The 128,406-nt window shown below is 37.8% G+C and overlaps 7 protein-coding genes and 1 long non-coding RNA gene across 13 annotated transcripts; 3 read left to right on the plus strand and 5 right to left on the minus strand.

The window, feature by feature from the left end:
* Positions 1-31,040: 31,040 nt before the first annotated feature.
* Positions 31,041-32,534, minus strand: LOC116261403 (uncharacterized). The gene is made up of 3 exons (XR_004174283.2): positions 32,359-32,534; positions 32,210-32,271; positions 31,041-31,386 (listed from the first exon to the last, which is right to left on the minus strand). It is a non-coding gene; the product is annotated as an uncharacterized LOC116261403 (long non-coding RNA).
* A 3,805-nt stretch (positions 32,535-36,339) lies between these two features.
* Positions 36,340-41,842, plus strand: LOC116260502 (uncharacterized). 6 transcript variants are annotated; one of them, XM_031638894.2, is made up of 4 exons: positions 36,352-36,498; positions 36,654-37,246; positions 37,346-37,912; positions 41,321-41,842. In XM_031638894.2, exons 3-4 carry the CDS (start codon positions 37,482-37,484, stop codon positions 41,532-41,534), a joined length of 645 nt encoding a protein of 214 aa, XP_031494754.1. In that variant the 5' UTR covers positions 36,352-36,498; positions 36,654-37,246; positions 37,346-37,481; the 3' UTR covers positions 41,535-41,842. The 6 variants fall into 6 exon arrangements, with proteins under 6 accessions (XP_031494755.1, XP_031494751.1, XP_031494754.1 ...); XM_031638893.2 differs by having other exon boundaries at positions 36,359-36,498; positions 36,582-37,246; XM_031638895.2 differs by lacking the exon at positions 36,654-37,246 and having other exon boundaries at positions 36,340-36,498.
* A 4,740-nt stretch (positions 41,843-46,582) lies between these two features.
* On the plus strand, positions 46,583-49,396 carry LOC116261127 (pathogen-related protein). Its single transcript, XM_031639749.2, has 4 exons — positions 46,583-46,757; positions 47,750-47,882; positions 48,326-48,627; positions 49,023-49,396. The coding sequence occupies exons 1-4, from the start codon at positions 46,614-46,616 to the stop codon at positions 49,188-49,190; spliced, it is 747 nt and encodes a 248-aa protein (XP_031495609.1). The 5' UTR covers positions 46,583-46,613; the 3' UTR covers positions 49,191-49,396.
* A 3,861-nt stretch (positions 49,397-53,257) lies between these two features.
* Positions 53,258-88,934, minus strand: LOC116259983 (anaphase-promoting complex subunit 6). Its single transcript, XM_031638030.2, has 16 exons — positions 88,530-88,934; positions 88,104-88,238; positions 86,748-86,821; positions 85,551-85,590; positions 85,199-85,244; positions 84,988-85,067; positions 84,692-84,873; positions 84,465-84,590; positions 82,420-82,494; positions 68,796-68,921; positions 68,176-68,245; positions 67,581-67,663; positions 57,024-57,137; positions 54,771-54,870; positions 53,821-53,856; positions 53,258-53,726 (listed from the first exon to the last, which is right to left on the minus strand). The coding sequence occupies exons 1-16, from the start codon at positions 88,773-88,775 to the stop codon at positions 53,637-53,639; spliced, it is 1,623 nt and encodes a 540-aa protein (XP_031493890.1). The 5' UTR covers positions 88,776-88,934; the 3' UTR covers positions 53,258-53,636.
* On the plus strand, positions 61,357-62,952 carry LOC126410409 (uncharacterized). Its single transcript, XM_050079731.1, has 2 exons — positions 61,357-62,531; positions 62,825-62,952. The coding sequence occupies exons 1-2, from the start codon at positions 61,523-61,525 to the stop codon at positions 62,866-62,868; spliced, it is 1,053 nt and encodes a 350-aa protein (XP_049935688.1). The 5' UTR covers positions 61,357-61,522; the 3' UTR covers positions 62,869-62,952.
* Positions 88,935-91,600: 2,666 nt separating the features above from the next.
* Positions 91,601-94,686, minus strand: LOC116260813 (60S ribosomal protein L11). The gene is made up of 5 exons (XM_031639318.2): positions 94,553-94,686; positions 94,354-94,461; positions 93,982-94,024; positions 93,697-93,892; positions 91,601-92,047 (listed from the first exon to the last, which is right to left on the minus strand). The coding sequence occupies exons 1-5, from the start codon at positions 94,553-94,555 to the stop codon at positions 91,846-91,848; spliced, it is 552 nt and encodes a 183-aa protein (XP_031495178.1). The 5' UTR covers positions 94,556-94,686; the 3' UTR covers positions 91,601-91,845.
* A 5,389-nt stretch (positions 94,687-100,075) lies between these two features.
* Positions 100,076-106,711, minus strand: LOC116260812 (DNA replication licensing factor MCM2). Its single transcript, XM_031639317.2, has 18 exons — positions 106,579-106,711; positions 106,283-106,485; positions 106,008-106,186; positions 104,949-105,127; positions 104,634-104,817; positions 104,273-104,492; positions 103,973-104,180; positions 103,615-103,749; positions 103,347-103,538; positions 103,093-103,265; positions 102,795-102,983; positions 102,574-102,690; positions 102,317-102,401; positions 102,033-102,173; positions 101,829-101,954; positions 101,387-101,569; positions 101,098-101,259; positions 100,076-100,592 (listed from the first exon to the last, which is right to left on the minus strand). The coding sequence occupies exons 1-18, from the start codon at positions 106,579-106,581 to the stop codon at positions 100,476-100,478; spliced, it is 2,796 nt and encodes a 931-aa protein (XP_031495177.1). The 5' UTR covers positions 106,582-106,711; the 3' UTR covers positions 100,076-100,475.
* A 2,959-nt stretch (positions 106,712-109,670) lies between these two features.
* Positions 109,671-110,673, minus strand: LOC116260223 (uncharacterized protein At2g29880-like). The gene is made up of 2 exons (XM_031638385.1): positions 110,347-110,673; positions 109,671-110,264 (listed from the first exon to the last, which is right to left on the minus strand). The coding sequence occupies exons 1-2, from the start codon at positions 110,671-110,673 to the stop codon at positions 109,671-109,673; spliced, it is 921 nt and encodes a 306-aa protein (XP_031494245.1).
* Positions 110,674-128,406: the final 17,733 nt, after the last annotated feature.

The raw sequence follows: 128,406 nt of genomic DNA on the forward strand, positions 1-128,406 counted from the left end.
CTTGATTTAAGAAAAAGAGAGTTTTGAGAAAGGCGTTAGTGATGGACGAATTGAGGGCTTTGAGTTTTGGCATCTATTGGCACGGCTAGAAGTTGGGAAGTGACCTATTGGAGAACTTGTGGGTCAACACTACCCGTCGACACCCTCTTGAGGCGATGACACGTGCCTCAATGATTTTGTTTTGTTTTTGTTTGAATTGTTGAGGTATGTAGTAGGAATCTTATCTTGTGTTTGTGTTTGCAGGTACACCGGGTACGTCCCGTCGACCTTGAGCTACCGGATTCGAAGATCGAGGCATTTTGAAGATTCTTGTGAACGCGCCACAGGTATAGCGACATTCCAGGCAAATCCCTGCTTGGGCAAGTGAATGAATGTGTGTTCCTAGGATCATGGGATCCTAGGATTTGTGATGTGAATTGATTGAGTGTTCCGTGAATGAATGTGTGTATGCATGTACATAAATTGATATATGATATGAATTGTTTTGAAAGACTTATAGTAATTGTTTTGATAATGTTACGCATTTGCATGTGCATGCTAGAATTGATAACTGTATAGGACAGATGAGGCGGGGTATCGAGTCGAGTGTCTCTTCGACCCCAATTGTGCATTAGAAAGCATCCTAAAATGATAACTGCATAGGACAGCTACGAGCCCACCACAGATTGAGACTACTTTCTGTGGTTTGGCTAAGTTTTCAAAGATGTGATTGTTATGATGATGAATGTAAATGTTATGTTTATTGAATACCTATTGCCGCAGGCAATGATGCAAATGTTTCCACAATGGGTAGTTGTACTCATATTGTTATGACGGCTAGCCAAAACTGTTGTGGTTATGTGTAACCCTCGTGTGGAGGCAATTAGAGGTGTGGGTTCACTCGTGAAGTGAACCAACCTTATGAGCTAGCTAGTTAATTGTGTTTGTGCAAGTATAAGTATAAGAATGAAAGAATAAGAGATGAGAGGCCAGTGGGATGTGACTATGTGTATGGGAGTTGTCCCGCTTTCGCCACTGGTCTCGCCTGTTCGGAGTGCAGGCGGTGCAAGGCCCCAGGGTACTGTTGTGTGATGTGTTTGGAGCGTAGGCTCCCGCCTTCCCAACCTGGGTGTCCTAGGAAAGGCTGAGTATCTCTCCTTGGAATTCACACATCCATGGATGAGTGCTCTACCGCTACAGCGGATAGATGGATCCATACTGTTCTGGGCCACCACGGGGGTTGTCTCTTGGCTGTGGGCCGCCCGCGGTGTGCACGTGCCTGTGTTTGCACCCACAGGAACTGTAAATTCACTGATAGTAATGAAACTGAAATGTATGTGAATGAAATGTATAGGATTGTTGTGCATGTGACTGTTGTGCTTATGAATGCAAGTGACATGTTGAGGATGTCTTGCATGTGATTGAAATTATGTTATTGTAGCCATTGAGTGGCCTCTGCATGTCGTGTCCTGACACGACATAATGATAGATTGTTCTGATGTGTGATTGTTTAATTGAGCCCTACCTAAGAGGGTTTGGACTTTTCCTGGCTTGTTGCCATACTGCGAAGGCTAAGCCTTCAGTTGTTTCTCTTTTCAGGTTTTGGCGGACCCGGGGCGGCAGGCTGAGCAGATGGCTACACTCACGTCCTACTGGGGAGGTTTTGGGTTTGTTTTTTTTTGTAGTGCCGGCGCGTCGGGTTTTGGTTTTACTGATGCCTTGTTTTTTATTAGGCATCTATGTTGTGATTTTGGGGCATTTTTGTCAAATGTATAGTTGAATTGAAATGTTATATAATGGAAAGCTTGCCCTATTGTTTTGAATTGCTTGGCTCATTCCTTTCTGAACTATTGTGTAGTCACACCTCGATATTGGAGTTTAAAAAAAAAAAATGGTTGTGTGTCAAAAAGGTCAGGGTGTGACACAGGGAGAGTTGAGAGCATGCATGCTGTACTGGAAAAAGAAGTCTACTGTTGTTTATAAATATACTGATTCATGGAACAATATAATGAGCTTGAATAAGACGTCAAAAGCTACAATTCACAACCTCAAACTCTCAACATGAATATGTTGGTCAGAGCTGCAACTATGTGCACACCAACCACATTTGAGTGGTTTAAACAAGAAGATATCCAAGCAATTAATTGCAATATAGAATTAGACATGCAGAATCAAGTATGCATAGGTACTGTGTGATATGATATATAGAAGAGTCTCTTAAAAGAAGGTTGCATGCATTACTTATAATGTTGATACCGGTGTTGTATAATGTTCTTGCAATAAATATAAATTGAAAGGTATTTTATGTTGTCATGCACTACAGATACTTGATGGAGAGAATATTAGAGATGTACTTGATATATATATCACACAAAGATGGACAAAACACGCAAAAGTGAAATATTGAAGAGGAAGTCTATTATTTCTTATGATGAGGATCTTAAACATTGCATCGCCTCTCATTACCAGCTTCAATGCAGATCACTCCTGCATGTTGCAAACTTGGCAGCATATGACGACTGAGCATATAAATACATGAGGCAGTTTGCAAATGAAGCTCTAGACAAAGTGTTGTCATTCTGGCATGAGAATGACACACAGAGCTAATCCGATGACACCAAACCCATCGAAGAAGTGGATGAATGGTGGAGCATAAATATCATGTTTGATCAATATTGCCCACTACGATGGAACAGTACATATGGCAAAAGGTTTGAAGCGGAATTCAGGACATGATGTTGGTCACCGTAGGACAAAAAGTGCATTGGAGAATTTTAGGAAGAGAAAGAAAAAAAGGAACAACCAACCAATGTGTCAACTTATATAAAAGTGAAAAATTATGGGGTTAAAACACTGATGTCATTCCACCTAATGTCAGTTATTTACCTCTATTTTTATGAAAGCATATTATAACATGCAAAATGTTTGATTGTCACAGAGCTATGCACATGGACTTCAACAAGAAGTTGTGGACGTGCATCTTCATTGAACAATCATCAGTTGTGTCCAACTAATAAAGTGTTAATTTGTACGGTCAGTTGTGCAATATAATCGAGAGATTAGTTCTAAAACTTTTGTTATATAGCTTGTAAAGTGTGATAGTTATGGCAATAGGTACTGCAATACTTTTTGTGATATAGCAAAAACGATAGTTTTTTTTATTTATAATTGTTTTATACAAGTGATATCAAAAATATATGTTAGCTATGTTGTAGCATTCAATGAAATCTTGCACCTCAACCATTGGTTGGAATCCCCCTCCAGTAGTACCTTTAGTCGCCCACAAAGCATTTGAAAATAATATTGTCTCTGGAAATGGTTTGTAACTTCACTATGTCTAATCTCAGCGTCTATCTACGAGAGGGGTCCTCCATGAACTTCATCACAAACACATCACAATCAAAATTGCTTTCTTATGGGGATATTTGACAAGAAATACACTATAGTTGTCAAGATTGCACTGGAAAGCTCTTGTAATAACACAATACTTTAAAAATATAAGGAAATGAAGCCAAGGTTGTCCACATGAAACCTTTTCTACTCAACAATACAATCTTTAACATGCAAACCAATGTTGTCGTGTCATAGCGTTGTTGTTCTTTGTTAAGGAAGGTCACAAAATTGTACACTTGTAGACATTTCTTCCTATTTTCGACAATGTATAGCACCTAATGTTTTGGAAATGCCAACAAACAAGAAAGAATGAGCTAGAATGGAACACACAATCACAATCATATATTACAATCGAAATCAAATCATACAAGTTGAATTTTGCACAAAATGGACGTACCAGTTCACATTCTATTATGTCAAATGGAATTTCCACTTCCTCCTTTACTCTTTCGACCAGCCAACAAGTGTCATGTCATTTTGCCTCCGCCTTACTATATGCTAATTGCAATAGATCATCAACAATTTTTCATAGCCTCTAAACAATTGTAACAGGAAATAAGTGATGGAAGAAATCTATCACATGGAATGTGAGGTCAAGGTTATCCTAGTATGGTCTTGTCGCAATGACTCCAATATTTTTGCAAACTCATTCACAACCTGCATATAATGGTTCATGATGTGAGACACCCACAAGGAGTAAGAGTAGATAATGAGAAAATAGATAATCATCGCATGACTGATCTCATTTCAATTCCGAAAAATTATCCTCAGTCAAGGCAAAAAAGTTGAACATATGCGGTTGAGGTTGTCTTAGCATGCTTGTTTTTCTCTACACTTCCCTACCTTGTTGGTTGGGCAAGAGTAGTTTTTGTCTAGGTTCTCCACGTTGGGGCATCCATTGCTACAGATCTTCCTCCCTCCTCTCATATTCTTTTTTACTACAACAAAACCCCAATTCTAAGGCATGCTGTTTATATATCCACCCAAATGCAACCTTTCGAGTTCTTTTCAATGATTGACGCATAAAACACATCAAATTGTCCGAGTCAAACTACATCATATGATGTGTCAGTCGCGAAGTAATTTACGAAACAACGAGAATCTCTAGAATATTTAAAATCATGTCACTATCATACATCGGTAGTTTGATGGCGAGTTTGATAATGTGAAAAGACTGTTGTGATATTCAGGATTCCCCAAAAATATTTGGTTTTTGAAGTGCTTCAGAAAAAAAATAAGGTTTTATTTTAAATGAGAGAGAAATGACTCGCCCATCGGTACGAGGATTGACCGTTCCCGATGTCTTTACTGAGGGTAACCAATCCAAGGGCTATGTTTATTCATGATGCATTTTATTTTTGCTTAAACATCTTTTCATTCTAAATGTGGTATGGTGTTTGAGAAAATATTGAAAATTTAATGTTTCAAATTTTTGAGAAAACTTTTGAAGAGTCGTTTGAGAGTAAAACATTTTGATTTGAGAAATTTTGAATTGAGAAATCTGTACAAATATCATTTGTAGGCATTTTGAAATCACATTTTGAAGTCACTTTAGTGTTCTCTTAAGACTTTAAATACTTTTGAGATTTTGTTCTAATTCGACTACTACCTAGTTAGAACTTCTTCTCATCTTACTTAAGTTCTTTTATATATGTGTTTGTGATCATTTGTGATGTTAAGTGAATGTGAATATGTGAATGCATTGATCCTACATGATTAGAAGGAAATCATTCATTCCTACCATGACATTCATCTAGAAGCATTCCTACCATCACATACATCTAAGTTTCTCATCTTTGTTTATAAAATTGTTATAAGTATTTATATGAAAAGAGAAAAGTTTTTTAAAATGGAATGAGATTAGGATCTAAAAATTTAAATCCAAATAACTGAGAATTTGGCTTGGGTGAAAATAAAGTACAATCTTTTTGAAAAAAATTGGGTAATAACAGACACCCCTCTTTGTTACTAAGCCGACACTAGCCGTGCTTAGTGATAAAGATAAGCACTCAGGATTTTTCAAACAAAACATGTTTGAAGTGACATTTTAGGTTTAATCCCTTACCTAAATTGGTTATTTTGGCTAAATTAAGTTCAGCTTTAACCCCTTACCTGAATGGGTTTGGGCAAGATTGGGTTCAGGTTTGACCCCTTACCTAAGTAGGTCGCTTTACGTTGCAGGTTTACCCCTTACCTAAGCGGGTTGCTTTTATTGCAGGTTTCCCTTACCTACATGGGTTAATCTCAAGTCTTGAGTGATAATAATAAAAAAATGGCCAAGTCTAATTATTACGTTTTACGATCAGGAAAAATCCAAAATGAATAGTAGATTGAATGAGGAGAACACAAATATTTGTCATTGATTGAAAAGTGAATACGAGAGGACCAGGTGTAAAATTTTTTAAGGTAAAGAGCGTAAACAGGATCAACAAGTTCCGTCCCAACAAGATCAATCAACTAATATGAGTTACAGTGTAAGATTTCCTTAATAACATATGGGTCTTCCCAATTTGGTGCCAACTTACCATGTGGTTGTCCTCTGAGGTATACCACTGACCGTAGGACTAAGTCATTCACTTTGAAATGTCTCTTAATAACTGACTTGGCAAATTATCTAGACACTCTTTAGTAATAGGCTTCAACATGCTCAGCCTCTTTTAGTCTCTTTTTGTCTAGCAAATCGAGCTGCATTAGTCTTTTCTACTGATATTGATTTAGAGAAGCTCTATAAGAGAAGTGAACTTCAAAGCAGGTTTCAGTAGTACATGTAATGGTAGAACCACTTCGGTTTCATAGATTAGCTCCACTGGATAGCATTTCTTGGAGTTCTCATAGTAGTGTGATATGCCTACAGAGTGTTGTGCATTTTTTCATGTCAGTCTTTTTCAATTTCTACAGTCTGCTTAAAGATGTGGATCATGATCTTATTGGTGGTCTCTTTTTGCCCATTACCTTGGGGATAATAAAGAGCTGAAAAATGATGCATGATACAGTATTTACTGAACAACTTCTTCATTTTATTTTTGAAATGAGTCCCATTATGAGATACTATATCATGAGGGACTCCAAATCTACAAAGAAGATTTTTTTGAATGAAGGATACTACATGACATCCTTCCACTATTCTGAGTGTGACGACTTCTACCCATTTGATAAAATAGTCCATTGCAGTAAGAAAATACTTATGGCCATTAGAAGCTGCAGGGGACATTGGTTCGACTACGTCATTTAGAAACCAACATGGCCCCCCACAGTCTCCTCGATGCGACTCTTTGATGACTTCTTTTACCTCATCTTCAACAAGAAACCTAGAGTATTCAGTACTAAACTCACACCTGTATAACACTCCTACAAGAATAAAGTACTTTGCTGATATAAATTGAATTGTTTTTTGTTCATTTTTGGGCATTCTAATAAGGAATTCTCTGCTTTCAGTACAACTTTTGATATCATGATACCAACATGTATTACACTCTTAGATATGATAAACATGTTTCACTGTTTCAAAAGTGGGATGTTCTAATCTTCCAATCTCGAAAGAACGGATTGCTTCATTGGCTTGAAAGGAGATAATAGATCATAAACTTGTGAGGCCATTCGCAATAGGGTTGCCTTCTCTTTTTATGTGGGTCAGTTGACTTTTTCAAACTGATGGATCAAGACAATGATGATCTCTTGATATGGCACCAACTTTTCGTCTTTGACTTGCTATTCTCCGTTCACTTGATTGATGATAGGCTGAGAGTAGGCCTGGCCATTGGACTGCGCTGGGCTGGCCCGGCCCGTCGAGCCGCTCAGCCCGGCCCGATAGCCTGGGTCTCGGCCCGGGCCTGACTTGGCCCGGCCCACCCTCCCGACACCCTTTCCCCCCGCCCTCCCGTCGCCCTCCGATGGAGGAGGAGGGGAGGGGGAGGGAGACAGAGGAGAGAGGGGGAGCGGCGAGGGAGACGGAGGAGGAGGGAGAGGGAGACGGAGGAGGAGGGGGAGTGGCGAGGGAGACGAAGGAGGAGGGAGAGGGAGAGGGGGAGCGGAGAGGGGAAGCGGGAGCAGAGAGGGAGAGGGAGACGGAGGAGGAGGGGGAGCGGCGAGGGAGACGAAGGAGGAGGGAGAGGGGGAACGGGAGCAGAGAGGGAGAGGGAGAGGGGAAGTGGAGAGGGAGAGGGAGAAGGGGAGCGGGAGCAGAGAGGGAGAGGGGGAGCGGGAGCAGAGAGGGAGAGGGAGAGGGGAAGCAGAGAGGGGGAGCAGGAGTATTAGCAAGGAGGGAGAGGGAGAGGGGAAGCAGAGAGGGAGACAGGAAGGGAGAGGGAGAGCGGAAGCCGAGAGGAGGAGGGAGAGCGAGAGGGGGAACGGAGAGGGAGTAAGGGAGACGGAGGGCGGGAGTCGGGCCGGGCCGGGCCAGCGGCGGCCCGGCCCGATGCCCAGGCTTAGCTGAGAGTTGCCAAAAGCATGCACCCTTTTTACTTGAAAAGTCAATAAAAAATGAAGTCATTATATGAGGGCTTCATATTCAACCATGTTATGGGTACATGGAAATTTAAGTTTCAAAGAGTATGAGATCATTTCATCTTTTAGAGTGATAAATGGAATGCCTATACCTGCTCCCATCACGTTTCTAGATCTATCAAAGTACATCTTTCATATCGAAACTGTTTCCAATTTTAATACATGTTTGTTTGGAAACTGATTGTTCATTCTGATTTCCTTGTACTGGGAAAAGTTTGCTAACTGATCCGCAATTGCTTCTCCTTGATTGACTTTTGGGACACATTCAAGATCATATTGCATCAACAAAACTTGTCATTTGGCGATGCGCCCATTAAGAAAGGGCTGCTCCAAGATATATTTAAGAGGATTTAGCTTGGGGAGTATCTTGACATCACAAGGTAATAAATAATGTCTCAGCTTTTGGCACATCCAAACTAACACTAGACAAGTTTTTTTCATTGAAGATTACTTCTTTTCATATTGGACAAAGGTTTTGCTAACATAATATATTGCATGCTCGATGTAACTTCCTTCCTCATATTATGCCAAAAAACTACCACATACTGACTCATTTACTGTGATGTAAAGTAACAATGGTCTACCCAACATCAGGAGATTTAGGATTGGTAGATTTAGAAGGTATTTCTTGATCTTTTCAAATGACTGTTGGCACTCAAAACCCCATTCAAACTTGATATTTTTCCTCATTAGCTGGTTGAATGGTTCACATCTCATGGCTAAATTGGAGATGAATCATCTGATAGACTGGATTCGCCCATGCAAACTTCATTCCTTGATATTAGTGGGTGCTAACATATCGATGATTGATTTTGCTTTGCTAAGATCTATTCTGATCTCCCTCTTACTCACCATGAAACTCAAAAGTTTACTCGATTCAATGCCAAACACATTTTTGATGATTCAAACGAAGCTTATACTGTAATAGTCTCCCAAACACTTGGGCGAGTGTTTCAATGTGATCCTTTCTTGCTTTAGATTAAATTAATATGTCATCAATATATGCATCTATGATTTTATACATTTGGTCATGGAAAATAGCGTCCATAGCTCTTTGATAAGTTGCTCAGCATTCTTTAACCCAAACGGCATTATCATGTAACAGAAAGTACCCCAAAATGTAGTAAAAGCGGTCTTAGGTTAATCATTGACAGCTAATTTGATTTGGTTATATCCCGAATATCCATCCATAAGAGAGAACATTGCATGACTTGCAGTACTGTCTACCAATAAATCAATGTTTGGAAGTGAGTAATCGTCTTTTGGCGTGGCTTGTTTAGGTCTTGAAATTCAATGCGTAGCCTAATTTTGTCATTCTTCTTAAGGATCACTATGATATTAGGCAACCATTTGGGGTAATCAATGACGTGATTTAATTTTGCCTTTAGAAGGTCTTTTAATCCTTCTTTTATGGGCCCTTCTAGTCGACGATCAAGCTTGCACAACTTTTTCAATATTAATTTCTTCAATTAGATCATTAACTAAGGACGAGGGATGTTCTTGTTTTCGAATCTTAACAAATTTCTATAATTCCAACTCTAGTATTGGTGTAGGTTCTATTTCACTGACTGCTTGTTTGATAAATGCTTTATAGGGGGGACTTCTGAGGAAAAAGAAAAAACTGAGACATGTTGAGTTCTGGCACCCTATAAAAAAGAGGATAAAGGAAAATTGAATAAAATTAAAATTGACAACAAAAAATTACTTGCATTGTATATTGAAAGCATCTTAGTTCATAAAGGGGGGGTTCCTCTCATGAAACCAGACAAGTACTAGTTAAAATTACAAAATTCATGGAATAATTTAAAAACAAAGGCAAATACTATCAGCCAATAAGATCTTCAAATTTCTTTATGATATTCCAATCCTCTAGTGTTCATTTGAAAGGGGATACTGATCGGCTACAAGATGATATCTTCATTCTTCCCGAGGCTAGTGGATGGCCAGCTTTTAGAAGTAAATAAAATCTCTTAGGGTTGCTCACGAAAGGAGCATACAAGAGATGTTTTTGGTAACATACAATCAATTGGCCTAAGGAGCACTGGTTGTGCCAACCTCTCGACCAGATTTTTAGCGCGTATGATGGTGGTACATCTACCACGTAGAATGTAATGCAATGACTGGTTTGTTCGATGATCACGTCCATGTTGAAGGTACTTTTGCTATTCATGTTTCGACTGTCATATCCGTAGATCTTGGTATCATCAGGGCGATATTTATCTTCACGAAATCAAAGCTTTCGCTATAAGATTAGGACCAATATTAAGGTCACTTCCTCCATCGACCAATACATGTGGCACAGTCATCATGTTAATTTCGACAAAGATGTGAAATGCATCTTTATGATAACATCCTCATTTTGAGATGTCTTTTTCTGAAAATATAATTGGCTGGTCTTTAGAAGCTCAAATCCACTCTTCCTCAATCATACATTCTTTCAAGGGGATGACATCGTCCAAGTAGCTTGGATCCTCATTCGAGGAGTCATCTGATGACTCATCATTGCCGCCTCATAAGAGAAAAGTCTTTGAAATTATGGTAGGTTTTTTGGATGAGTTTTCTACCTTGCTATTCATCATACCAATAAAAACTAGAGGTTCCTTACCTCGATTCATCATCGTGACTTACTGTGAATTGCTTCCATCACAAAGTCGGATGTGCTTTTAGAGGTGATTTGAGAGTGGAGTGTCCATGATGATTGTGGCTATTGCCGCTTTTCCATGATCAAGATATGGATTCCTTAATATCTCAGGGATGCTATCGCCATCAACCTTGAGATCCTTGTTGATGAAGTATTGGATAATGTTTTTGAGGACAAAACAGTCCTCAGTATCATGACTAAGGGCATAATGAAACTTATATGGTTTTTATTTATTACCTCCCACCATTTGGGGAGGTTCTGAAATTTTTGGCAAGACGACAGTTCGTTTGGCGAGGAGGTACTCCAGAATCTTCTCATGAGATTGACTCAGAGGATTGAACTTTCAATCATAACTCTAGCCTGGGTCTCCCTTTTTCATTTCCTTTGAACAGTTGTACGTTTTTCTTGTGGTTTGCCTCCTTCTCATGCTTATAAATGTTGTTGTCCTTTCAAGTGCATGTATTTGCTATGAAGTGTGAGGGCAATTGTGCCATTTTTCCTTTTTTACCTTCTTCTTTGTACTTGGGTGTAATGATTCCATCAAAATCGTTTTCTTCAATTCCTTCCTCTATTGAATCTGCTTGCTCAATCAATTCGGCGAAGGTCTTGATTGGAGCATTGCGGATGAGACTTTTTAAGGGTTGGGCTAGATTTTTCCTAATGAGTGATAGAATTTGTATTTCAAAAATGGTTTCATTCATCTTGTTGCATTGAATTCTCCATTTTTTATGAATTCCCGAGCATTTTCCTCTTGTTTTTTGACGGAGACTACAAAAAGCATTGAGGGTTAGAGCCATGGGAACATTTTGCTCAACTCTCTCGACAAACATGTTGGCCAATCTGTTAAATTCCTTAAGTTAAACTGGGTTAACATTTTCTTTGTACCATTGTGCTACAATGCCTTCAAAACTTTTTGGAAAGTAGCAAAAAAATGCTTTGTTATTTGCCTGGATCTTATCGCAATCATTGATGAATGTTGAAAGAGGAACGTGTGGGCATGTGGTTTCATCATATTTGACGAACTCCTTGGGTAAGCCCTTCACGTCTTCGTCTTCTTCTTCTTCAATGTCAGGTAGTAATCATCGCATGAGTATGAATGATTTTCATTTCCCCTAAGTTCAAGGTTGCTCATTTTTTTTTCTATTTCATGAAACTTGCGCTTAGTTGGACTTTCATCATCACTTGATTTAACCAATTGTGGATTTATCTTTTTCTTCTTGCCCTTGACCTCCTTTACTCCTTAGAACTCTCGCTATCTGAGCTACTGTATGGAATGTACTTTTTTGCCTTCCTTGACAGGCTTTTTCTTTCTTTTTGACTTTTCTTCCAAACTTTCACTGGTGATAGGACTAGGTGAACTACTTTCCTCAACGATATCTTTTCCTTTCTTGCTTTTCTTCGTTGTCTTTTTCTTCTTAAACAGAAGCAATTCTTTTTGTTTACCTTGCTGGTTGTCGAGTTTGAATCTAAGTGGTCTTCATATCGATCTGTAGAAGAAGATTTGTTGTTTTTTTTTTTTCTCTTTTGTTTAGCCAGCTTTTTAGTTTTTGCGTGACCATCAAGGCCTTTTGTTCTTCTTGCTCATTCATGAATTGCTTGATGATCAATCAGAACATATGATAGCCTTCTAGCTCGATTACTAGGAAGCCAAGTGTTTTGGTATAGGATGAGAAGATGAAGCCTCATTTTGAAGAGTCTGTTTAGCTTGTCCTCTGGTTTCAACTATTATATTGCCTTTCAAGTATTCATCTTGTGAGACATGAAAATAAAGTGAAATGAAATAATAACAAAATAAAGGTTCATATTACATTAAGAGTTTTAAAAGTTACATCCAAAGAAAACACTAACAAAGTTAACAACGACTGAAGATGAAATAAGAAGTACAAAGTTGACAACAAAAACTTCTAAGGAAGGATGGATGATAGTCGGTTAGCATCCGACCACTCAGCGTATTCCTTCTTTACCATTGAGCCTGTGAACCAAGTGTATGATCTGCGCCTTCCACTCTTGTCAAGCTACAGCAAACAGTGTCACTCATTGAGGAGAACTTAGGTCGAATTCAAAAATACCTCCAATTGGGCCTTCTCTTTGTTTTATGTTTCGTACTCGTGCCAAAATAGTGTTTTTGAACTTAAACCACTCATTAGAACGTGTCGGCAACAAATTGAACCAAATCCAGATTTAAAACAAGCCCGTAGTTGCTCAAAACGTAGTCGCTCAAAACGTAGTCGACCCCCCATTTGTAACAAAAACCATTTTTTGCATGTTCAAAAAATTAGTTTTATGCCTTCTTATTAAAACATCTTTTATTATTATTATTTATTCTACTTTATTTTATTAAAAAAAAAAAAATCAGTCGCACTGCGTGTCGCAACGGTTCTTGCAGCGCTGCATGCGTCATGTGACGCACCAGTGCCTGATGGGCTAGGGTGCTGCCTTGCTACAGCGCTGTGTGCGTGGTCAATCTTGGCCATGCGCGCACGTGGAGGTTCCGAAACAGGGTTTGTGAGCAGAGGCCCCACCTTTTTTTAGTTAAAACTGCCCCCAAGGGGGTGGATTTGGGCCTGTTGGGTGGGCATTAGCCCTGCCCACACCCCAAAGAGGTGTTTGCAGGGCAAATGGCCAATCCCACTTTATCAAAAATCCTATTTTTCAAAAAAAAATTGAAATGATTCAAAAATACTTGGAATTCGCATGAAAATCTTATTAAATTAAAAAAAATCAAATTTTGAGTTTTGACTCCAAAACTCTCTATAAATACCCTCACAATTTTCTCCCTTGGGCATGGACTAACTCTTAAGGAATTTCTAATGCTTCTTCGCTTAAAGATTTAGAGTTTTCCTTAGTTCTCTATTTTCATTTTTCTCTTCTTCTCTTTTTCATTTTTTCCAAACCTTGAGAGCAAGTCTCTCCAAGTTCAAACTCTTCAAAGGAGTACAATAAGATCTCTTAGAGGAATGCTTTAATCATCTTAGCTTCATCAAAGGCAACCTTAGGATCATCAACTTGGAGTTTCATTTCTAATATCATCTATATTCAAAGTATGTAGTCCTCATTTTTATTTTCATTTCTTCTTGCCACCTCCCCATGGCGATGCAAGAAAGCTTTAGACTTCCTTTCTGGATTTGAGAGCTACTCTTGAGTGCACCTGGAGTATGAGAAATAAATTCTATTTCTTCATTTATTTCCAAAAATGTACTTGTTATATTGTTTTACTCATCATTTATGCTTGAGATAATGTTCATGCATTATGTATTAATTTTCTTTAATTAATGAGTAAATGCACAACAAGAATGAGTGTTTGGGGTTTGGACTTATACATTCTTATGTTGATTTTCGAGGTTAGGATTTATCCAATCCGGGAAAGATATTCATGAATATGTACAGGTTAAAATGCATTTTCATGTCATTCTCACATTTAGTTTCTTTCTTATTCACCCGATTAAGAACCCCAATGAGTACTTCATTACATTTTTTATTTTCTTCCATATCCAATGGTGGAATAAATATATTCTCTTGTAACAAACAATCATGGTTTTATGTTCATATATAAAAATATTTGAAATTATGTTTTTAAAAGTTTTTCGAAAGAAACAACATTCTTTAATGAGGCTTTGAAGACCTAACCTAGGTTCTTGTATGAGTCCAAGTTTCTCTCCGACCTACAAAAAAATCGAAATCAGATATTTTCAAGTTATTTATTGATTTAAACTCTTATGTAAGTCTATGCCTATATACATGCACATAACTATCTATTTTTGTCTTTTTAACATATTCTCTTACAAATATCATATACATACATAAATGAATATATATATATATATATATATATATATATATATATATATATATATATATATATATATATATATATATACCTCTCTCTCTTTCTCTAAAAACTCTCTTTTTTTCTCTTTCCTTTTGAAATTTTCTTCCCCCTCTCCATTTGAGCTAATATTTTCCTTTCACGAGCTTTCATATACATATGCATATACATATAGGTGTATATACATATATATACACATGTATATATATACATATAAGTATGTATAATGATACGTATCTTTCTCTCTTTTTAAATCTTTTATTTTATGATTTTAAAATGTCTTTCTTTCTCTCTCTTTTTTTGATTCCTCTCATATTAAAGTATTTTCTCTTTTCCATTTTTTAGGATATTTTTCTCTCAAGTTTGAAGGTTTTGATTTCTCATTTGCCGACTTCAGTAAGACCAAAACTCAAGTAATGACCCAATATTGGAATCATGCTTGATGGTCTATGACTCCATTTCATTTTCAAAAACTTTTTTATATCCACAAAAATACTTATGATAATTTTAGAAATAAAATGACAAATTTAGATGCATGGGATTGTATGAATGCTTTTAAATGAATGTTATGGTATGAATAAATGATTTTCTTCTGATCATGTAGGATCAATGCATTCATATATCCACATTTACTTAACATTACAAACACTTCTTTAAAAGAGTAAAATCACAAATCTACTTAAAGTTTTGAAAGAACAAAAGTGACTTCAAAAAGTGATCTCTAAAGTTCTCCAAATAATATTTGTGAAGATTTTTCAATTCAAAATTTATCAAATGAAAATGTTTTACACTTTCAAATGATTCTTCAAAACTTTATCAAAATCTTGAAACATCAATTCTTCAACATTTTCTCAAATGCTACATCATATTTAAAATAAAAAAATGAAATACATAAAAAATAAACATATTCATTGGACTGGTTACCCGGTAAAGGCGCCGGGAACACTCAATCCTCATGCCGACAAATGAGTCCCTTTCTCTGTCATTTAAAATAAAATCTCATTTTTATGGAGCACTCCAAAAACCAAATACTTTTGGGGTTGCGAAGAATCTATCAGCACAAGAATCAACTATGACATAAGGGTCCAAGAGTATCCATGACCATAATAATGGTGAGTGTATCGAGGCGGATTCTAACGACGATTACAATAATCTCAAATGATCTCTTATCTGTCTAACTGTTCGATCAAATGGTGGTATTGTACTAAAACTGTCAATGTTCCATCAGTGTTTCTGAATAGACTGGCTTGAGGTCCCGCGTGCTTGATGAACCATAATTGTAAAGCATATGTGCATCCTTCTATGAAGTCAGTGTCTCCATTGGTGAAGCGGATGAGTCGTTCATAAAAGAAAGCCAAGGTTGTCATTGCTATTGACAAGTGTTGGGTTGTGCTATGTCCCCATACCCGAAAACGTTGGGCAATGCGAACATCTAAGAATTGGTGAAAATGGTCACTCTCACTATGCAAAGCATCATACAACATTTAATTCTTTATATGGTTTTTTGAGAGAAGGTAAAAGGTTCAACATATACTTCAAATTCTTCATATAGATTTTTTAGGTTGATGCTTTGACTCTCATAGTTTTCTACTAGGGGCCAAGTTTTTCGTCTAGTGAAGTGAGCTATAAGGTCATTTGCATTAACTTTATTTGGGTTCATGAAAAATTTTTTCTCCAATGGGTCATTTAGATCACAAGTGGGGGTAGGAAGGTCTAGTATTTCAATAAATTCATCTAATAATAATGTCATTTCTTCTCATGAAAACGAACAAGAAGTCTTTGGGTTCCATCGCTCAGCAATTGCATGCACCAAATTCTCATCCATTGATTGCATTCCTCCGGCTGCCATTGTTTCTAACCCACATTCTTCAAAGTGAGAAGGAAATATCTGAGAGAATGTGGGATGCCAAGACCGATATCATTCAGAAGGCAAAGGTTTAGACTCAATAGAGATTAAGTAGACTGTTCGGGTCCTTTCCCGAAGAAGACATAATCATAAGAGAATGTGACACCACATTGGAAAGAATATATCTTGAGTGATGACTTTGAAGGGTAGAGATTAAATTAGTGGGAAAGATTGACTGTGTTCACAAAAGCAATATGAACTAAATGTATATAATGAGGTTGAAAATCATTACATAAGGTTTTATGTGCATCCAACATTCTCTATACTTCCATCATGTGAAATAATTCGAAGAAAAAGGGATATAGGGTCTTAATTGAGATCATTTCGCATCACGACAATCCAATGCCAAATTATGTTTATATATTTTAGCTAAATGACTTAGTACTAGCATAGATTCTTCTTTATATAACTAAGGGTAGCGTTTATCCACATCTTCTTTGACATAGCGTTTATCCACATCTTCTTTGACACTCATCAATATACCATAACTTACCACTCATGGTACTAACGAGGGGGTTTTTCCACCCAAGGTGTGGTCCAGTTGTAAGACTTAGCCTTATACTACCACCTAAGACCAAGTTAAGCAACATGATGACCGAGACAAATAGGTATGAGAAGTTTTTGAAATATGAATAAGCATGCAAAATTGGTTGTTTCTAACGCAATGTTTCCTAATATGGTGATTAAAATAAGTAAAATATCAAACATTGTTTTCAATTAAGTTCTAAATTGAGGAGGGTTGTATTTGATCCTAGACTTAAGTAAACATGATTGATTCTCTTCAATTAGTCTTATATGCAAGAATGCAAACATAATCAACAAACAATGTAATGAAATGCCGATGGGGTCAAGGCCAAAGAGAGTGGGGCATGCTTTATCATCGGCGACATATGAAATGTTCAAATTAATAGAAATGTATCAATGATAATCATAGCGAAACAATGATGGCTCTCATCATAGTCACCATTTGTTTGCATCTCCAAAAATATTTAGTTTTTGGAGTGCTCCAAAAAAAATGAAATTTTATTTTAAATGAGAGAGAAAAAGGCTCGCCCGTCAGTACAAGAATTGACCATTCCCAACACCTTTACCGAGGGTAACCAATCCAATGATTATGTTTATTTTTGATGCATTTCGTTTTGGCTTTAAACATCTTTTCATTCTAAATGCAGTGCGGTGTTTGAAAAAATATTGAAAATTTGAAGTTTCAAATTTTTGAAGAGTTGTTTGAGAGTATAAAACATTCGGATTTGGAAAATTTTGAATTGAGAAATCTTTACAAATATCATTTGGAGACTTTTTAAATATCACTTTTTGAAGTCACTTTAATGTTCTCTTAAGACTTTAAGTAGGTTTGAGATTTTGCACTAATTCGATTACTACCTAGTTAGAGTTTCATCTCATCTTGTTTAAGTTCTTTGAAAGATGTGTTTGTGATCAATCGTGATGTTAAGTGAATGTGAATATATAAATGCATTGATTCTACATAATTAGAAGGAAATCATTCATTCCTACCATGACATTCATGTAGAAGCATTTCTACCATCACATACATCTAAGTTTCTCATTTTTAGTTATAAAATTATCATAAGTATTTTTATGAAAAGAGAAAAGTTTTTGAAAATGAAATAGGATTAGGGTAAATCCAAATAACTGAGAATTTAGTTTGGGTGAAAATAAAGTACAATCTTTTTGAAAAAAAAATTGGGGTGATAACATGTTTGAATTTAATTTTGTATGGGAGATGGTCCGATAATTAACAACTAATGTGAACAGATGGACCGATAATGAAATGAATAGCATTGTGTTCAGAATAATATAGTAAATTACACATGGTCAATGGTGGGTTGTTCTTGGAGGAGAAATCCACATGAGCATGCAGTGCCTTTGGTTATCGGTATTCCATGAACATCCGTCAAAAAAGGATATCCTTCATCAAACCATATATATAGAAACACCCTAAAAAAATAGGGTAACTGAAAGGAAAAATCACCATTTACTTGATATCACCCCAACTCTTATATTTCACATGCTATTTTGCAGATGCAATTGCCACTACTTGTTATACTATCCATCTGTCTAGTAATAGTTTGGAACATTGTGCTTTCATGAAAATTTTACTTTATCATCATGTCTGTTAATCATCTAAAGGTCTTGGGGAGCAAATGTTTTGTTCACTTTCAACAAAAATTTTGTGAGAAACTAGAAAAATATGTTAAGCGTGTTTTTGTTGGCTATTCTATATCTAAGGAAGGGTTTAAATTCTATGACCTAATTGCTAAGAATCTCTATAGTTCATAGGATATGTGTTTATTTAAAAAAAGTCTTTCTTTCATTTTCTTGTTGTCCAGTCTGTGATGGAGAGAATGATACTCACCACAATGTCTTACCTGTATTTGATGGTTTCTTGCCCTTTTTATCTAGTGAAATTGAGATTCAACAACATTCTAAAATAATATCTCAAACACTATCACTGATCAACCAAGCCAAACCCTTGACCTCACGCCAATAAAGCCCTCATCACAAAAACCATGAAATGAAACCCAAGACTAGAACATTTCACAAATCAGAAGGTCCACTCGTATAACATATCCACCTGCTCGTTTTAGTGATTGCTACTGTCATGGTGGTTATTACTCATACTGTTCCCACACATCTCAACCTAACACCAGCCATCCTATTGAAAACCATGTTGGGTTTGGAAAACAGTCAACTATGTGCCAAACAAATTTTCTTAATGACTATGCTTATCAAGAACCTAACACAGATCTTAAGTGGAAAATAGCCATGTTAGAACAACTTGCAGCTTTGAAAAAATAAAAAATGGAGAATGAAGTTGTTACCTTCAAGAAAGCAGATAGTAGGATGTCAATGTGTATATAAAGTTGAATATAACAGCAGCAAAAGAATGGATAGGTACAATGGCTGGTTGGCCTTAACGGGTTATACGTAGAAGGTAGGTATTGATTGTAACAAAATTCTTGTTCTTGGAGCAAAGATGAGCTCTATCCAATTATTATTATCTATGCAACTAACAAGAATTGAGATGCATTTTAATTAAATGTTAAAATGTCTTTTACATACCAATGGAAAGGAGTGTAGGAGATAGGCTTTCTATCTTTCTGTTAAAGAAACAATATGTACATACAAAAAATAGGGTATTCTCAACATCAAAACATTGTCAGCTCCAACAACGTATACCATGTTGCTACTAAGCAGTAGAAACAATAAACAACAAAAAAAAATCATTAGAAAAATGGCAGAAATTATTGAAAAGGTCAACCAAATTCATATCTTTCATCAATATCCTTATAGTTCTACAAAACCCAACCCACAACCACATGGATGGCCTTATACATAATTACTATGGTTTTCTTCCCCGATCATAAGCCCTACCATCTAAGGTGCCACCACACCTACCTTTCAACATGCTTTTGAGTTTTCTTTTACATTTGTGTTTATTAGAGAGGATTTCCAAACATGTCTAGCCCACCGCAGATGTTTGTAATCTATAGTTTCCTTGTATGGATCTTCTTGTTATGGTTTTTATTAGTTAATCTTGTTTTTCTCTCCCCTTTCTTGATCAGGTCACCTCTATAATCACATCAAAGTTGAATAAGATAATTGACGTTATAAATTCTATCCTGCTGAAACTGCTAGAAGGGTTTTGAGGGGTTTTTTTTCTTGATTGTCTCCCTTCCCTCTCTTTTCTTTCAGCTGAGCATGAAGATTAAGTACAATATATATGCTGTTGGCTACAGACTACAGTGGTGACTATGTAGTGATTAACCAACAGATTCTTCGTTATTTGACCTAGATGGGTCTTTGGTCTCTTTCTCTAAACAATATATGAAAATGTCTCCATTCAGACAATTCAGGAGACTGGCTAATTTCAAATCAATTAACAAGTATGGAAATTAATGCATCTCCACACTCCCATTTATATGCTCCCCTTTCCTCCTATTCAGCCACTAATTTGGAAGTTTAACATCTGATGTTTTTGCTTTTTCAGAACCATTTGGGATATCAAACAAATAAATTTAGTGGATTACCATTGACCATGCAGCTACATAGATCAATTAAAAATCCGAAGATCCGTATGGGCCAACCCAGTTTTGGAAAACTTACCTCTTTGTATGTCTATACTTAGTTATTGCAAAAGCTAAAGGCTATTTTCTTCTTGTAGGCTCAAATTTTGGAAGAAATACCTCTTGCTTTGGTTTTACTAAACTACTTCTAACCCAGAAATAAAAGTTGGCAACGAGAAAGTCAGGGTTTTGCTAGACAAATGTGTTCTCCAAAGATATGCATGCTGCATGATTTTCCATTCTTTGTTGGTTGTTTGAGTTTTGGTCTACTAGGACTTTGCCTGAGACAATGTTCTAGATTGCGTAGCTTACTGTTTGTCCTAAAGAATTATATGTCAATCTTTAGCCTTTAGAATTATCAAAATTTCACCCACCTGTGTAAACCTGTTTTCTTTGTACTTTAATTAATGGAAACTATACCGGTGGCATGACGCACCGGTGCTGATTGTCTAACCGTTCATCCGATACCATCGGTATATATCGGGCAACACAATTTCACGTAGACCGCCATAGCAACAGCAACAATAATGATGATCACAAGAGAAAGCGAATCTGGCCTACATCGTTGACATTGGCGGTGAATGTCATCACCGGCATAGAAATTTATGCGTGAAAAGGGGAAAGATGAAGATCTCCCATCACCGCCGCCCTCATACTTGATCCCAATCTTGGCCATCAGGGACGAAGGGGGCTATGAGAGACTCGTCTCCCTCGCTTTCTATTTGGAGACACACACACACATGATGTGGTGCATTATTAGGAGTTTTGTTTTCTTTTCAAGGGTGTTAAAGCCTATGTTTGGAGAGCAGCTCTGCAATCGAGTGGTATTGTTACACTGGCGTTTTTGCTCTTTTTAATCGTTTTGAATGATGTCTGTTTCTGATTTAGCGAAATAAATTGTTCTTTTTCCAAGCATTTGTTTTTCTAAGACGAGCGTTTCATTGGCAATCAGAAAGCCGTTGTCTTCTGCATTTTTCCTGGTATTTGATGCCACATTGGATGGCGTTCTTTTCAGGATGAACACGAGTTTGGTGCTGATGGAGGAATTTCGTCAAATAGTTGGTGTGTGCATCAAATTTTTTTATGCATCATGACCTGTGTTTTCTTCTTGGCTTCGATGCGTTTAGATCTGCCTTTCTATCGAAGCTTAGAACTGCCGTGTCTTCTTTGTTTTCTTTTAATTTGCTTACATAAAAATATAGCAGTTAGATTTTAATGGCCGCATGCTACTCTCATCATGTTCCCTGCTCACAATGTTTCATAAGAGTTTCAGTAAAATCTTCCAAATTTGTTAATGCCAACAACCTCCTGCTCATTGTGTTTGACGAAATGCTTAAGTGAAAGGTTATACAAAGATTGAAACAAATCGAATTTGTACTTTGGAAACTTGTGATTCACGATTTTTGTCGTCAACTTTTCCATTTATATGTAAATCATTAATCATATCTACTGAGAACAAGCTAATTAATCCTACTCACGGTTGAATTTGAGTATGCAAAACAGAAAGCCAGATGGGATAAACCCGAGTAGGTTAATATGGCAAATGGAATAAGAAAATATTAATTACACCAAAGTTAATCTTCGGAACATTAATAAATCATTGACAAGTTTCTAAAACAGAGATTCACTGATGAGAGCCATTTTATCCATCATGATAGACGATTAAGAAAAAACAAAAAGAAAAAAAAATGTGTAAACTAAATAGTAGACTATGTTATCACATCAGACCTCAAGCTCAGACAGCTCTTTAGGTGCCACCATTCAAATTATATATATATATATATATAAAATGTAGACTTCTCTTACCGTCTTGAAGTATTGAGAAGAACATGCAACAACCGGATTCAGGCTGGAAGAGCCAAAGAGTTCTTGGTGTTCTTATCTTTCCTTCCTTTTTCTTATTCGTCTTCTTCTTTTTGAAAGCCTGCGAGAACCCAACAACAGTAAAAAAACATGACTGTGATGGCTAACCTACCATTTTTTTTGTCACTTCAACATCTGCGACGGGCATTTTTCTTTTCATTTCATGGTATTTTTCCTTTTGTCAAATGCAATTTCATCTTTCTAAAAAATTACTTTTTTCGTTTTTTTTTTTATTTTGTTTTGTCCTTATAAGGGAGGCTTACTGAGATTAATCTCACCAACCATCCGATTGAATCCTTCTTTTTTTTGGTTCACTCTAACCTACACAGGCTTCTGACAACATAAAAACTATAAGCCAATGGGGGAGACACGTATTGGCTGATGTGGGCAGTTGATGACACCAGCCCCAAATATTTTTTATATTTACATGCAGGTACCTTCAAATATTTGTTTATTTATATATTTACATGCAGTGACCTTTCATTAATATTAAACAAAGGAAGACCTTTTAAATGATTCCTTTTCTTTTAAAATACATGAGCCACCTTAAGCTTTGGTCAGTAGGTCTACATTAGTTCAAGCCATGTTCACTTTTTCACTTGTTTTACCAAGCAACTTGACGTAAAGCCAGTTGCCCCGTGATTGGTTCAATCTTGCTTGGGTTAGTGCTGGTATGATTGCACCAAGCTTGTCCAACTCGGGCTCGACTCGAAGTCGCTCGAAAAAACTCAGCTCGTGCTTGACTCGTTTATAAACGAGTCGAGTTCGAGCTTACAAAGACACCTGAAATGATAAACGTGTCCAGTTCGAGTTTCAACAACTTGACTCTCAAATGAGTACTTTATATAATATTGCCAAAATCGGTTCACCAAATCACTGGTTTTAACTTTTAGGGAAAACACAAATTTTTACAAGTTACACGAGTTAAACGTTTACACGAGCTAAAGCTTATACGAGTTAAACGAGTTAACGCCTAAAGGAGTTAAAAGAGTCGGTTCGGGCTCGATTTTGTGTAGTCGAGTCAAACTCGAGCTTGTTATAAGGAGTTCGACTCGAGTTCCAACCAAGCTCAAGCTCGAGTTTTTTGAGCCGAGTCAAGCTCGAGCTGGCCAAGCGTGGGTTCGACTCGGCTCATGTGCAGCCCTAACCCATGATGCTACACGAGCGAGCTTGCTTGGGTTAGTGGGCTCTTTATCAGTCTTAATTATCGTAATCGTCATGATGATTTCTGCAGTTAAATTTTATTTTATCCAACTGCAGCGTGATGTATTCCTTGAAAGGCACATTTCAACCATAGACTAGAGGAATAAGTTGATTGAATTTTGTGAAATGGGAAAGGACGTACTACCAACTAAAGGTTGACGGAGAGTTGAAGACAATTGAGCAGAGTTGCCATCAAATTAAATGGCCAAATTACCAAAACCAAGTAATACTGAGCTGTACGTCAATAATGTACTGGATCTGCGCCAATGGCTGTCACACCTTGGATGTCATTAATTTTATGTCATCCTTACCAACTGGGAACACGTTCTCCATCCATCCACCCACCCAAATGAGATTTCTGGTCCTTCTCTGGCAGACTGTTTGATTGGTGGTCTTGAAAATAGAGCAAGAGTTTGTGAGTAGGGTAGAGTTGGAACCTTCCCATGTATCTGCTTCAACGATTGGGTTAGATTTATGGAACAATTCGAATGGTGTAGTACAAATCTACTTTAATTTTTTGGACAAATACATAGAACGATAACATCATGTTACTTATGCCAAATACCTCTTTGAAACACTCAGGTTGTGTTTGATAGCCTTGGAGTTCAGACCTAAGGTAGATTTAAGAACCATTTTATGTGAAACCCACAATGTCAACAAACACCAGATTTTAGTATTATTTTGAAAAAAAAAAAAAAGATTTGTGATTCTCAATTTATGATCAAAACCTTAAATTTGAGGCTGAATGGGAGGGGCCATCTAACTTTAAATATGTGGATCTGAGATTTACAATTATCTCAAATCACCTCGGATATCAAATGCTCCTTTAAGGGGCCCGTTTGATGGACAGAAAGTTTTTTGCATGGTAAAATTATCAATGTACGGAAGAAAGATTTTTTCATATGGGGAAACTTTTTCTGAATTCAATGAAAAATGCATGATAAAATTTACAGGTTCCATAACCAAACAATCCCTTTAGGTGGTAATTGCTTCATTCTATTGCTTGGTGAAGGGTCCCCTTTATTGCTAGATTTGGAAGTACTGCCTAACTTTCCTTTTTGTCTATGATGTCACTATTGCTTTAGACATTTTGTCTGGTCATTGCCTACTGTGGCCGCATCCCTCCAATTTAATTATAACTGTTCATCTTTCTTTTAAGCCGTATTAGGGGAAGGGGTTTTTTTAGCAGGTTTGGTGAAGGAATTCAAGGAAAGTGCAGACGATTTGTTTGCAAATTGTTTGTTATGGCATTCCACCGTCACCCAAGTCGCCCTCAATTTTTGATATTTGGAAACACATACACAACATTTCCATTGTTAAACAAAAATATATAAAAGATTATATCAACCAAACAAAAATGCTAAAAGTGAAAATTACTATTTTCTCCACAGAAAAGAACATGAAAAAAATACGTTTACACAAAATTAAAAGGTCTGGTTTTTGTCTCTTACCAATTATATAGTCGGGCAACTCCATTGTATGTGTCTCGCTGCTTTTTTCGAGGACTTGAATCTAGAACTAATGTCCAATTTGAATTAGCCAAAATAAAGAAGTGGACAGAACCTTGAAACCAAATTTGACCCAAGTGGGTCCTGAATTGTTGATGCCTTTTATGTCCCTCCTGATATTTTCCACTCTGACCTTAGTAAGTGACGTTCAATTTCAGATTGAATGGAGTGCTTTGTCTATTCGCTTTGCAAGTGTCGTTTGCCATACGGTGAATTTCGTGAGTGCTTTGACGGGATAAACTTAGAAAGTTCCCCAAGTTCCGGTTCTAAGTTTGCCCGACGTCTTAGGTAAGCTCGGACTGGCCCGGCACGATAAGAAGTCGGGCTCGAGCCAGTCCGACACCCGAATCCTGAGCTCAAGCCCGCCCGACCATTAAAACCTAAGCCCTGCCTGATTAAATTAAAAAACATATTTTTTAGTATAAAATAATATATAAATGTAATTCATTATAATAAAATATTATATATATATATATTAATAAAATAAATATTAAAAATTATCATACTCAACCAGACTTATTGGGTCCACCTGAGCTGGTGTCTTTTTTTCCAAACCCGAGACAAGCTGGGTAGTAGCCGGCGGCCCAGAAAAAACTGGATTCAACTTTTGGTTTAAACTCAGCTCATTCAATGTGTTTCTCGACTTATCGTGTACACTCTAAGTTATAATTTGTCATCTTTGTGGTGGTTTTTTTAAGTTCTTGTTATAGAAATTGAAACTCAAATGTTTAATCCTGCCTAAAAAAAATAAAAATAAATGAGTATTATGTTCATGTAGTTGAATGTGCCTAACATTTAACGAGCCCTCAAGCCTCTGGGTCCAGATATATATATGCTTTGTCTGGTAGTTGCCAGAAAACCTGTAGCCTATATTAGCAATTTCAAGAATTTGAATCTCCCTTTTACTATTATAATAAAATAACCTCAATGAAAATTTCTCATTTAACATAAGGTCCTATAGGTCTCAAAGTGATGATAAAGGGGAAAAAGATGACTTGGGTCTTTCTTTAGGGTGCTTCTACTCACAAGAAGATTACCAAAAAAACAAGCAATATACACTTCTCTATTGATGGAAAACAACTAATTTGGAGGGTATTAAAAATTTAAAAGGCATGTGCATGGATTAGGCGTATTATCCAATAATTTTTCTTTCAACCCTTGATCTGAAAAAGATAAAGGGCTCACATTATTCATTATATATATATATATATATATATATATATATATATATATATATATATATATATATATATATATATATATATATATATATATATATGCCACTGTTCTTTGGTCCCCACAAAGCTTCAACAGTATTTATAATGTAAAGTAAGATATGACTTCCGACCGAACGAGCACCAAGATTAGTGGCGAACTGGTGTTAAGTTTCAATCTCTCTCTCTTTCTCTCTCTCTCTCTCTCTCTCTCTCTCTCTCTCTCTCTATATATATATATATATATATCCAATTACCTAGATTTATTTTTCCTCCAAAAGATGAGATCATAAATGGGGTGCCAATCAATGTGATCAGCTCAAGACTTAGCCCCAGTTCACATGCTAACCTTGGGTGCCCATTTGGTCGCAAGTCATATCCTACTTTGTATTGCAAATAGTGTTGGAAGCTCGGTGGGGACCGAAGGACAGTGACTTGATACCAGAGCCATTGCTAGTACTGCTACAAGAGAGAGGGAGAGAGAACAAGGAAATTAATATATATATATCCTTCTTTAACAAAATTTGCAGATTATTACGTATATTCTTTGTTGCGTCCAAATTAAGCAACTCCTAGCTTACTATGACCTCTAAACGTCCCATAATGCCTCGAATTGTAAGGCTCATGGTTATGTTTCTACATCCAATTAAACGACATGATATAAGGCATGACTCTTTAAATTCGTTTGCCCGAGTGCGATATATATACCCGATTTTATATATATATATATATATATATATATATATATATATATGGCAGGTAGTTATAAGCGGCCAAGCCAGATTACTAATTGTTTAAGTTTTTGAACTTCAAGGAACACTTGTCTATAAATAAATAAAAAGTAGGAAGATATCAATGCATGCGCATTGGCCCACATCAGAATAAATTCTGGCTAAGTGATGTTAATTTTTTAAGTTTCTAAACTCTAAGGAACACTTGTATATAAATAAATAAATAAATGTCAGGAACATGTCAATGCACCAGTGAAATTAAAATTAGGGAGAAATCATTGCATGAGTGGTGGGCCACATAGCCTAGCTAATTGTTTCTATGATAAATTTATATCTTGATTATCAAACTGACCATATGATTGATTTTGTGGGTGAGTAAGAAGCAAACAACCCACCGCCGTGAAAAAGAGGCTCGAAGGCCCTCTCTTCCCTATGTCTCTGGGATACTGGGTTGTGTTGGCATCAACAATGGTGGTGCGACACCCTTCAACTTTGGTATCACGTCCCACCACTTAAGACACAGATATATAGCGTTCACGAAAATTTATCTGAAGACATGCTTAGTCAAATAGCCGTAGCCTAACCAGCTACTCTATGCCTCTTGAAGCGACCATATGATTTATTTTCAAAATCATGGAATTAAAAAGGGAATCATGTTTTTTTATTGTATTAGACTAAATTTTATGTGCTGAAAACTGAAAAGGCTTAGACCATTTGATTGATATATAACATAACATTTGCGCATTTGCTCTCCATTGATTCTTTATACCATGAGTTTCAAGCGTATAGATTACATTTTGCGGTTAATTTAAAAACAACAAACTCGTGATTAAAATATTCAGGTAAAGTAGTGCTTCACAGGTAAGTGTAAGACTTATTCTCTCTTTGTCTCTCTCGCAGGTAAGTGTAAGCGCGCGCACACGCACACACGAACACACCCCATAAGAATGTACATGGAATACTGTAACGAAAGTCTGAGGCGGAGCCAGGGTAGGGCCCATAAGGGCCTTAGCCCCATCTCAAAAAAAAATAAAAATTTATATCCAGTTTTATAAAATTTAATAAAATTTTGAAAACTGATATTTCAGCCAAAATTTTAAAACTTTAATTTGGTCCCTTCATGAAAAATTTCTGGTTCTGTATTTACTTGCAGTTTAGATTGTTCTAACTTGAAATGAAGAAAGATGTGCTTTATGATAAAAAGAAACTATATATAGACCGACATGTTATTTATGATTCCTCTAGAGAAAGAGAACGACTTTTCTCCTAACCTAATTAAGTACAAGATTTGTTATATTTCATTTTAGACTACTATTATAACAGCTCAAGGTGTGTGATATAGGACATCAAAATATTCTTACACTGGAATGTCAATAAATTTTCAAGTTGGTCATACATATTCCATTTGTGCATTTCACGGTTGGGTTGTCTTTGTCTTAATCTTTTTGGATGCAAATTACAAAAAAATTGGCTACCTAAGAAATTAGAGCTATTCAAACCAGCCAACTGGATCCATCTTGGGATCCATTTCACCAATTGGATCAGTCATGGGTTCGTTCTATTCTGGTTGATAAACGAGTTAAGTTCAACACTCGAACCTAGAATTCAAAAAGTTTCCCAAGCAAAGGTGTTAGGATAGGGCCCTTCTCTTTATTCAGAATGAATGAATGACAAAAGTTCAATACAAGCTAATATGGACTTGTAATCGATCACAAAATTTCTAGCAGATTCGTGGAACACTAGAACGGCTCCTTATGGCCTGTTCGATGATGGTAACAAATTGTTAATGTTGATAAACCAGGCTAAAAGATTGAGGTAAATTCATTGAACAGTGTGTTAGATTGGTACATGAATCTGCCATGGGACAGTAACAATTTAGTATGGTTGCCGAACTGAAGGGTCATTTGGTAATGGAAACAGTTTGTTACTGCTTCAAAGATTGTGAAAAGATCATGAAACATTGTATTATGGTTTCTATAAATCTGCCTCAATCTTCGAAGTAGATTCATGAAACAGAAACAATCGTTACTTACTGTCGCCAAATGGCTCCGTAACGTATGATATTAAAACTTGAAAAGATCCTTATATTAGAGAATTCCAAAATTCTTCAAGGAATTCTACACTTAAAAAAAAAAAAAAAAAAAAAAGCAAACAGAATTGCTATTTCTACCAATTACTATGCCCTTCGATTTCGGCGTTCTTAAACCCAAAGCTCGAATAGATTTGCACCTAACCAAAGCCCAATGACTACACTGTAGAATCGTCACAGTTTAACAAACACGAATTCATAAACACAATTCAATGGCAGTTTAATTAAGGGGCCAATGTTGGTGCCCTGAGAAAAGGAAATAAAATGAACTGTTATATCTTAATGATGCATACGTCCATGACTTTTTCATGTATTTTAAATACCCACTTGAGAAAGGCGACTTCTGATCATTCCCACCTATTTCAAAACTATAATGTTATTATCCCAACGTCAAATGTGATTTCAGTGTCACTGTACAGTGGGATTGGCCAGATGTGTTAATGGAGTGGGGCGTTCTTCTTCTCCCTATGAGATCAATAACAAAATATCTATGTATCATGATAGAAATGAGTGGTTGATATGGGTTGTTTGACTAATGAAATGCTAAATATATAGTTTCATGGAACACTATAACCCAAGTCATATGAATGCATGCACGGTATTGTATTGAGATGTGGGTACAGACCCATTGACTTCAGAAAATGTGACACAAAATACCACGGGAAATTCAAACGAAATAAACATTTAAATAAACAAGTAATATAAATAAAAAAAAAGGCACACGTTAATAACCAATAACCTGAAGAAAAAAAAAACAGAATGAAAACCGAGTCAGGAATAAGCTAAATCAAATAAAGTTTGAATCAGTTTCCATCCAAAACGCACCCGTTGTGCCTAGGGATGTCAACGATCGGATATATTCTTAATCATATCCAACTTTTTGGATATTCACGTATTCAGATTTAAATTCGAATAAAGAAATTTTGTATCTGAATTCGAAACCGAAATCTGATTTACAATCCAAATCCGATCCAAATCTGATTTTTATATTTATATCTGAATCTGAATCCAAATTTTGAACTGGATTTTACCAATTTTCAAAATTTAATAGCATTATGTTTGTCCAAAAATATTTGAATCCGATCGGATATTTATGTATATCCAAATTTGATCGGATGTCATTTATTAAATCCGAAATCCGATCTGATTTATTAATCGGATATTAAATTTGTTTTCATATCCTATTTTTCCAGATCGGATCGGTTGGATACCTGATTCAAATCGAATGTATTGATATCCCTAGGTGTGCCTAAGTACCCGTTTCGCGTGTCAATATGGCAATACTAGTATAAGGATCTTTAAAAGAGTACCCACGTAATTTAAACTATAATTAATGTATTTCCATGCATGAACGTGTTCCAATTTTTGAGTTTGATTCATGGAACAATATGTTACGATTCCATTAGCAAAAACCCCCCAATACTGTCACCAACAAAATCTGATTCAAACACAGCAAAAGGTGTTTTCTTCTGTATATTTTTTCACATGCTTTATGCTAGCTTTGTTTCACTTCATACAAGGTCAATTTTTGCTGTTAATTCTGCGACCCCGTATCTAACCTTTTTCTTGGAAAAGCTTTTCCTGATATAAGCCGCAAGTCGCCAGCAGCTGTTTAGAAGAAAAGCAAATTTGTTACGTCTTTCTTCATCGTCATTGAGGGCCCGTTTGATGGGCGGGTGAAATTTAAAGCAGTAAATTTACCATGGTAAATTTTTCTGGAAAAATTTACAGGATGAAATTTCTCCCTTTTCCAATCTGAGGCCCTGTTTGATGGGCTGGTGAAATTTAACGCGGAGAATTTAACCCTGTTTGATGCACATGAAGAATTTAACATGGTAAATTTAACCCTGTTTGATACATAAGAATAATTTAACGTGGTAAATTTGTGTGAATGTTGAGGGTATATTCCATATTATACAGAAAACAACAAGAACAACATGTTGAGCACATAATCCCTATCATCCACTAAACAACAAGACGCACAAGGTACGAACAACACATTTATGTTTTAAAAAAAAAACTATTCAAACCATGACATCCAACAGTGCAATGTAGTTGTCGAAATAAAATTTATAACAAGAACAAAAGGTGTACTCACAAAAGTACATGTCCACATAAGTTTAATGAGTACAATCCCACAAAAAAGTGTATTCCCTACTATCCAGAAAAGCAGAAGTTTAATGAGTACATATCCAACAAAAAAAACATGCAATCGCAAAAGAAGTAATCCAACATTTGTAGCTGCACTTTCGTTCTTCAAGCTTCGTGTCTTCTATATCTTCATCTGCGATGTCATCTTCAATGAGTGGAGGCCTACATACTTGCACACCATACTTGTTGTAGACATACTCATGCATGTGATACTCAGCTACTTTCAATGAATCAAACGATCTGAAGAGGGCACCCTTGTACCGATAGACTAATGGTTGGCACCGCTCCCAACTGTCATAGGTAAACAAAGGGAACTTTAAGACCATCCATACTAAAGTTCATAAACAGAATCTTCAACGGCGAACCAGAAAGCCAAGCAACATGTTCAGACTACTGTACAGGCTCATCGATATTCAAAAGACTTAAACTAGCACCTCAAAAACTCGTAAGCGATAATCTGCTATTGTATAACAATCTGATCTTGCAACCTACCAGCAATAGGGCCACGAGAACTGCCAAAATTTATTAAACAAACAGCATGTTTATGATATGATGCAAATGGTCAACCCAAGAACCCATCACAAATAGTTAGAACTCAAGGGCAACAAGCCGCTTTAATAGAGCTCTTGCTCATTGTGCCGAACAGCATAAATGTAAAATGCTCATAAGCTTACCAGATATTTTGGCCCCAGCTGTTTTCCATATTCTGAACCTCTGCCCTAGGTAATACTGGATGAGATTCACATCCAGGAACCTTCACGAGTACATGACTCCCACCCAATTAGATAAAATTTGTCTATGCCCTAGACAAATACATGCAACATTCGCCAAAAAGGAAACATATCTACATTCATAGAGAAACATATCACTGATAGCTCAGTATCCACAAAGAAGGCTTTCTTCACCTCCACCTAATTTGTGCATTTTCTTAAGAAATTAACCAAAAAAAGAACCAAATGCGTTACAAGCAAATAATCACCAGGAAGATACCAAACAAGAGTATTTTTTGATAAACATACCCTTTGACATTTCACTGTAATCGCAGAAGCCCAAATGCCCAAATCAGACGCAGAGAGGTAACTGTGGCAGAAGCGAGAGAGATAGAGAGACTCACCGAGCAGTAGCAGAGGGAAGGAGCGGCAACTGTGGCAGAGAGTCGACGGCGCAGAGAGGTAACTGTGGCAGAGGGGAAGGATCGACAAGTTAGGGCATCAGAGAAAGGGGGAAAGGGAGGGAATCAGAGAGACGAAGGAAAAAACCTACCGACGGAGACGCGACGGCGCAGTGGAGGAGCTGCGGAGGGAGGTCCAGCGCTGCGAAGGGAGGTCCTGCGGAGGGAGGTCGAGCGGAGTGAGGTTGAGCGCTGCGGAGGGAGGTCGAGCTCAATTGAAAAACAGTCCATTTCGAGCGGGTGAAATTTCACCCGCTCGAAAGTCCGAGCTCGAAGCTCGGACTTTGGAGCGGGTGAGCTCCCTTTTGGGTTAAACGGGTGGAATTCCACTCCGTTTGATGGGCGGGTGATCGGGCGGGTGAAATTTCACCCGCCCGTACACATTTTCCCTTCCCCACCAACTTTCACCCGCCCATCAAACGGGCCCTGAGGATTGGACAAATATGTTCTTAATTTAATGGAAAAAGTGTGTTAACGTCATTTACTTCTTGTAAGATACAATATTTGAGTTTATGCACATAATAGGGCCTCATTTGACAATTATGTTAACTAAAACTTGAAAAATATAAAACTGCTTTTCTTATCAAATTAGTCAAAATGATGTAAAGAAATTATAATCATAATTATTAAAAATGAAACGCGAATGGTGAATACGGCAACTGAAATTTGCGAAATTTCTAAAACATATTTTTTGAAAAAAAAAAAAGAAAGAAAGAAAACCTGACATTGTCAATTTACAAGCTTGGATTAATGTTCTTTGAAACAATAAGGATATGACCTTATGAGGTAGAATGTCCATAAAAATTTAGTACTAAAAATTGTAACTTTTTGATATTGCTAAAATATTTTGCACTATTAGAAAAACATGACTGGCTAAAATTTTTGGTTTTCCCTTGTGTTTTCAATTGTACCAAGTAATTAATGTTGAAAGGTATGCAAATTAGTTAGTTTTTATTAGCAATAATAGCAAAATTAACGAGGGGAATATTCTTCTCTCATTAATGCTATACATATGATGATATCTTGTATGAGCCTCGAATCTTTAAGCATGCACGCTTTTGAAAATTCCCCTTCAAAGACATGTCTTCGGAAATTCCCCTGAACAAGATATATATCTCCTCTTCAGGTAGAGGGCATCTTGAATAAATGCAAGACTAATTGATCTCTGGGAGACCGTTTGGCACTTATAACAAATCATTATTATCTAATGAAATTGCCTAAAAATTGATGCAGATTCATAAAACTCTATAATATAATGTTTTACGATAGAATCACAGGGCGGAGACAATCTGTTATGAATTTCAATTGGTCCCTAAAGTTTGAAAAAAAATACAAAAAGTCGAAAAATTACATTATAATTAGAAAAAAGGTCTCAACTCTAACGACGAAGTAGAAGACAGTAAACTATCATCGTCTTTAAAGATTGACATATAAATGTTGTTAAATTTTCGTCAGTTTTTTGGTCAATTAACTTCGTTTTTTCTTCTGCAATTTTTTCTACGTACGTTTTTCTTTTCTTTTGGATCTTTCTCTCTTTCTAATGCTTTGCAGATCAAGTGTGCACTAATCTTATATATATATATATATAAAGAACACTTGCTACGTCCAATAGACAAATGGGTACTATACTTACATACACATGCATCAGTTTTAACGTATATGTGTCAAATAGTAATAAAAAAATAATACATTGTCCATGAGAACATCGTGAATATTCATCAAGAATCCAAAACCAATTACTTCTTGAACATAGGAATCAACGTATAACAAAACATGGAGAAAAATACTCATATAGTAGACGGCCATATACATATCATTTTTATTGAGGCAATATATACACAAGGAAAAGAAAAATAAGAAGAAAGAGAGTCAACGGGAGAAGGAAAAATACAACGATAGTGATGACTAGAGCATGCACGTTGGACATAGTATAGCTGGTCGGCTGGTAAACTGGTAAGAGTGAGGTCGTCAGTTTGATTTTCATGGGCACTATTCATCTGGATTATAAATAATATGATACTCTAATCAGCTAGTATACCATAGGTCCACTCAAGACTTTAGAAGTGAGAAAAAGGCAAAGAACCTCATCCCTTCTTCGGAAAGCTTTCGCTCACTTGATTGTATACCATTGCCGGTGCCTAATCAGGTGTGCCTATGTATGCGCCTACCACATGGATCTAGGCGCGCCCAAGTGGGTCGCTATTTAGCCCACCAATCTAGCGCCCATCCTCTAACTGCGCCTTTGACTGGCAACATGACACCGTGCATCGGACATGCCCTCAATCAAAGAGTTCCGGTGCCTAATCAGGTGTGCCTATGTATGCGCCTACCACATGGATCTAGGCGCGCCCAAGTGGGTCGCTATTTAGCCCACCAATCTAGCGCCCATCCTCTAACTGCGCCTTTGACTGGCAACATGACACCGTGCATCGGACATGCCCTCAATCAAAGAGTTCCGGTGCCTAATCAGGTGTGCCTATGTATGCGCCTACCACATGGATCTAGGCGCGCCCAAGTGGGTCGCTATTTAGCCCACCAATCTAGCGCCCATCCTCTAACTGCGCCTTTGACTGGCAACATGACACCGTGCATCGGACATGCCCTCAATCAAAGAGTTCCTTATTTATGATCACAACAAGACACTTGATGTCCTCAAATTTACTTCACAATGATACTTCTTCTTGTAAATCTTTTGAACAAAAAGAAAAATGGGAACCCATTGATAGCCTCAAGTTTCCTGTAAGGTGAGTTCCACTCAGGAGAGGAGCCAAAAATTTTTTATGATTTGGTCGAATTAAAGTTTTTAAATTTTGACTATAACTAAAAATATTATTTTTCAAATTTTTTAATATAGAACAAGTAAAATATTTTAAAATTTACATGTAAATTTTTTTAAAAAAAAGTTGAGGTGGGCCAGCTGGTTCCACTTGTGAAGGCCATGATGTTGCCAGCACTGAAAAAAAAAAACAAAAAGGAAAGAGAAGACATATGATACTCAAAAGTATATAGGGAGTGTTTGGCTGACAGTCTCCAAAAACATGATTTTGTGAAAATGAAGTCGTTAAAAACCTAGTTCTTTAAACTTGGTTTGTACGTTTAAATGACAAGAGAAAACTGGGTTTTCACAAAACCCAATCATGGAAAAACTGGGTTTTTGCAAAATCTAATTATGGTTTCATTTAGATGTGCCTGAAATGGTGTTTTGGAGGAAATGAATAAACCTGAGAGAACTAGGTCTTGTCAAAACTGGATTTTGGTAAAAATCCACTTTTGATGTCATTTAGAATAACCTTTTAAGAGGCAAAATAAGATTTTTACCTTCAAAACTCGGTTTTGGTTTGTCATCCACAATGATTAATGAGAGAACAAAATTTTCCGCTGCCTTTGAGGTGCTAGGCTAATATATACATCAATCGATCAACTGGCGCAACGATATTCGCATCAACTTAAAGCATAACCCCCCATGAGAATCATAACCCCCATGAGAATCGAAATAAAAAAATACTATTTAATGTATTTTTAGTCGAACTAGCTACGTTATACTCCTTGATTCAATATTTCATATACTATTAATAAAAATATCTTTATACTATTAATAAAAATAATCTTTATGTGCTGTTTCTATTAATAATCAACCGTCAAATTTGTAAGCAGTTTCCATGCTGTTGACGTGCTTCGGAATCCAGGATTTTTGGTAGTGTCACAACCTTTCTTCCCCAAGACGGACGGCATAATTGAAGATGCATTCCAACGGAAAAACAAAAGGGGAAAGGAAATGCGCAAATAACTAATTTCTTTTAAAAATTTGGAAATATATAACGCGTGTGTTTTCTGGACACTCACAGTTGTCGCTTACAAAATTCACTCGGGGGAATCATATGAGCTCCAATCCCATGCGAGCAGCACCCATATACATACAAATTTTGCTTCCCTCAGAACCGTTGGTTTCCTAATCCGACGGTTCTAATCTTTTAGATTTTGAACTTACACGAGGCATGCCTCCACGCAGTCGCTTCTCTTCAGTAACTTCAAATTCACTCGATTGGCCGTAGAAATTCCCCCCGCATTCCTCTCTGCCAAATCACCTGGTGGGGAACTTGGAGCGGATGAGCTCCCACTGTTATCTCCCCCGCTCTCCGGTGGAGGGAGCCGTCGGAGACCGCCGATGGTGTTGGCGGGAGAGGGGAAGGAGATGAGGGAGAAGGAAGACGAAGACTCGGTCAGTCTGCGAGGTCGGTACCTCTCTCTTACCGCATTAATTTATTGAGTTTCCATCTTTCGGTCTCGCTATCGTCTTCGTAGATGTCTACATCAGGAGGGTGCGATGGCCCCCTGGGGCTTGATTCCAACGTTTCCATGATATCATTCTCCACTTTCGTCACCGTAGCTAGCGGGGTTGAGACCTTGAAATTCCTTCCGACGAGGCGGACTCACGCATTGGAGTAAACGGCTGCACTTGCGAGGTTGCACGTATAAAAGGGCGGTGAAGGAAGGAGTTGTTTGCTGGTCCGCCGGTGTTGCACTGGGCAAGCGCCAGGCGCAGTCCTCTGAATCAGGGAAGGTCGAGCAGCATACGGGAGAGAAGCGAAGGTTAACGAAGGAAAACTGAGATTCGAGAAGCTTGCTGTCCCTGTTTGGAGTGAATCCTGAGGATTCTGGAGGAACTGAAAGGATATTTTGGCGTTTAGGGTTTTTCTGGTATGGTTGGGAGTTTGGCTGGAGATTGAGGGTTTTTTCTACCTTAGGACGTCCCTAGGTGAACGTTTGTTTTTGAAAATTGCAGAAGCTCGCTATCGTTCGGCAACTTCCGGGTCGACACCTATCTTTGTGTCTGCTAGTTTCAAAGCTTTGGTAATTTGAAGACATCTACCTAAAGTATGTGGGTTTAGTTGCTGAACTCTTGGGACGTGTCTTCTACTCTTCGTGTTAGAGAGAATTTAGGTGCATTTGGTCTCAAGAATTTGAGGGTTTAGAAAATTTGTAGGTTTCTCTTTTCAAACTTTACTTTTTCCCTCTTCTTTTGAACGTTTCGTTTTTCTGAATTTGAGATAACACTGATTTGATTTTGTATGATTTCAGAAGCATGGTGGATGTTTTCTTGTAAATATTTTTCTGGAGGACAAACAAATCGATTCTTTAATCATTTTGAAATTGTTCACAATTGGAGCAAGTAGACTGAAGAATTTATTTTCCAGTCCGGAAATTGAGTAACATAATGGAGGTTCAAGCCGTGGATCGTCATCCTGATGATCGTGCAGAAATTGGGCCGAACTTGACCGTTCCAGTAATAGTGGTTACTGTAAATACTTCGGACGAATGTCAAAGCGGTGAGATTCCTGAGCAGGGGTGTTCGGAGAATCTATCAAATGAAAGGACACCAAATTTTGAAGAGAAACTTCCGACGGCCTTGAATGTGTCTGAGCCAAACAAGGATGTCCATGTCATCGACATAAAACAAGATGGATTGAAGAAGAATGGGTTTAGTAGCACAGATTTAGAAAAGGAAAGGGCTTGCAGGATTTGCCATTTGACATCTGAGCACCATAATTCTTCGGAGGTGATTGAGCTTGGTTGTGAATGCAAAGATGACCTTGGTATTGCTCATCGACACTGTGCAGAAGCTTGGTTTAAAATTAAAGGCAACACGTAAGAATTTCTTTTTCTTCTGTATGTTGGCTAACTTTGTTAATTTTTTATATTCATTTTGTGCAATCACATACATTCTCATTTATTCATTTCCCCTGTTGTCGGAACAAGTTGTGAGTAGTGCCTATCTTGCCTACCTGCATAAAACAAGATGGCTGAATGTTGATCTGATCCCATCTAGATGGGTCAACATATGCATATAGTGAGGATCTACTCATTCAACTATTCCTTGATATGGTAATCGAGAATATTTTATCTTCATTATCATGTCTTATTAGATTAACCTTCACGATGACCATGAGAAAAAGAGAAACTAGATTCACGTTCAAAGTAATCAGGTTCTAGGATTTAGACTCCAGCTTCTTAGGCTGTTTGTTGAATTGCACAGTCTACCTAGTCTGTTACTATGGCTAGAGTGTCTTTGTGCTTATGTTGATTTCTGCAACTTAGGCTGGAATCCAAGTTTATTTAAATGGTGATTCAAGATGACCTCATTTGCAAACTTGAACTTCAGTTACAAGGTTGGTGGATAAGGATGATCTTATGTCATCTTCTAGCTGTTAGGTTAGACATAAGAATAGAAGCTTGTTTTTTGCTGGTATGATACTTATATTTTATGTTTGTTTTGTAATCTGCTTGAATACTTATTTCTGTATATGTGTGTGTGTGTGTGCGTGTGTGTTTAATTTTCAGGTTGGAGGACTTCTTAGTTAGCAAGTTTCAATGACTTATTAGTTATACTGATGATTTTATCTCATTCTCTTAGCCCACAATACATGTTTATGATATCAGTTTTTCGTATAAATTTCATAACAGTGTCTGTAAAAATATATCTCTTGCCTTTCTGTCTAGTCAATTGCGATATCTTTCTGAATGCCACACCGTTCAGATTCACTGTCTGACTTGCACCTATGTGCTTGATACTTCCATTATAATTTATGTCTTTCACAACTCTGTTACTGCAATATTCTAGTCACAGATGCGCACAGACAAAATCTGGCACATGGCTAGTCTAACTCTAGCTAGTAGAAAATGTAAAATTTTGAAGCCTAAAGGAAATGCCAGATTGAAAAGTAGGTAGGTCATTTTCTGTTTCAGATACATTCATCAGCTTACATTAAAAAGACCTATGACTTGAAAGTAGTGTTTCTAGACTCATGCTGTTGAAGAAATTGTCAAGTAATGGCTGCAGCTGCTGTAGTTTGAAATATTTTGCTTGCAGATGTTTATTAACCTAACTACATTATGCATTTACATAAGGTATGATCGTCATTTCCAAAGCTTTGGTCAAATAGGCATATCAAACAAAATTAAATTCAAAAAATAGTCCATCTGCATAAATTCTACTTGTCGGATCTTATTTTACCAAATTGATTCTTATTTTCTGGATACCAACGTGCTGACCAAAAGTGGAATGGAATGGCAAAGTAGAATTTCTGGGTTTATTTGCCAAGGATTAGCAGGGAACATGTCCTGGTTGGATTCTCATTTGCTGTTGCTAAGCATGGGCAGCTTTTTGAAATCCTCAACAAACAATTGCAGATTTTGACGGTGATCTTCTTTTTTCTTTTGGGGTTTGGGGCTCTCAGCTTGTATGAATCTCTATGCATACAAGAAAGTGCAATTTGACTGTGCAATGTTCGGATTATGTAATTAGTCAATCTTAAGAAGTGCAACTTGGCTATGCAATTTAGTCAATCTTAATAAGCGCATCTTGGCAATGGAATTGAGAGTCATGCAAGTCCCCCTTGGTATGTACCGGACCTATTTCATGTGGACTTGCATTTCCTGCAACAGCTAACATATAGTTGGTCATGCCAAGATGCACAATGGACATGGTCAAGACTTGGTGACTAACTTGATCTCCTGACATTTATGTTCTTTATTGCTACATATTCACTTTTCCTTTTTTGGAATTTATTATCAATCACATTCTTTCATAATTAATAAGCAACATCGAATGTATGATCATATGATGATCCAGTATTTGTTTTTCAAGGGACTTTCACTTGAGATTTTGCCATGTTTTGTAGTCTTAGGTGTCTCTGTGTGTCTGTCTGAATCCTAATTTTTGAAAATGTTGTACCGTACCAAACATATCTCAGATCAGCACCTGGTCCATGTGAAGTTGTGAACATAGGACCTCAACTCTTCACCCCTTTCCCTGCTCTTCTCTCAAATTTTGACATCAGGGTTCCTCGTGCCTGCTGATGCATTAACTTTTGAATTTTGAACCCTATGAAGGGCCAATACAACTAAAGTATGCCAAGGCTTTTTTTACCACATTAAACCATCAACTAGTAAAAAATGCACGGCTTTGAACACCTTATACTTTTATCCTAATGTCTTTCTAGAGAATATGTTTAGTTCTTGTATTCCTTCTCCATTTTGAATTTCTCTTTCTCTCTCTCTCTCTCTCTCTCTCTCTCTCTCTCTCCCTCTGCTTGATAGGGGACACTGCCTGGAACTGGCCAGCTTTGAGCTTAGATCCTATGTTGAGCATGAGCAAGCTAGAATTTAGTTGCACTCACTAAATGAATCATATATTATTTAAATTTCTCGTAAATGTTGAGAACAATAGTGGGGGTTGAGAAGGCTTGAGCCAGCATCTTCTGATAAAGCGAAAGGGCCTAAATGTTGCAGCATAAATCGTCTCATAGACATTTGAACAAGACATTCATGTTCAAATAATTTATATACTACAAAAATATTCTATCTGAGAAGATAAGCTCAATGAGCTCAATTTTTGTGTTCAGTGTGGTTTTTCCATTTAAATGCCTATCAGAATGACAGATAATTCTAAAACATTGTGATGAACCTGGCTCTAGCTCAAAACTCATTTAACGAGGTCCTCTGTGATGTTACAAACAGGTTACCAACATGAACCAAATGGACTGAATAGCTTCTTGTGAAAATGACTTTGTTTATGTTCCTAAGAAATGTGATTCAGGCCTGAGTGTTTTCAGAGTGGCTTTTGTGGCCTTTGCCCTGTCTTAGCAAAAGTAGGAAACATTTTTTGCTTTTCTAATTTTCAGAAACTTATGACTGTTGAACATTTGAATGCCTAACTGCCATAACATTTTGTGATTTTGTATAGCGCATGGCTTATGGCATATCGTTATGTTCCTTAAAAAGCACTACATTGAGAAACCTATATGTGCATTCTAGTATTTTTTTTTCTAACAATTATACTGAGGCCAATTGGAATTTCAGATGTTGTTATCTGAAACGAGATTTTGTCCTGTTGGTAGAAGTTATGAGTGTAACTGAAATTATAACAATATCCTGCATAACTCATGAACTATAAACTATTGTGTTGTAAAACGTCTGGATGATCTTTACTGGTTGCACCTGCTTCCTGATTGCATCCAAGTTGGACGCTCAAATCTCATCTTTAAAACAATGCAGGCATTGTGAAATTTGTAGCAAGCCTGCAAAAAATATCACGGGTGTTGGAGATAGGGGGTTTCTAGAAGAATGGAATGGAAGGGAAGTTGGCAGCAGAAATTCTCCAGTGGAGAGGGGGAATTGCTGGAGGGGTCAGCCTTTTTGTAACTTTCTGATGGGTTGTTTGGTGATAGCCTTCATACTTCCTTGGTTTTTCCGGATAAATATGTTCTGAGAAGTGTAGTTGCACGAGGGAATGGTGCTTATTGGGGTGTGTTGGATAACGTGTGCTCAATGTGTGCGAATTCTCAGAACTTCAAACAACTAAGGGCAGGAAGGAAATTCTGGTCATTACGACATTAAAGAATGAAACTGTTCCTACGATTATGGCTGTATGCAACTCCTGTGGAAAATTTTGCATTATTCAGGCCAGCAGTTGTCTTTCAATTTGTGTTGGGGATCCCTGTTAATTTCATACTGCCTCTATTTTTGTTGGTTTTATGTAACATCATAAGGAATTCATACATTATGAGCTTGTTAATACTTGTACAGCTTAGTCGGTTTCCTGTTTCTTCCACTCTTCAGTCAATGGTGTTACACTCTGCTACTCTGTTCTGTCTTTGTTTTGCCTTGCGAAAGATCTTCGTCTGTAGCCTTCAGTTGATAACCAGATAGCCTTCTGACCTTGGGCTCACCAGATCAAAGCCGATGTCTTACAGGGCATCAAGTGGGTGAGAAATTCACGTATGGGCCTAGTTCTTCTGACCGTTTCATTGTCATAGAAGATTTTTCAAACTATAATATACTTGTGGTGATTAGGGTTGTGCGTGGAGGACAGATGAATTTGCAGAATCATTTCTCATAGAGATGTCTTGAACTGTTCGTCCAGATTCCATAAAGATCTTTCAAATGTAATTTTTGTGAAGCTGATCTTTAGTTTGATAGGAAAGTTTCTTCCCATTGGGCGGAGAGAGAGAGAGACAGACAGACAGACAGACAGATGAGTACCAATTATCAACCGACAAAGCTATTCTTGGCGAGCCTTTCCTTGGGAATCTGATTGGTTAAAGAGGAGCTTATCACGAGGTCAGTGGGCCTTAATATTTCACAAGCTCTGATAATCCGACACCAAAGCCGACCACGTTGAAAGAAGCATTCTGGGAGTCTGATGGGGCCAATAAACAAGGGCTCCATCTTGGTCGATTCCTCATTATTAGAGAAAGAAAAAGAAGCTTCCTGGTTGTCCCAAAGTTCCCCGTCTCCTTTAGATGTTGATTGGACCAATATATGGAACAAGTCATCTTCAACTTCTCTTTGTCTAAATCTTGGTGCGGAACTTTATAACAGGTTTTTGAGAAAATTCCGCTTTTTTTTCTTCACTTTGGTGAACTTGCTTGAATCAAGCCCTTATATTAATTGATGAAACCAGAATTAGCAGGAAACCGCTTCCCTTTTTCAAGATTCACTTTCGTGCATTCTGTTCGCTTTCTGAGTTGCGCTGCTTCGTTGAATCTCATCGTCTGTTAAGGCATAATACTCTACTCTTTTTAAACGTTTACTTTTTCTACTTTGGTTCACATACCGTCTCTTGTGTCGTCCTTTTCATTTGACTAGAAAGAATCGCGCAGACCATACGGCAAGCAAACATGATAAAAGCCCTCCCGAAAAGCTTCCTCCGAAAAGTTACCCAGAAACTGCTAGAAATTGAGAGGAAAATAATCTAAAGCTAAGAGGGCGACATTTTTCTCCAGAAAAATCTCCAGGACTTGCAAGGCCCCTTGTTTCATGTCTGGCTGTGAAATCGAATTGGAGAGCTCCAGGGCCCTTGGAAATCGAGGTACTCATCCTAACCAACTAGCAAACAGGTCGATGCTCAGTCTTACATCCATTTGTCTGGAGAATGACAGGAAAAGTAAAAAGTGGAAAACCTTCGTCAGAAAATTTTTTCCCCTTTTTCCTCTTCCTAATGTTTAGGCACAAAAAGGCAATAGGGAAGCAGTACAAATTTATCGCAGAGGAGGGAGAGGGAGAGGATTATCCCACCGCCCAGGCGAAAACGGAAGCTGTCCATTTCATTGCTGTTCCAAAATGGAAAGAAGAAAAGTGGTGCCACCAAACCAAAGTGGCTGTTACTTTCTCACCTACGTCTTAGCATGTTTTCTTCCAAATTGGGGCAAGGCAATGGGTTTGGTATATTCATCCATAGGCAATGTCGGAGGCTATGGAAATGTGGCTTCAAGTTAATGGCCGTGGCCGTGCTCAGATACGACGGCCGACTGCACCTTTCGCGTGCAACCGGCAACGGAACGGAGCCTGAAGTCTAACGAGAGGAGATGTCCACGGGTTACGCCTCTTCGGAAGACTTGAATTTGGACATTGATCATTTTTCCATGAAATAGAATCACCACCCAAAAGGATGCAGGCCAAACGGTAAACATACTTGATCGTTTTCTTCCTCCAAATTCAAAATTTGTGAATCTCATTAGGAATTCAAAACAGAATTAGATATGTTAGGAGGTTCCAGAACCGTATCCCAGCTGCTTGTCAGTTGAAAACAAGTGGCCGACAAGAATACTTTTCAAATTCGATGAAATTCAGGGATCAGCATCGATCTGCATAGAGTCAAACCCAGCTTGTTTGTTGTTTCAACAGGCACCAAGCTGAATTTTGAGATGGGGAAGTCAAGGTTGAAGAGGAGAAGGAGACCAGCTATGTGCCCCCATGCTTGGTTCCAAGATAAAACACTGCCCACTCTAGAGCAGGGAATGAAAGCTTCACAAATCTATTACATGGTGGCAAACATGCAGAAAATCTCTTTCCCTCTCTCTCTCTCCTTCTATCCCTAAAGGGAGTAATTTAGCAGATTGGGTAGGGAGCAGAAGATGAAACACGTTTGATTTTCATGGATGCTACCTGACGTTGAGCTCTCTCTCTCTCTCTCTCTCTCGTGGTGACCAGACAGAACATGGATAGATATGAAGAGTACAACAACTCACATCTTGAAGCCATTCGATTTGTGTGCCTAGTTCGGGATCCACCCGAATTAAACGTACACGACGTTTTCTGACGTTAGTGGCTTCCATGCAGGGGCAGAGGCACATGCGGGCATGTGTGGGCAATTGCCCATACAGTCCAATCAAATCCCTTATTTACATAGTGGTTTACCCCAAATTTTTACATATAAAATGCCCCTCAAATATATAATGAGTGCCCTTCGCCAAATATGTCTGGCTCAGCGCCATTGTTTCTATACCACCATCTTTGAGCAGTTTTGATGGATCGAATCTTGATCAAATAGTGGATCCACAATAACATGGAGAATCAGTAGACCCACTTGTCTGCTATTCACATCCATGTGTTTCTGAATAGCAATGCGTAGAGCTTAGATGTACTTTACGTGAGAAACTTAGACATGCATGGTATTGTTTTATTAGAAGCTGAATCGAGTAGAAAGCAATTATATGTCCAAGCTCTTGCTTCCGAACCACTCCCTGCATGTTTTTAAATCCAATCAAATGCATAATTTGAAGAATAAAAGAAACTTCCACCAGAGAAAGGACAGTGAGCTTATGACTGTATATCGGAAGGGAATATATAATTTATCGATCCCTAACAAAACAAAAGGTCTTTCACAAAACGTCTTTCTTAGGTATCATATTTTACTACCTAGTAGCTCATTGAACAAGCCTCATGCATACTGAAATGGTACTAACATTGACAGTAAGAACTCCATATATTTGACCTCCAAATTAAACAAGAAGAGTTAAATACACAGGATGCATCAATACTCATATTTATCTTGTAAGCGGTTCAACTAATTCCACCAATATGGGATTAAAGTTTTGTTGTTCTTATGATTTTATCGTTTAATTCTTGCATATAGCAGGAATAAAAAGGAACGATGAATTGTTTAATAATGGTGGTTGTGGTAGCCATGGAAGGATGTTGCACGACAAGTAAACCGCGTTAAAAATTTGAAGATTTTTACTTGGACCATTTGGACTTGGAGGAAGAAACCTTATAGCCATTAAAAAAAAAAAAAAAACATATATGAATTCATTAAAGCTTAAGGCTTTACAAAGCAAACAAGACGACGGCAAAAGCATTGATCATGGTGACAAAGGCGGTGGTGATGACGATGACTTTGGTGGCATCGCCTTGTTTGGGGTAAAGATCATTAAATGTTTTCAACTCCATCTTCCACCCTACTTCGCAGGCGATCGATATTGTTACGGAAACAACGCCGTCCACAATATGACACGTTAATGGCTAGAACTATGACTTCATGATCGACAAAAGGAGTAGTTGGCCTCGTGTCCTGCCCCACCCACTTGCTTGTTCAATATATTGCATCCAGAGATATCTTGTCTTCTTCTTTCAAACGGTTAAATATTTACTTTACCAGCATACCCTTTTACTGTAATTTTAGATAAGGACCTCAAATTTCATAATGTTTACCTAAGCTTCGCTTTTTGCAAATATAACCTAGGCTCTTCCTGTAAAGTCATGATTATGCAGATTCCTATGTTATGGTAATGGTTACTCTTTTCACGCTCTCATGCATTTTTTATAAGCAATAACGTTCGAGATCGTTTGGGAGAAAAGTATCTGCCTTAAATATTAGGACAAGTTCATGAAACACTAAAATTATTGTTCTATGAACTTGCTCCAATATTTAAAGTATATTCATTGGACTCTAAGTGAGTGTCTAAACGACCAAAGAGCAAGTTATATGTTATGACCTTTAATAAAAGACCATGTGTTATAGTTTGAAAATAGCCAAAATGGCCTTACATGTTAAGTGGAAGATCCCTCCCAAAGGGTAAGAGGTTGAACATGTACAAATTTTGCCTGGAATATCCCTCTAATAAAAGGTGGGAGCACGCTTTCCTATGGTAACGGCATAACTTATGCTTAAAATGTAATTTTTCTTTTTCAATGTAATCTTATTAATAAAAATAATTTTTTTACCTTTTCATTTTGTCATTAAGTGATATGTTTTAACAAGAGGTATAACAAGGATACGCCTCGATTTGAATTTTATGAACTTATGTGGCTAAAAGCCTAAAACTAAGGTTTGCATGGGAAATAACATGCCCATATTTAAAATTATTGCCTTAAGGTGATATCTAAAATAAGAATTTCTCGGATAAAGTTGTAGGAGGGACCCAACACTTATTTTCTTTCACCCTGGCAGGTACTGCATCTTCGCCTCCAACACTTCTACGTTCTAACTCTTTAAATACCTTATCTTTAGTTCATAGCTGCCATGCTCTCTCTCTCTCTCTCTCTCTCTCTCTCTCTCTGGCCAACCATGTCTGAGGCTGGGGCTGTAGAGGTGGGTGACAAGTATCGAAGCCATATGTACGGAGAAGAAGAGAAAGACACAGAGTGGAGACATGGAGGCCCTCCAAACTACGACATTGTAAACAAGCTCTTCGAGGAGGGTCGAACCAAGGTGTGGATCCATGAGTTCATCACTTGTCCAATATTTATAGGTCCTTAGATTGGTCTTATATGTAAAAATGCTGAAATCCTCCGGCCATCTTGAACTCCATCCAATTACTGCCGCCAATGTATTTTTGTATAGGGTAGTGAGCTGTTAAAAGGATTTTTCCATCTAAATCTAAACGAAGAAGTCGACAAATTAATCCCTTATATAATAGCATAGACATTTAGGAGTTAGTCTTGAATCTTTTTGGTTAAGCTCCAAGAAAGATCCTTAGGACGTAAATAATTTTTTCGTCCAATCTGATCCATATAAACTTCTGTACGCGTCTTAGAACAAGTTAGTTTATGAAAAGTTTGACGTTCCCATCGCGAGTTTTCTTGCTCTATCTGAGATGTTGATTTTTCACTGTTTAATTAACAAAACATATATAAATACCAAAAACGACACATAATTTTTAGCAAATAAAAGCATGATAAATAAGTCTATCAACCTAAAAAATTAGCTAAAAAACACTTAATTATAACAGACGGATTCTGGCAGAAGCCTAATTAGCATCGTTGTCGGGCACTAACCAAAGATCAGGATCATGGCCGATGTATTTCTGGAGAGTAAGATAGAGATTTAACAGGTTTATCAATTCCATGTACTTTAGTAGAGGACTTAGCCAGAAGAGTCAGGTGGTGATGAGGAGGAGAAATATGTAGAAGAGACTGAAATCTCTCCTCATTTACTTTGTTTTCAGGATCTAGAGTTGTTTGAGAACTTTTGCAAAAATAGTATCTATAAAAATTGAACTCACAACTAAACTTTTACAGACTCATCTATCCGACCAGTTAAATCTGCATGGAACAGGAACATTCTTTAAGGTTTTTCTCTCAATTGGTTTTGTATTTAGAGGACTTCTTGTCTCTAAATTTTGTTGCATTCTTATTTCTATTTTATCATGTATCCATCTCTATCTCTCCAAGAATTAACTATCTTGTGATCCCTCTCTATAGGCATGGCCAAAAGGCTCCTTGGAGGAGGTCGTGCAGAATGCCATCAAGTCGTGGGAGATGGAGCTATCGCACAAGACTCGAATAAAGGATTTCAAGACCATCAACCCTGAAAAATTCAACTTCATCGTCAATGGTATACTCGCTCTCGCTTGCTATTTATCTGTTCACATTCGTAAACAACGCCTCTGCAAAATTAACTACGTGGATGTGATCTTAACCTGTGTTAAGTTTTTATACTCAGGAATCGTCCATCAGCAATTCTTTCTTCACAAAAATTAACCAATGTGATTGCTTTCTGGTTTTTCATGGGTTTTAAAGCACAGAGATTACAATTTTAAGATCCGTGATCTTGTGAGAAATTAGCAACTTGACGTATTGAAAAATAGTTAACCCAGATTGACATATGCTTTGGAGATTGTAAAGTGTCCCAAAGCGTAGAACATCACCAGATCAACTTCATTCCTCCCCATCAAATAAACTCCAAACTTGAGAGTAAACACGTTTTATGAGTAAAACGACGAAATGGTGAAGATGGTGGTGGTGGTGAGGGAGGAAATTAACTAATGGAATGTGCAGGGAGGGAGGGGTTGTCGGCGGAGGAGACGCTGAGGCTGGGGAGCTACAACGCGCTGCTGCAGAGTTCGATGCCGGAGGAGTACCGGCGGTGGTACAAGGCGGAGGAGGAGAGCTTCGAGTCGTCTCACGAGGTGTTCAGGAAGGCGTTCCCTCGAGGGTTCGCGTGGGAGGTGGTGGAGCTCTACTCCGGCCCCCCAGTCATCGTGTTCAAGTACCGGCACTGGGGCTACATGGAAGGCCCCTTCAGGGGAAAGGCCCCCACCGGCGAGATGGTTCAGTTCACCGGCATCGCCGTCCTTAAGGTAAAATCAAGAAACAGTGCCGTCAAGCGTCTCTCTCTCCCTCATCTCTCGTGCCTTTTGCTGGCAGGGTGAGGGAGTGGACCGTTTTCCTTGTCATTTTCATTACACATATATAGCTAGACATGCCACGTGTGTTTCATTGCTTTCTTCAAAAGAGAATGAAATCGAATGGATCGGATCGGATCGGATTTGAGTGGTTATGGATCACGACTTAAGCCCAGTTCATGCTCTATTAAATTGAATCCAAGACTGAGTGACTAACTGGGATGTTGATTTGGACTTAGATCCTTGACTGATTTTGGATTCAGTTCAGGCTTTTTATTATATGAATCAGTTTTGTTTACCAGAACTGAAACACAGATCCATATTACTCCATCGACGTTGATACATTGCAGGTAGATGAGAAGCTTAGAGCAGAGGATGTTGAGATCTACTATGACCCGAGTGAGTTATTTGCGGGCCTTCTCAAAGGGCCATTGGTGTCCATTGACGATCATCAGGTGCAGGTGCAAGTGCGAGGCTCATCATCATCATCTTGCCCCTTCTCCAAGGGAAGCGAATGATCGTTTAATTTTAGAGAGTCCTTTATTTAAGCTTATTGTTGCTGAATGAACCCCGCGCGTATCTAATAAACTGCTTAATCTTATTCTTATCTAGTCATGCCTTTACGTGGTGACATATTTTCTGGCTGTATGAAATCATTAAGCAGCTTCCAAGTCTGTTTGTCGTTGGTTGGTCATTCTATATTATTAAATGCATTACTATAGAGTTGTTTCTTTTTTTTTTTTTATCAACTTTTTCATTTTTTCCTCTCTGCATCGCCTCATCCATTCAGGCGGCTACTGCCCACATAAAACCACTGGACTGTCCCAACTTAAGCTATGGACTTTAAGGTAGAGTTGGGCATCGGGCCAAGGCCTGAGCCCATCCCATTTTCACAGTTTAAGCTTGGTCGAGCCCAGCATTACTTCAGTTTGAAATGTTTGTTTTTGCTTACTCATGAAAAAGGAATTAATAGTTTGTGCTTTTTAGAAAGCGAAAGGAGCAAATCGTCCGGAAACATCATACAAACAGAGCAAGTTTGTGTGTTTGGGGCCCGAACGACCAAAATTCCCGTTGGTGTTACTTTAAAAGAAGACTTCTCTTAATAAGATTGGGCACGGACACAGACTCGCGCTTCTGTCCCCAAATAATCAGGCTCTGCCTGGCCTGGCCTGGCCCGCCCGGTGTAGCTTGGATAGTTCTTATGAAACGCCTAGCTTGGACAGTTCACTCGCTGATCACAACTAAAATCATGAGGTTTGTTCTACCTTTTCTCACAATATGATCCAAACGACGACAAAGGCCGTTAAAAGTGTAATGGTCCCTTGCTTGCCATAATCTTGAGGTGCACCGAGAGGTTAAACCTCACTCCTTTTTATCTATCGGGGTTCAGGCAGGAGCAGGGCTAAAAAATGGGCTAAAAAAATTTCATGAAAAAGGTCGAATTAAAGTTTTTAAATTTTGACTAAGGCTGAAATATAATTTTTCAATTTTTTTTGCAGAACAAATGAAATTTTCTAAAATTTACATAAAAAAATTTTAAAAAGAAAAGTTTGAGCCAGAGTTCATGCATGCCCTACTTTGGCTCCACCCCTAGGTTCAAAACTCCTTCGAGACTTGAGTGATCTCGCGACTCGAGCACCCTAGACATAACTTACGTGTCAAATGCATGTACCATTCTTTGCAGTCCAGGACGCATGCAGTGGCGAAGCTAGAAAATTTTTTTAAAGGGGCATTGATTCAAAGGTTTTCATACCTAATGGGGTACTTATATGTACAACAAAGTACATATTAAACAAGCTTAAAGCTGGTGTGGGCAACTGCCCACACCAACTCATATGTGGCTCCGCCACTGGACACATGGCCCAGGGTCGAAATGAAGATGCACGGCTTATGTGCCACCAGCCCACCCCAGCTACAATACATCGATCAGGGCACGGCCTTTGTGGATCTGCTGGAGGAGAAAAAGAAAGGTATGTATATATCGATGTAGATTTAAAACTAAAAGAGTATTAGAAGTATTCACGAAGAGTTTAAAGAGGTGTGTTCATGACCAAATTTCTGTGAATTTTTGAAATGGAAGGTATGTATAGTTAAGATAAAATTGAGCGGACGGATTCCGTCACAAAATCACCTCGTGGTGACTGAAATCTTTCAAGCAAGAATAGTAAGAAGACATTCAAACTAGTAATACGAAGATGAAGATATGAAGAAGGAAGAGGACGACGACGACGATACAAACCGAAGAAGAAAAGGAGAAACAGACCAAAGTAGCAGAAGAATGAAGCATGAGAAGATTGACAGAATGATAGGAATGAAAAAAGATCCAGCAAGCTCCTGCGACAGGAAGAAGAAAGAAAAGGAACTACCAACCCAAAAGAAAAAAACAAAGAAAGAAGAAGAAAATAGCAAAACAGAAGAAAAGAAATTCCATGCATGATCCAGCAGGTTCCTGTTACGGAGTAAGGACAATGAATACCTTGTCCGACGAGTTCCTAACAAATCCGACCACTAGATGTGCCGAACAGCTCAGTGCCCTTGTGGCTGGATTGTCGGTCTTTTTCCCGTTCGAGTACAGAGCGTTCAGGTCCAAGGTTTCAACTCGAGTGAAAAGCCCTAACGTATTTAGCATGTCATGCTTTTGTTGCCTGAGATCAAAAGCGGGAGATTCTGCTAGATTAAATGCTTCCGTGATTCAGCCTAGGGCTGAACACGAGCCGAGTCGAGCCTGAGCTCGGTCAGCTCAAACTCGGCTCGACTAAATAAGACACGAGCTCGACATTAGAGTATTCAGTTTATGGCAGGACGACACTTTTCCGCAATGCATATTTTATATTAAAATAATCTTTATAAACATATGAATATGTTTATATTTTATTTAAATTATTTTTTTAACAAAAAAAATCAATGGGTCTCGTTTTTATCCTTCAGCAAAATGAACCCAAACTAGTTGGCTACCAGATGTTGCGAATGGCAAAATATTTGACAGCCATTATTAAAGGCACCAAGGTGTCAGAGCATTAGCAAGGGTTTATGCTGATTTTAACGATGGTTTTTTATGTTACGAATGACGTGAGCACTAACGATGATTTATGATGCAGGTTCTAGCAATGATAGATGGTGCTTTTAGCAATGGATTTTTACCTTTCGTCATCCAATAACATCCAAGACATGCAATATATATATATATATATATATATATATATATATATACACACACACAAAATGCCAAATAATTGCAAGATAGTTAAAATGAAAAAAAAAAAGCATCACTTGTTAAAATCACCATAAACAGTTGTAAAATATAGTAATAGTTTTTTTAACGATAAATTTTTAAATTTTGACCATTTAGCATCTAACAAGATTCAGCCGGCCTATATATATATATATATATATATAGTGAGAGATAGAAATATTAAAAAAACTAAACACTTAGGTCAATGATTCAAACCAGACCCTTCAATTATTTGCTAGAAAATTATTTTAAATAAAATCTAAACATCCTAATATATTTATGAAAACTATTTTGACATGAACATGCATTTGAATCAAGTTGTTTTTAAAAAAAAAACATTGATCTTTCTATTATAAAAAAAAATGTTGATCTTTTTATTGTCAAAATGTTGTTGACATAAGAGCAATTCAATTTTACTTATTATTAAAATCATGGTCACAAATAACGTCTTAGAGTTTTAAACAACGAGATTTTTTTCAGGTATAATACGACGGACTTGAAAAATACGAAAAAAAATGAGAAAAAATGGTTTCTTTTAATTAAAAACTAAAAATAGAAAAAAGTCAAATAAGTGACTATAATAACACAAACATAAAAGATAAGTAGATTTGCAACAAAAAAAAAAAAAAAACTGTTTTTCAAAAATAATGCGTTTTTGTGACTGCTTATTGCAAATTTAAAACTCAAAAAATGATCATATTGGTAAGGTTAGATTTATAAAAAAACACTTTAAATATCGTATTTAAAAGGTTTGGTTGTGAAGATGACACCCAAATGGTTGATTTTACACACACGGACAGATTAACATTACTAACCCATGGCCTCTGAAAGTTAAGCCACGTGAAACCAGAAGCATAAACAAATGAAACCAATACAGCAGAAGCAGAGACAGAGAAGAGATGACTAAGCAAGGAAACCTGAGAGACAGATGGAGAGAAGCAAGAGCATGAGGCGTCGTCAGATAAAAATGCAAATCCACCGATTGATATTAAAGGAGGTAAAAGGCAACAATTGAACTGCGTCGAGATAGGACCCCATGTTAATCTGGTTGTCCTCCAAAGGCGAGAGAGAGAGAGATGCCAAGTGTGATCTTTTAAATAGATCTTTATTTCATCTTGAAAAATGAAAAAAGAAAAATAAAAGAGAGATCATCCCAAATTGAAATTGTCAATACTATGACTAATTAAAAATGCTCCACTAATCTCACTCATTTTTCACAAGTCTATATACATAGACACACATTCAAAAGCAGCCAAAATGTGGTGTTAATATGGACAAGAACATTTATTCTCTTATCCGACAGTAAAAATTAACAGCAGCAAAATGAAAGAATGATGAGAATTCAATGTGGCGTGAAGACAGCGAAAGAACAATATAAATTAATTCAAACAAATACAAAATCATGTGTATAAACAACGCATTGTATCAGATGATTTCTACACTATTCAACATGATGATAATCTGCACGCTGTGCAAAAGGTAACCAGCAGGCCCTTCTATAATACAACATGAATCTCAGGCGCAACAGTGACTTTCAGATATTGTGAATCTGAAAGGCATGTAGACCAAACAGCCACCAGGTGGATCTCTAATCTCTAGCAGTTGGACTATGGTTTACCAGCTCAAGGACTTGGTACACCCAGCAAGTACAATTGTAACCTTAGGTGCTAGTACATAGCCGAGCCAGGCCACATCACGTCGGCAAACTAAGATAGAGTTTGGGTGGCCAAAGTCAAAAATCATGCCGGAATTTGGCATCATCAACAAGTGCAATTGACAGCATTTCTGTACAGAACTTGTCATCCACCTTCAACGCCAAAGCCTATACATCACAAAATTAGGATCCTATCTATGTCACATGGAGAGAGAGAAAGAGAGAGAGAGAGAGAGAGAGAGTAATTCATATATATACTAACCTTATGATAATATGTAATAGCTGCATCAAAATTGTTCTGAAGAAATGATAAACACATCAACACATTAAAAGAGAATATAACGCCAGGTGGGAAAAACCATTCACTTGTAAAGAACAAAAGAAAATGCATGTGATTAGCTGAGCGTACTTGCTACATTCCAGAAAAGCAGAAAGACCAATGTCAAGGCCCTGTATTTGGGCCACTCAAGCTAAACCAACAGTAAGGCTGGTAATGACTGGTGATCATGCCTACATAAAATATGCAGCCTATTGTATAATAATAGCTGTCATGCTTAAGCTTTTCACGATGCCAACACCCAAGTAGCAGGTGCTGCAGATCCAAGCTTGAAGAAGAAACTAAATAACACCTTAATGAAACGAAATTACCAAAATAAAAAAAAAATACACTAGCTGGATTTTAGTCCAGCAAGTGACAAACAGTTTATTGTTACTTATGGACTCAGTTCCATAAAAGACCAAGAAAATGACTAGTGCAACCACAGAGAAGACTGCAATACTCACATGATGGTCAGGAAAGACAACGCTTGGGAAGCAAATAAATGCACAAAAATAATTGAGATTGCTCATAAATATAGAACCAATTAAAAATTATTTTTGCTGAACAGGGCACACACACATCCATACACCAACGCTGATCTCCGGTCATCCTTTTCAGATAATGTGAATTCTATGGTTCTACCATAGTAAATTATTACAAAGTGATGCAAACAATTTAAAGATGGACATATTTAGGTGTTATTGTGGGAAACTGCTATTTTAGTGTATAAAATCATATTCAGAAGGCCAAATCTGACAGCATGAACTGGTAAAGGATACCACTTCACTTCTAAAAGCAGATGACAAAATGCTTCACACATTAATTGAAAAATGTTACTTTGTGTCGCAATGATAAAGGCACCAAAGATCAGAAAATGAAAAATGGTTGTATACCTGAAGATGGTAGGTGTATGCAAGACCTGCATAAGTACTTAAACTTCTGTTTGAGAGAAGCAATGCTTTCTCATAATACGAAATGGCTTCAGGGTATCGCCTGAAAAGGGAAAAAGGAGAACGTCCAACATTTAAGGAAACCAGTCAACATACAGTTTAACCCTGAGAATGCCCTATTCAAACGCATGGAATGTGTCAATATGTGGGCAGCCAGAAAAGCAAGAAAGAGAGCTAAGGGACGCGAATCCAAAGAATAACTTTATAAAATGCACTTATATGGTGTTGCCTGATACTTGTGACTACTTTCCTAAATTTTTAGGTTTGACAGGAATTCCAAAAACAACTGTAGCAGAACCAAATTGTGAGAAAATTAAGTCACATGGGTACTGGTACATGTATGGTATGGTGAAGCAAGTATGGGTACGATAGTTATAAAAAATGTGGGCACTGGACACGACAACATATATATATATATATATATATATATATAGACACACATTCAGACAGAATCCCACAAAAAAATTGCACACTGGTTTAAATCATTTTGAATAAGGTTTAATGTATATATACAAAATCTCACAAAATTCATGCATTTTTCAAAAAGAAAAAGGATTTAATGTATTTTGGATCTTGATGTGTTCAAGTACCAGAATTGGAGTATCGAAACAAGTACGAGGACAACTTTATTGTGTACCTGTGAACTCGCAAGGAAATTTTGGGATGGCAGTGCACAACCACAAAATCAAGAAAAACATGCTTTGTATAAAAAACATAGCAATGAACATTCACCAATTTTCCATAAGATTATGTCAGAACACATCAAGAAATAAAATTTTTAAGTCTTATAAATCATGAAATGAATGTATTCAAATAAAAACAGGATCATTCATCATCATTATTTTCATTATCATTGCAATTTGCATCATCTCCTTCAAACTCAATATCCTCCCGGAAGTGTTATTCTCATTAACCTCATCTTCCACTTTTGACGGTTTACCATAGCCATTTCTCCTTCTTCCATATCCTTTTCTAGCTTTTTTGCTTTTAAAGCATTAATCGTGACCATACATATGTTGCTATCTCACAAATGCTGGCATTGGCATGGGTTTATCAATGCACAAACCTCCTTTTCATGCATCCAACTAAATGGTGTTTCATCCAAGAGTTCCTGTTGATAATTCTTCTTTTAAAATTATTACAAATGATTCTCAACCGACTTTTTCCCCTTCACCAATGCCCACTATTGCAATGCAGGGTCATTTGGTGGTATCTGAAAACAATAGAAATGTACAGCAAAAAATGAGATTTTATATCTCCTAGGAAAGAAATTGGAAATCCTTCTTTCTTCAACACTAAATTGATTTTCTACACACAAATTTAGCTTCAAATCAACATTTTCTTCCTTAAATGAGAAAATCACTCTCACAACAACTCCTAATAGTGTCTAGGACTTGAGTATGAAGGGGCTTTTAAAACCCAAAACCAAATACTGTGACTCAGATACCCTTTGTTCAGCCTTCCTCGTATTGTGTGATAAGATATGGCCCTGTATCATATGATATGATGAGATATGGGACCATTACACCCTTGGAAGCAGTTATAGTTTCAGGGTTGTAACTTAACTGATTCCTTCAAAAGTTACAGTAAAGAGATGCCTAACCTTTTCATATTGTTAATGCACCTAAGTTTTTCTATGTTTAGTCAAATTAATTGTTAAATCATTAAAGGTACACCATTTTATTCTCTTAAAAATAACATCAAGAATATCTTTAACTTCATTAATACAAGTAGGCTTTCCTTGAAAATTTTCTATATTTATATTTTATATATTAATAACCTAAGATATTTGGATATAATTGTTCATGATCTAATTGTCAGATATAGTTAAGAAAGATAATACGAACTAATGAACTTGTTATTTTTCTTTATTGAAGGTATTTTGGTCCTTTTATGAAATTAACGCAAACTCATTACGAAATTAATCCAAACTCAAGCCAGTAATAACCTAGGCTTAATGGGAAAATCGTTGATTTTGATTAATGGTGCAAAAGTTAGGCATCTTAGGTCTGTTTTTCGTTATGACCAACTATGTATGTGTATTTTTTAACATTCCCTTATATTTTTGTACTTGTTATTTTAGGTATGTGCACGCACACAAACATACATCACAACAGTTAACACCAAGATAAAAAGCTAAGGCTGTCTACCACAACCAAGTGAACATCAAAAGTACTCAATGAAAGAAATACGCACTTGAGCTTCCTTAATGAGTGCGCAAGATTCACCAATGTCGGTTCCCATGTTTCACATAAAGAAGTAGGAACACATGTCAAAGTCTTTTCAAACCACCTGACAGCTTTTTGATACCTGTGGATATGGAACAAACAAAGTGAAGTTGAGAAACAGTATGAGAAATAGTCATAAAGAAAAACAAGAACCAAAAGCCAAAAGGATGTACAAGACTCAAATGGAGAAGCCAAAAAACCTAAAAACAATTCCTCAGTTGGCTATGGGAAAGATGGTTAAGATGCAGCTTTTGAAATGCCCATGGAGTCGAAAGAAGAAAAATAAAAGCTTAGGACAGTGCATAATAGCTTGGTCTATGTACTGCAGCTGCAGCTTCCATAAGGTCATGAGTCCCTGACAGTTTCTACTTTCTCCATATGATGAATAATGCATAAGTACATGTCTGCACACATTTCCATCCAAAATATCTCTGTGTCACAAAAAATGGGTTTTTAAAAAAAAAACACGAAAAAAATCAATAAATTAAATTGCCATGTAAAACTTTTAAAAAACATGTTTTTTGGAAAAAAAACGTTAAAAAGGAAAAAATATTTTTAGTGAGTTTTTTTTGCTTTTTTCGTTTTTTTTTATTTTTTTCATGTTTTTTAATGCCAAACATTTTTTTTATTTTCTATTTTTTATTTGTAGCAAATCTACTTCCTTTTTATGTTTGTGTTATTAGTTTCTCACTTATTTTATTTTTCCCCCATTTTTAGTTTTTTTTTTTTAATTTTAGAAATTGACTGTATTTTTTTTCATTTTTTTAAAGCTTGTCGTATTATACCTGAGAAAAACCTCGCCGTATAGAACTTTGAAACGTTATTTGTGACTATGATATCTATGTACAAAACATTTCCCTTATAGAAACATGTATTTACCTAGGCCTATGTCACATGGCTATTGGTATATGTGTGTGTGCTGGTTTTCAGGGAGGGGGAAAAAAACTGACGGCAGATGAGAAAACCTGCATCCCCAGTGCACCCAGTGTGCTACCAACTCGGGTGCAGCAGTCTATTTGCAGCACCATGTGACATAAACAAAGATTCTCACGAAAGACCCTTATAACCATCAAAATAGGTCTAGCACGATATGCTTTCAGTTCAGGTTTTTGAAGATAGTAAGTAGATTTTTGTCATCAAATAAGCAAGTTAGTCTAGTCTTCTTTTCTCTCATCCATTCAAACGCCTACATCCTCAAGCATTCTGAAAATGGTCACACATCTTTGCACATCCTATCTCTGTCTGCATTCACACCCATGTGACCAATATTTGAGTCTCGTCATGCTTCCAAAACTATGTAACATGGATGCAACTAAGGAGGTCCCGCGCCCACATTGACACAACACAAGTGCAGGTGCAGCACCAGACCCAATCAATGCCCGTCAAGTGTTGTCGGCCATGCTGGTCTATAATCATCCACATTTAGACACGCACATTGAAACGAGTTGAGTGCAGTCAACCAATGCCAAGGACCAACTTCATCCTTTTTAAGTCCTTAATAATTAAAAAGTATTAAGAAAGGGGTTTAGGGCTCAATCAACCCCCCCCCCCCCCCAAAAAAAAAAAAAGAAAACTGTTTGAGCCTGCATAGTGCACAGTCTCCTTTCTCCCAGCAACCGAGTGCACAGTCTCCTTTCTCCCAGCAACCGACTATCTCCTCTCTGGTGTGCATCTCCTCCCCATTGCAACAGGCAATCTCCCTTTCAGTGACATGCCTTTTTTTTGTCCTTTTCTGACATTCTTGCTGGAGCAAGAAGCATGTAGCTGATGTCCTATCCCCCTCCACCAAGATTTCTTTCGCTTTCTGATGACCCTTCTTCTCTCTAGTTATGTGCTTTCCTCCTTTCTTTCCCTCTGGTGGTGCTCCATAATTTGATGGTTTTACAATTTTTTTTTATCTGTGCCTGTGTATATGTTTTTTCTGTTGCATTGCTGTTTATTTCTGTTTCAGTATGTTTGGTTTTTTATTCACATCCTAGATTCATGGACTGTTTATATATACAGTCTTTTTAGTAGATACATATGCTTTTTTGTATATGTGTTTGCTGTTTTTATATATGGTTACACAGGTGAGGTAACTTAATCTAATTTCTGAAGGACTGTTGCGCTTCTATGTTTGCTGTTGTCTGTTATTCATTACATGACCGTTTTCTGAAACATGACTGTTTTCAGTTATATATTATTTGTCGTTTTACTCTTATATATATATATATATGTATGTATGTATGTATGTAACCAGGTGAGGTAACTTAACCCAATTTCTGAAGGACTGTTACGCTTCTATGTTTGCTGTTGTCTGTTATTCGTTACATGACCGTTTTCTGAAATATGAGTGTTTTCATTTGTACATTATTGTCGTTTCACTATTCTATATATATATATATATATGCACTAATGTTGTTTATACAGTTATAACTTACCATACTGTTATATATATGTTGTGTATAACCTCTAATATATATGTCAGCACTAAATAAATGCCACTTGTCGTACTCTGACAAATGTCTGAAGCTGATAAACAAAGCATATATATATACATATATATATATGCTTTGTTTATCAGCTTCAAACATTTTCCAGAGTATGACAACTGATAAGGGGCATTGCTTTCTTATATATCCAATGTTGTTACATATGCTGCTTACGTGATATGTTAACTCGAATAGCCTGTTAATTTGTTTTATTTGGTCGAATTATTCTATCAATGATCAGAAATTTAGACAATTTTGTATTGCATACATACATACATATATATACATGTACATACATACATACATATATATAGATATACACACACACACACACACACCCTCAATGCACCTGCGCCCAAATTTTCTTAAAATTCACCACACCTGCACCCAAGTTTTCCTGAAATTTGATGAACCTGCATCCTGCACCTGTATGGAATAATCCCAAAACCTTATTTTTGGAAAGAAATTTTAGATGTTAGAACAGCTTTGATTTTGATTTCCTAATCTATCAAAGTGTTTTCTTCTTGTCATGATTGTCAGGTTTAGAAGATGAGATCAAAATCTGCAAACCAAGAGAAGAAGAATACCGAGGAACAGGGCTTCAGCCTGTCACAATTTCCAATATGGACTGCATCCTATTATCCTTCATATATGGAACTTTCAACATTTTCAATGTCCTGCAGTACAAAAGAATAATGCACAAATGTGCCTATATATACACACCCCATACAAATGAGATGATAATACACTTTCGATCTAGATCAAATCTGAAACTGATCCAATCCATCATCAAAACACCTTATTATCCTCCATCCATATTGTTGAAATACAGACAACTTGTCCTCTAAAAACTAAAATTTGCTTTCGTCAATTCTTTTATAAAGCGGCCTACCACCCGAGTTTTCAATGAAATGATCTCCAATTGATCTTCAATATTCTTTCTAATGAAGTGCTAGCCTATCTCAACTATAATAAATAGGATCAAAATAATATCTGATGGCACTCCGATTATCACAAATAAAAGAGATTTTGAAACTGGCTTCTCCAATTTGATTTAATAGATGTCCAGTCAGTCTCAATGGTAATCGATATTCAACTTCCAAATTTGATTTGGCTACCTTTTTTCTTTTCTAATGCTCGACAACAACAGGTTTCCGTTAACATATGTGCTCCAAAACAGATCTCCTTTCATCAAGATCTCTTGCCCAATACACAACATATAAATAACAATTTCATGCATACCTTTATTCCTCTAATTCTTCTTGTTGACGGGTTTTGTTGTTCGGGTCCGGATCCGTACCCGATCCGGTTTGTCCTAATTAGGACTACTTATACTTCTGTAAACCCTAATCTTTGAGTTAATGAAGTGTTGAAGAGAGAGAGTGTCTGGAGGCTAGTGGGCACCAGACCTCCTCACCCGTGGTTTTTCTTCCCTCGAGTCGAGGGTTTTCCACGTTACATCCGTGTGCTTTCTTCTTCTCTCGTGCACATTTTGTTTCTACATGGTATCAGAGCCAGGTTGGACTTGGAGAAAACAAAATCTGTTTTTTTGTTCTATGGTTGTGAAGTTCCAACCCTGACTGCCGCCGCCGCTACCACCGTCGCCGTCGCTACCACCACCGCCGCCGCTGCCCTTGCTGCGCCGCCGCTGCCCTTGCTGCGCCGCCGCTGCCCTTGCTGCGCCGCCGCTGCCCTGGCCGTGACCGTGACCACCGCCGCTGCCCTTGCTGCCCCGCCGTGGCTGTGACCGCTGCTGCGTCGCTGGTGTCGTGACTGTCGACGCCAACGTCTCTGCTGACGCCTCCGCCGCCGCGGACGTCCGACGTCGTCGCCTCTTCTCGGCGCGCGCTGCCAAGCGCGGCCCTCTGCTTCCGCCGCGTCCTGCTGCTTCCGCAGCTCCCGCCACTTCCGCCGTTGATCCCCGACTGCGTCATCTCACCTCTTCTCTCGGTTGCTGCTGTGTGTGTTCTTTGGCAGCCACTTCTACCTCGTGATCATGGCTGACTCGTCTTCTTCTTCAGTCAACACTACTCTGCCTGATGTTGTGTCTGCGCGGACTGATCATGTACCGGTTCAGGTTACCACCATTCAACTTACCAAGGAGAACTATTCCCGATGGTCTGCTGCGATTACCATGGGGATTGCTGGGCGAGGACGCATTGCCTATGTGAATGGGAGAAAGGTTGAACCTGCTGCAGATAGTCTGGCTTGGGATACATGGTTTCTTGAAGACAACCAGGTCAAAACCTGGATTGTCAATTCAGTGTCCCCGGATATCCAACCCCTCATTCTTCGTAAGAAGACTGCAAGGGATATGTGGATTATTTTGGAGCAGATGTATGGCCAAAAGAAAAGAAAAGTTCGTGTGTATCAACTTATGAAGGATGTGTATTCCCTGCGACAAGGTGCTCTCTCGGTTGCAGACTTTTATGCAGCATTAAAATCTAAGTGGGAGGACCTTGACTATCACTCTGATATTCCATGGAGGTGTCCTCACGACCAGATGCAGTACATGACTGATAAATGGGAAAACAGGGTATTCCTTTTCTTATCCGGACTGAATGATGACTTTGAAAATATAAGGGGTCAGATTCTTAACTCTGACGAATCATTTAGTATTGAAGATGTCTATTCCCGTGTTGAAGCTGAAGAACAGAGAAGGCTGCTCTCTAGTGGACGAAAGGGGGAAGAACAGTCTGCCTATGTTAGCCGTGCCCCTGTTGGAACTCCTCGTTCTTCCCGAAAATGTACTCATTGCAAAAAACTTGGTCATACTAGGGATTTTTGTTGGGACCTGTATCCAGAGAAGAAGGATAATAGGGGGAGGTCTTCGAGTGGGAAGAAGCCTGTATCGTCTGCAACAAGTCTGAGTGATGGGAAAGGTTCTATTTCTGCAGAGCAGATTCGTGAGCTACGAGCATATTTGAGCAAGATTGATGTTGGTCAGGCAGATACACCAGATGAGGTGAAGATCAATCAGGCATTGGCTGTTTCAGGGGGAGAAGGTACTTCTTCTATGGGTGAATGGATTGTTGACAGCGGTGCCACTCATCACATGACTGGCAACCCCAAGCTTTTCCATGACTACAAGCTATCCTCGGGAAAGGAACGTGTGTCCCTTGCCGATGGTTCCTTTACTTCAGTGGCAGGGAAAGGGAGTCTTTCCTTGTTAAATAATTTTTTAGTTCATGATGCCTTACATGTTCCTCATCTTCCCTTAAATTTGTTATCTGTTAGTAAGATTACCAAGGAACTGAAGTGTGAGCTTATATTTTCTGAAAAACGTTGTGTTTTGCAGGACTTGGTGACAGGGAAGAGGATTGGGATTGGTTTGGTGTCTGATGGGCTGTATCGGCTTCCTATACGCGTTGTCACAGCTCTTATGTCAGCAGTCTGCAGAACAGAGAAGAAGGAGGAAGAGTGTCGTCAGTTATTTTTGTTTTGGCATGAACGCCTTGGTCATCTCCCATTTGGGATTTTGCAACATTTGTTCCCTGAACTATGTTCTAGTTTAAACATTTCCATGTTATCATGTGATGTGTGTCAGTTTGCGAAGCATGTTAGAGCTTCTTATCCAATTTCAAATAGTCGTTCTAATAAAGCTTTCTCCTTGGTTCATTCTGATGTGTGGGGGCCTTCGGGCATTCATTCTCGTGGTGGTTTTCAATACTTTATAACCTTTATAGATGATTATTCAAGATGTACCTTTGTGTATTTGTTGAAAGATCGTAGTGAGGTGCCTCACATTATTGAAACTTTCATCCTCCTAGTGGAAAACCAATATGGACATTCTGTCAAGACTTTTCGGTCTGATAATGCTCGTGAATATCTGTGTCTCACTGTTGAAGAATTCTTTCGAAAGAGGGGGATTGTTCATGAGACATCCTGTAGTTATACCCCCCCTCAAAATGGGGTTGCTGAGAGGAAAAATCGTCAGTTGCTCAATGTCACCCGAGCCATACTGTTCCAAAGACATCTCCCAAAATACTATTGGGGTGATGCAATCCTTACTAGTGTCTACTTGATTAATCGCATGCCCACTCGTGTGCTAAAGGGTCGTACTCCATACTCTATGCTTCCAGGGAGTAGTCAACCTTTTCATCTTCCTCCTCGAGTCTTTGGATGTGTGTGTTTCATACATAACCACAGCCCCAATGTAAAAAAACTTGATCCCAAATCTATTAAGGGCATCTTTCTTGGGTATTCTTCCACTCAAAAAGGTTATAAATGTCTAGATCCTACCACTGGTCGTCTTCACATTACCAAAGATGTCACATTCTTGGAACATGTTTCCTATTTTGGTGAGAATTCTCTTCAGGGGGAGAAATTGATGTCTAAGGAAGAGTATTCTCCCACACAGGAAATTCAGTTTACAGACTTTATGGATTACAGGCGTGAAGAGAATCCTGTTGCCAAGGTGCTTGGCAAAGATGAAGATGGCAAAGATGAAGAGGGGACGACTACTGATGTACATGAACAGGAGAAGGAGGGAGAGCATCCTTTGGTGACAGAACAAGAGGGTAATCGTATGTTTGGACAGGTGTATTCCAGGAGAAGAGCTTGTACTGACAAGGTGATTGATGATGAGGAGGTTACACCGAATCCCAATCCTACTTCTTCCTTGGATGATCCAAGTCGTGTTCAGAAGCAAGATGTTGGAAAAGAAAAGGAGGATCTTCCTATTGCCTTGAGAAAGGGGGTCAGGTCATGTACCCAGCACCCTATTGGTAACTTCGTATCTTACTCTAGATTGAGCACTGACTATAAATGTTTTGTATCCTCCTTGGCTGTGGTTGTGATTCCCAGGAATGCTACAGAGGCTCAGGGTGACACTAAGTGGTCTCATGCAATGAAAGAAGAGATGGAAGCTTTAGACAGAAATCAGACATGGGAGGTGGTTGATATTCCTGAAGCAGCCCACTTGGTTGGGTCGAAGTGGGTCTACACTGTTAAGTACAAACCAGATGGTAGCATTGAAAGGTACAAAGCACGATTGGTGGCCAAGGGGTTCAGTCAGAAATATGGGATCGACTACTTAGAGACGTTTGGTCCTGTTGCAAAGATGAAGACTGTTAGAGTTATTATTTCATTGGCGGTGCTGAAGGGTTGGGAGATGTGCCAACTTGATGTAAAAAATGCCTTTCTCAATGGAGATCTCGAAGAGGAAGTGTACATGTGCATGCCACCAGGTTTTGAGAAGCCTGGAAAATGTTGTAAATTGAAGAAAGCTTTGTATGGGCTGAAACAGTCTCCCCGAGCATGGTTTGAACGGCTCAGACTTGTTATGAAGAAACATGGCTACAAACAAGGAAATGGAGATCATACCCTGTTTGTAAAGAGAAGAGAGAGTAAAGTTACTCTACTATTGGTTTATGTTGATGATATGATTGTTACAGGTGATGATAAGGAAGAGATAGCAAGATTAAAGGGTTTACTATCTACTGAATTCGATCTAAAAGATCTTGGTAAGCTGAAGTATTTTCTGGGTATTGAAATTGCTAGATCAGGTACAACTCTTGTACTTAGTCAAAGGAAGTATACCCTGGATCTACTAAAGGAGACAGGAAAACTGGGATGCAGACCAGCCTCTACTCCTATAGATGCTGGGCATAAACTTGGTAGCAAAGATGGAGAACTGTTGGGTGAAGAAGCTAAAGGGAGATATCAACGTCTAGTTGGCAAACTGATTTATCTCACTCTGACTAGACCTGATATCACATTTGCTGTAAATGTGATGAGCCAGTTCATGCATGCACCTACAGATATGCACTTGAAGGCTGTAGATAGAATTTTGTGCTACTTGAAGAAGAATCCCGGAAAGGGACTTCTATATGTGCAACAAAGATCTATTGAAGTTGAAGGGTATTCTGATGCAGACTGGGCAGGCTGTGTTGACACCAGAAGATCTACTTCAGGATACTGCGTCTACTTGGGGGGAAATTTGGTTGTTTGGAGAAGCAAGAGACAAGATGTGTGTTCCCGCTCGAGTGCAGAGGCTGAATATAGGGCTGTGGCTACTGGGGTATCAGAATTGTTATGGCTGAAGATCTTACTGACAGATATTGGAATAGAGATTGAAGGGCCTATGAGGATGTATTGTGATAATAAGTCTGCAATTAACTTGGCTAACAACCCGGTTCTTCATGATCGAACAAAGCATGTGGAGATCGACCGTCACTTCATCAGAGAAAGAATTGATGCTAAGGAATTAACGCTACCTTACATGAAGTCTGAAGACCAAACTGTTGATGTCCTAACCAAGGCCTTAAGTGTAACTCCATTTGAGAGAAATGTATCCAAGTTGGGCATGTTTGATATGTATGCCCAACTTGAGGGGGAGTGTTGACGGGTTTTGTTGTTCGGGTCCGGATCCGTACCCGATCCGGTTTGTCCTAATTAGGACTACTTATACTTCTGTAAACCCTAATCTTTGAGTTAATGAAGTGTTGAAGAGAGAGAGTGTCTGGAGGCTAGTGGGCACCAGACCTCCTCACCCGTGGTTTTTCTTCCCTCGAGTCGAGGGTTTTCCACGTTACATCCGTGTGCTTTCTTCTTCTCTCGTGCACATTTTGTTTCTACACTTCTTATACAGGATCCTTGTCTCCAATTATACCATTTAGATACCTCAGCATTTTGTTCACAGCATCTATATGTCCTGTCTGTGGTTCATGCATGAATTATGATGATTTATTGTCAAGGCAAGTACAAGTAAGAAACAGCTATATTTTTTATATATTGTGGGGTCACAACACAAGTCTCCATCTTGAGAACTAAGTTTTTTGTGTAAGACACTTAATGTAGGCAATAGTTACAAAAATTGCTGATTTTTCCAAAACAAGTAAGAAAACAATGTAAAAAATTTAAAAAAAAAAAGCAGGAAGAATCACAATATTTTGGAAATATCATGCTTTTATTACACTTTTATCATATTTTTTACTGTTTTTTCTGTTTTATCAAGAAAATGTTTTCAATATGTTTTAAATGTGTGTTTTTTTTTAATATTTCAATAAGTCTTTCGCATTTTGATTAATTGTATTGATTTTTATAACACGTTCTGCTTTATTGCTTTCTTCTTGAATCACTGACAGAATGATATCGTGATAGCTTAGTACTTGAGAAAGGAAGAATCTCTTGACTTGAAGAAAACAGCATTCTTTTGAAGTTAATAACAAACCCAAACCCAACCTTGCTTTGGTACCACATCAAATTTAGAAGAACCAAAATTTGTCAAAAGGTGAAGAAAACATCGAAATGGGGGTTAGCCTGCCACATGACATGTTATCCTTCGTTATACATGACAGTTACAACATTTTCAATGGACAGTGGGCAAAAATAATATACAAAATACCACTATAAAAAAAAGGCTCACACAGATTAATGGATACCACAATTTGGATGTGAATCATATCTGAAAGTGATCCAGTCCATCATCATCACACCTTAGTAATTACAACTCTAAAGAAATCATTGAGTCACTAAATGCCGGGCATTTTTCTGATTGACCAAAGTTTTGAAGGAATAACAAGTTAACAAGTCCATTAGGCTTCTTATAACAATATCCTTTTTGGATTAAATACCAAGTTCATAAAGTTAATTTAAGTCCATGTTTTCTCCATGAGGCTTCTTAAAGTGTTCAGGTTATCAGGGTGAAATGCAGCCTCAATTCGTAGTTCTGCCACACGGCATAAGGCTAAGATTGGTCCTAGGAAACCCCTCCCAAACCCTCAAAGTAGAATTGGCATGGCCATTAGTGGTCAGAATGATTCCATCATGAACAAATTACTGCTTACTTATAGCCTGATTGATCTTGTCATACAAACATTGTAGTAATGCTCCAAGGTTATGTTATATTAAGAAGAGTAAAGAACCCAAACAAAGCGTATTTCCTTTGACATTCTCAAATTGCAACAGAAATGATGAATCATTGAATGGAAAGGAAAAAAACTAAACAAGTACATTCTATGTTGTATAGACATTTAGGAGTTACAGTGCAGAAAGCAAGGAGACTTTATGATCTCAGTAAAAGTATTATGATGCCAGTGAAAGTATCATACTCTTTCATGCGATAAGAAACTACCCCAAGTTCGTTGAATACAAGGGGATCTGAAGGACATAAAGCCTTTGCCTGCATAAAAAACTTAACCAGAAAAAGAACATGTGAACTGGTTGCACTATAAGCCAAACACAAGAACCATGATGAAAATTGAGTTACGAGAGCGAAATGAAAAAAGGATAAGGCAGTCATCATACATGGTTTTAACTTTTAAGTAACAAATGCATGCTAAAAATTTTGAGGAGAATCCAATCACAAAACGATCTTTCCATGAGCTTAAGAAAGTTGAGAAATACTAGCAGAACAATATTACTGTTGTCTGAAATTAGTAAGAAAGGAAACGCAATAACAATCACAATGCAGCTTGTTAGCTCATAAGCATTTCCTTGTGTGTTGTTAGCAGTTGTAAAAATATTTTGGAGCAGAAGAGAAGATTGTGTTAAGTGTGCTGAACAGAAACAAGCAAACATAAAGCCATGCCACTTTGGAATAGAAGAGCTACGAAAACCAAAAGTATATGTGGAACACCAGGCATCTTCAATTATTAACTGCAAATGCACATTAAGGCTTACAAGAGGATAAAATAAAGTTGATACCTGTTCAGCAAGTTTAAAGCAATGAATACGCATATATTCCATCCCGAAGTATAGATTAGGCAAATGACATCTGTAATGGGAGTCCTCATTAGCACATAACTTCTTACTTTCTAATGAAACAGAAACTCTCAGTGCAACAGCACAATTAAACTGAACAAGGATTCGCATTAATGTTAGTAAGACCATTAAGGAATATGTTGGCAAGCAATTAAAATGGGCAACCATGTGAGGCAAATCATTCAGCAGTATTGCATTGTAAAGGTTTTAACCTGATTTTAAAATTAAAATATTTTTTTCTCATGCCTAACAAGATATGGCAAGCCCACATACCTGACATTTCTAATAATTCTTCAAATACCAATTGATAAGTGACCACATCAGTTCACAAGAACTCACATAAAGCTTCATATTGATTTAGCAAGGAAAAGGAGAATGCTCATATGAACAAAGCTCAAAGAACATAAAGAATCAGTTTCAAAACATGACAAAAAAAACTAAACCATTTTCCACCAGTATCCACTCTAAAATTAAAAGAAACACATATTTGATGTGGAATACATCAAGGACATGAAAGAAAAAAATCATATAGACCAAATATCAGAGGCCAAATTGCTAATTACCCAGGAAATAGACGTGCTGCAGTTCGAAATGCAGCCATTGCATGGTCACCCTCTTCTTTTGCAGCATGAGCATTTCCATAACATATCCAAGCTGCAGCAAATGTTCCATCCAAACTTGTTGCTTTACTGTGAATAGATTAAATGGTCAATGAAGTGATACCAAATCAACAAAACAGCAGCAGAAGGGAGGCAACAATAAAAAAGGAAGTTGCACAAAATAAAAAGCCTTAATGAAAATATATGATAGTTTCAAAACCCATGCAAAAGTTCATCATCAAGGAGACAGACGAAATCAGGAAAAAAAAATCAGCAGAAGCTGCCACCCTTTTCCTTTTCCAATGGAAAGAGCACAAAATATTTTCAAGGTTGCAAGTAGAATGAAAGTTGATCTCTCTGGATATTAACCACATTTCATCTACCTCGGATGAAGAAGCAGGAGGAAGGAGACTAATGATAGGAATTAGGGAGAGATGATGGATCTGGCATGTGAAGTAAGGGAAAAATGAAGGGAACAAGAGGGAATTACAGAGAAGATGTGTCAAGCAGGAAAAGTTGGCCAAGAAAATGAATGGCATTTGGACAGAATGAAGGAAAAAGACACACCAAAGTTTGAAGAAAATAGGAGAATTCAAGAAAATGGGTTCTTTGGATGAAATCAAATGAGGAAAATGGAAGGAAGACCAAAAACCAATGGAGGTAGGGAGAGAGCAGAGATTGTGTAAAAAACCCCATTCAGAGGAATTACTCAATTGAGCAAAACATCAAAAACTGAGATAGAGCTGAATCCTGAATGCAAAGTGAGAACCTCAATGAGACAAATTTCCTGTTCAAGATCTGACATAATGATCCAGTGCAAGAGGCAACGCATATCCATAGCTGTGGGAGGACCCTTGCTTAAAAAGCTATTTGCTTATAGCAGCATTGGCCCTTAAAAAGCTATTTGCTTATAGTTATAGCAGTATTTCCCTAGGACCAATGAGAGGAGAGCAACTAGAGGAGTACATCTGAAGTATCCCAGATTGCATTAGATTAGGCTACCCATGTACCCATTCCATGTGAATACTAGGATGCTATCCCATATTATATTGGGACTTTGTGCAGCCATACCACAATCACAAAGCAATGCATTGCAGGTTGTCCACATCCAATCTTACTCCATGAATCCTCTCCTTACACTGGTAAATGCATGTAGCTTTCCTACAATTACAAAGCAACCTATTCCAGGCAGTGAACATCAATGTCACCTGGGTGCGTTTCCCAGGAGCTCGCACCCGCACCGACGCGTTGCAGGTGCGGGTGCGCTCCAGGTGCGCACCCAATCCGCACCCGATGATGAGGCGCACCGAAACCGCACCCAGGGGAGTTGGATCAAGTTCTGAGTCGAAACCAAATCCAAACCAAGTTCATCTGCGTGTATGGTTTGGATCTGGATCTGATTTCGGGATAAAACCAGATTAAAAATCCACAAAATCAAATCCCCGTCAGCCGTTGCATCTAATTTAATACATTTATAGATATATTATATGTTCTCTTTTCTCTTTCAAAAAAAACGATACAGGACTAAAGAATGGTGGCTTTCATAAAACGATCTGTTTGCCTTTTTTTCAAACATTTCTTTTTTTATTTTTTCCCATTATCATAAAAATGTATAATTTTAATTGTGTTATTCAATTTCTACGAAAAATTAATAATAATAATAATATTAATATTAATAAAATATCTTCACCGCACCGCCGCACCTAATTTTTTTGAGATGTGCCGCACCGGCACCGGCACCCGCACCCCGCATTCAGGTGACATAGGTGAACATCTACTCTTATTCCTTGCAAAGACTAATTGTTGTACTTAACACATTGCCACAGAAAACGTGTCTTATTCAAAAAAAAATGCGTATAGTACGCGAAAAATAAGCCAGCCATATAAAACATGAAAAAAACGCGTCTTTTAAAAAAAAATCGAAAAAATATAAAACATTAAGAAAACGCATATTATACGCATTTTTTTATATTTTTTATTATTTTTTATTTTTTATCATTTTCAGGATTTATTAAATGTTTTAAATTTTTAAAAAATTTGCCGAGATATTACCGAGATATACAACTTTGCCGTATTATACCCGAGAAAATCCTTATCGTATAATACTCATACACAATATATGTGACAATGACTTAACATATTATATAACGCTTTGTATAATGTAAAGTAACTAATGACTAATAGGCTAAGTCACATGGGTGTGTGGTGCAAATGCGGGTGCAGGATATGGCAAGTTCAAAAAAAAAAAAAGGGTGCGAGTGTGGCAAGGGCATGTAGATACATGCAATCACGCATGCATATATATATATATATATATATACATATATATATACATATATTATATATATAATTTGTTATACAAGTAATTCTATTTGTCTATATATTTCAATTAATTTTTACCAAGGTTACCTTAATCACATACAAAATTCAAAGTTTTAATAAATAAAATAATAAAAGGACGAGAGGTCTAGTTGTCCTCCTCAAAGGAGGATAGTCAACAATCTTAGTCCTTTAAAAAAGATGGCCAGCCTTGTAGACGTGAATAAAAAGTGTTAATTGTAGACCAATAAAACTTGATGTCCTTAAAAAAAAAACTTCAAGTTTTTGATCCTTTGAAAACTTGTGGCAACCCGTGTTTGTGCAGGTCGAATCAATTCAGCCCCATTTGTGAATTTTCTCATCAAGTTCAAGACATAAGCATGATTATAAATAAACTTTGTGATTTCTTGGCATCTTTGAACTGTCCACTTCATATCATCTATTTCACCAAGATCCTGAAGCATTAGATTTAAATAGTGAACAACACATGGGCTCCAATAAAATGTCCTATATCGTGCTGCTAACATTTCACCTGCAGCTTTATAATTTGTTGCATTATCAATGATAAATTGCAAAACAGTCTCAAGTTCAACTTCTTGTATAACTTTATCAAAAATCTCAGACAAAATATCAGTAATCTTAAGAGTATCAGACAAATCAATAGATTTTAAGAACATTGTACCTAAGGGGCAATATACAAGGAAGTTTAACAATGTTCTGTTCTTAAAATCCGTCCACCCATCTGCCATTACACTGCATCATGTGTCTTTCCAGCTCAATTTCAGTTCATTGCAATATGTCTTGACATCTCTAACCACATTAATAAGAATTTTACCTCGCAATTTATGGTAAGAGGGCATTTTATACCCTCGGCCTACAGAAGCGATCGCATCTGCTATATGATGAAAATGAATAGAGTTTGCTGCAGTAAAGGGAATGGATGCATCATAAAACCACCTCCCTATGATATCATCTGCTGCGGCAACAATATCCTTTGAACACATGGCTGTACAAATCTCAGGCTGAGCACCTGCAGCAGTTTAAGTGGGAAAAAAGTTCTTGACCAAACCAGATTCAATACTCGACCTCATAGTAGGTACTTTACCACCACTAGTTCCAATAGTACAACCATGACTCTTGCCACGTTCTCGTGAAATTGCACTTGCACCTCTTCTCTTTCTGGTTGTACCTGAAGAACCACCTCTATGCATGATGTCTTTCCCTTTATCTGTTCCCAAACTCAATGTTGTAAAAGGTGTATGTAACATGTATCGATCGGGCCAACCTATACATTGTACCGTAACATATCGTATAAACGTAGCGTAGCGTGTCGTAAATTAATTTTTTAATTCATAAAAAATTTAAAAAAAATAGAAAAATTAAAAAAAATGAGTAAAATCAGGAGAAGCAAAGAAAGTTTCAGAAAAAATGTGTGTGTGTGTGTGTATATATACATATATATATATATATTAAAAAAAACTCATCATATCATTCATAAGTCATAATATATTAACAACACATTTAGAAATTAGAAATAAGAAATTCATAATAACATAATAAGTGTTTATCACAACTTTGATGTTTAAAACTTTAAACAACTTTAATGTTTAAACTTTAAAGTGTTTTAGATTACATTACAAGTTCACAACATATAATATGTTATAATTATCATCACTCGAGGTCTCATCGTCCCCATGGGGATGAGTTCTCCCCTAGATAAATGATTTATCACATAAATGGGAAATTTTTATAGAAAAGCTGGTAAAACTTCCCCCTCTCACAACTTTTAGACATGTTTAGAAAGATGAAGCGAGAGATTCTTTTGTAAAAAATACAAAAATCATTTTATCCCTGTACCATATGACACAGGGGTGTATCGTTTGTATCGTATAGTACAGGTTATATGCCTACGACACAAGTGTATCATGTATCATAAGCCTATTGTATAGGTTCTTCAAACCTATATGATATGTATCGCACGATACATACTTGTATCGTGCGATACGATAACACTGCCCAAACTGACACCAACATCTTCTTGTTCAAGCTCAACATCTTCACATTTGCTTCATTCCTCTTCATATGGGTCCCCATATCCTACATCTGCCTCATGCATTTCCTTTTCAATTCTATTCGCTTTCACGGCACTAATAACCTCCAAACATTGGTGCTTGACATAGGGTGGCAATGGGTTCTCTTGGGAGTCAGTGCATTGAACCGCATCATTGTGTCTACTATCTATATGGTGTTTAAAGCAAGAGATCTCACCTGATATGATTTGCTTATAAAAATTACACGTACCTTTTAACCTATCTTTGGGATTCACCCTTGTACACCACTGCCATGCAGGGTCCGACATTATATTTTTACAAAACAAGTAAAAACCTACGATTAACTGTAGGAAATAAGAGAAATGAATGATTCAGTGGTGAAAATGAATAATTTTTACTGTCTTGGTGTTAGAAATCAAAAAACCCTCTTTCTCCAAGCTTCCCACTGTTCCCACTACGAGAAAGCTTCTTCACCAGCTAGTAGGTTGTCCCAAATCAATGAATCCTTAGAGATTTTTGATGAAAATGGGCAAAATCTCTCCCTCCCACGTCTCTTGGAGTCGTTAGAAACAAGAAGAGAAAGAGAGACGAATGTTTAAACTTTAAAACTGTTGACGTGTTTTAATGTACGGGTCTGGGTCTAGACCCGGTCCAGTGTGTGCTCCTGTTTAGGCATGTTGAGACTCTACTTGTATCTTGGTAACCCTAATTTTTGGGAGTGAATGAAATCTTAAGAGAGAGAGAGTCTGGTTGCTAGTGTGCACCAGTTCTTCCTCATCTGTGGTTTTTTCCCTCTTATTGAGGGTTTTTCCACGTTACATCGTGTTCATCGTATTCTTTTTCCTATTTTTCGTGTTTCTACATGGTATCAGAGCCAACGAGTTTGGGAATTTTCTTCGCGGTCGTGAAGTTCTGGCCCTGACCTTCCCATCACTCGCTGCTCTTGTTCCGCCGCTGACGTTGCCGCCGCCACTACCACCGTCGCCCGGCTGCATCGGTTGAGATCGTTTCCCTCTCCAGACCGACGTCGGAGATTGCTGTTGCCCAAAGCTGCCCTCTGCTCCTCCACCTGGTTCTGAGTTTCTTGTTTGTGATCGTATTGGATCACCGTTTGAGTGGTGATCGTCTGCCGCCGTGAAGTTCCGGTGGACACCGTCGACTCTTGTCGGTTTGTTGTGCGAGCTCCTTCACCATCGACTTGTGGATGACCTACCAGCGGATTTGATCGAAGGAGAACCGATTTGAGGGCTGTTTGAAGACGATCGTGCCATATTCTGTATACTCAGTTTTAACAGGTTTCACTAAGCTTGTTTTTGTCCGAGCTTCAATCGAGGGCTCAATCGGCTATAACTTTCGGGGGTGTTGACTCTGATCGCTTCCCAACAAACCAATCTGTCGAAGGGAAGTGGAATCGTGTCAATTGGGGCAGTATTGAGTGAGATTCGAGCTCAATAAGGTTGATCAGACACTGTTCTGCTTGACCGCCAACCAGTCCCTGTTTCCGGTGACTTTTCCGGCGATCAAACCATTGGATTTTGATGATTCCGGTGCCATTCAATTCTCAACATCCAGGTGATCCTCTCCACCAAGTTTAACGTCGATCGGACCAGAGATGGCGTTTCTGGAGGCGACGAATGGAATCTGGCGAAAATCGACGGCGTCTTCCTGAAGCAGGCTACAGGCAACCCGCGACTGCAAGGCTCAACGTCCTAAGTGTAGACTCCTCGGATTCAGCCCAAATTTGGAGCGTCCACTCCTTGGCTCGTGCTCTTGCGGTGGTCCAAATTTCAGAATTTTTGGAGGTGTCTACGATTTTATATGATTTTTCAAGTGAAGCCCTCTCCGTCAGGCCTGAAGCTGAGTTGCGTATGAGGACTTCTCCCAACGGTCCCAGTGCTCTCAGGCCTTGGATCATCAGCTACGTCATCTGGCTGTCATCCCAAGCGTCTGCAGCCTCTCTCATTCTGCGCCACCAGCATCGTTCAGGAAGAAATTTGGGTGTTCTATCGACGTGATGGCGGATTCTCGTATGGGCGAGTGGATCATCGACAGTGGTGCTACTCACCACATGACCGGCGATCCTAAGGTCTTTCATGGGTATAAGTTTTCGTCTGGAAAGGAACGTGTTTCTCTTGCCAATGGTTCATCTATCTCTGTGGCTGGAAAAGGGAGTCTCTCACTTTTAAACAAGTTCTTAGTCCACAATGCTCTACATGTTCCCCATCTTCCCTTGAACCTCTTGTCGGTTAGCAAGATCACGAAAGAGTTGAATTGCGAACTTATCTTTTCTGCTGATCGCTGTGTTATGCAGGACTTGGTGACAGAGAAGAGGATTGGGATTGGTCTGGCTTCTGACGGGTTATATCGTTTACTTATGTGTATTGCTCAGGCTCTTATGACGACAGTTAGCCAAGCAACGAAGAACAGAGATGACTCCCTTCAGTGGATTCTCCGGCGGCATGAGTGCCTTGGACACCTGCCTTTTGGACTTCTTAGACAGTTGTTTCATGATTTGTGTTCCAGGTTAGACATGACCATGGTGTCCTGTGATGTCTGTCACCTGGCCAAACATGTTAGAGCTTCATACCCTTTGTCTAGCCATCGGTCTAATGAGGTATTTGCCATGATTCATTCTGATGTGTGGGGGCCTTCAGGGATTCCTTCTTGTCATGGTTTTCAGTATTTTATCACCTTGATGATTGTTCTTGACGATTGTCTACTTGTTGAAAGTCCGTAGTGAAGTTCCTACTGTCATAGAGACTTTCATTGCTCATGTAGAAACTCAATATGGAGCATCTGTTAAGACCTTTCGATCTGACAATGCTCGTGAGTATATGTGTCAGTCTGTTGATAGCTTCTTTCAAAAAAAGGGAATTGTTCATGAGACTTCCTGTAGTTATACTCCTCCTCAAAATGGAGTTGTTGAACGAAAGAATCGTCAGTTATTGAATATGACTTGGGCTCTTCTTTTTCAACGTCATGTTCCAAAAAGGTATTGGGGGGATGCTGTGTTGACCAGTGCGTATCTTATAAATCGTTTGCCTAGTCATGTGTTGAATGGGCAGACACCTTACTCTATGTTACCGGGGAGTCATGAACCTTTCTCTCTTTCACCCAGAGTTTTTGGTTGTGTTTGCTTTATTCACAATCATAGCCCGCACATTAAAAAACTTGATCCAAGGTCTATTAAGGGCATATTTCTAGGTTATTCTCCCACTCAAAAAGGGTACAAGTGTCGGGACCCTTCCACTGGTCATGCCTATGTTACCAAAAATGTCACTTTCCTTGAACATGCTTCCTATTTTGGTGAGAATCCTCTTCAAGGGGAGAACTCTATGTCAAAGGAAGAGTATTCTCAATATTCTCCAAGTCAGGAAATTCAGTTTACAGATTTTTTGGACTACAGGCGTGAATCTGTTGGTCCTTCTATTGAGGTGCTTGAACAGGAGAAAAATGGAGAGTGTTCTACTGGCGCAGAAGAGGAATGCAATCGTCTGTTTGGGCAAGTTTACTATAGGCGAAGAGTTTGTACCAATGTTATAAAAGGCGTAGCGTATCGCGTATCGTTCGGGCCAACCTATATGCCGTATCGTAACGTATCGCAAACATAGCGTAGCGTATCGTAAAATTAATTTTTTAATTTTAAAAAATATTTAAAAATCATAAAAAATAGAGAAAAATCTGAAAAAAATGAACAAAAAATCAGAAATTAAGAAAAATGTATTCAAATATAAAAAAGATCATCATACATAAGGAACATTCATGTGTATCAACGACACATTCAAAAATAAGAAATCAAATCTTCAAGAATAACATATAAGCATCCATCACGATTTTAAACTTGAAAATTTTATAGAATCTTAGGACTTAGAGTCTTAGGACTTGGAGTTTTAGGACTTAGATTACATCACAATTTTATAAGTTCAAAACATATAGTTATCATCTTTCCTGATTCAACGATAATATCTCCCAAATTGATGAATCATTGGTTATTTTTTATGAAAATGGGCAAAATCTCTCCCTCCTACGTCTATTGGAGTCTTTAAATACAAGAAGAGAGAGGGGGAGGAGTGTTTAAACTTTTAAAAAATAAAGAAATATGTGTTTTCTCCCGTATCGTACGATACGGGGGTGTATCGCCCGTATCGTACGATACGGCCCCCGTATTGCACGATACGGGCGATATGCGTACGATACGAACGCGTATCGTGTTTCAAACATGTATCATATAGGTTTTCTTGACCTATACGATACGTATCGTACCATACGCGTCTGTATCGTACGATACAGATAACATTGGTCTGTACAGATGAGATGACAGGTGGTGAGAATTCTACTCCCAATCCAGTTAGTCCTTCCCTAGATGACCCAAGTCGTGCTCAGAAACAACCTGTTGAAGAAGAGAGTCAAACTATTGCTGCAAGTGAAGAGCTTCCCATCGCGCTGCGAAAGGGTGTCAGGTCATGTACTCAACATCCTATTGGTAACTTTGTTTCATATTCTAGACTGAGCAAGGACTACAAATGTTTTGTATCTTCTCTTTCTTTGGCTATGATTCCCAAGAATGTTGCTGAGGCTCAGAGTGATCCCAAGTGGATTTATGCAATGCAAGAAGAGATGGAAGCCCTGAGAAGAAACATGACATGGGAAGTTGTAAAGATTCCTGAGGCAGCTCACTTGGTTGGATCTAAGTGGGTCTACACCATCAAGTACAAACCAGATGGAAGTGTTGAAAGATACAAAGTTCGTCTTGTGGCCAAGGGGTTTAGTCAGAAATATGGGATTGAGTACTTGGAGACATTTTCTCCTGTTGCGAAGATGAAGACTGTTAGAGTCATTATCTCCTTAGCTGTGATGAAGGAGTGGAAGATATACCAACTTGATGTCAAGAACGCTTTTCTCAATGGAGACCTTGAAGAGGAAGTATATATGTGTATGCCTCCAGGATATGAGGAACCTGGAAAATGTTGCAAGCTAAGGAAAGCTTTATATGGGCTCAAGCAATCTCCTCGAGCATGGTTTGAATGACTTAGACTTGTCATGAGACAATGTGGATACCATCAAGGGAATGGAGATCATACACTCTTTGTGAAGAAAAATGAGCATAAGGTTACTATTTTGTTGGTATATGTTGATGATATGATTGTTACAGGTGATGATGAAGATGAAATAATTAAGTTAAAGAAACTGTTGGCGATCGAGTTTGATCTCAAGGACCTTGGTAAGTTGAAATATTTCCTTGGCATTGAAATTGTTAAGTCTGGTACTAGCCTCGTGCTAAATCAATGGAAGTACACTCTAGATTTGTTAAAGGAGACCGGGAAACTGGGGTGTAGACCAGCTTCTACTCCTCTAGATGCTAGCCATAAGCTAAGTCTTAGAGATGGGGAGCCTCTCTGTGAAGAGGCCAAAAGAAGATATCAATGTCTTGTAGGGAAGTTGATTTATCTTACTCTCACTAGACCTGATATTACCTTTGCTGTGAATGTGATGAGTCAGTTCATGCATGCTCCCACGGATAATCACTTGAAGGCTGTCGACAGAATCTTATGCTACTTGAAGAGGAATCCTGGCAAAGGTCTCCTGTATGTTAAGCAAGACGCTCTTGGGATTGAAGGTTACTCATATGCAGACTGGGCAGGCTGTATTGACACTAGGAGGTCCACCTCTGGCTATTGTATTTATTTGGGAGGGAATCTCATAGTGTAGAGAAATAAGAGGCAAGACGTTTGTTCTCGTTCTAGTGCTGAAGCAGAATACAGAGTTGTTGCTATGGGAGTTTCTGAGCTTTTGTGGCTGAAAGTATTGTTGACTGATATTGGTATAAAAGTTGAAGAACCAATGAAGATGTATTGTGACAACAAGTCAGCAATCAACTTGGCCAACAACCTTATGCTTCATGATAGAACAAAGCATGTTGAGATTGACCGGCATTTCATTCGAGAAAGAATTGATGCTAAAGAACGTGTACTTCCTTATATGAGATCTGAAGACCAAACTGCTGATGTCCTGATCAAAGCCTTGTCTTCAACTTCATTTGAGAGAAATGTATCCAAGTTGGGCATGTTTGATATGTATGCCCAACTTGAGGGGAAGTGTTGACGTGTTTTAATGTACGGGTCTGGGTCTGGACCCGGTCCAGTGTGTGCTCCTGTTTAAGCCTGTTGAGACTCTACTTGTATCTTGGTAACCCTAATTTTTGGGAGTGAATGAAATCTTAAGAGAGAGAGTCTTGTTGCTAGTGTGCATCAGTTCCTCCTCATCTGTGGTTTTTTCCCTCTTGTTGAGGGTTTTTCCACGTTACATCGTGTTCATCGTATTGATTTTCCTATTTTTCGTGTTTCTACAAAAACATAACGCAATCATACGATACGGGATACGCTTACAATACACGAACATATCGTGTATCGTAAGCGTACCATATAGGTTTTCTAAACCTATACGATACGTATCATACGATATGCATACATATCGTATGATACGTGTGCGTATCATACGATATGCATTACATTACACAGGAGTCATCAATTCACTGAATCGAATGTAAATAAAATGAATGTAAATGAAGTGAATGTGACCATTAAGTGTATTAATTGTGGTCACTGAGTGGTCCTTGCATGTTGTGGAATATGTGAGGGACTACCATGACAAGTTATGTGACTGCATGTGCTTATCATGTTATCATAGTAATATGTTGTTATATATTAGACTCTAGATTTGAGTCTTTACCTTAGAGGGTTAGGGATCTGTCTGGTTTGTCGTCATACTGCAAAAGCTAAGCCTTCTATTATTAATCTTTTTTAGGTTTTGGCGAACTCATGACAGCAGATTGATCAGATGGCTCCGCTCACATACTATTGGGAAGATTTTGGGTTTATAGTCATGTCAGCGCTTTACGTTTTGGCTTCATTGATGTCTTGTTTTTGTTAGACATCGATGTTTTGGTTCTGGGGCATTTTTGTCGTGTGTTATTGATAAATGTAAAATCATCTTGTATGAACTGATTTTGTTACATAATGGAATGTTTGTCTCATTGTCATTTTGATTTGCATAGCTCCTTTCTAATTGTTGTGTCATCGCACCTCGACGTGTTATATTAAAAAAAAAAATTGGGGGTAAAAAGCTATGTCACATGGGTGCAGGGTGAGGGTGCTGGTGCAGGTGCCGGTGCAGGATGCGGCAAGTTTCAAAAATAATTGGGTGCAGGTGTGACGAGAGCATATAAATATATATATGTATACATATATTATATACATATATATGTTATTTTATTTGTTATATAAATAATTTTATTTGTCTATTTTTTTAAACTTTTTTTATCAAGGTTACCTTGAATCAATATATCAATGAAAACAAAACTTGGCCAAAACATTTTCAGGAACAGCCAAAACTCATTTGACACCGTGTCGGGCTGCACCCGCACCAATGCGGGTGTGGGTGCGCCAACTATTTGGTGCACCCATGCAACTTAGGTAAAAAGGTCAAGGTGTGAATGTCGTGAATGTCTGTATGCAACTATGCATTACATACAGTCAATATTATATAATTTATATTATATAATATATCAAATTGTCATATATAAGTCAATATATATGTTAAAAAGTGTGGAAAACAACTAACTATATATTTAAGTTATTAATTAAGTATTAAGTTATATAATAACTAATAGTGATATAATAACAACAATCCATAACAATCAATACTATATGATTTCTACTATACTTGTATGCTGAAGACAATATGTAATATATCATTTAAAATTTTAAAAACTGAAGATTGCAATAAGTTTCTAGACTCAAATGTTCACTTCAGTTCATAGATCATAACAAAAGGGGCCTAGTGATTAGTGATATGAAGAAGATGCAAGTCCATTGTCATTTGAAGCATCATCTAAATGAAGTTGACGCGAATGAAATATGGACTTTCTATTTGCTTAAACAACCATTTTCACTTTGAAGGAAGAGTGGAGGACAATCTCTTTGGCTTCCACAACTTATACATTAACAGCACACCAGCCAATAAGGCAAGATGGCAATGGCTATAATGGGACTCCCCTAGTGTCTACAATGGGAAGGACGAGGAGAAGGAAAATGGAGGGGATGCGGAAAAAAAACAAAAAAGACGAGGAAGAAGAAGAAAATAGAAAAAGGAGGAGGGATACTAATCTAACTGAAGAGAGCCAGTGGCTGCATGGTGGGAGGAAAAAAGGAACTCATGAAGGCAGCGATAAGGTTTTCTATTTTTCTTTTATCCACATCCATGCATCCATGCCCAACACATAAAACTCCATATGAAGCTTTTGCTTGTTACATGCAGCACCAATAGAAAGTTAAAATAATCCCCATTATTAGTATAAAAGATTTGCGTGCAATACTAAACTAAGTAAAAAGTTACAAACTCCTTTAACCAACAATATTATATGATTTATATTATACTTGTCTGTTGAAGACAAAATGTAAAGTTTATATCATTTAAAATTCAATAAATTGAAAATGAATACGATAAGTTCCTAGACTCAAATGTTCATTTCAATTCATAAATCATAACAAAAGGGGCCTAGTCATCAGTCATATGAAGAAGAAGATGCAAGTTCATCATCATCTGAATCATTGTTTAAATGAAGTTGACGTGAATGAATATGGGTCCTCTACTTGTTTAAATAACCATTTTCATGTTGAAGGAAGAATAGAAGATATCTCTTTGGCTTCCATAACTTAAAACATTAACATCACACCAGTCTCCAACACTATTTAGCCCTTATTAAAGACTCTTCAAGAACCCCACTGAGATAGATGAGTATCTCTTCAACTTCCATGGACTAGCCGCAGACACACCTAGTCCCATATAGGCGCAACTAGGTGTGAGCCAAGGCGCATGCCACTTTACAATAAAGAGTGCTGGACATATGCAATGAGTTGCACATAGGTGTTGCCTAACTGTGTGCCTATGCGGCACCTTAACAACATAGACCAACAGGTTGATCAAAAAATAGAAATGCAGTTGTCCTCACAAGCATCTTTACAACATGCAAAAAAAATCCAAAAGATTTGCAGAAGTTCCTCATAGGAGGGTCAGCTAAGCAAAGTGACATGACATCTACCCATGTACACAGAATGTTTCAAAAAATATGCAGGTTGAATTGCAAATTTCTAATAACTAAAACTTGGTCCAATATAAGCAAACAGAAGTCCCCAATCATTTAAATGAGAGTAACATACCAGAAATATCGACGTGATTGATCAAACTTCTTGATACAGTAGTAGTAGCAACCAACTGCAAACCATGATAGTGCCCTAAAAGAGAAAAGGAAGAAAACCAAAAAGAAAAAAAACACAAGATTTCAATTTCTGGAAAAACAAGTTTATTATTACCATTGTTCTCTAGTACAATAAAAGAGAACAGAAAGTCGAGCAAAGCCTTGTAAAAAATTCTCACATATAAATTGGATAAAAATTACAGCGCACAGCACAAAACCCTACAACTTACATGATGTCACAACACACCAGAGGTAGAAAAGTTTACACATGAATGTGTGCTGGTAGCCTCGTATGCATCACACATGCATGCATGCTGGTATGCTTGCAACAAACTAGAGGTAAGAGTAGAAAAAACAAATATGTATAAGTTTGGCCAATTTATAGTCCCAATCTCTACATGCCTGACACCTAAAAGAAAAAAGTCAATTCTGTAATACATATATATATATATACATATATATATATAAGTGAGTGAATGGTGACTCTGGCTATCCAAAGTGACCCAGCTCACTCATGAGGGCTGTCGGATCCATCATGATGGATGCTTGGGAGAAACAAGGAGAAAAAAGTGTGAATTAGTTCTAGATGACGAAAATGTCTCACATTTTCTCCTTATTTCCTCTCAACTGTCTATGTAATGGACTGGACGTCCCTCAGGGCTGGACTCCTCCAACTGAAATGAGGAATTCAGCCCTTCACACACACGTCCCAATGTAGTGTATTAGGCCGCACATCTGATAACAGCTGCCCCATGCATATGCACACACAGAGGATCAGTATATATTTGTTGCACATGATACATTTATCAAATATTTTAATGGGATAAAAGAGAAGGCGCAGTGAAAAACAAAACTAAAGATAGGGATGCTGCCATAACAAACGAAAAACTAGCTATGTAATAAAATTAAGGATGACATCAATCAAATAAGAGTTGTGTGTGTGTGTGTAACGCGCACAAACACACTTATTGATGCCATGCATATATATAGGCCTGGAATACTCATATTGTGCAAAGTTACATACTTTCACAAGGTTAAAAAGTAATCCTTTCTGTAAGCCAAGCTACAGAAATTTTAAAATTCATGTACAAACTCGAGACATGAGCGGTGGATTCACAGCAAATGTAAACAGCCGCAGAATAATGTAAACAAACAAATGGAATAGTTCTCCAAATATAGGAGAAATACAAATGATAAAGACACTTAAACATGCATGCACATATATACATAAATACATACATGAACATATTCACTCTCCCTCTCTTTCTCTCTCACAAATACACACGTGTATTTTGTGCATGCATGTATGCATAATGTTTCTTGGGATAATGTTGCAATATTTTTCATCCTACAACATTTTACAAATATTGAAGTATCTTGTTAATATATGGTCCAAAAGGCAAAAAAAGTAAAGGATATTTTCAAAAATACTAGAGATATGGGCAATCTGTGAGGAAGCTAGAGTTTCTTTTCTGCACTGAAACTGCGAGGTGAGCTGAAGAATGAAAGGCTCAATATAATGACCACAATACCTTAACCAAGAAGTTATGCACAACATTTCCTAGAAGTCTGTTTCTCTCGATTTCATGAGAGTACATGTCTCCATTTTGTATCCCTTTACATTATGAAGGTACATTCCTTTCCTGCACTCCATGATTCAAATTGAAATTGTAGTAAAGAGTTGGTTAATTTTGTTCTCATAACAGGTTATATCTTAAAATTTCAGCACCATCAACACAATGCCTGTTTAGAAAATTTAGATAAACCACACAAACATTCATATTATGCAGAGTTGCAAGTGTGTGTCCATTTTCTTAATATAACTTAAGAATGCAGGTGATGTATAAGGAGCAAGTTTAAAAAGCAATCAAATTACTAGTTTTGAGTCTTTTGACCCAACATCATTCGCATTGATGATTGAAGAATCAGCAATGATAATGGTCAAACATGCCTGCTTTCTATGAAATATCACACCATGTACAGACATGATTTCGTACCCGTACTCACTTTTGAGGGTAATCTTTCACCAAATTGCATGCCATAATGTAAAGCTCATTAGACTTGCCAAGTTCCATTGCTGCTGCTAAATGTACTAAAGTACATTTAATATGAAAAGGATCCCTTTCAAGAAGCCTAAATGAGGACAGAGAGTCAATAGAATTAAAAATATAAAAAAGTCAACAAATATTCAGTGAAAAAAAAAGATTGAAAAAAATAGTTCTGTCCTGTCTTACATAGTGGTCATATCAAAACATTTCTGGTAGTCTCCACACTGATGATAATAGTCAGCTTTGCAAGTTAAAAGGTCTGTATTATCTTTCAGGGTATGAGCAAAGGAGACATCCATGGAGCATGGATCATAGTGCTCTCTTTCAAGCTCTGCAAACTTCTCCTCAACAACATTTTCTTTCTCATACTACAAATCACAAAATATAACAAATTAAAAAGAGAATCAAGAAACACAGAAAACAAAAACGAGGCACACCATAAGATGCATCTAATTTTGATTTCCCATAATTTCTAACAATACCTTTTTAATTAAACAGGAATAAAAGGCAGACAACCAACCATCTCCAGGAGCAAATTGGAGAGTTGAAAGCAGAACTTTCTCTGAACAATGCCCAAAATCAGGTAAGTTATTGAGGCTTATGGTAAATTGAACCTCAAAAGGAACGCAAACTATACAGCAAAAAAAGCGAAACTATTCATTCAAGAATGGAATTATGATTTTATGATTTTACCTTCATCACATGTAAGCATATGGTTATCTACCAAACATTCCAGAGCCTGAAATAGGCAATTGAAAAATTTAGATGACTGCGAAAGAAAATGGAAATATAACACTTATAATTTTAGCAGCAGACCATGAATTTAATAGGCAAACTAGCTTATTGCCATGGCATTGACCAGGTTGACCGGGCACACTTTTATATTATCATATTTTCATTGAATAAATGCCTTGCAATTGAAATGCAAAGATGGCACAAGAAATAACAACCTTAAAGACACTTCTCAAACAACATGCTGACTGCTTTTGTATTAACCTCCACACATAAATCACAGCCCAAATAAAAGTGAGATAAGTATCCTTACCTCATAACAGTAAGGATCTGCCTTGATAGCAGCTTTGTACCTGCACATATTGAAACAAGGAACACACATTAGCTGTATACTTAGTCATATTCAAACATAATAAGAAATATTGTTCTTGCACTTTCTCAGAGAATTTTGTTTTGGAAGTTTAGAAGCTTGTTTCTCTCAAAGTTAGGAAAATCAAAACGAAAAAAGCATGAAGAACAATAAAAAATGTATATTAGAAATCATAAGCTGTGCCTAAGTTTCTCACAAAGTTATTGACAAAACATTCACAAAAGTTCCTTGAACTTTAAAAAAGGAAAAACAAAACAAAAACTGGAAAATATACACCTAATCTATACAATTAAAAAAAGAATTTTAAGGAGGGAAAACATTGTGACATTATAACAACATATCATGAGATCTCTTTTCTGGTGATCATTTACTACCAATAATATTGCTTTCCTCTAATTTCCAGATAATATTTGTATATTTTCAAAATATTTTTTATATTTGATGCATTAAAATCATTATGTCTCATCTGCACACAATCAGAAAAGAGAAAACATGGACGAAATTATCATTTTTAGACTTGATAAATATGATGATTACAGAAAAACCGGAAATTTACAGGCCAGATGTCAAAACTGTCTTGTGGAAGTACATGAGAAGTGAGAAGTAATGAGGATGAGAGTATAATAGGAGGGAACTTCGGCCAAACACGGAGGAGAAATATAAGCAGGAAAATATATACAAGAAGGTTCATGAGAATATAAAGGTCTTGGCATTCAAAGTTTCACCCCTTTTACTTTTTTGACTGTTTTACAACAGGAAGCTAGTCTTCTTTTAGGAAACTATGCAGCAGGCCTTCAGTCCCTAATGAATACTTCAAAAGAACATTTTTACTGACAAAAAGCCCTCTGTGACTGAGCTCAATGAAATTTTAAAGAGAGGTAGGAGAAATATAGATAGAAATACGAATATGGCTTTTTCTTGAAAATCTCTTTCAACGGAAATTCATTCATTTACAGAAGAAGTTATATAGATGCTTTTAATAACAGAAACCAGGCCATGCGCAAAGCCTAAAGGAAAGGAATATAGAAAGATGAGAAGCTGTTGATAGCCAGCTATTATGCAGATGATGTGGACTTTAAATTGTTGACCAATGGTTGTACCCAAATGATGGACATGTGAAAAGAAAATTGCAGTCCGCACCAAAGAAGAGCTTGAGCACGGTTCTCTAAAGCTTCATAAGCCTTCCCACGTAAAAAGAACATGGCTGAAGAAATCTGCAGTAGTTGCATAAATGTTCAACTTGCATGCACCGGAAAAATTATGAAAAGGAAATGTTAAAACCAAAACAGTGCAAAATTTTCTCAGTACTGGACAATCGAAATGACAAGAAATACAGCAGCAATAAGCAGAGCAAATAAGTCAACAGACAATTTCAAAAATAGATTTTAGACAACACCAGAGTAATGATACACAGAACCTTATAAAGCACCAAGCTACTAGACAATTGATAGAAATGGCCCCAAATATTTTCCTTTCATGAAGATCATTAGCCATGAAACTTGATATGAGATGTGTGGCAGTTGAAAACAGAGGAAGTTCATAAGCATATTATTCTACAGGCACACACATATTTTTAGGTTGGAAAGTCCCAACTCCCATCACATGATCATTCATATGTGATGTGCACAAACTCATGCACAACATCATGATCACTTTCTACATTATCACGAGAGACCAGATACCAGCAAGATAGAGGTAATACATCTCAAAGGACACACCTATGGAAACGTTAACACATTAACTAGATAGAATGTGCTACAAAGTACACAACATTCTTCAGATCTTTCCAAGGTCTCACTAAATTTCATCTTAATTTAGTAATCAAGCACTTAAAGTATTTAATTTTCTCATTATCTTTATAACGTTTATAGCAGCAATATCTATCTAGCTCGAATCTTGGTGATTTTTTACTACACAGAAAGAATCGTAGGCCATTCTCGAAGAGGGAGTTAAGGAATTAGAAACCTGGTTTAACAAAGGAACAAGGTGCATGGGCTGCACAATGATCCCACCTTCAATATGGTATCATCCGTACCATTGGCAGCTATCTAATGCATAAACTGGTCCTAGTACTATCTAAATGCTCCTTCCTAAATGGCTGAAGAAAACCATCCCCACTATTTTATAAGCTTAACACATAGTGGTTGTCTACTGGCACTACTCGTTTAATGTCATCGGTAATATACAAAAAGCAGATTGAAATATGAACTGATCATCAAGCTTTGATTTGTCTTTTCCTAAGAAATGGCTGGTTTCATTCATTGAACAGATATACGACCAGGAATGCATTATGCAATTATCATCGTCAACGAGAAGGGAAAACCAGCATAAATCAACCGACGACCACCAATTACACATTCCACTACATAAGACCTGTAACCTACAAAATTATTCTTGACAAAAAGTGAAAAACTAGTGCAGCATTTGAATCAGCCTAGAGGATGAAAAAAAAAAGGCAAACAAAGAATTAGACAATGCTTCTTAGAGAACATGTACATTTATCTCACGGTCCTCTCCATCCTTGTCCAAATATGCTACGTTACAGTCACCGGACGTCTTAACATTCCCATGCTCATCTACTTTAGCATCGCCAAGCATCTCCAGACACTGATGCCACTCTTTCAATTCCTCCTACATATGACGACGACAATCATAACCACGATTGAGGATGGCAACCCTTATCAATTTGAAAAATAACGAACCACAAGAAACTCAGAAAGAATGCTACCAAAAACACAATTATAAAGAACAATAAATTATCCAAATCAGCATAATTATTTATTCAGACAAAGCCGTGAACTTCATAATGATGATAACCTAGCATATCTAAACGCGAATTATTAAGGATAACGACTTCAAAGGGCGTAATTGACCAATCCAATACACAGGTAACCTGTTCGCCGCAAGATCACGAACACTAACCAGGCATTTCGCTGCAAGGTACCGGAAACGGAGGTCCCGGAAAATGATCTTGCAGCTTGTGAGGAGGTGAAGTGCCCGGCGGAAATGCCGGCCAAGGAAGAGAGCCTGCGCCTGCATATAGATGTCCGCAGGGTCTCCGGTGAAGGCAGCAACTTTATCGGCGAAGAAGATGGCGGAGGAGTAAAGATGCTTGTTCACACAGTCCCTCACGACCCCTCGCAGCCTCTCGATGTCTTCTTCCTTCATCTTATCTGTCACCTCCCTCCCTCCTGATTCAGAGATCGGTTGAGCAAGAATCAGGGAGGACTCTGGTAAACCCCTAAACCCTACAGAGACCGAGTTGCAGAGGGAGGGTTCGCGCTTCAGGGACGAATTGAAAAAGGCGGAAAAGGGAGGGAAAAATGATTGCCCGTGTTGCAAGCAGAGGGAGGGACGGAAAGGGGGGGAACTGCTGCAGAGAAAATTACGGAAACAAGCCTGATTTTCTAAGTGAATCCCATGTTAGTCGCTTAAGTTTTTGAATTTGGCGCAACAGTGTCAGATCTTTTAGAAATTAAGGGCCTGCGGCAACTTAAATATTTCTTGTAGCCATGTCAATAAAATTCAAATTTTTGAAAATTGTATTTTTCCATCAAACTTGAGTTGAAAAAGTGAACGTTGGGTTGGTTTTTAAAAAGTCTTTTTTAAAATATTTCTTTTCATCTCAAGGGGTAGAAAAATATTTTATAAGGGGTGGAAAAAAAATTTCTAAAGTGAAAAAAAGTTATCGTTGGATTCTTAACCAATGCTTAATCTAATTATTTTGTTTTTTTTTCTTTTATTCTTATCAAATTAAGAAATTTATTTCCTGAAAATAAATCCAATTATAACAAATACAAAAAGGTTTTGGAAAGATTTTGTATCAATTTCTTTAATTTTTAAAATAAGTTTATGAAAACTTCTTTTCAACTCCATCTTTCCAATGCATCAAATGGCCCCTAAAGCTTGGTTGGAACTCAATTGTTATTTGTTAGCCAACTTTTTTATTAAACGAGCCAAGCTCAAGTTTGATGGATGAAAAGGAAAATAAAAGAAATCGAGGGAAAATGATGATGAAATAAATCAAAAAGAAACAAATTATTATAAAGGCTTGTTTGGAAGGCAGGAAATAAAATGAAAGAAAATTTAAAAAATCATGATTGTTTAATTGTATAAATGAAATCAAAGAAAAAAAATTATCTTTGTTTATAATAATGCCCCTAACACTCATTGCTAGTTTTTATTAATGTACAAATAATATATGTTGGCAAGTGAAGAAATTATTATTTATTACGACCGCTCATGAAAGTTTTAAATAAATAATATGAATGAAAATTTTTTATTCAATTATCTATTACAACATTTAAAAAAGATAAATAACAAATTAAAATGGAGGAAAAAGATAATGTAAGGGTGCGTGGAAGTAAATAGGAGAGAGAGAGAGAGAGCTGGACAGGGCATATTAGTTATTTCTTATCAGTTTCGTTCATTTCCTTCCAGTTTTGGAGGGATAGATAATGGGCTAATTTTTCTTTAATTTTCATCTTCTTTCCTCCCTTTCCTTCCAACCAAACATGCATATAATTTAAAACTTTCTATTTCATTTACACTTTCTCTCATTCGAAACGACCCCCTATTTATGTTTTTCTTTTCTTTCCACAGATTTCTCTGCAACCAAACATGGTGTTACTTTCTATTGTCTTGGGACAATGTCAGTTGTATGTGGAATTTTTTGTGAAGTTAGCCTTCTTCTTTAGAATCCACTAGGATTCCATTTTTTGTTTGTATACCTAAATCATTGGATCAATAAAAACAAGGGGCCTCCCCCCATGCATACTTCGTTGAGAATGCAAATAAATTTCTTGCTCACTGATTCACATTGTCCCTTCCAACTATACCTATTAACATGACTGCATGTTTAACAATGTCCAAATTAGTTTACTTTATTAGTTTCTAAACAAATTAGGTACTTCATATGAATGCCGTAAAATTGCATGAGCGTAAAACTTGCGTGCCATCAAGAACGTCTAATTTGCTAATTGTTTTAAGTATGTTGCCAAATATTCCCTAAAGAATTGAATAAAAAGAACACTTTTTCCATACTTCACGAATTGGGCTTAAAGAATGAGTTGAGCGCCCAGCTTTTCCAATTTCAGCATTGAGCTATTTTAAGGGGAGTTTGGTAACAAAAACACTAACATAGTGTTTCATGAATTTGTCCTTCTTGAACACTTGGTTTTAACGTTTCATTAATCTGTTTCAATCTCCATGACAAATTCAAGGATGTGTTAGTGTTCCTCGCCGTTTGACAAGTGTTTCATGTTCTATAAATCTGCCAAAAAGATTAGAGCATATTCATAGTTTTAGTGTTCTATAAATATATCCCAATTAATATATCTAACTGCCAAACAACTAAGAAAACATTCTGAAATAATCACAATTGATTAATCAATCAGCTTATTCTTTTACACACACACACACACATATATCATCTTTAATATCTTAAGTTCTCAAACTCTGAAAATTTCCACAGATAGAAGGAAAGAAATTTGCTAGTGTGAAAGTATCTTTATCTCCCAAACAAGGCCTCATGCAGCAAGAGCATGAGAGTTAATCATCCCCGTCTCATATCTAGCTCCTTCGCTAGAAAACAGAGCCTCTTACAAGATAACATGCAAGTCCACGATCCAAAACCTCTTGGCCAAGTCCCCCATTGGGCCCCGAAGAAAAACAGGCCAGGTAACTCGTTTTGTCAGGGTCAAGTTCGTGCTCGTTTGCATTTTCGCATCAAACCAATTTGTCAAAATGCTGGGGATTCTACTCACGCTTTGATACTATTTTTCTCAAAAAAGAGAAATCCTTAGTATAAAAAATTAGGTATTGCTGCCACATGATCAACATATTAATCAAATTAGATTTGATTTGAAAGAAGAGTAGCCAAAGTTTGTATCAAGCATTGAGCTTCTCATTCGAAAAGATACCTCGTTTACAGCAAAGGTCATCACTCGCAAACCGGAATTCGGCACCAAATCAAAGTGTGCAAAGCAATGGCGGAACTTGAAAGGTACAAAATTCACTCAGTCAAAACTGCCAGTTTTAGCATATAATAGATCACAAAAAGGTGTTTCCTGCTGAAATACTACCTAAACTTCTGTAGAGAGCAGCTTCCTTGATACAATTAAAGCTTAGTCCTGTTTGTCTTGATGAAAGATAATGCATTCTAAAATAATCCAACTACAGAAGAGCGCAGGAGAAACAAAATGAATTAGAAAGTGCATAAAAACTAAGGACTCCAAAATTAAGAAGCAGCAGTTGTTTGAGCCTTGTTAAGGATGACACCCTCATATTTCACTTGGAACCACTTCATGGCATCTTCCTTTGTAACCCTATGCTGAAGTCCAACTACAGCCTTGCACCGGCGACGACGAGCCACGCGATATCCAGGACGCTCCAAGACCACATAGAAATCCATACCATAAATTCCAGTAGAAGGATCATACCTTCAAGAATAAAAATGTTGGCACTATATTAGATGATCAAAATGGGAAAACATTCACAAGAGAAGCGCCAAATGAAGAAAAGAGAAAACTGTTAATAAATGAATCTGCATATGTTGTGCGCTCTTAGTGTCCTGCTCCATTCGAATGTAGCACCATATAGAAGCACCCGGTTGATGTAAAAGTATCTCTTTGCTATAATGGGGCCTTTCATTGATTAAACCATGGGATTCACCTTAACAACATATTCTTTGAACTATCAAATCCACTAATATGAGGTCGTGTTTGAGCCCTTTGATCCTGAAGAAAATTTGCTTGGATGGGATTAAAACATGACACTTGGGTGGTGAAAATACAAATTATTGACTGCTGCTGGTAAAGTCAAGTCAACTACAAACCTAGGACGGGAACACCTTACCTTAGGAAGGCATTTCACTGGAATTTTTAGCTAACTAAGTTTGAGAAGAAATTTCCTATCCACATTCATGACAACATCTAGACTTATATTACTGGTTTAAGGGTTTTTGTTGGTTAATCTTGATTGATCAGTTATCTATGATAGGTTCCACAGAGGAGCAAACATTACTTGCCACGTTCTACCATTGTTTTCACTGTATTCTTTGCAAAGTAGGATAGAAATGACCAGTTGCTTGGACCAAAATGTGACCGATACAACACTTAAGTAAAAGGCAATTTGCATCTGGGGTGAGGATCCTTGCTAGATACAAACCTGGATGAGGTGAACCGACCACATAAACATGAAGAAAATTTTAGCATAAGTTACACATTGTCAACACAGAGAAAGATGCTGGCAGCCTGGCAGGTAATAAAGGTTAATTATACAATAGAAAGGATGCAGGGCTACTTATAGCTATTGATGACAGAGCAGCTTGTTTGTTTCTCATAACAAACGAATAGTCACAAGTGCAATGAAATAAATCAAGATAATATCATGGCAAATCTAGCCAAGGGCAGTAAACTTCCATAGACAGTAACAAATCAGCAGTATATACTGCAAAAGACTTAAGATACTGAAGAGGACATCAAGCTTCAATCAAACACCTACAATTTTCATATTTCCACATCCTAAAATAGATTTTTGATTCAAATGTTCAGCTTAACTATATGCACATCCTATATATTTTTCTCATTCAAATATTCACTTTAACTAGTTGCTGGAGAAGTAAGCCACAAGTTCATCCCCCTAAATAAACCATATCCACATATAAGGCTGGCAATGGGCCGGAACGGGCCAGCCTGGTCCGCAGTGCCCCTGGCTTAGCAAAATAGGGTTTTCAAATGCTTGTGGCACGTGAATATCTGGCATCATCTATACAGAACTGCACATATACAAGCTTCAAATTTCTTGCAGTTCAATGATTAATTTACGGCCTCAAATCATGGCTACTGACGATCTCAGTAAATTTACAGAAAAACAAAAGCTTGAGGTAAAGTAAATCTAACATGCTCTACTATCGACTCAGATGATTAAAAGTAGATATCAAAACTTTACATCGCATAACCAACAACTTGATCAATGTACCATATAGTAAACGATGATTAAGATTCCTCTAAGTCAACCACTTGATAGTGAACACAAGAGGAGCCATAAGAAACACCAAATCCCATAAGAAAGAAGATAGAAATATTACTTGATCCCGAGATCGATATGCTCCTGTATCCCAAAACCGAAGCACCCAGAATCACTGAAGTTCCTCCTCAGCAACTCGTACTCCTTGACCTTCAGCCCACTTTCCAGAAGCTGCATCGCCTTCTCGCCCCTCACGGTGACGTAACAAGCAATCTTTTCATTGCGCCTGATACCGAAAGACCTAACCGTGTACCTCGCTGTAACACAGGATAATTCATTCCTTCATCTACAACCACCCAAAATACAGGCGCATCGCAAAACATTCTACAAACGAAATGCATCTTACCCTTTGAATACACCGGCGTTTGCCCACTCAGTTGCTCCAACACCTATCCAGAAGAGACGAACACATCAAAACATGTACGAAACCATCAAATTTCACCTCCATTTTCGCCGTTTCCAATCATGTAATGAATAAGTAGGCCGATATTAAGAGCCTTTTTAACACCAGTCAAACAGCTACTTCCATTGTATTTGCATATAAACTGGGAGCAATAGAGCTCGGCCAAATGCTATAAAGAAGAAAGGAAACAGCATCCAAGATACGGAATCTAAGCCGGTAGACGAGGCATTTCTTCGGTCGGAACAAGCTTAAACAATGATTTCGTGCACAGATGGTTCCCTTAGTGATGAATATCTTCCGCCCAGAGGAATTTACCTTAGCGGCACGAGTCAACCGATCCCCGCTTTCTCCAACGGAAATGTTGAGGACGAGCTTCTGCACCTTGATCTCCCTCATGGGATTCGAGAGCTTCTTCTCAGAGGCCTGACAAACACGAAAAATAATCCGAGAGAATCAGAAGCCCCCATAAAAAAATCACAGTACAATTCACACGAATGCGAGAAGGAATTCTCACCATCTTGCTTGGAAGTGAAGCCTCACAAGGGGGGAAGTAGGAAGAAGAAGAAGAACAGAACCCTCTCTCCCTCTCTCACTTGAACGGGCGAGCCAGACCCCGAAACCCTAATAAATCTAGGGTTTTTGACAGAATCTTTTAGAAAAACGGTTAACTTTTGACGGAATAACAGAAGGCTCTAAATTTTGCATTTTTTTCATTTGACCCCAAACTTAAGAAATAAATTGGCCAAAAGGCTGTCCTGAAAGTAAACTGTTTACCATATGACGCTTTTACCCTTGAGAGAACTTTTCCTTTTCCTTTTCTTAACTGAAGAGAGCGACAATTGTTATCCAACCCTTTATTTTATAAGGTATAAGACATGCTTTTGATGTATTAGAGTGCTATCATTCGATACTTCAATTTGCATGTCAGTTTTGTAACATAAGAGATAGATATATTAAGGGGCAAAACAAAACTGCTTGCCACATATTAAAGGGCAAAACAAAACTGCTTGCCACAAACCCCCGCTACGACCATTGCACCAATCCCCCCAAAACCCAACAATTTGAAACGAGATCTTTTTCTCATTGAGTCCATCACCAGAGAGAAACATTATTTTCACTAGAGTTCTTTTTCTAGTAGAGGAAAAGGAAATGTTCTTAAAGACATATTTTTCAATTGAGACTAGACTAATATGGTAGAAGGAAAGCTGTGAGCAAAAAGGAACAAAAAAACCTTGTGAGAAACCATAGTCAGACTGTTTCTTGGAGAATTCTTCTATAGCAGACATGGAGTATATCTATAACCTGTCTTGGTTGCATGCTGTAAAATCTTAAGTTTGATCTCCATCATAGTGGACAGTGAAGTAGTTATTGATATTGTTCTTAAAAAGTTGAGATGTATCAAATAAAAAAGGGAAGGAATCTATAGGTGAAATAATCGATTAAGATATGAATTACAATTAGGTTACTGGAAGCACTCCAAATTTTCACTTTAATAAAAAATTCATATTTCGCCTAGATCAACATCTCTTATACAATTATATCATCTGTCTTAAAAAAAAAAAACACCCCATGTCAAGAAAAACTCAATTTTACCCTCCGTCTAAACTATCTATATCGCCATTCTGTCATGCACGTAAATCATGGACCCAAATCTAAACCTTAGTCTAATTTAGATCCAAATCCACCTCTCAGATCCTATTTTAAAACCAAGCTAGATCCAAAACCAAGCTGCAGACCCAATTCAAATCTAAATCCAAGCTTTATATCCAATTTAGGTAAAAATTTGGGTTAAGATCTAATATGCAAAGCCAATCAGGATCCATTCGCGCCTTCATATTTAATATAGATCCATGTTGTCGCTATAGAACAAGTAAAATTTTCTGAAATTTATATATAATGTTTTTAAAAAAAATTGAGGTGGGGCTAGAGCCCATGCGAGCCCCCCCTTGGCTCCGCCCTTCCTCCCAGGCTTACTGGAATATAGTTAGAGAAGATGTCAGCAAGGCCATGCAAGGTGTTTTTTTCTAGGCATGCAAGACTGTGAGGTCCATCAACCAAACTCACCCAAAACAGTTGAAGCCAACTCTATGGATAAATTCAAACCAATTTCGTTATGCAATAGCATTTTGAAATTCATCACAATAATTATGGTTAGTCAGATGAGGCCAATCTTTAGCAGAACTGCAGTTTTGAAGGCATCATACCATAAGAAATCCTTTAGTGAAGCATGAGACATCATAATGAGACCAGCTTCAACCACATGTCGATGTTTACACTCGACAATGCCGTTCTATAGAGAGGTATATGGGCATGACACTCTCCTCATTAATTTCATGATCATTAAGAATTGGGAGAACTCATGGCTCATGAACTCGCCCCACCTTCACTCTAAAAATTTTTTTTAACCTCCAGCCAATCTGATTTCAACTATATTTTGAAGTTATGAAACATTGGAAGGTGTGTAACTTCTTGGTGAGAAGAAAGATACATGAGAATTTAAAAAAATCATCCACTCTAGAGATTTGAGGAGCTGGCCCCCATAGATCTGCATGCACAATTTCAAGAGGAAAGCTAACAACTTTATCTGAACTTTCAAAGACTAAGCAATGCATTTTTCCAGACACACAACTAAGGCAAAAATCAGCATATTGAGAATGCTTAAACAAACAAGAAGTCTGATCCAAAACATTCAAGATTTTAGAGATGGGATGCCCAAGGTGATAGTGCCAAACTTTGGCTTCTTTATTCTTTACTAGAGGAGACAATGCTTGATGTCTTCAAGATTCTCCACTTGAGCATTGCAAACCTGCCCATTCTCCACTATGATAGGCCAATAAGGAGGTCCAAACATAAAGCCCATGCCTAACGGTCCTTGATGAAGGGTGTGTCTGGTCTGCATGTCCTTAACCAAAAAACTTGTGATGTTAAAATTCAAAGAAACATTGGTTGCCTCTAGTGAATTTGGCTATAGGTAGCAGGTAGCAATTCCAGGAATATAAAGAACTTGAGGCAAATTAAATTTGGTCCCATTAGCAGAGATAGAGACATTACCAACATTGAAGATAGGAACATTAGATCCATTGGCGACCAGCACACAATTTGTACCCATGTAATCTGATTTATTTGAGAAAGTGTTCTCCTACGCAGTTATGCGATGGGAAGCGTTTGTGTCAGGGTACCACACCACATCTGTAGGTTGTTGTCCCAACACAATGGCAGCAAGTGCCCTAAGGATATCATAACATTGGTGAGCAATGTGATATTTCCTTTCACAAAATTGACATACTACTGGTTGATTTGCCAAGTTAGAATCTTTAAACTCATGGTTACCTTGATTTTGCTCATAAGAATTATTTTGCTGATTTCCATTATTTTGAGGGAATTGTTGTTTGCCCTTACCATGTCCTCTATAGGAATCAGTACACCAACGGCCTTGCTAGCTAAAGAAGGCCACAACATTTTCAACTTGTTGGAAGACACAACAATTCATATTTTGGAGCATTTTTTCATGATTATATAAGATATCATATAATTCAACAAAAGTAGGAAGATTCTTCATGGTGGTAATTGAAGTTGTGAAACTTTCATATCTAGTGGATAATCCACTAAGAGTGTGGTGCACAATAGTATCATAAAAAACAACTTCATTGACAACACATAAAACATTAAAAAGAAATCAGACTTTGATTCAAGTATTCTACCATGGAGAGATCTCCCTTTCACACATTTTGAAGGTTTCTTTTTAACTACAGAATCTGCATATTAGATAGAGAGGCATAGAATTTTTGCAATTGAGTCCATGCGTCTTTAGAAATGGGAGATCTAATAATTTTATCCAAAACAGACTTTGTCATAATAACCTTGATCCAACTCAAGGCTAACTGATATGATTGCTTCCAAATAATAAACTAATGGTTAACATATTTATTTGCACCTTCGCCAACATATTGATTAGGAACCGGACAAGAACCATCCACAAACTTAATCAAGTCTTGACTGAACATAATAGATTCTATTTGCGACCTCCAAAGAAAATAGTTTGAACCATTTGGCTTGACTGAAACATGGCTAGAAAAAACATTCCATTGAACCATGGACTGAAGTGAAAGAGAGAAGGAACCTGTATTTGAAATTGGCGAGGAAGGATTTGATGCCGGCATGGAGAAAAGAAAAGAACAGCTTGCCCGAAGCCAATAAATGATCAAATGAAGCACCACAAGGGGCTCTGATACCATGTAAAATCTCAAAGGAGAAGATGAACAATATTAACGTGGTTCAACCTCAAGGCTTACATCCATGACTCTGCAAAACTCTCAATGTCTTATGAGAGTTGCAGGTTTCACCATTAATTACGTGGGATTACATTTGGATAAATATGCTTGCTTACATAGTGGCTGACTTTCGGCTTTTAATTTGGCAAGTACATCTCTTCTTTCTTTATCATGTACATCACCGTTTTTGTCAATCACATCATGTGAGATTTTACCATGATCTCGTAACTTAGCAGCGATAGCACTTGAGATAATCTATACAAACTTATTACTAAGGTTATGATGGTTAGGATGAAAAGCATCAAGTGCACTGGTAGATTGAAAGAGCTTATTATAATGATCCTCGTCTCTCAAAGAGGTTACCAGAATGAAATTCTTGCATTCGCAACAGTAAGGGTAAGTCATGCCTTATCAAGCATGTCACTGCAAAACTTCTCAGGCAGTAAGCTTCAGTATTTAGATCGACACGGGTTCCTCGGAAAATAAATGATTCAACAACAAAATTTTAGGAGGGAGATATAGCTTTCCCCTCATTTCTTTGGAGAAGTTGTGTTTTCCTTAAAAAGAATGGTGTGGTTAAGGGCCTCGGCACATGAAAACTTAGAATTGACAAGTCCTTATGGGCTCACATACCACACAAAAAATCTGGGCTAATAAAGCACCCCAAGGGTGAAGTAGTTGTTACTTTTGGATGTGAGACCAAGCTTATAAGCTTGATCAAAGCTTGATCAAGGTTTATCGTCAAGGGGGTTGGCACAATAGAGGGGGTTGGCACAATAGATGGGATGAGAGTTGGCATCTCCATTTCAAATTCTCCTAATGTCAACTCTCTGTACTGTAAAAGGAGAGCATACATATGTAAGTTGAAGCATAAGAGGTATTATCTCAAGGCATGGAAAGCAGCCTTGGACCCTAAAAAGTGGGGGGAAGGGGAGAAGCTTTGGCCTCCACTAGATGGAGGAATTTCCTCATGCTCACCCGAACTTAGATAGAGTTCAGAGTAAAGGGGTGTCTTCAGCTATGTGTTTTGGAAAAACCCCATAAGGAAACGGTCGCTCATCCTTTAATTCATCAACTGTGTTCAGAAATGGTGTTCATGTAAGGCTAACTCCATAAGTGATCGCTTTCAATGGTGTGGAGGTTATCACTTCCAGTGAACGTTTGGAAGTTGTGGCAGTATAGTTATGAACTGGCTAGTGGTAAGAAGGCTCAATGGGGTAAGGTCGTAAACCACAAGATGCGGGAGGTCAGTGGAGGCCGAATTTTAAGTAACTGCTTGCATAGGTTTCTTTTGCCCCAGCAAATTAACTACAGATAGACAACAGTAATAAGAAATATCGAAAGACCGGACAACAGATATCTACGGACCACCGCCATTACATTGCACTTCTTTTTTTTGGCTTTGGAAGCTTGCGACCCTTTATAGAAATTGGTAATTTGGAACACATGCTGATGGGTGACACCTTTCCGGTGCAGTCGCTTTTGCCCATTTGATGGGAATAGCTGGAGCCCTGCTCTTCTTCCCCATATTCATTTAATTTCGATACATAGCTTTTATTTTGTGTAAATCGTTCTTTTTATTATCAATATCATTCTGCGGAGTTTTTTCATTCCTCCAGCAGGTTGCTGCCCAACCTACAAAAATAAGTGATGCATCGAAGACAAATTCCAGATGCTAGTAAGGCACAACAGATTAATCACGCAGGCCCCTCAAGATCGATAAAGGATAAAATGCAAAATTTTTTTCAACAGTAAGCAGAAGGATATAGAAGCTCAGAGCAATCAAGACATATTTACTACGTTGGAGAAAGAAAATTACAAGTCAATAATTAAAGCCACAGTTATCCCTTACAAACACCAGTGCCACCAGCATTCAAGGAATTAAGTACAAAGGCAACTGGAATTTGCAGTTCACCCAAGCCGACCAATAAAGTTAGTGATCTAACCAAGCCTTGGCCAAGGTCATCAAATCTCCCTAACCAACACCAACGATATCTTCGCCACACCAGAAAACTAACAATACAGAATCAGTTTAGTTATCTTAAATGTTAAGAATAGCTTCCAACATCTGCATTACTTCTGTACAGAGTAGTACCAGGCATCAGACCGGGATCAGTTACAGAAAATTGAAGATAGTACTATTACAAATGGTTTTCCTCTTTCTGTTCATACTGCAAGAGGATGAGTTATGATTCCCCGTTTTTCATCCAGAACGAAGTTTGCCCTTGAGAACTGGATGCTGTTAAAGAACGGCTTCAAATCATAAATTTCGTATTCCTGGGCCTGAATCAACAAAAAACATTTTGCGGATGAGTTTCAAATCACTACAGCAAGACAAGTGATGGAAGTTTAGTCTTAGGTTTCACAGGCTCAGACAAGTCTAAATTGCACAGGTTATTTGCAATTGCTTTGGCGAGACCTAAGTTGGAGACGTGCAACCTGACATCCCAATAAATTCAAAATTTTCAGCAAGTATCCAGGACTAGTTAGAGGATAGAAACTTGACGGTAAACTGGTGAAGGCAAAACGACTAATCAGCAAAAAGAACAAAACAATTTTTCTATGGACGGTAATATCAAGAAATTACATGTTTGTGAACAAATATCAATCATAGTAATGACCAGCACTGCTTTATTCACAGGTTAGTTATGGGATAAAAAATAGCTATATTATTCACTAGTAGACTAATATAACTCTCTTTTGCTGATTTCCTGATACGTATTCCATGAAAGTCTGGCCACCAGACTGCCTTACAAATACTAATGCAGAAAAAGTAATCCTTACTGACCTTGTTCAATAGTTTCTCCACTGTGACCTCAACATGGGTAAGTCTGGAAATTGAACCAGATACAAGTTCTTCAAGCTGAATCTTGTCTTTGACAAGCCCACGAAGAAGAAGCAGTAGTAGCTCATTGTAGTCTTTCTTAAAGGTCATGTACTTCTTCAAGCTCTGAATTAGAAAAAAAGCACTCTCAGTCAAGCTAAAAAATTTCCAAATTGAAAAAAGATTTTAAAGGCTGGCAATCTGGTTTATCTGTTTAGCAACATTTATGAAAATAGAAATGCCAGTATTAGACCTTCTGTAGGGCTTTCTGAACGCCAAATTTCTGCGTTGAGATGAAAGACTCAAGCAACACTCTAATTGCCATGCTTACATCTTCCTCTGTGACATACTGCCGGAGATGCATCCTAGCATGGGCTTCAGCCATCCTTATCATCGATTCCATATGCCTTACTGCTATCAAAATCCCTTGACCACTCTGCAGCATACCGAGGTAAGTTACTATGTTAAAAATGATTATGGTACCGTGTGTGTGTGTAAGATAGAGAGAGCGAGATATGAAATGGGATGTGAACACAACAAGAATTGAGATTGGTAATCAGAAAGAATTGGTCATGCTTGAATTAGAGGTTAGAACCTAATCAAGTTTATAAAGTAGAACTGAGCCAGTTGAATTTCTCCAAGTTACCACTATGCAACATGTAATCAGAAGTAGACTATCCATTCAAAGTACTCACAGATGATTCTCGTCGTAGTTCTGCATATACATGTGAAACCCTCTCAAGATCAGCAGCATGTAATTTGGGGAAGACATTTAACTTGGCATATGTTACATACTTCTTAAGAATATCCTGAGATAAGATCTGAACCAAACACAACTTCAATTAGAGCACTGGATTTGATTATTAGACTATAACTTTTTCAGAGATTTTGTCAGAAACCTCAGGGTCAGCAGGAGGGATATCTTCTTGCAGAAGACTAGCTAATTCATCTTCCTTTCTTGCGCCCTTGGGTTGAGATTTAGAATGGCTATCAACCACAAACCTAGCCAGCATTTCATCCGTGACAGGGTCAACTACATCCTGCATACAATGTCAAAAACAGGAATACTCTTTTATTCATAATAGATCAAGTAAAATTGTTATGAAACAAAGTCATTCTTGTAAATTCATGTAGTCTTTTGAACAACAATAGGCTACTATCAAGTAAAAAGTACATGAAGTACCTTTACAACGCATAAAATATCAAAACGCGAGACAATTGGATCGGTTAGCTCCACATTCTGGGAAAAGGTCTTTGACGAATCATATCTATTCAAGCATAACCAGATAAATGAAACAAGTTAAAGCATGGAAGCTACCAAACCTGAGATGATAACATGGTTCCATAAACGTGAACTATTTATTAAACCTTAGACTCTGAGTGTGTGTGTGTGTATGTGTGTGTGTGTGAGAGAGAGAGAGATAGAGAGAGAGAGAGAACCTGCCACCAAGAGGATTAGCAGCAGCAATCACAGAGCATCGTGCTTGAAGTGATGTCACAATCCCAGCTTTTGATATGCTAATGCTCTGCTGTTCCATGGCTTCATGAATACTCACTCTGCAGGTGAAAGCCATGATCCAGTGAAACAATAATACAATAAAAACATGAGTCTTCTAGGAGGTGAGAGTAGGTGATGATAAACAAAGCCACGTAATCCACACCTGTCCTGATCATTCATTTTATCAAACTCATCAATTAAGCAGATGCCTCGATCAGCTAACACAAGTGCACCTCCTTCAAGAATCCACTCTCTAGTAACAGGATCTTTGTGAACTGCTGCTGTGAGTCCAACAGCAGAAGCTCCTTTTCCAGTAGTATAGACAGCCCTCTGCCCTGTCTTCTCCACATACCTGATGAGCAAATGGCACTCATTACCATATACATATCCATTAAGTGTGATATCTTAGTCCATCTGAATGGGCCTCACTTGGGGCCTAGACTTAAACCAATTGAACTTACTTAAGAAACTGAGACTTGGCAGTCCCTGGATCTCCAAGAAGGAGAACATTTATATCTCCTCTCAAGCGATGATTCCCTTTAACATTCTTTTCTTGCCCCCCAAACATTGCCAGAGCAATTGCAGTCTTGATGTCCTCATGGCCATATATAGATGGTGCAATTGACTTTATAATCTGTCAGTATAAGTGAATACATTAGCAGAAGAGAACTTTCATGAAATCAGAAGAAAACAGAAATTAGGCTCAGAATCTCACTCTTTCTCCAATTCTTGGGTCCTTGGCAAGTTTCTCTATTTCTGCTCTATCATCATCCGTGAGTTTGTAAACAGAAAAGAGGTCCTGTTTTTTAGTCACATAGTTTGCCTCAATAATTGTTGCAAAGACTGGAAAGCCATTCTTTGTGTTTAGGGACCAGTCAAAATTGTTTGTGTATATGCCTGTAACCTCCTGAATAACATCATAGATAACAGAGTTAGACTTAACTATCTCAGTCAGATGCACACAGAAATTCAAGTTCACTTACAATTTCTTCTCCAGGACGTGCACAATCAATCAGATCATTCAACAGTATCACCTCTTTGTATCTAGGTAGCCGACCAGCAGGGACAGTTCCTGGGCTTTCCTGTAGAGTTAATTTCTGGTAGTTCCTATATATAGTCTGGATCAAGGGAAAAATTAGCAAAGTTCAGATATCTGGTTTGTCCTGTTCATATAATCATATACTCTGAAGAGTAGATATTTTAATATAGTAAGCATTATATCCCTCAGCAACAGTAGTGCTCTCTAATTACAGGTATAACAACTTACTGTCAATGAGAAAAATTCAAATATATCATAAAACTGAAATTGTATGTGAACATGACATAATTGAGGAGATTTACTTGTTCAATATTCACAGTAAAAGGTCCTTTGGATTGGCATTCAGGGCAAGAGCCCACTTTGACTTCTGAATACGAGTTCTGGAAAAAGGGGCCAAGGACTGCCCCACACTTATTGCAGTCATATTTCACTTGTTGCAGCTGAGGAAAAACTCCTGAGCGCCTAGTGACTACACCTCCTGTCCGAATCAAGGTGTTCAGATGAACTTGCCTGAAACAGATCATAGAAACATAGTATGGGTGAAAATGAACATTTTTAAGCCAGCAGGAAAAGAGTATTTTTCATGGCTACAGCATTGTTACCTTATGTTCCTTATCGCATCAAAAACTGGCAATTCAGTTATCCGTACATATATCTTTGGGTGGATTTTCTTGTAGTTGCTGTGAAACTCAAACACAACCTTTTGAGCTACTTCTTCCATTACTTCAAGAACCGACTGAGGTGCATCAGCCAACCAGATTGCAATATTGGGATGGACATAGATGAACTGTCTATAGTCTATCTCCAAGCTACATTTGTTGGCTACAGAGAAAGAAGAATCTTGTTAGGTATATGATAAGAGAAGCCACTGTGTGCAACATAAACAATTGCATATTTAGTTAATGAAAGATAAAAGAAACTGCCAGAGAACAATCAAATGCCCTGCTACAATGACAGACTTACCTGCAACCATTTCATTTATCAACCGCACATAGATAAGATCATCTTGATTCTTTGGATCATATGTCAACAAGAACTCTCTAAATTTCTTAGCAATTAAGCGGCGAACCTCATCTCTGGTAACCCACTCTCGGAGGGTTCCTTGTACACGATATAGGTCATACTCACCTTCATCATCATCTTCGTCCTACAATATCCATTCATATTCATCAATAACTTTACAGAACATCCATGCAAGCCAAACAAATTCCTTCACAAATATTCACGTAGAATTCTTGCGGCAAGTTGACAACAACATGTCAAGATGCAGATAGGAACCTCATATGGCTCATCATCCGTTTGATTGGTCATTGGAGTATCATCTCTTGGTAGCCATCGAGGTGGGTGTCCAGGAGAACTTTGCATTGCGCCATCAGTATCGTCAGTACTTGCAGCAGGTCTTTTGCCATCAACTCTGAGCCTTCTTCGGGGTCTCATATGTTGATCTTCATCAGTGTCTAGTAAAAAACATGTATTATTAAAAACTTAAAAGTATGATCAATCAGGCTAGCACTTTTTAGAGATGATCATCTCATATGCTAAAGCTTTGAATGGATATCAAACTCAGGATATATATCAATCAACTATTCTCTATTCTTATTGTAATGTCATTTCTTTGAAATCTGTGAAGACAACAAAGTTCATATAAAATGGTTTTAAAGTAACTGCATGTGCCAAAAAATCCAATCCAGTGTCATCTCTACACGTAGTATCCTGAGGAAAATAATGTATTATAAACATAGAAATCACGCAGGTTCACGAACAACTAGTTGAATGAAGTACTTACAAGAAAAATAGAACTGCCCTTGCCTTTAACCAAAACGAATGAACTTGAAGCAATCGATTCAGAACAGACATGTGTCCTTGCAGAATTTGACAGAGAAGGATGATATGACCACAGATTATTGGCCATTCTATCCTTCAAAAAGTTATTTCAGAGGAAGTCCCTTAACAAAACAAGTAGTTGGAATTCTACCGAGGAGGTGAAAGTCTCGTAGAATGGTTTCCATGGCATTCATTCTCTGACATCCCATTACCATGTGAAATTCGTACTGCCTCAACATAAGTTGAGGATGATTGAGCAGTTCTGGACATTGGGTTCCTCAGAGAGAATTAGGGTCACTTCAAGAACACAACTTCCACAAAAGGCTTCATAAGATGATTTGTATTTACATTCCAACGTAAGAATTGCCTATTGATGAATAATTTATAAACCAACAAAAATTAGTTGCCAAAAATGAAGCTATTTGACCGCGAATAGGACGCATAGAACAACTCTATACAAGCGATACGGTGGTGGGTGACCGAAGAGAGAGAGAGAGAGAGAGCATTCTTTACCTTGATCATGAAGAAGACGAGGGAGTTTCCGATTAGCTGTTCTCCCGTCCCGAACGTCGAGCTCAAGCTCTGCAGCCCTCCGATCCTCCATGATCTGATCCAGATCTCTCTCGTCCTCCATGGAGTCGTCCATTCCAATGGACTCGTACTGATCTTGTTCCTCCATTGCCCGATAATCACTAACAAATTGCGCGCATAATCACTCAGAAAAACAGAACCTCCAAAAAGTAACAAGTTAAAAGACAAAACCGAAGGCGAGGAGAAGAAAAACGCACTCTAGGAAGTTATCATTGAAGAGATCTTCCCCTTCTTCCTCCCCCTCCGGATCCCCCTCATCAACATCGTCGTTAACGATGTGCGGATCAACAGCAGCTTCGTCATCAGAAGAATGCGATGTCCGGCTGGTGTTCGGCGGGAGCCGGTCGGTGCTGAATCCGGCGGATGTTGGCGACCCAGGCGTCGATGGATCATCGGAATCCTTTGAAAGCCAAAAAGACAAAAGCACATCAATGAAACCGCCCAAGAAAGAGATCCTCAATAAGAATGGACGAGAGACGATTGGGTCACTTACCATTTTCACAGAGCAGCAGAGGAAGAGAGAGAGAGCGAGGGTTCCTTCGGAGTTCCTCCTTCAGGCGTTTGCTAGAGAGGGAAAGAGGGATGGGAGAGAGTAAATGGACCCGTCACAGTGTTTTGGCGGGAAAACTTGGCGCCAACTAGGGCACAACAGATGACCCCCACTCGCTACCCTTGCTATCATAAAAAAAGACCAACATGCCCTCTCCTCTCCTGGTAATGCCGGTGGATCGGACTCGGTATCTAAATGCGAATCGGGTCTGTGGGGCGTCTGATTGTTCGCGGATCTTAAAACCTTACGATTTCAAAATCTTGGATTTAAGCTCAGGCTCTCCCCCTTTATTTTCAATCCAATTTTTTTATCAATGTAAAAAGGTAAAATAAAAATTTCAAGTATGAATCTTAGATCTGATTTAAGACACACACATATATATATATATATATATATATATATATATATATATATATATATATATATATATATAAAAGGACAATTGGATTGTATCTACTAAATGTGTGCTCACTTTAACTGGTCATTTTTTACTATTAATGGGACACCGTAAATGTCCTTTGAGGAGCATGGACAATTAACTTTATCTATTTCACTTAGGGGCCGTTGGCCTGGAAAAAAATTTCTGGAAATATATTGCTGGAAATATAGGAAATAGAAAAATGGAATGGAAAAAATTTTTCCGATTCCAATTTTGGTGTGTGTGTGATGACTCAGAAATATATTTTCAATTCTATATTTCTAAGTTTGATAGTACAGAAATATATTTTCAGAAATTTAATTCTTAGTTTGATAATAAAAAAACAATTATCCAGATTTACAAAAACATGGCAACAACATGGTTATGCATGTATGAACATATAGACCGGACATACTCGCCCACACAATCGATTGCATGAAAACAAAATCACAATTTTAACATTCTAAACTGAGATATTCATTACGAAGTACTGAATTGTTGCCCAATTGCATTTCACGCTCCATTACGTGGATGCAACAAGTCAATTATAAGGAACATATAACAAACATGAAAGCCATAAAATTTCCAAAATTCAACAACACGTCAATAGACTATCAAACATACCATACAATTCAACAACAAGGCGCAACGTCAACACAACATACATAGTCCCATCAATGATAAAATGCGCATCAAACCACATACATTGTCCCATCAGTGATAAAATATTTGCATATTCCCATCAGTGTTTACTATTCAAAAGAGCTTCAACGTTCAATAGAAAGCCAAGTGCATGTGTCGAGCATCCATAGAAGCAAATACATATGCAGTGTCTCTACACCATAAAAAAACAAAAAACACAAACAGAATCAAATTTTCCCCTTCCACGACCTTCGAACATTCGTCACAATTATGTCAGTGCTTCATCTTCCATCAGTCCTGAAAACATAAACAAAGACATCACATTTTCGAAGAGATTATGAAGATAAAAAGCGATAAAATGAAATTGTTATTGTATTGCGACAGAATTGTTTATGTGTGTGATAAGTTAATCCGCACCTACGAATTTGAAAATCTGTAAACATTTGAGATGTTATTGTACTGCGCAGATCATTATTCGATCCTCGACGAACACTTTGTGTCATACTTTCATCATCGTTTACAAACGATGTGCTCTCATTTGCATCATCAAATGCGCTTTCATCAACATCAAACTGCTCTGCTTCAAGATTATGGTCTAAAATGAAATTATGTAGAACACACGTGGCTAACACAATCGCAACTTGTGTATGGTAAGGGTACGACACTTGTGTTTTTAGTATAGGGAACCGTCCTTTTAATAAACCAAAAGCTCGTTCCACAGTTGTTCTTAACGATGAATGACGATGATTAAATAGTTCCTCTGCACATGTAACACGTCGTGCCCCAGGTGCATTAAATTCAGTGAGATGGTATCGATGACCTCGATGTGGAGTTAGTAAACCACGTATGTTTGGATATCCTCCATCACCAAGGTAGTATTTCCCTACACAGTACAGTTATTATGAGTTCGACATTAAATGCAACTGTAACCTAAAAAGTACCAATATAGTAGATTCACAACCTAACCTATAGGTATGAGAAGAGGATTGACATCGTTGTCTAGTGCACTGTACAATACTCTTGAATCTGTCGCACTGCCTTCCCAGCCCGCCAAAACATAGTGGAATCGCATGTCGAAACCAACTACAGCCAGTACATTTTGTGAGAGAGTTCCTTTTCTATTTCGAAACCTCGATTGTTCTGATGTATGTACCCATACTGGTATGTGAGTGCCATCTATAGCTCCTAGACAATCCTATGTACAATGAAAAATGTTAGTCGAACTGTCTTAGTACAATGTACTGTGTGATCGTGAACTACCTTACCTGAAAATATGGATTGAAACGAGGATTGAGTCGGATTTTTGATGGAGTGTCATCGTTTGGTCGACTGATGTATTGTTCACCCAATTGACATAGGGCTCGTAGGATGATGTTGACGTACTTACTAATTGTTTGACCTGAGTGTTGAAACGTGTTCTGGCACGCACGGTTGCACTCTTATGGCCAACAGTAAGTAGAAAGATAGCAACTTGTTCTTCTACACTGATTTCCCGACCATCTTCTACTAAATTTTTCTCTTTCAAGATATTACATAATGTAATAAACGAGAGGCGATCCATGCGCATTAAGTCCAAGCAATTCCTTGGATGACCGTTGATGATATTATCAACAAATCTCCAACCAGCGTTTCTAAAAGGGTGAACGATTCGTCTAGGTTGAGTAAGAAGTTTAGAAATTATGATTGCCACGGCAAACATGAGTCTTCCTATCACAAGATTTCTTTCTTCTTCATCTGACAACATGACTACAGCACTAGGTAGCAGAAGGAGAAAAACAACTTGTTTCATGTTTGACATGTGAATGTACAAATAAAACATTCTAATATGGAAAGGGGAAATGAGTTAACCGCCATAAAAACAAACATGTTACGCAATCAAGTATAAAGCAATATCAATAGCATCCATTCAATTGCATATAAATTAGAAGAAGCACATCATTGAATTATAAAGATGTAACAGATCACACACTACTTACTATGGATGATTTACATTAGCCAACAACCAAGGCACACGTTGGGTCGGCAGAAGTTTGAGGAAGACGACTGGCTTGTTTGGCTTCTCCATTAGCATCGTGGCTTTTAAGTGCATGCCAGCATCTATCTCTCCCAACTCGAGCATTTCTTGCAATAGCTCTAAACATTTGTTCAAGCAGCTGTATGAGGATGTGTCTATCATTGTACGAAAAGTATCAGCTATTTCCTGCAATATCGTTTCATAACCCCCGTGATTCGCACTTACTCTTGCTCTTTTATTTGATGAGTTTGTTGTCCTACTTTCAAATCCAGTTTGTTGTGAATCTTGTTGAACCTGCGTCGGTGATGGCACAGGAGAATCTTCGTTCAACATTTGTGTAAATGATACATTTTCATGAACATTGTAACCCAAATTAGGGTTATGTGTTGTAGGGGTCTCGGGTGGTTCATCAGTTTGTAAGTCATTAGATCTATTCAATGAAGAACAAGTAAAACTACCAATACCATTTGCAATGGACTGGCCAAACACTTCGTCTAGTTGTTGATAATGTTTCCATTTTTGCCCCCCTTTAAACTTGCGCCGATCAGGGAATTTCTGCAAACACAATTATAGTCACATATGTTGTATAATGTAATAGACATGATGGTTAATTTCCACTAAATGGTCTCTGCCTTACCTGAATGTACTCCACCCAAACTTCATTTTCAACATCTACGCACTGGTTTATCGGGTCCCAACCGAACCCACTTGTTGACAAAATTTGTCTGCACTCATTGTAGTCTGCTTTCGTACTCTTCAATTTGTTTTTTATTTTTTCAACTTTGAAATTTGGGCCAAACATTTCTATCATTTGTCGTTCAATGACCTTATACGCTTTTGGCTTTAAATTAGCACCTGACTTCATGCTAGGGAGTCTTGATTGCTCAACTAGAAGTTCTATAAGATGATCTAGTTGAGCGTCACTCCAGACAAGACTATCATTTCTTGAGCTTGAACCTTCCATAGGTACTACAGTTTAGGAAAAAACATCAAGTAAATGCAAACCCCAAGATAGGAACAAAAAACAATGGCTAGCAGTAGAAATAGTAGAGCAACTGAAAGAGCTGATCAGCTTCTTGTCAAGCAATGTTTATTTAAGTTGAAGCACCAAAACAAATGAAGAACATGCATAAGAAAATAAGGACACCAAGACAAAGAAGAACCTGCATAAGAAAATGTATACCATAGCAAATACGAAGTCAACTTAATCAAACGATTGTTCATTCCCTTCCATCTTAAGACAAGAGCAATGAAATGAATGAATATTTCCATGTTAGAGAGAAACACAACATGCGAAACAAATACCAGTCCTACAATAGAAATTGGAAGCTAAACTCATGAATTAGAACGTTTGGATGCAGCCAACGATGACATCAACAGACCAGTGTCATCAGCAACCCAAAGGATTACAGTCACTGAAGCTAACGTAGTATCAGATCTATTAGGAGTTATTTGCAATTATGCATGACAACCAAGTCCATCCAACGAGGCTTGTATACATATAATTGCAGATAAAGTTTGATATTCAAATCATGGTTGATTACTTTGAATTATAAACGTCAATCAAGCGTGCCTGCAAAAACTTGCACTAAAAAAGAAGTCACCATCCTGCATATTTGCTGCAATGCTTGTCCTTTCACTTTTGAAACAAGCAGTGGTGCTGAAGGGCAATCCAACAAAGAAGGGACTGTGAATCTGTGATGCTTTGTGCAAACACTTACGTCTCTCCTCAAGAACTTACTAAGCTGTTCGCACCCCACTCCTTTTTCAAGAAGGTCGAAATGCGAGTCAGCAAAATTCTTTTAAAATTGGGGTTTTGAGAAAATTTTCAAGAGAAAGGGATCCGCTCGTCGGTACGAGGTCCAACCGTTCCTGCCGCCTTTAACAGGGGTAATTAGACCAAGGACTAAGAATCATTTGGATCATATACGAGTTATTGATGTAAGTCCTATATACTTATGCATTGAGGTTTTGGATTCAAGAACCGAAATTCATTTTTTTGAATAAATGAATTTGAATATTGGGGGTTTTCAAGTTGGTTTAAAAACCTTTGTTTTGGTGTTATTTGAAACACATAATTCTTGAGGATTTTTGAAGATTTGGAATTGAGTTCTTTGTTGTGAACTCTAGATGATGATAAAAATTGATTTTGAACTCTTCTTTTGTCAAATCATGTGATTTGTAGAATTCATTCTTTTGAAAGAACATAGGTTCCAAATTGTTAGAAAACATGTTTTTCAAATGCACTTTGGCCAAAAGATTATGAATGTGTTTTCTTTTGAAGTTAAGTGAAGTTTACAAATTCTCATTGCAATATGACTTGGTCACTTTTTGCAACTTAAATTTGAATCACTTAATTTCTTGAGAATGTGCATGTGGTGCCATTGATTTTGAGTGAAAGTGAATGCATGAAACGAGAATGGAAACTATATGGAACATTCATTCTTCTCTCTCTCATAATCCATCAAGATTCATTCATATGAAACATACATTCTTCACTCCCTCATAATCTCTCAAAGTCCGTATTGCACGTCATACAATCTATACATGAAGATTGATTAAAATGTAGGACTTTCTCTATATGTGCTCATTATATGATTAAGCACATGAATTAGAGATGTAGTCCATAAGCTTGAGGCTTGACATAAAATTATCAAAATGATGAAAATATATAAATGATGTCAAGTTCAATCTTTGAAATTGATGGGAGACATGAATGACGTCCACTTTTGTCTCAAAATAGCTAAAAATCAGACCTTGCGTTGATTTAAATAGCTGAAAATTGTGGACATTGATTCCAATAAGGACTTGTTTCTTAGATAGAAACAATGAGTTTTTCAAATCTATTCAAATTCCAGATTTCGTAGTAATGAAATCATCAACTCCTTTGGATGGTTCTAGGATGGTTGGTATTTCAAATATGTAAATTTTGATATTCTTGAACCAATTCCTATGAAACATGGTCTGATTTCAACAACATACATACATCTTACGTATGAGTTTGCTGAAATTAAGTAAAAATGAAATGAAAATAATTTATAATCTTGCACTAGAAAAATCAATAAAAATGACCCATTTCCTTAAAGACCGGTTTGGAAACATGTTCCAACCTGATTTTAAGGGAGGAATGTAATTTTTGACAAGAAATTGGATACATATATGTACATATATAACAATGTATACATATACGTACCTTACTTTTCAAAATGAAATTTTATCAAGGGACCGCATGACTCATGAATCATGATGATTCATGGCTGGGTTCTTTTATGTAGGAAGATTGAGAACTTGTTTCAAATCTTCCCTACTACCCTTGATTAATTAAATTGAAAGACATGAATCGAAATGACTGTGAATAAGAAAGAAAATAAAACAATACTCAAACTTATTCGTCCATCATTTCGCCATGCAAGGGTGGATCACATTCATAAAAACGTATCCATCCCTTATAGGCATTTTCATCATACGTGATGTAGCAAAATCACTCTCTCACCGTGGGATTCTCTCATGGTAGGGAGTTCAAAATGGTATTAAGTTGGTTCCTTTGAAAGGGACGTGGCCTTGGGGCCCATTTCAAAATTTGATACTTTGGTTCATATTTAAGAAAAAAACCGACATATGCATGCATTATGCATTAATATGTACATTGAAGCGTAGGTTTCCCTTAGCTGGATATCATTCCCAGCCGTAAGCAAATGAAAATAAACCCTCCCACGAATTGCTGGAATTAAAATAAATCAACAATAAGCTAAAGTAGAAGAGAAGTGAGTTAAGATCACCTACCTTACGGTCGGTCTTGATGTTTGTCCTTCGTCTTCACTTGTTTTCTAACCCAAGCAATCCTAAGCAAGAATCCAACCGTGGATTCAAGCTTAGCAAAGCTAGAATAAGAAATAGCTTGCTTGCTGGAATTTGGAGTGGTAAAGAGGGCTTCTCACCACGAAAATCCTAAGTAAGGGTTCACTTAAGCACCCTAACTTAGCAAAATCAATGGAGAGAATAGAAGAAAGTGAAGAAGAGAATGGGAGAAAAAGGGGAAGGGGGCTTGGACGAACCTCTTCTCTCTTCCTTGGCTTCTCCCTCCTAGCTCCTTGGCTGCAGCAATTTGATAGAATGCTCCAAAATTTCGTCCTCCCCCTTAGTGGCCAAGGGGAGGATTATATAGAGGAGGAGGTGGGTTCAACCACCTTCTTAACTCACCTTGGGAACTTACTTAAGACCTTGGGGACTTGTAAAATGAGTTAAATAGACTTTAAAGGCTCTAATTGACCATTTCTCAGCCCATTTCCACGAGCTAGGTGGGCTGGGCTAGGTTTGGTCAACTTGGGTTCAGACCTAGGTGACCATTTTGACCAAAATTTTGGACGAAAATGCCCTTGCACAGGGTTTTGCCCTTATTTTGTACTATTTATTTATTTTTTGTTTGAAATCGAGCTTATAAGGTTAAAACCTAGTTACTAAGCTCCAAATGCCATTGAATTATGATAATTAAATTTAAATTTTAATAAAATTTAAAAATTTTATCAAATTTGGTTCGAAAAGGGTATTTTCGTCCAAAACTTGATTGAAAATGGATTTCAACTGAATCAAACTTTCACTTGAGAAATTCAATTTAAATTTGGTATTTGATTCATGCATTTGACAAATTCAAATGTTTATTTGCCTTTCATAAACCATTTTAGGCTTTTTAATCTTAAGTTGACCGTAGAAGGGCAAAATTGTCCAAATTGATCAATTTCGACCAATTGACCAAAGTCAAAGCTCATTTGCAAGTAGTTTGACTTTATTTGAGGTAATTTGATAAATTTGGGTCAAGAAAGCTCTTAATTGAGCTAAATTGTACTTTGACTGAGTTTAGTCAAAGTAGGTTTGGTTCGGTCAAAGTCTATTTTCGTCCATTAATTGGATCATGAGACAGACTTACGTTTTGACTGTGTTGAGCCCATGGTGACCGAACCTAGCTGGAATTGGCACCACATTTGAGTGCACCCGGGTCAAACCTACTTGGATTAAGTAGGTTAGGTGAGTTTGACCAGTCTAGTAATTGCTTCCTTGAAAATGATTTTTTTCTTTAAGGAGGACCTGGTTAAAGAAGAGAGAGAGACATAAATGTCTCTCTTTTCCTAGGTTTCTCCTTTATTTCTTCTTGAAAATGACTTTTCTTTAATTAATTTGAGAAAAAATATTTATTTATTATTTTTTTGACATGGAGGGGGCATGGCCCCTGGGGGGGCTCTTGACCACACGGGCTAGGTGGGGCCCACACGTGGGTCCCACGTAGCATTTTAGACTGAATTAGATCCAATTCTTGGATCTAAGTCAAAATTTGCATTTTGCAATTGGATTTGGATTTCAAATGACATTTGCAATTGAATTTGGACTCGTAATCCTGCATTGGGATTCGTGTATCGGGTTAAATTCACGATTTGAATCTAATTGTTCTTTAGATTCGAAATTGGCTTTGAAATTGCAAATTTTCACAATTCTTTTGTGAAATTTTCACATTGCTTCAATTTTGATGTGGAAAAATTGGGGTGTTAACAGATGCCCCTCTTTGTTGTTAAGCAAATTGAATAATTTGCTTAATAGCAAAGATTCATGCACCAAATTTTTGCAAATCGTTTGGAAAATCCATTTTTCAAATGATGTTGAACCATCCTCGCTCGAGGGGAAATGCTAGGCATAGACCTGAAATAAGAAGATTTTTCTCCATCTCATTGGAGACTTTGTAGAGGAATTAATGTTGGTTGAAAAATTTTGTAATTGTGAAAGTTTTTGCATTTGATGCTTGGAGAAATTTGCCCTCGATGCCTTCTAAACCATTGGCAAGTGCTTTTTCTCTTCTTTTACTTAGTTTTTCACATACTCGCTTTTGCTTTTGAATTTTGATTTTCTTTTTGAGCCACCCTTCACTCTTGGGAGAAATTCCTCACCACCCCAAAAGCTACTACGGAGTTCCACCGCTTTGGCGGTTTTGTGTAGTTTGCTTTGTGTAATATCAAGTCTATCGGGCTTTCTTCTGAACCCTTGTAACAAGCTTTGGGCCGGTAACTCCTAGACCAGTTGGCCTCAGGGTACCAAATGTAAAACACTCCCCGGGCTTACTTGCTCGAATTCAGAAGGCTTTAGGAGACTTAATATAAGCAAAATGTTCATGGATTGCTTTTTAGCTTCACGGCGTAAGCATAGGTCATATGCCCACCCGCGCCTGTTGAGCTTTGAACCAGAGGAACAACTACACTCACCCCGAGCTCATTGCTCAACTCATTTCGCTTGATAGCTTTTTCTAGCATCTTGCCAAGGTCTTTTAGGTGACAAGACTTTTTCTTATGGCATCTCATGCTAGACCTTTACAAATGCCGATTGTCGGGACCAACATTAATTACTATACATAAGTCCCTCAATGTCTCTGAAATTTCTTGCCTATTTCAAGACGATGCCCTTGCAATTGCCCTCAAGACATGGGTTGAGTTTGAAAATTTTGATGCATTTTTGAAACTTTTCCCTAAGGGATACCATGCCCCATAGTTGGTTTGAAAATTGTTACAAACCTGCTTATCAAAGCACAACTATTTTGATTTTTTTTTTTTTGAATTGCAAATTCAAGTATAGAATTTTTTGAGATGCAAAGCATTAATTGGATCGGGGATTTCAACCCCATCGGTATCAATCAGTCGATAAGAATTGTGAGGTAGAACCTCTTTGACAACATATGGTCATTCCCAGTTCGGCGCCCATTTTCCTTTGGGTCTACTCCTGAGTAGAACTATGGATCTTAAAACAAGATCATTTACCTGAAATTTTCTTTCAATGACTGATTTGGCATAATGTCGGGCGACTCTCTTACGATAGACTTCGGCATGTTCTGCCGCTTGTAGTCTTTTCTCGTCTAAGAAGTCTAATTGAGCAAGTCTCTTTTTTTGATATTTGCTAATTGGGAGTTCAATGAGAGCAGCAAATTTCATTGCTGGTTTTTGGACATGTAATGGAAGGACAATTTCCGTTCCATATACTAATTCTGCTGGTGTACCATTGGTGGGTGTCCGAATTGTGGTTCGATACGCCCAAAGTGCATTGTGCATTTTCTCGTGCTAATCTCGGCCTGTTTCAACTGTCCTCTCTAAGACACGAATCAAAATCTTGTTGGTTGCTTCTGCCTGACCATTACCTTGAGGGTAATATGGGGCAGAAAAGTGATGTTGTATTTTGTGTTTGTGACAATGATTGCGCATTTTCTCATTTTTGAAATGAGTACCGTTATCAGAAACGATATCATGCGGGATGCCAAATCTACACAAAAGATTTTTATGAATGAAGGACACTACGTGTTGTCCTTCGACTGTTTTTAAAGTGATCGCTTCCACCTATTTGGTGAAGTAATTTGTAGCTGTAAGAAAATACCTGTGTCCATTTGAGGCAGGTGGATTGATTGGACTGACTACGTCGAAGGCCCACATGGAGAATGGCCATGGTGAGCTGACCGAATGAAGGTACGCTGCTGGAGCATGAATTGATGGTGCATGCAACTGACATTTGATGCATTTCTTGACAAATTGGTGACAGTCTCTTTGCATTGTGGGCCAATAGTACCCTGCTCTGACTATCTGCTTGACGAGGGTCTGATACCCTACATGTCCCCCACAAATTCCTTCATGGGCTTCTTGAATGACTTCTAGTGCCTCATTTGCATCGAGACATCTAGCATATTCTGTGCTGAATCCTCTTCTGTATAGGATGTCGGCTAGAATGAAATATCTTGAAGACATGTGTCTCAAAACTCTTTGCTCTTTTCGAGACATTTCTGGTGGAAGTGTTCCAGTTTGGAGAAAATCCTTGATATTCTGATACCATGGTGTTTCTCTACTTTCTGCTTGCAACACCTGTTCTGGTATGACAAAAGATGGTTGTTCGAGTCTTCCAACTTCAAAAGATCTGATAGATTCTCCAGGTTTGAAGGCAATGGTAGAGCCTAAACTGGCTAAACCGTCTGCTATTGGGTTAAATTCTCTTTTGACATGTAAGAGTTGACATTCCTCGAACTGTCTTAAGAGGGAAGCTGCTAACTCTTGATATGAGATCAATTTTTGATCTTTGACTTGCCAATCTCCATTGACCTGACTGACAGCTAAGAGAGAATCTCCAAAAATGCGAACTCTCTGCACTTTAAATTTGAGCAACATTTTGAGTCCTTGGATTAGGGCCTCGTACTCTGCCATATTATGCGTGCAGGAAAAATTCAATTTGAGAGAGTAAGGAATCATTTCCCTTTCTGGTGTAATGAAAAGTATCTCAATGCCTGCCCCAGCTGTGCTCTTAGATCCATCAAAGTACATCTCCCAAATCGGCTCTGGTTCAGTTGTCAGGATTTGCTCATCTGGAAAATCATCATTTGTTCTAATTTCTTCATATAGAGGAAAATCTGCCAATTGGTCTGCAATGGCTTGCCCCTTGATTGATTTTTGTGACACATATTCCAAATCATATTGCATCAGCAAAACCTGCCACTTTGCTATCCTTCCATTCAGAAATGGCTGTTCGAGGATATATTTGAGTGGATTAAGTTTGGATAAAATTTTAACTTCACAAGCCAATAGATAATGCCTTAATTTTTGACACATCCACACCAAGGCTAAGCAAGTTTTTTCCATGTGCGAGTAGTTCTTTTCATACTGCACAAATGTCTTACTGATGTAATAAATGACATGTTCTATTCAGCATCCTTCTTCATATTGAGCCAGAAATCCACCACAGGCTGAATCGTTAACTGTGATGTAAAGGAGTAGAGGTTCCCCTAAAATTGGAGGTTTTAAAATTGGTGGGCAAAGAAGATACTTCTTGATCTTTTCGAATGAGGCTTGACATTCATGCCCCCATTCAAATTTGACTCCTTTCCGCAGTAAATGGTTGAAGGGTTCGCATCTCATGGCGAGATTAGATATAAACCTTCTGATTGACTGAATTCTGCCTTGCAAGCTGCGTAGCTCCTTAAGATTTGTTGGGGGTGACATTTCGATGATCGCCTTTGCTTTGGAAGGATCCATCTCGATTCCCTTTTGGCTGACCATAAATCCCAAAAGCTTACCGGATTCCACACCAAATACACATTTTTGTGGATTCAATCTAAGTTTGTATTGTAAGAGTCTATCAAAAACTTGAGAGAGAATGTTGATGTGATTCTCCCTTGTTTTTGACTTAATTAGTAGATCATCTACATATGCATCCATGATTTGATGTATTTGGTCATGAAAAATAACTGCCATAGCCCTTTGATATGTTGCCCCAGCGTTCTTCAAACCAAATGGCATTACTGTATAGCAGAAGGTACCCCATGGGGTTGTAAATGATGTTTTGGCTTGATCTTGAGCTGCCAACTTAATTTGGTTATAACCAGAATATCCATCCATAAAGGAGAACATAGCGTGACCTGCGGTACTGTCTACCAACAAGTCAATGTTTGGAAGTGGGTAGTCATCCTTTGGTGTAGCCTTATTCAAATCTCTGAAATCGATGCAGAGCCGAATTTTGCCATTTTTCTTTGGGACTACCACAATGTTTGCTAACCATTCAGGATAGTCGATTGTTCGGATGAACCCTGCCTTTAGTAGGTCTTCCAGGCCTTCCTTAACTTGCCCCTCAAGACGAGGGTCTAGTTTCCTCAACTTTTGTTTGATTGGCTTGCATTCTGGTTTCAATGGTAGTCGATGCTCGACTAATTTTGTATCAAGTCCTGGCATGTCCTCATAAGTCCACGCAAAGGCTTCTTGATGCTTTTTGAGGAAGTCTATCAACTCTTTTCTTTCTTCTGCTGAGAGACTTGTTCCAATTTGCAAAATCTTTGGACTCTCTTCCGTGCCAATGTTAATTTCCTCAATCGGATCATTAATCAAAGGTGACGGTTGATCTTGCTTTCTCATTTGGATGAACTCTGGACATTCGGCCTCAGTGAGTTCTGGATTTATCTCCTTAAAAGCTTTTGATGTTTGATCCTCAAATGCCATCCTAAAGATTGTAAAGAAGTTAGATGAAATTTGAGACATTGTATATGGAAGTAATTTGTATTTGTCATTGTATTTTTGAAGGTATTACAAAATGAAGACACTTGGTCTATTTGAGTACAATGACGACAAAATGACAAAATGATGGCGGATTTGTTGATTCAAATTGATGGTGAACATCCGCCTATGGTATTGCGCTTGATGAAAGGTACTGGCTTGAATTCTTCCTCAACATCCACTTTTTCATAGCTTTGGCACCCCAAGGCTTGAGTGCCTCGTTGTCCTGTCAAGGTAACTGGTTCCAAGATTCCATTTTCATGTTTGCCAAGGCCAGTAAATGGCTGGTAGCCATGGCGTATGAGTAAATCCAATCCTTTCTCATTCTGGCAGAATTTCTTGAACAACGGATGACTTTTGTAACTTGTTTCAAGTTTGGTACCCCTTTTCACCCATACCTGTTTCTTTGGTTTCTGAATGGCCAATCTGCTAAGACTTTGAGATATTTCTTCCTCTTTGCAGACTCGAATACTGGGTACCTCAATTGTATATGTTGGTACCGGAATCATTGGGTGTACAAGCCGACTTTCCCTATCCTCTGCATAGATGGTTATAGAATTCCCGTTGTGAGTCCATTTGACACACTGATGTAGAGTGGAGGGAACTGCATTGGTAGCATGGATCCATGGCCTGCCAAGCAACAAGTTGAAGGAGGGTTCTATATCCACCACATGAAATAAAACCCGATGATACGTCTCAGAAATATTCAAATCCAGACATATGCATCCTAGGCATGGTTGTCCTGTCCCGTCATATCCATGGATGAAAATTTTGGATGGAGTATAGTCAGCCTGTCTTATGCCCAACTCACGAGCTGTTTGTTGTGGACAGATGTTCAGGCTTGCTCCACCATCAATTAAAACGTGGGAGACTCTGGTGCCCCTTGTCTCTATTACTATGTGCAAGGCGTCATTGTGCGATGCACCTCCAGTTGGTAGATCTTTATCAGAGAATATGATCGGACTATTTTCACATAATTCAAAAGCCCATTCATTCCCCCTGTTAGGGCTAAACCCTCCCTTCTTGACTTCAGGTAAGGGGTCCAATTCATTGAAAATGGATTCTAATGGTTCAGGGTCGCACACTTGTGACTTCTGATCAATCTCTGTCAGATGGTCTTGTTTAACCAGTCCGGTTTGTGCATTGATGGATCCTTTATCATGTTTGAAAAGCAATCCAAAGAAATCCAGGGACGCTGTATCCCTTTTGTTTGTCACCATAATTTGACGACCTGTTGAAAATCTGACCATCGAAACTATTCCTTTGCCATGTTTAGGAAAAGGATTCTTGAGAATGTCCGGTTGTTCACTGACCTCTTTGATTATTTCTTTGTCAACTGCATCTTGCACAATATTTTTAAGTACAAGGCAGTCTTCTGTATCATGTCCTGGAGCGCGATGAAATTTGCAGAATTGCTCTTTGTTTTTCCCCATCATTGGTGGGGGGTTGGAGACTTTTGGGAGAAACAAGTACCTCTTTCGATTAGCATATGCATGACCTCTTCATAACTTTGTTGTAATGGGGTAAATTTTCTATCGTACCCCCATCCAGGATGTTTGTTTTGGTGCCACTACTACTGCCACTAGCTCTGTCCATTACCCCTTTATTCTTGGGATATTCGACTTTTCTTTCTTGAAGGCTGCAGCGTTGGCCACGATGTTGGCTGGACATTCTGACTTCTGCTATTCTTTTTTGTATCTTCCCTTACTTTTACCGGGATGACAGCATCAAAAGCTCCATTCTCAATTCCTGCTTCAATGCATTCTGCCCTCTCAGTGAGATCGATGAAAGACTTGATTGGAGCATTGGAAATGAGGCTCCTTAATGGTTGTGTCAAATTGTTTACGATCAATCCCAGTGCATGGGATTGAGAGATTGGGTCTCTCATCTTGTTGCAAGAAGACCTCCACCTCTGAATAAAATCTCTCACCTTTTCACCTGGCCTCTGTTTTAGATAGCATAATGTGGTGATCGTTGGTGCAGTTTCAACGTTTTGAATGAACCTTTTGATGAAAAGGTTGATTAACATGTCAAAATTTTTCAATTCCACTGGGTTGATGTGTTCCCGATACCATTGTGCTGCAATTCCTTCTAGGCTTCTAGGGAAACATCGAAAGAGGCCCTATGATTGTGGCGGAATTTGTAGCATTCAGCAAAGAACATGGCCAAATGTGCCTTTGGGTCTCCATGGCCATCAAATTTGATAAATTTCTTGGGCAAGTTTTTTATGTGTTTGTCATTTTCGAAGCTTTCGTAGAAATCTTCGCAAGTGAAATTCCTCTTGTTCTTGCCTTTAAGTTGTACTGCATTTAACTTTTTTTCAACTTCCTGGATTTTTGTTTTCCAGGATTCTCCCTTCTTCTTTTTCTTGGGAGTTTTCGGTTCTTCCTCACTACTAGATTCTGTTGTAGCGTCTTCAGAAGAGTCTGAATGCTTGATGAGTACTTTCTTGTTTTCTTCCCTTTCTTTTTGGCTTTTTCTGCCTGCGCTTGTTCTTCATTGAACATGATCATGTATTTCCGGAATCTTCTGTATTCCTCAAATTCTGGGTCATTTATTTCCAGCTTGGGAGGTGTTTCTGAGGAGGATTCTTCTCCCCTATCTCCTATAAAAGGTTGATCAAGCTCCATTTCACTCCTTCTCCTGCTTTGGCTTCTGGTTTCAACCATAAAGCGAATGTTCACCTTGCAAGAAGAAAAATTGAAAATGTTAGGATGTGAATTGATGAGAGGTGACAAATTTTGATTACATATTAAAAGAAAGATGAGAATGACAAAACTTGACAAAGTTTAACATAACTTGACAAAACTTGACAAATTTTGGCTTAATGACAATGAACTAGACATGACAATCTAGGACAGAAGGATAGATGGGCGGACTTCATCCCACCATTTTACATATTCGGGACCCATTCCTGACCAAGGACAAGATACAAGTGAGCAAATGATTCCCAATGTTGCTGGGCATAGGTGTATATCCCGGACCACTCTTCAGTGTCTAGTTCACACTCCACAATGGCTCCTTCTGACTCAATTGGATATGCCTTCCTCTGACGCAGTGAGAATTGCCTGAGGCAACGCTCCGATGATATTCAATTATGAAAAACGGTCTCAATAGAAGACTTCCTCTGACTGGGTTGTAAGTGTATCTTGACTTGATGACCTCTCGATCAAAGAAGTCCCAAATGATGGTGGAGTCATCAACTTCCTCCATCTTTCTGCGGTAGTGCTCCATACTAGATAACTGACCGTCTGTGTTTTGAAAATGACATGATTGTGGCCCCACATGTTTGTAGAACCATGCTTGCAGTGCAAAGACACATCCTTCTATCGAGTCTGCATCTCCAATTGAAAATTTGGCCAACCCTCTGTAAAGGAATGCCAAGGCTGCCATTGCTATGGAAATGTGACGGACTTGGACATGCCCCCATTTTCTGAAGAGGCGAGCTATGCGGAAATCCATTATGTGTTCTTCATTATTGAAGAAGATAAGACCCACGGTACAAGTCACTATGGAGTTTTTGTACTTGTCTGCAACAGTTCTAGATAGTGACGCAGGGTTGACAAATTGGGAGTATGTTTCACCAAGCTCTTGTAGTTGAAGATATTGATGTCCATCTTTCTCTAGAAAATGCCAACTCCTTTTCCCTGTGAGTTTACGAATCACTTCTAGAGTTTTGACTTGACCTTGGTTTACAAGGAACTGGTCTTCAATTGGACCTCTTGGGTCACCTTTTGGTTCTGGCAAACCCATAATGTTGGAGAACTCATCAAGAGTGATTGTCATTTCACCCCATGGAAACCAGAATGTGTTGGTCCTTGGGTTCCATCTTTCAGCAATTGCATGGATTAGATTGCCATTGATAGGCTGTATGGCAAGACTGACTGCTTCTTCAAGTCCGCAATCCTCTAAGTGATCCGGGAACATACACCGAAAAGTTGGGTACCATGAAAGATACCACTGAGGTAGGTAGACTCCACTTGGGATGATGCGAAGTCCGGATCGGCCTTGACATGACCCGAATAGGATGTGGTCATATGGGAAGATACTTTCTGAGTCCATCTAGACAAGAGAAGGTATTAGACTTTGACATGAATTGACCCAATAGAGACTCGAGAAGAGTTTTGACATTGGGTTTGGACATGGACTTAGGGGCAAAGTAAAACATCACATGCGTCCAAACAAGCAGTTAATGAAAAATTGATAATGCAATTCCTAGGACTCTTGCCTATATGCATTATTTTGAAAATTGGTCTTGGAACCTATGGAAAATAAATGGGTAAATGGTTCTTTATTTATCCAAAATTTATGGTATACCTATATACCAAATTTATGGTACTAGCATTGACTCCTCCAAGGGTTTTCTAGATTTGGGCTCTCCGTTTCTCCTTGTTCACCCATCGATATACCGGGACTATTGTCCGTTTCGGTACTAATGGGGGGACTTCTCAGTCCAATTGGGTGGTCCAGTTGTAAGGCTATATCTTGGACTAATGTCCTAGAAATAGCCCGGCAACATGATGACCGGGATATGATATAGGTAAGGATTTGTTTTTCAAAATTCATGAGAAGATGCAAAATAGATGGCTCTATTGCATACATTCCTAAGAGATGGATTTGAAATTTTGAGAGCATACATGGGCTGCATACAATCCTTAAATTGAGGAGGGGTAGGATAAATTGAAATGAATGAGGTTCATGAAATCTCCTCAATGTACACTACATGACGTCGGTATGCATTTTTGTGAATTTAATTTTTTTTTTTTTGTGCAATTGATGTCGACATTGGTGAAAATAACTCATATATGATCCAAATAAGTCTTTAAACAAACAATGACGGGTCCCACCGGGTGTGCCATCTGTTCGCACCCCACTCCTTTTTCAAGAAGGTCGAAATGCGAGTCAGCAAAATTCTTTTAAAATTGGGGTTTTGAGAAAATTTTCAAGAGAAAGGGATCCGCTCGTCGGTACGAGGTCCAACCGTTCCTGCCGCCTTTAACAGGGGTAATTAGACCAAGGACTAAGATCATTTGGATCATATACGAGTTATTGATGTAAGTCCTATATACTTATGCATTGAGGTTTTGGATTCAAGAACCGAAATTCATTTTTTTGAATAAATGAATTTGAATATTGGGGGTTTTCAAGTTGGTTTAAAAACCTTTGTTTTGGTGTTATTTGAAACACATAATTCTTGAGGATTTTTGAAGATTTGGAATTGAGTTCTTTGTTGTGAACTCTAGATGATGATAAAAATTGATTTTGAACTCTTCTTTTGTCAAATCATGTGATTTGTAGAATTCATTCTTTTGAAAGAACATAGGTTCCAAATTGTTAGAAAACATGTTTTTCAAATGCACTTTGGCCAAAAGATTATGAATGTGTTTTCTTTTGAAGTTAAGTGAAGTTTACAAATTCTCATTGCAATATGACTTGGTCACTTTTTGCAACTTAAATTTGAATCACTTAATTTCTTGAGAATGTGCATGTGGTGCCATTGATTTTGAGTGAAAGTGAATGCATGAAACGAGAATGAAACTATATGGAACATTCATTCTTCTCTCTCTCATAATCCATCAAGATTCATTCATATGAAACATACATTCTTCACTCCCTCATAATCTCTCAAAGTCCGTATTGCACGTCATACAATCTATACATGAAGATTGATTAAAATGTAGGACTTTCTCTATATGTGCTCATTATATGATTAAGCACATGAATTAGAGATGTAGTCCATAAGCTTGAGGCTTGACATAAAATTATCAAAATGATGAAAATATATAAATGATGTCAAGTTCAATCTTTGAAATTGATGGGAGACATGGATGACGTCCACTTTTGTCTCAAAATAGCTAAAAATCAGACCTTGTGTTGATTTAAATAGCTGAAAATTGTGGACATTGATTCCAATAAGGACTTGTTTCTTAGATAGAAACAATGAGTTTTTCAAATCTATTCAAATTCCAGATTTCGTAGTAATGAAATCATCAACTCCTTTGGATGTTCTAGGATGGTTGGTATTTCAAATATGTAAATTTTGATATTCTTGAACCAATTCCTATGAAACATGGTCTGATTTCAACAACATACATATATCTTACGTATGGGTTTGCTGAAATTAAGTAAAAATGAAATGAAAATAATTTATAATCTTGCACTAGAAAAATCAATAAAAATGCCCATTTCCTTAAAGACCGGTTTGGAAACATGTTCCAACCTGATTTTAAGGGAGGAATGTAATTTTTGACAAGAAATTGGATACATATATGTACATATATAACAATGTATACATATACGTACCTTACTTTTCAAAATGAAATTTATCAAGGGACCGCATGACTCATGAATCATGATGATTCATGGCTGGGTTCTCTTATGTAGGAAGATTGAGAACTTGTTTCAAATCTTCCCTACTACCCTTGATTAATTAAATTGAAAGACATGAATCGAAATGACTGTGAATAAGAAAGAAATAAAACAATACTCAAGCTTATTCGTCCATCATTTCGCCATGCAAGGGTGGATCACATTCATAAAAACGTATCCATCCCTTATAGGCATTTTCATCATACGTGATGTAGCAAAATCACTCTCTCACCGTGGGATTCTCTCATGGTAGGGAGTTCAAAATGGTATTAAGTTGGTTCCTTTGAAAGGGACGTGGCCTTGGGGCCCATTTCAAAATTTGATACTTGGGTTCATATTTAAGAAAAAAAACCGACATATGCATGCATTATGCATTAACATGTACATTGAAGCGTAGGTTTCCCTTAGCTGGACATCATTCCCAGCCGTAAGCAAATGAAAATAAACCCTCCCACGAATTGCTGGAATTAAAATAAATCAACAATAAGCTAAAGTAGAAGAGAAGTGAGTTAAGATCACCTACCTTGCGGTCGGTCTTGATGTTTGTCCTTCGTCTTCACTTGTTTTCTAACCCAAGCAATCCTAAGCAAGAATCCAACCGTGGATTCAAGCTTAGCAAAGCTAGAATAAGAAATAGTTTGCTTGCTGGAATTTGGAGTGGTAAAGAGGGCTTCTCACCACGAAAATCCTAAGTAAGGGTTCACTTAAGCACCCTAACTTAGCAAAATCAATGGGGAGAATAGAAGAAAGTGAAGAAGAGAATGGGAGAAAAAGGGGAAGGGGGCTTGGACGAACCTCTTCTCTCTTCCTTGGCTTCTCCCTCCTAGCTCCTTGGCTGCAGCAATTTGATAGAATGCTCCAAAATTTCGTCCTCCCCTTGGTGGCCAAGGGGAGGTTTATATAGAGGAGGAGGTGGGTTCAACCACCTTCTTAACTCACCTTGGGAACTTACTTAAGACCTTGGGGACTTGTAAAATGAGTTAAATAGACTTTAAAGGCTCTAATTGACCATTTCTCAGCCCATTTCCAGAGCTAGGTGGGCTGGGCTAGGTTTGGTCAACTTGGGTTCAGACCTAGGTGACCATTTTGACCAAAATTTTGGACGAAAATGCCCTTGCACAGGGTTTTGCCCTTATTTTTACTATTTATTTATTTTTGTTTGAAATCGAGCTTATAAGGTTAAAACCTAGTTACTAAGCTCCAAATGCCATTGAATTATGATAATTAAATTTAAATTTTAATAAAATTTAAAATTTTATCAAATTTGGTTCGAAAAGGGTATTTTCGTCCAAACTTGATTGAAAATGGATTTCAACTGAATCAAACTTTCACTTGAGAAATTCAATTTAAATTTGGTATTTGATTCAGCATTTGACAAATTCAAATGTTTATTTGCCTTTCATAAACCATTTTAGGCTTTTTAATCTTAAGTTGACCGCAGAAGGGCAAAATTGTCCAAATTGATCAATTTCGACCAATTGACCAAAGTCAAAGCTCATTTGTAAGTAGTTTGACTTTATTTGAGGTAATTTGATAAATTTGGGTCAAGAAAGCTCTTAATTGAGCTAAATTGTACTTTGACTGAGTTTAGTCAAAGTGGGTTGGTTCGGTCAAAGTCTATTTTCGTCCATTAATTGGATCATGAGACAGACTTACGTTTTGACTGTGTTGAGCCCATGGTGACCGAACCTAGCTGGAATTGGCACCACATTTGAGTGCACCCGGGTCAAACCTACTTGGATTAAGTAGGTTAGGTGAGTTTGACCAGTCTAGTAATTGTTTCCTTGAAAATGATTTTTTTCTTTAAGGAGGACCTGGTTAAGAAGAGAGAGAGACATAAATGTCTCTCTTTTCCTAGGTTTCTCCTTTATTTCTTCTTGAAAATGACTTTTCTTCAATTAATTTGAGAGAAAATATTTATTTATTATTTTTTTGACATGGAGGGGGCATGGCCCCTGGGGGGGCTCTTGACCACACGGGCTAGGTGGGGCCCACACGTGGGTCCCACGTAGCATTTTAGACTGAATTAGATCCAATTCTTGGATCTAAGTCAAAATTTGCATTTTGCAATTGGATTTGGATTTCAAATGACATTTGCAATTGAATTTGGACTCGTAATCCTGCATTGGGATTCGTGTATCGGGTTAAATTCACGATTTGAATCTAATTGTTCTTTAGATTCGAAATTGGCTTTGAAATTGCAAATTTTCACAATTCTTTTGTGAAATTTTCACATTGCTTCAATTTTGATGTGGAAAATTTGGGGTGTTTAACAA

Source organism: Nymphaea colorata, chromosome 9, assembly GCF_008831285.2.
Source record: "Nymphaea colorata isolate Beijing-Zhang1983 chromosome 9, ASM883128v2, whole genome shotgun sequence".
In the NCBI taxonomy this organism is placed as follows: Eukaryota; Viridiplantae; Streptophyta; class Magnoliopsida; order Nymphaeales; family Nymphaeaceae; genus Nymphaea; species Nymphaea colorata.

Excerpts from the sequence above, each read along its gene's own strand:
- LOC126410409 (XM_050079731.1), top strand. The coding sequence starts at position 61,523 with ATGGCTGACTCGTCTTCTTCTTCAGTCAACACTACTCTGCCTGATGTT. Across the intron at positions 62,532-62,824 it reads GGCTGTTTCAGGGGGAGAAG|GACTTGGTGACAGGGAAGAG; the intron begins GTACTTCTTCTA and ends TGTGTTTTGCAG.
- LOC116260502 (XM_031638891.2), top strand. The coding sequence starts at position 36,432 with ATGGTGTTGGCGGGAGAGGGGAAGGAGATGAGGGAGAAGGAAGACGAA. Across the intron at positions 36,499-37,461 it reads AGACTCGGTCAGTCTGCGAG|TCCGGAAATTGAGTAACATA; the intron begins GTCGGTACCTCT and ends TTTATTTTCCAG. Across the intron at positions 37,913-41,320 it reads TTTAAAATTAAAGGCAACAC|GCATTGTGAAATTTGTAGCA; the intron begins GTAAGAATTTCT and ends AAAACAATGCAG.
- LOC116260812 (XM_031639317.2), bottom strand. Across the intron at positions 103,750-103,972 it reads TTACTGTGAATATTGAACAA|ACTATATATAGGAACTACCA; the intron begins GTAAATCTCCTC and ends CCCTTGATCCAG. Across the intron at positions 103,539-103,614 it reads CACGTCCTGGAGAAGAAATT|GAGGTTACAGGCATATACAC; the intron begins GTAAGTGAACTT and ends GATGTTATTCAG.
- LOC116260223 (XM_031638385.1), bottom strand. The coding sequence starts at position 110,673 with ATGGAAGGTTCAAGCTCAAGAAATGATAGTCTTGTCTGGAGTGACGCT. Across the intron at positions 110,265-110,346 it reads TTTGGGTGGAGTACATTCAG|AAATTCCCTGATCGGCGCAA; the intron begins GTAAGGCAGAGA and ends TTGTGTTTGCAG.
- LOC116261127 (XM_031639749.2), top strand. The coding sequence starts at position 46,614 with ATGTCTGAGGCTGGGGCTGTAGAGGTGGGTGACAAGTATCGAAGCCAT. Across the intron at positions 46,758-47,749 it reads TCGAGGAGGGTCGAACCAAG|GCATGGCCAAAAGGCTCCTT; the intron begins GTGTGGATCCAT and ends CCCTCTCTATAG. Across the intron at positions 47,883-48,325 it reads ATTCAACTTCATCGTCAATG|GGAGGGAGGGGTTGTCGGCG; the intron begins GTATACTCGCTC and ends TGGAATGTGCAG.
- LOC116259983 (XM_031638030.2), bottom strand. The coding sequence starts at position 88,775 with ATGAAGGAAGAAGACATCGAGAGGCTGCGAGGGGTCGTGAGGGACTGT. Across the intron at positions 86,822-88,103 it reads GAGAGGACCGTGAGATAAAT|ATTTCTTCAGCCATGTTCTT; the intron begins GTACATGTTCTC and ends CAACTACTGCAG. Across the intron at positions 85,068-85,198 it reads TATGCTTACATGTGATGAAG|AGAAAGTTCTGCTTTCAACT; the intron begins GTAAAATCATAA and ends GGCATTGTTCAG.
- LOC116260813 (XM_031639318.2), bottom strand. Across the intron at positions 93,893-93,981 it reads AACGCCGGTGTATTCAAAGG|CGAGGTACACGGTTAGGTCT; the intron begins GTAAGATGCATT and ends CCTGTGTTACAG. Across the intron at positions 92,048-93,696 it reads CATATCGATCTCGGGATCAA|GTATGATCCTTCTACTGGAA; the intron begins GTAATATTTCTA and ends TTATTCTTGAAG.